This window comes from Puma concolor, chromosome D2 (genome assembly GCF_028749965.1).
Source record: "Puma concolor isolate L17-30 chromosome D2, mPumCon1.1.hap2, whole genome shotgun sequence".
In the NCBI taxonomy this organism is placed as follows: Eukaryota; Metazoa; Chordata; class Mammalia; order Carnivora; family Felidae; genus Puma; species Puma concolor.
Window position 1 is genome coordinate 70,343,828 of NC_141677.1, and position 144,179 is coordinate 70,488,006.

Consider the following 144,179-nt stretch of genomic DNA (forward strand, 5'->3'; position numbering starts at 1 on the left):
GGCGCAGTCGGTTAAGCGTCCGACTTCAGCCAGTCACGATCTCGCGGTCCGTGAGTTCGAGCCCCGCATCAGGCTCTGGGCTGATGGCTCAGAGCCTGGAGCCTGTTTCCGATTCTGTGTCTCCCTCTCTCTCTGCTCCTCCCCCGTTCATGCTCTGTCTCTCTCTGTCCCAAAAATAAAAATAAACGTTGAAAAAAAAAATTAAAAAAAAAATAATAATAATAATTTTTATGACAAATAATAAAAACTGGGACAGCTGGCTGGCTTAGTCAGTTAAGCATCCAACTTCGGCTCAGGTCATGATTTCTCAGTGTGCGAATTGAGCCCCGTGTCAGGCTCTGTGCTGACAGCTCAGAGCCTGGAACCTGCTTCGGATTCTGTGTTTCCCTCTCTCTCTGCCCCTGCCCCGCTTGTGCTCTGTCTCTGTCTCTCAAAAATAAATAAAAGTTAAAAAAATTAAAAAAAAATAATGACAAACATTGATTTGAAGGGCTCTATAAAATTCACACACAGAACAACACTTGGGCATGCCTTTCTTTTCATAAATTGAGTGCTGAGAACCACCCAGATGACAAGTCACACAAGGCAGGAGGTATGCCTGTCCTCATCTAGAGACAGCTAAGCGATGACCAGCCTCACTATTACCGTTTCCCAATGCAGATGTGCCTCAACATGCATAGAGTCCAAGCTGTGTCATCCCATAGCCCAATTCGGTCAAGTTTACTTGATGGCTTTCATACTTTCCCGAGAAGAAGGCTTTTGGAAAGGGTATTTATTACCAATCTCTGTCCCCTCGTTTCTACTTCCTGATTAAAATGTGCACAAGTGTGACACTTCAATTTTTGCCAAGGCAGTGTGTCTGGAGCTTCTCAAAGGTCTCCAAAAGAGCTTCTCAGACCACTGAGGGTTTGTTAAAACAGACCGCTGGGCACTGGGGTGCGGCCAAAAGTATTTGCTTTTCCAACAAGTTCCCAAGTGGTGCTGATGTTGCCTGTCTGGCGATCACCCTAGAGAACCACCAATCAACAGAGAGCAACCGTATCCATTCCCTCCTTGAAATCCTTATCCTGGGCCCCATGCCGCTCTGGTTTTCCTTATTAGGTGAAGGGAGACAGGTAGCTCTCTTCCCCACCATGCACACCTAGAGTCATACAAAGAGAAGCAGGGTATTTTGCTCACCATTTTAACAGTGGTATTTAACAGGGAAATTACAAAGCATGCAGATTTGGCCTCAAACCCTCCAAAAGTACTAGTGGAGATGCACTTTGGGGGATCCTGAAAAACGGAAAGATTAGAGAGCATCGGCGTTGTGTCTCTGCTGTCCCCCCCTAAGTGCTCAGATTCGCTCAAGAGGCGGCAGTTAGATGTTTATAAACATTTCCTTACAAGCAAATTTGAAGTTGGTAAAGTTCTCAAGTGGTAAACATCTGAGTATATTAAAAAAAAAAAATGTAGTGAAGTCCAAACTGCAACAGCCAGAGTCATGGCAGGACAGCCATTTAGAAAGTCTCTTCCCTTGAGGACGCCTGGGTGGCTCAGTTGGTTGAGGTTCGACTATTGATTTCAGCTCAGGTCATGATCCCAGTGTCGTGGGATCGAGCCCTGCCTAGAGCGCCACACTGAGCATGGAGCCTGCTTAAGGTTCTCTCTCCTTCTCCCTCTCCTCGTCTCGTGCTCTCTTTAAAATAAAATGTAAAAAACTGTTTGAAAAAGAGTTTCTTCCCCTCTCTGACGGAGTTTTAGTTGAAAAGAGAGCAGCCAAAACTGTAACAAACAGAGACATCATGCTTCCGGAAAAGTCTCAAGGAACAATACTGCAAGCAACAGTGGTAGCAATACCACCGGAGTGGATCAGACTCTAAAAGCAAAGGGTGGAGAGATTCCCCGTGAACATTGGAGATAGTTCTTTTCCTAGAATATGGAGGCACCAAAGTAGTTCAGATGACACGGATTATTTGAGAGATGGTGACAATATCGGAGAGGATGCAGACTGAAAGAAATCATTATTGAAACAGCATCAAGCAAAGCTGCCCATTCCAGTGAAATCGTCCACCATGCAAATAACGTCCATGTCTTTTATAATAAACTAATGGTATCCCAACAAAGTAGCTTCTTTCTCCAGGCTAGCAGGAGGATCCTCTCTGTCACTGACCGGCAGATGCGTATCCCCATGGATACAGTGACCACATGACCTATGATCTGCACCTAGTCTCTTCTGAGAGCCAAAAGGGCATTACTCATAGTTAGGAAGGGACCACAGCAGGCAAACGGGGGTCTAGGTATAGGATCAGCTCACCAACGAAGAACCCCAGAGGAGGTCTTTGCTGTATGCGGGCACCTCACTGAGTTCTCTACCTTGGCTACACAACTTGAGGACTTTCGGCAGGTGTTTGACAGAGTATCTGTACGGATTCTTTGCCTTCTAATTTTCAACTGACCTGCAACGTGAAGGTGGCAAGACGTCTTCCCAGAAGGCTGGAAATTGAGCCTGTGAATTTATTCTAATCACTTCCTGTCAGAAGCAGCTTTTGCACTAACACCAAAGCCACCGCCTGTGGCAACACTGACTTGTTTGGACATGCACTTTCCTCGACGTGGGCATGGAAATGAGCCCAACATCAAAGGCCGACTCAGAGGCCCATTGCCTGCCTGGTTAAACACTAGCCAGTGGTCATCATCAAAGCCTTGGTTTGAGACTTCATCCCTGCCGAACTCAGAGGAGCAAGGTCAACCTTCTCCCAACAATGGATCGCCCTCTGGCTCTTGGAAGGGGCCTCTGGAACTGGTGCTTTCGTAACTGCTTTCAGCCAGGCCAGAAGGCGTGAACTGGCAGCTGCCAAGATCTACGCGGTCCTGGAAAGCCGTGTACACCATCCACACAGTTTGTCGCACCACCATGTAAAAACCAGGTGCTTTCATATTAAAAAAACAAAAATTTCGGACAAAATTCACTTTTTTTTTTTTTTTTAAACTCAGAGGTTCCCGAAACAATACCAGGACCATCTGATAAAGGGTGGGAGGCAAGGAAGAGGTGAAGGGTGGAATCCTGAAGAGACAGAAGACCAGAGGGCCATGGAAACTGGAAGAACAAGAGAGCATCTCAGTGAGAAGACAGGCTGTGGCAGGGACAACACCACAGATGCTGTGGACAAGTAGGAAAATGACTTTGTATTCATCAAGGAGGGACATTAGAATTTTACTAGATAGGTGTGAGGACTGCAAGGTGTGAAAAGGGGGAATAAACAGGACTAAAATGAGTGAGCACAGAATTGAACATTAAGAGATGAGACTTCAAAATCAATTAACATCCATTTAGAGTAAGTGGTTGTAAAAAATGGAACTTTGTATGATAAGAGGAAGGTCACGTTGGGCCAATGCAAAGAATGAACGCACCAGAAGGCAAGGATATAGTCCTGGCAAGAACCTTCCAGAGCAAATCAGAGGGAACAAAGTACCAAGTTCAGATAGAGGGTCTGGTGGAGAGCAGGGTTCGTGGTCTGGGGTGTCAGGGTCACAGACATGTCATGTACCCAAAGGGCATGGCTGCATGGTCCAGGCACGTGGTCGCCACCCTTTCTGGAGGGCGCACTCTCGAGAAGGCTGCATTTGAAGGCTTTCGAAGGATCCACAGAAAATAGTGCTCTAAGAAAATACTTGCCTTACTTGTCAAAAAAGTAATTTCTGAGCAACTATTATGAACTAGTGGAAAAAACCTAACACTTCAGTATAGAAAGATATGACAGAAGCACCAGGTTTAAAGGAATCTTTACAGAAACTCAAAGTAGATCTCTGTGATACGAATATTTATTAAGGAGATAAAAGCTTGATCAAATTTGAAGAGCTCTGGGTCAGTGATAAAAACCATCCACTGGGGGTCCATAAATTTATGCAAGGCTATTTCCTATGAACATTTTATTAAAGTCCTATGTAAAGTCCAACAAGAGCAATGGTATAATAACCTATTAGGGAACTTTCAACTACGAATTTGAGATATCAAGAATATATTCATTTTTTGGTTTATTAAAACAAAACTACACTTCTGTGCTTCTGACAATACATTAACAGGCATAAAAATCAATCAACATTTCCAAATAAGTTTCGTTCACAAAATCACATAGTATTATTTCACAGTACTTTATAGTAAGCCTTTTTACAACAATTTAACATTTCTTTGTACAACAGGAAAATAACACCTTCCATCAAGGCATTTCAGAGCTTTAGATGTTTAGAAATAAAGGCAAAATTCTTCCAAATGTGCGATCATTAGTTTGTATTAAACTAGAATGCCAGATGCCAAGTCTCAAGTTCCTAAAAAGAGTGTTTTAAAAAACAGATTTACATCCAAATTATGTCTTATAAACTTCAGTGATAGGTCTTATCATTTCTAAACACTAGAACTATCTGTGGATAAAAATCTGCATTCAGTTGTGCAATATTTTCTTCTAGATCTGAATTAAAATCTTCATTATTTACCCCAGTTAATCCTTGTGTTAATTTTGCTACTTTCAGGGAAAAACCCAGGATCATTGACAGCTGATCTTTCCATCAAAGGAAAGATATCAGACTACCTATATTACAGTTTTCTGTGCTTATTGTCTCCAGGGGAGGAAATGTACACCCATTAACTAGAACATTAGATTATACAAAATGCATGCAAATTCTGCCTCCCTGCTGTTACTGTTTAACGTAGTGCTTCCCAAAATGTTTTCCATGGCTTCGTGGAGGTTCGTAGGGGTGTAAAGGGGTTTTGAAAAAGATCCTGGGGTCACAATAGTTTGGAAATGCTGGGTTAAACAGGCTTGGGACCGGCACACCCTGAGCCCTTGCTACACTAGAGCAAACCATGAGTTTCTAAAAAAAGAGGATTCGCGTACACTTTTATTTTACCCAGCAACACTTCTACAAAACACCAATGAGCATCTCACAGCACACTCAGATTACATGGAGAACCACGGGATGTGCTTTTCCCCTTTGGGGGACCGCAAGTTCCACAATCTGAGTTTACATTCATTGCAATCCGCTCACCTCTCTGACTTCCAGAGACGACAAATCCGAGAAGGAAGATTCGGAATACTTTCTCTGTTACTAGTGCTACACGGTTCACACTAGTGCCTTCCCTTTGTTTTTCTTCAAAGCTAAGCGAGCAGAAATTCCTTCCCCTTTTCTGAAATCACTTAGGACATTGGTAATTTGAAAGCGTGCAGTTTCGTATTGCTTGTTATTGGATTTTGTTTTTTAATTTGACTCACAGTCTTCCCCTGGAGGGCATGCATTTCAGGTTTACAGAAATGCAATAGAGTAAACTGTAATAAATTATTTACAAGCACCTAGTTTGTTTATTCTTACATGGAAGCCATTCGCTTTTGGAAAACAGTGAGAATAAATCTTTAAGCAAAACAGTGCTATCTGGAAGCCTTACTGTGATGATGTATGTTGTTTTCAGTAATGAGGCACTGAAGAATGAGTTGTGCTAAAATTAACTCAGGGTCAGCTTGTGTGGATGAGCATAACTTTGGTTGAGATTTTTCTTCCTTAAAAAAGGTTTTCAAAGCACCAGTTAATTACAAAAAGCATGCATATTTATTCTCACAGTGAGTTAAGTTGCAAGAGAGCTAGCAAATCATACGTTGCATTCCCCAAAGCATCTGATTAGATTTCTAGAAGACAAACCAACTGAAAAGGGAAATGAAGCCAGAGAAGCCACTGTTTCCTGCTTGGGCGGGCATGGCGGGAGCTCTTAGCAGAAGTCACAGGCAGTGCAGCCGATTCCACTCACGGTCAGTCCCAACCCTGACCCTCCAGGTAAGTAAGAGACAGCCTGAGTAATCCTTGATCTATAATTTAGAAGGGGAATGAGAGAGATGAGTGCAATGACTGCCTGCCTAGAAAAGGGCCACTCACGGGGAATAAGGCAGCCTCCGTGGGTGTTCCCCATGGGCACAGCTCCAGCCAAAAGCAGACGCGTTCCTCTCTCCCGGTTAGCAAAATGGAGTGCTACAAGGTGAAGAGCCCGCTCCGCACCAGAGCCGCCACAACACTGACGATGGCTTAAGGGTACATGAGTTCCTACAAAGAACGAACATATTTTAAACGTGGAATTTGAGAAGACTGGAAAAAGATCGCAACGGCACAGCGTTATTGCTAGGAGTTTCAAACGAGCTATTTCACACACTGTGAAATACCAACCAGTACCCTTCCCTCTCCCGACACGCACGGGATATTTATGAGACGCTATTAGTGTTTAAAGTCCAAGCTTATAAAAGTACACACTTAATTCTCAGTACCTTTAAATTCAAAGACTATATGCCATATTCATCAGGAAAAATTCCTAATTCCATAATACCGTGAACAGAAAGAACAATAAGCTGTTAGAAAATGTTTTAATATCACATGATCTTTATGAAATCCACACCATCACTACAACAAATAATTATGCTCCTGCTCATAAAAAGGCACCTACCCATTACGAGCAATTTTTCATCATAGTTTGCCACTATGTGGCCTCAGGGTTTCGGCATATTAGCCCATACACGTTTTTAAAAACCCATTGTTTTTCCTCGCAGCTAAAACTCCATAAATGCTTTCAACCATTTGCCTGTCGAGAGGGCCACCACATGCTGTATACCACACAGCCTGAGTGGGTACCAGTCACCTGGACTGGGGCAGTGCACAACCTGCATGCAGTACGTGAGAGCCCCGGGTCGGCAGCCTAGAGCCCCAATACTTAACACTATCACAGTCCATCAGGCCAAGCTAATCAAGTTAGGCCAGGTGCTATTTAGCGGAAAGATCCCTAAGAAGTAGCTGCACCTGTTGAGAGGCAGGTGCCAAGAGGGGTGGGAGACAGTGCAGAAATAAAACAGGACTTGTTCCTAAATACTTGCTGGTCATTTAAAACTCAATGGCACTTTTTATATGGGCAGAAGTGTTCAAAGTCAGTGTTCTGGCAAAGTTTACCTTGAATTTTGCCAGCCAAATTTACTTCCTGATGTTAACTGTTTGATCACATTAGCTCTATTTCTGACCTAACCTCATGTTTTCATGTAGTTCTTAAAACACTTTCTAAATCTGACTGCAAAGGACAGCACAGTGATAGTGATACCTGGGTGTGATAAAGATCAGCCCGTTCATTTGTAAAGCACTTTGGGATGAAAGGTGTCCCCTTTAAAATTTAGCTACTATTGACAAATATAAAACTGGAAAAAAAAACAAAAACAAAACAAAAAAAAACAAAACCACACACAGTGAATGGATGACCCGATCATGTTTAAAGGAAGCATTAACCGTTAATCAGAAAATATACCGACGAATTATCCAACAGTATTAGGTACACTATACAAGATTCGGTTCTAGAATGAATCTACGTTTTTGTGCCCATCACAGGAATTAGTTCTTAACAGTTATGCTTAAAGGTGAATCTCTAATAGACTCCAAGATGATTTTTTGATATCTCATTGTGTCATCTACCGACGATTTGCAAGCGGAGGCAGAGGCCCCAGCGTCACCTGCACGGGGGCTGCTGTGTCATCTCAGGGTGGGAGAAGCACAGGGCCGCGGAGGGGAAGGCACTTGTGTTCCCGCAGGTCACATCAGGACAGGTCAGGCCTGACCACACGCCGGCGCCTTCAACTCTCGAGCCGGAGGCTGGAGCCCACGAGGGACATGCCCCACTCCCTTCACTCGCCACGGGGCCAGGAGTCACCTACAGCACCACGAAGCTCAGAATGTATTCTAGGAGTTTTTGCCGGTTGCACTGAGGTAGAAACGTGCTGCTGAGTTCTAAAACAGACACTCTCTTTTGTTTGGTCTCTTTGAAAACCTAGAGAGAAAGTTGAAATTAAAGACAAACCGAAGAAAGGAGACATTTCTGGCACCAACCCTGACCTGTGTCCTAGACCCCGAGAGGCAGGAAGGCACATAAAATCATATCCTGGCTTTAAGCAAATGTGCATGTGGGTGTTTACGAGTACGGGGTGGGGAGGTTATGGACGTGGGTGTGGTGTTCTTGGGCAGAGTCCAATCAGTATACTTTAAAATTTGTGTTAAAATAAAGTCACAAATAAGTCCCTTACAAAGGCTATCAGTACCTCCATGGAACTCATGTCCCACAGCAAGGTAAAGTACACTGGACAATACTTCTCGCAATACCAGCAAAAACACAACAACTGAAAATCATATGGCTTCATTAACATCCCTACCAAAACTGTATTAGCAGCTTGAAACACCCCAGCACCTGTTGTATGTAAACGGTTTGGGGATGAAGAAGAAAATCGGCAAAGTTCTGGAACATCCAAATAAGTCTGTACTGATGGGCCTCACCTTCAGCATAACCCGCCCTCTCTCAATCCCCAGAAACGCTGTCAGGATTCGTCCAGCAGAAACTGCTTTTCTCAGGGCCCACCCCAAACAAAGGTGGCTCAGATAGACTAGATCTGGGCGGAAAGAGAACAGAAGACACAACTTTGTACTGTAAGTGGTGGGCACTCACCCCAATATCCTTGAACATTTTCACAGCATTCTTCACAAGGCAGTAAGTGGCACTCTCGGCTGTAGAGACAGGATAAGACCTTGTCAAAAAGTTCAGCAAACACAAAAATGCCAACATCCACAGTAAGAAAGCGCGGGAGGTGCTGGAGGCCTTGCGCACATCAGCAGACTGGGGCCAAGCTCCATTTCTGCTACCGCAACCCGTGAGGTCTCAAAGGATCTGCTGTTTACTTAAACTTGCTCTGTCATCTTTTAAGGAAAAAACAGCAAGAAGACAGACAGAGAGAGAGAGGGAGGGAGGAAACGAGAGAGAAAAGGAAAAGAAGAAGAAACACCAACAACCATCTTGAAAGGTTCTGGAGAGAGGCAACCAAGACAGGGTGTAGAAATTCTGTTAAACTGCACAGTGACGCACAGACGATGCTCACTTCAGTGGAACCAGAATGGGCACAAATCTAGAGGTTAGAAGAAGAGAATTCTGGACCCGGGTTTGCCCATTAACTAGCTATGTGATCTACGATAGTTTCCTCATCTATTAAGTGGGTGGCTCTATCTCTAGATATTCATCTATATGGATATGGAGAGACAGAGAGAGATGCCTAGAGAGAAATTATCTCTAGATCCCTTCCAGCTCTAGAAAATATCGATTCCAAAGCAGTGTCAGTCCTAAGCCGTTAACTATATAAAACACTATTCCCACCAGATCACACTTCTTATACAGCGAATGCCAGCCGGGTGTGGAGCACTGGAAACACGAGGCTGCTGGAGTGCAAACGGGCACGACCACCCAGGAATCACCTGCAGTGCTTACTGAAGCTGCCAGACGACTGCTAGATGCACCCAGTGTACAAGTGGGCGTGTGTTTGCCCAGGACGTAGGACACATTCACAGTGGCGCCTGTCAGAGTAGCTCCGAAGTGCAGACAACCCAACTATCCATCGGTGATGGAGAGAAATTATATGCAAGAAGTATTTATATGGTGGAGTACTATAAGGCAACAGAATGAACAACCGCCCACATGCACTAACATGTACGAACCTCACTTACGATGTTAGGTGAAAAAAGCCGGACATAAGACTATGTAACTGTATCATTCCGTTTATATAACGTACAAAAACAGACACTAACAGGAGTCTATGAAGTCAGAGGTCAGGTTAAGTGTGCAGTTTTTCCTAACTGTCTACAATTAGCAGATTCCTATAATCGAAAGAGGCACAGCTTTTAAAAGAAGCCACGGTGGCGACACACATACCATACACAGCGACGCTTCTTTCCGTCCTGGCGATCAGGTATTTGTGCAACTTCTGCAGATACTCTGGCTCCGGAACCGGGCCGGCGAAGTTGTGGATGAAGATGGCGGCAGAGCTATAGGCCTCCAACAGGGGCCCCAGGAGCCTCTGCAGGAAGGTGATGAACTGCTGGTGCTCCTTGGACTGGCTCACCTGGGAGTGCGAGAGCGGGCCATGCGGTCACCCGGCGGGAGAGAAGAAGCAAGCGCGCGGACACAGGGGCCTCCCGAGAGGCGGCAACTGAGACGGCGGCCTCTCACTGGTCACCCCCCAGAAGCAGCCTGCCACTCCGGGGGCACAGACCCTCTGCCGGAAAGGACTCTGGATGTGAAATGGGTTCTTCACGACAGTCCTCTTTCCTGCAGTACTTGAGATTTACATTCACTCAGCAGCTGCCTGGAAGAACCAGTCATACTTAAATGACAGAATTATGACATTTTGCCATCACTGAAAATAGCGGGTCCCAAAGCGGGGCCCTCCAGGGTTCGAAGCCCAGCTCCACAGCACTCGAGTGTGAAAGAAGGCACCTGGCAAGACCACCTGGCAAGGCTCGGTCCTTCCCAGCCTGCACTGGCTGCCACCACTAAGTGGCCTCGGGCCCACATGGTAACACAGTGGGGATGACAGTAGTGGTGACGAGATGTGTGTGGCAGACGGGGCTCTCACTGCACCCACCCCTAACAGGCCAGCTCGGACAAGCCCCTGGCAGTGCCGAGGTAAGACCACTCCCCCTCTTAAAACCATGAACACTCAAAATGGAAAAACTCCTAAAGGTCATTTCGACTCTCCAAAAGCTACACCTCCTGAGTCTGTGGGGTGTGTGTGTACGTGTGTGTGTGTGTGTCTGTGAATTGGAGGTATCATACCACTGCAAAAAGAGTAAACTACTTAGTGCCAGGCTGCCTGGGTGGCTCAGCTGGTTATGCAGCTGACTCTGGCTCAGGTCATGATCTTGCAGTTCATGAGTTCGAGCCCTGCGTTGGGCTCTGTGCTGACAGCTCAGAGCCTGGAGCCTGCTTTGGATTCTGTGTCTCCCCCTCTCTCTGCCCCTCCTCTGCTCACGTTCAGTCTCTCTCTCTCTCTTTCAAGAATAAACATTAAAAAAATTTTTTTAAAGAGTAATCCACTTAAAATACTCAGAAAAACATAGGTCATCAACTTATAAAATTACAAACCAGAGACAATCAATCTCTTAGAAATCTAAATTTTCTCCTCTGATGATCCGTATTTGTTTTAACTGAAGGCAAAGACCTCAATGTATGAAATTCTGGGAGGGTTGGCAAGACTGAGAATGACTCAGAAAGAGTCACCGGCCAGTGACAGCCGAATAGAAATCCCTCCCCAACTCTGGGCACTGCCTGGCTTTACTGATGACTGAGTGAAAGTCCTCCCTCTTCAGGAGTGAGCGTAAGTGTAGGGAAACACATTTGCACCTGTACCTGTGCATTCTGATGACAGGGCTGTGACAGGTCTCCTTCCCGACGTTCATCTTCCCGAATTTGCACTTCTATGTCCTTTTCCATTGCCTACACCCAAGCTGAATCACTGGGGGGTATTCATTCACCTCAAACATTTGAGTATCTTTACCAGGCAGAAAGCACTGTGGCTGGTTTATGGGTGCTAGAGATAGGAATAAGCCACCCGAGTCCCGTTTATAAGAACCTCACTAACTAAGGGCAACATAAACCCCAACTCTTCAGTGTAATGTCCACCAGAATTCTTCACCGAAGTACCTTCAGGTAGCAATCTCGCTGCTCCTCACCAAAATCACTGTCTTCATCTTCTTCATCGCTTCTCCAAGACAAAGGCTCCGGAAGCTTCTTGTCCCACTGCTGCTCAGCGAGACCAGGACTAGTATCTTCTTGGTCATCTTGCTATGCCAAAGAGACGACCAACAGGAAATAAATATGCGCAGGCACACAGACATCTGCCTGGCTGGACAGCAGACAAAGTATCCTCTCTCACTGCCCTCCCCTACTCCTGTTAGCCATCCACAGCATCCACAGAGCACCTCCCTCTCCAAACTCAGAATCACTTGGGAGAGAGCAAGGAAGGAAACAAGAAAGAGGCAGTGGGGGAAGCTACCAGACAGAGCAAATAATAATACCCCCACCTCCTCTAAATTGGTATCTACTTTCCCAGGCCGTACTTGCTGTCCTAAATCTACAAAACTTAAAATCTCAAAAGAGAAAAGCGTGTGTGTGCAAACCACAAGCACTGATATGTAAAACATCTCATCTTGGAATGAAAACTTCTGGGTATCACAGAATCAAGTCACAATGGGTTCTGGACAAGACCAGTGACACAAAAGAAACCAAAGTATTAAAAACAATCCCCAAAGACATTTACTCTCCCTATCCTTACTTTTCTTTTCATGTGGGCTTGACTATATACCAAATGTGATTACTGGCTGAAACAACTGCCTGTAACATTAGTTAAAATAATCGGGAGGAAAGAGAAGGAAGAGTGAGAACCTAAGCAAAGGCGAATAAAGCAAAGCCACCTCTCACCTCTGCCACTGTGAGAATGCCATACTGGATAAACCTTCCTACTGTCTCGTGGCAAATTTGGTAAAATGTCTGGCAGGGCTGAAAAGAAAAGGCATTTAAATATAAATGTCGCTGACTTTTCTAAAGACAGAAACACGGTACAAGGTGACTGCCAAATGCCTCCGTATCAACCCCCTCCCGCCACTGGGAAGCCTTAAGATCCCCGTTGCCCACCCTCTCGCTAAATGCCTGGTCAAAGGCAAAGCCCATGAAGAGCCCTCGTTCTGTCAGAGCACCCAGGTGCCACCACGTGCAAAGGGTGCCACCACGTGCAAAGGGTGCCCCGAGCTCAGCGTCTCCCGCAGGGGAGCAAGTCCTTATCAGGACTGCCTGTAGGGCCCTACCACCTATTTCTTTTTCTTTCTGAGACAATTTCTCTGCAAATGCTACCTCACAGTAAATACTGTACATAAAAGTGGTAGATGAGGAAAGACAATACTCAAATAGCTCAAAAATGACTCAGGAAAAGGACAAGGTCAATCCTGGGAGCTTTACCTACCCCATTCCATCCTGCTGTCCAAAGTTCATGCAAAACAGATTCCCCAACGGGACGACAATATACCACACACAAATAATGCTGCTACGGAGGAGGGCTGTACTCACAATACATGTACTCATAAATGTTCCAGGACACATTCAAATGAGTGGGAAAGAGTATTAGACTTTAAATAGAATATGAGTTCTTTTTGTTGATGATTTTGAGGAAACAGAATCTATTGCCTAATATGTATGTCTCATTGTGAATGTCTAGAAGTGCCTGAATAGAACATAAATGCTCATCAGTACTGCTGGGTCTTAGTTTTCCCATTTGTAAAATGACAAGGGCTTGCAAAGATGATTTTTAAGACTGTTTCTAGCTCTTATCTTCTGGGCATGTTAATAATTTACAAACCTCTGACCCAGTGCCTTATGTACAATAAGAGCTTAGTAACTTTGGATCTGATGGAGAACGTTGAGCCATCTGTCCCATCACGCCTCCCAGCTGCATGAAAGGTTCACTGGAGCAGTGACCCCAACAGCAAACAAAGATAGTACACAACATGTTGACCGGATGGTCACTGAGACCCAGGAGTAGAGCGTACAGCTTTAAAAACAGACCAAACAGCCTCTGAGACAAAAACACAAAGGTGGCTCGTGTTTTCACAAAAATGCTCGAGAAAAAGAACAGGCAACACGAAGGACTGTTCACTTACAAGAGCTATGGTGCCTTCATTAGAGAGCAGATAGCACAGGCTGGCGGCCTTCCGCACGAGCTGCTCCTGGCTGATCAAGTTAGGGGACGTTCCCGCAGACCCTCCGGAGCCCCTCTTGTGCAGAACCGCATAAAGGCTGCAGGCTTAAGGAAAGAGATGCGTCAATGAAGCCAACAGCCTTACAGCTCCAAGAATTTCCATAAATCCCTTCAGGATCCAGGGCTCATGATTCCATGGGATCCCAACTCCATCAAACACGTTCCTCAGGCACTTCCGACCCTCCTGCTCTCCTTCTCCTCTGCCCCCTCTTGATCGCAACTGAGCGCCCTACACTCATTTTACTGCTACGTGTAGTGCTGTCTCAGTCACGTTTCCAGCTCCTGAGAGCAAAACATGTTCCCTCTCCTCCTCAGTAATAAGTATACTATGCAAACAGTAATTCAGTAACTATTTGCTGATAAATGTATGAATAAGCTATAGTGATCGAGATTCTATTTTTATTTGAAAACTGAAAATACAGCAACACATTCCCTTAAACAAGGGGCTACCATCCAAATCAACACCACTCCGTGCTTTAGGCCCTTTTCCTGCCCATGAGGGTACCCCGGGGCAGGCCATACCTATGATGGCCTCCATGATGAAGACGTGGAGTACCCCGTTGCTGTAGAAGTTGAGTTCAAAGACTGATGGGACAGTTGTGCTAGGAGTAATAAAAAACTCATCGTTCCTGCTGGTGTGAGTGATCGTGACACAATTTCCCAGCAGCTGGATGGCGTGCATAACTACGTCTTCGGAGTTTCCTGAGAACCCCAGGTCAAAATCTCGAGCCAGGACTTCCTCCTTCATCACAAAGAAGTCCTCCACTAATGTGGAGAGATCAATTCCCTAGAGAAACAGACAGAAATGGTCTCACGACAGTGGAAAACCTACGTCCCAGAAGGCCATGAGGCCATTCCGAGGAGTTTTCTCCTTGCCTTGGCTTTCCTGCAGCCTGCTGTTGGCACATACAGGAAAAGGGCCAGAATACCAGTGCATAGGTGGTCAGAAAACTGGTGAAAAGGCCAGTCCTCCAGAAAGCCAAGATATTCACATCCAGAGAACACTCTGGCCACCACACGTGATAGGAGCATATAAGGTGACAAAGGGAAGCAGCAGCCATCTAAAAGTAAGAAGTGCTTATTTCTTAGTAGTAATTTCCCTCATTTTAAATATTTATCTGACAACTACTTATTTGGTGCATATGTACACATACACACACACACACACACACACACACACACACACACACACACAGGCACTATGTTTGGTGTTGAGAAATGACTGTGAATAGGACAGACACACTCTCCCGTCACAGGGCTTAGACAGACCCATTAAGGGAAGATGGTCCTAAATACAAATCAAATAGCTTGGAAACCGTCAGCTGTCAGAACACTTACTGCACATCAACGCGATATGCCTTATTTACGTGAACTGTATTACTCAAGGCATGTCTTACTGCCACATATATCATGCAGTCTCTGAGGTTTCTTTTCACATGGACTTTCTCCATCAGAGTTGTAAGCTCCTGTGGGCAGGCTGCTTAGCTTATTTTACTGTGTAGCTCACGAGCACAAGCCGGAACTGGGCCAGACTTATTAGCGAGCGAGTATCTGGACAGCTGCCCAAGCCTTCTCGTGCTTTCTCAACTCCAGTAACACTGCAGACATACCTGCCTGTGTCTGTAGAGGAGCAGGCAGGCCACGATGTGTGTTGACATAATGGCACAGGACTTGCTAGCAGCTGGAAGGCAAACACAAAGCTTTAGGTTCCCTTCTCTTTTAATATAGCTGGAAGTTTCTAAAAGTACCTAAATCTTTTATTTATTTTCAAAGAGAGAGAGAGAGAAAGAGTATGAGCGAGCAGGGGAGGGGCAGAGAGAGAGAGGGAGAGAAGGAATCCCAAGCAGGCTCTGCACTGTCAGCATGGAGCCTGACACGGGGCTCGATCCCACAAACCATGAGATCATGACCCGAGCTGTAATCAACTTAACCAACTAAGCCACCCCGGTGCCCCTCAAAGTACCTAAACCTCGAACAGGAGTGTTTAAAACTCTAAATACCTCCACATCTACCACATTTCCCGGAACTATGATTTACTGAAGGGAAATTACAACATTATACCATGTTCTGGGCCCACAGAACCTCACTAGAGATCACTATTATAACAGAAACTAGCCTAAGATGGCTCCACCTTCCAAACAGGCCAGTGGAACTTTGTTACTGAATGACTGAGAGACACCTTTAGGGAAATACCAAGACCCAAATTATACGCCTGTTGTGGTGCTTCTATGGGGCATCACACTTGCGTGTTTCTGGACTTGTTCCCAGCTGCAGTCCACGAGAATTGTGCCTCCTGCTCTCCTGGTGCAGGCAGATTCACCATCACAGTAAAAGAAAGGTGTAGTGGGAGAAGAGGGTAGTAGGCCTGAAGTCAGAAAATTTGGGCTCAAATCCTAATTCCTACACTAATTTCATAACTTGGGGGAAATTGCTTCCACCCCCATGCCACAAGTTCCGCACTGCTAAGATGAAATGTGCCGCGTGCACTGGACTGAGGGTACATGATCAACCTTCCAGGTCAGAGGGAGGGAGGGAGAGGACAGAAGTGTATCTGAGAGTTACTATGGCCCCTAACCCAGTACTCTGAGTTCGTAGAAAATTATCATCATATAAGTCAAATAAGTATCTATGGAATATTCCGAAATAAACACACCGCTTGTGAACATTCTGAGATAACGAATTCATGAATACTCCACTCACAGTGTTATCTCCAGTGTTTGAAAAACAACGTACCAAGTACCATATTTATTGCCATTAAAAAGAATATTTGTCAAGAGTTTTTTAAAAACATAAATATGTGTGTTACAACTGGAAAACAGCACTATATAAACCTGTAAAAAATACTTTTAAAGACCAGATGGCAACATCCCTGGTTATCTGGGCAGTGGGTTTTATCTTTATCTCCCAACTTCCCAACATTACGCACGTATTATTTTGAGCACACGGAACTTAAGCAGGAGAGAGACACAGACGGGAGCTTAAGAAAGGAGACTCCGCCCTCGTGTGAAGCAGGAGGGCAGGAGCGAGGCTGGGCGAGGAAGCCCCCACGGTGGCGCCACCAGGAGGGGGTGAGAGTCTGGCCTGACTCGCGGTGAGGCTCGGGGAAGGGCAGGGACAGCCCACCTGGGCTGTGCACTAAGGGACCACAGCACTGCCTGCCACAGGACGGCCAAGCAGATTCTACAACATGACACACGTTGCCACTTGGGGCTTAGAGGAGGCTGATTCTGTACCCCCACTCTCTCTACCCCGGCTCACTCCCACTTGAATTATTTGTGCACAACTATGCCACCAGGAGCAGCACAAGCTCGTACAGAACTGCTAATTATTCAGTTTGTATTCCCCACAGCGAAAACAAAGCTTTACACATACATAATGGCCCCTCGATATCTGCTGGGTGAAAATAAGCATGGGGTCAGCAGGCAAAGGGACACGCGACTGTAAAACTAGATGCCATACTGCTAGTTAGTTCAAACAAACAAGTTCGTGAGCAAAAGAGGCAACAGATCATCCTGACGGTACTACTTTTTAGAAAGCAGAAGACCTACCACATGAGCACCTAATTACCAGGCACTGTGCGTGAGGTTTTCCTCAATTCGTTCAGATGCCCACAGCATCCCCTTTCTAATAACTTGCCATCACCACCCCTGTAGCGGGTGATGCCACCAGAGGTACAGCCTGACTACAGCGGTCTCCAAAACCAGTGTGGTCTGCCCTGCATGTGCTGAGTCTGCAGGGCAGGATTATAAAGAGTCTGGTGTTGGACTTACTGAAGAGGATGTGCTCGGCCAGATTGGCAATTAATCTTCTTCGGAAGGATTCACCTGTTGCATTTCTGGGCTCGGTAACAGATGTGTCTGCACCTTCATCAGCAGCATCACTGGGTCTGAAAAGATTTTTTTTTTTAATTAGACTCTACAACCACACTCTTTTATAAGCAAACTATCTAGAACTAAGGCGTAAATGTATCAGACACTTCCAACCACTACACCGTCTACATTTAAACCACCAACAGATTATTTCTATGCATTGTCTTCCTCCATAATATACTTTATTGGGTTTAACACACTCTCCTGACCAAAAGACTTTTACTGAGTTAGGACTAGTCTATTGGTACATCACCCCCAAAACCCACTGGCTGGTCAAAAAAACTGCATAAAGCAAGGTATCTCATTTTATTATCATTTTTTTTTTTTTTTTTTTTTTTTTTTGAGAGAGAGAAAGAGCACAAGTTGGGGAGGGGGAGGAAGAATTCCAAGCAGGCTCCGTACTGAGCACAGAGCCTCATGCGGGCTTCATCCCATGATCATGTGAGATCATGACCTGGGCCAAAATCAAGAGTCAGACGCTTAACTGACTGGGCCACCCAGGTGCACTGATACCTCATTTTATTTTTGATTTTTTTTTAATCTTTTAAAAATGTTTATTTATTTTGATAGAGAGCGAGAGAGCGTGTGCACACAAGTGGGGGAGGTAGGGAGAGAGAGAGAGAATCTCAAGCAGGCTGCATGCTATCAGAGCAGATCCCAACGCGGGGCTCAATCTCACAGACCATGAGATCGTGACCCAAGCCGAAATCAAGAGTCTGCTGCTTAACCGACTAAGCCACCTAGGTGCCCCCCGATACCTCATTTTGAAACATTTCTAAAATTTCAACACTTGAACACATTAAGGGAAGGGCTTAATATTTAATTTCTCTAAGTTACAATTCAATTTGAGTTCTGGAAAACTGACATAGGAAAACTCTTTCATACTCTGCACTAACAATATACATAACCTAAGCTACTACCAAAAGGAATTCAGTTCCCACATTCAAAAGCATAAATCAAATAAGAACTCTTACCCGATTCATACACTCAAAAAGATTTTATAAGGCAAATAATCAGAAACCTCCAGACTAATATGAAAACCCATCACTTCACTATCCTTTATCAAACCAAGAGAAAAGTTCCTCAAAGTGAGGAAGTGAAAACGAGAACATGCACATTCTTCAGAAAAGTAACCTATTTTTCTATGCCGTGGAGGGAACAATAGATACTTGTTGGTTTCGTTAGTATACAACATTTCCACAAATCTTACCTTGGAGGAAGGATGGCTGGTAGCAATGCCTGCTCCAGGGAGAGTGGAGCAGATGCGGGTTTCTGACTCTGGCTTTCTAAATATTCCTGGAGCCGTGGGGGAATACAACACAATCATTAACTCTCATTGTCTTGCTTACATAAACATACATAAAATACAATTTGCTCTTCAAAAAGTAAAAAGGGAATAGTTTATAAAATGAGCCACGCTACAGGGCAGAAGTACCACACTCAAGGACCTTCAGAAGCGCGGACTCACCCCAGAATGCTGGCAAGTGCAAAACCGAAAGACTGATGATAGAAAGGATGGGACAGTGATGCTTAAGCTCAATTATTTAAAAGTTAAAGGAATGAGAAAGAATGAAATATGGCCTTTTGTAGCAACGTGGATGGAACTGGAGAGTGTCATGCTAAGTGAAATAAGTCATACAGAGAAAGACAGATAGATACCATATGTGTTCACTCTTATGTGGATCCTGAGAAACTTAACAGAAGACCATGGGGGAGGGGAAAAGAAAAAAAAAAAAAAAAAAAAAAAAAGAGGGAGAGAGCCAAACCATAAGAGACTCTTAAAAACTGAGAACAAACTGAGGGTTGATGGGGGGGGTGGGGGAGGGGTGGGTGATGGGCATGGAGAAGGGTACCTGTTGGGATGAGCACTGGGCGTTGTATGGAAACCAATTTGACAATAAATTTCATATTAAAAAAATAAAAATAAATAAAAGTTAAAGGAAAACTCATAACTTTTCTCACATCTACACGAAATTATTTGACATTCCCAATTATTACTATTAGTGATAATCAACACAACCATGCTTTTTAAAGGAAATCTGACAACCTGAGGGTTACGTAATAGTCAAAAGAACCTCCATCCAAAAGCAAATCCTAACAATACAGGGAAGATGTGCAATGGTTTTGAAAAAGACAAAATGGTAAGAAATGGCAAGGCTCCTAGAAGGTGAAAGCGTGTAAGGCCAGGAAGCGTCCAGCCCGGCAGTTAGAGTCTTTAAAGTAAAGGTATGAAAAAGGAAAAAGCAGGACTTCTGCTCCTCACCCCTGGGCTCCCAATTTCCATACTCATCCTTCTCCTTCTTTACCAACTTGAAAATCTTAGGAATTTAAAACTGCCAGGATCCCAGGGACCCACAGCCCCAGGCTCCTCCATAAGAACAGCACTATCCCTTTGAATGTGTGGGTGTGAGATTCCACTCAGTAGAACAGAACATCATCCTGGACTGTCAACTGTACCCTACTTTAGGGGCTAGGTTTTGAAATTTTTCCATAAAGGCGATTTTAGAACATAATATAAAATAGCAACATATATTATGAAGCAACCTGCAAAATTCCCGCGAACTAAAAAAAATAATAAATACGGACCCCGCTATTTCCCAAAGACAGACATTTAGTATCATGCCACAGGCATACTTTGGTGGGATAATTTAGGAAATGCCATTCTTGACATAGTCCTCATTTTACAAGAGAAGAAACTGAGGTCACACAGAGGAGGCAACAGAGGCAGGGGCAGAGGCCACATCTTCTGACTCGGAGCTACGCCAAGGCTTTAACAGAGCCTCATTCCAACACTCACCTTTAAGGAAAATGGTTGTGCAAAATCCACTCTGACACATCCGTAGTTTTTTCGTAACATTCTGATAACGCCTCTAGCTACGCTCCAAAGGCTCTCGTTCTTCTTAGGTTTTCCCTAAATTCCAATTTTCAAAAGAATAGTGTGGATAAGAGATAAAGCTAACAGGTATTCTGCTATACAAAAACTACCAGTTATTTTTATGGAAACTGGAGGTTTGTATTGAAAAGGACAACACTGAATAAAGAGGGAAAGTACGTATTCATTGACTGAGACCTGTCAGAAAATGGTCAGCATGCAAGATGCTATAAGATGTAATCCTTTCATTAGGGGAGGCAGTTTGGTCAACGAAAAACAGAACACTTAACGCTAATTCATTTAGTACACTTCACACCATTCACAAAAACACCACTACAAACTATGGTGCTGGCACAAAAATAAAAACATAGATCAATGGAACAGAGTACAAAGTCCAGAAATAAACCCACAATTATATGGTCAATTAATCTTTGACAAAGGAGGAAAGAATATGCAATAGGAAAAAGACAGCCTCTTCAACAAACGGCGTTGGGAAAACTGGACAGCAGCAAGCAAAGAATGAAAAACGGACCACATTCTTTCACCACACACAAAAATAAACTTGAAATTGATTAAAGACCTAAATGTGAGACCTGAAACCATAAAAATCCCTGAAGAGAGCACAAGTAGTAATTTCTCTGACATCAGCCATAGCAACATTTTTCTAGATAGGTCTCCTGAGGCGAGGACAAAAAAGCAAAAATAAACTATTGGGACTACATCAAAATAAAAAGTTTTTGCATAACAAAAGAAACATTTAACAAAACTAAAAGACGTCCTACTGAATGGGAGAAGATATTTGCGAACAAAATATGTGAAAAAGGTTAGTGTTAAAATATACAAAGAAGTGATACAACTTAACACCAGAAAAAACAAATAATCCAATTAAAAAATGGGCAGAAGACATGAACAGAGAAGTCTCCAAAGAAGACTTACAGATGGCCAATACATGAAAAAATGCTGAACATCACTCATCATCAGGGAAATGCAAATCAAAACTACAATGAGATATCACCTCACATCTGTCAGAATGGCTAAAATCAAAAACACAAGAAATAACAAGTGTTGGCAACGATGTGGAGAAAAAGAATCCCTCTCGTGCACTGCTGGTGGGAATGCAAACTGGTGCAGCCACTGTGGCAAACGGTATGGAGGTTCCTCAAAAAGTCAAAAACAGAACTACCCTATGATCCAGGAATCGCACTACTGGGTATTTACCCAAAAATCAAAAAAAAAAAAAAAAAAAAAGGCTTTAAAGGGATACACGCACCCCTATTTTATTGCAGTATTTACAACAGCGAAATTATGGAAGGAGCCCAAGTGTCCATTGACAGATGAATGGATACAGATGTGGTGCATACATACACAATGGAATATTACTCGGCCACAAAAAGTATGAAATCTTGCCATTTGCGGCGACAGAGAGAGAACTAGAGAGTATAATGCTGAGCAAAATAAACCCACTCAGAGAAACACAAATACCATATGATTTCACTTATATGTGGAATTCAAGAAACAAAACAAATAGCAAAGGAAAAGAGAGAGAAACCAAGAAACAGACTCAAAACTATAGAGAACAAACAGATGGATACCAGAGGGGGTAACCTGGTAACCTGGGGGTGTAGGAAACAGGTGAAGGGGGTGAAGACTGCACTTGCAATGAGCACTGAGTAATGTAGAGAATTGTTGAGTCACTATCTTGTACACCTGAAACTAACATAACACTGTGTAGCTGTACTGGAACTAAAATTTAAAGCTTAAAAAAGAAAAAAAAAATACCACTGCAAATCAACGAAAGATAAAACTGGTGCAACAGGAAGGAGAACGGTTTGCAGTTCTGAGAAAAATAAGATGTCAAAGAAGCCACTTAATATGAAATCTGATGATGACCAGCGTCCAAATATCTAACATTAGGCAACTGAACACCAAATCCAGCCCCACGGTGGCCTTTAACCCTATTATTCATTTAGTAACATTTCCTGAACATTAATTTACATAAGGCACAATGACAGGCATATAAGGGACACAGGACTCTGATATGGCCTCATGAGACAGGGTGAGTGGTGCACACCTTCAAGACAGACAAATATACACAAGGAGGGGTCTCCTAAGAGAAACTCAGGTAACAGTTCAGCTCATCACTTCATTCGTAAAGCCTCTAATTATCTAGCGTCCTTCAGCTTCTGGCATGCTTCCACACTAAACAAGAGCAAAACAAAATCTCTCTGGAACTCTCACAATGCAGGTAGGAATGGGAAGTTGGTAAGAGCACTCCCGAAAACTCAGTATCTACTAAAGCTGAACATATGTATACTTTATGACCCAACCATTTCCACTCCTAGGTACATACCTAACAAAATGCATACCTGTGTTCATCAAGAGAAATATACAAGATTGACCATAGTCAAAAAACTAGAAACCAAACTGTTTTCAACTGAATAAACCATAGTACACGCATACACTGGAATACTACATGACTATGAGAATGAACACACTCTAACTATATGCAGCATGGATGAATCCCACCAACACCTACTTGAGCAAGGAAAACCAGAAGACCACACACTACACAATTTCATTTAGGTAAGAGTCCAAAAATAGGCAAAACCAATCTATTCTGTAAGAAGTCAAGATAAACAGTTACCCTTGAGGGGACAGTGAAGAAAGGGGCACAAGGGGGGCTCCTAGGGGCTAATAATATTGTCCCTTGCTGTGCGTGATTCCTCGGGCATGTTCACTTTGGGATAGGATAATTCAAGCTACAGGCTTATGATCCGTGCATTCTTCTGCAACTTACTATACTCACTTCAATAAAAGTTTACTAAGAAGTTACTGCCACCTACCAAGTTAATTTATTCTAAATTGCTTTATCAACATGATCTCAGCATTTCGTCAGGCTGAACTTACAATTTATACACAAACTACAACCCCGGGGAAAACGACATATATATAACCCTCCAGGCAGAGATGGCAACATGGGGCCAAGTGTTCTCCCATTTCCCGATCCCAATCCCACGATCGAGGCCAGCACTGAAGAATCTAGCCACACCACTCCCTCCGAGAGCAGGGAAGCGCCACATTAGCACTACCCATCAGGCGGGCACAAAAGATGAAAACTACTCACCATGCCCATTCTACATGTATCCTGTTTTAAACAGTACCAGAAACCCTCCTAATTCCAAAAGCACTTCTCTAAAAGCAAAAGACTTGAAAGTGAAGAAGACTTTTGGGTGGGCAATCCTCTTACCAGTTGTTCGCCATTGTAGTGACCTTCAATGATGCGATCATAGGAGATTCCAACAGGTATGATCAAGATGTCTGGGATGGTATTGGTAGACAGCGTATCAACCACAACTGACAAAAGTCCTGCCCGAGCACAGGAGGTTTTCCCACTCCTAGAGCGTGTGCCTTCCAGAAAAATCTCTAAGAATTGCTGCTGTCGAAGTAGTTCAACTATATGCTGGAACAGAAGGAGAATGTAAACATGAAATCAAGCCCGCTCCACTTAGAACAAGCTCAGCCAAGTTAAATCTTCCAACAAATGAAAACCTAGAACTTCACTACTGACAAAGTGTTTTATACTCATGTAAATAATAGCAAGTCAGCTCCTCCAAGCTCTATTTTGGTGATTACAAAAATAATCATCAAACCCATACCCAAACAATACCACTCAAATAATTACACAGACAACATTCTTTTTTTTTTTTTTTTTTAAATCTCAATCAAGTCACTTTTTCTTCTACTGTGGAATAACGACTATAACTGCTTTAAGGACACTGAGACAGCATACATACCCCGTGGAGCAAAGCTCTATAGAGAATATCCTTCCTCCCATCTGGTGTTTCATCTAGCCTTCGTCGGATGAAAAAGCCCCCAAGCTTATGGATCAAGGTACTAGATATTGAAGAATGCGTTAGTTATATAGAAAAATATACGAATACTTAAATTCCAACTTACTTCACAACATACACCATATGAATATAAACCATGTGTCGTTTGAGCTGCTGATATTTTTCCACTTTCCATATTACTGATGTTTCAGTCGCTTACATCATTCATCAGCCTTCAGAACATCACTTTGTGTACTGAAGCCCTATTAATGTCTGTTCACAACCAAAAGAAGTCTGTACGATATCCCTGCAAAGGTGGTGTTACAGATTTTAAGAGGATTATGAAATACTGCTAAATTTTAAAACCCTGTCAAGGGTCTCAGGGCACCAACCATTAGACATCCTGAAATGTGGTTCTGGCACATGAACTACAAAATGAATATGAGGTTACAAAAGCTCCTATGGGGACATTTTTTCAAGAAAGTACTGCTTAGAGAGTATCTCTGTGAGTCCATGATAATTTTATCAAACCCAAACCAAGCATAACCAATTTTCCAAAACGTGAAACAAGAATGTGCTTCATGTACACTTACACAGGGATAAAGCGATTCTTTTCTCAATCCCTTGTTTCTTTCTACAACATTGATGGATTTTTATATTACGATGAAATTTTATAATATGCAAGTCAACCTTTCCAAACACAGAGCCTCTTCCTAATTCTTCTCTAATAGAGTGATATTAAAATAGCAATATCAACACATATTTCCAGTATCTTCTGTAGTCAGGACAAGGAGGCAACAGTAAGATGTCCCCAGAGCTAAATATCACTCTCTGAGAACAAGACTGCAGAGAAGTTCATAGAGAATGTGAGATGAGCCACCCACGGAACAACCCGCCCCAGAAAGTGACTTGTAAATGTATAGGTTGGCATGTAACAAAAGAAAGCTGCGAATCAACAGGTAAGGTCACTGACTGGCTGTCACGTATGAAGGAAAGACGAGCTAAGCAACGACTGGTATAGAGTTCATGAAAAGAAAAGCTGGATTATGCGAAATTATCAATTTTTAACATGCATTTCCATGGGATCCTTCCAGGAGCACTTCCAAGCTGAGAACCTGGAGGGAATGATTACAGGAGTTATTCTCATTGTAGGAAAGGCAAACTGTACAGGGCAGGGCCTCCTAGAGCCCGAAGGGAACACTCCTCTTGGCTCTAAATCTATGCCTGCCAACAACTTTCTGATGACACTCTTCCCCTCCAGTGGGCTTCATGCCCAGTGCGAAGCCCAACATGGGGCTTGAACTCACAACCCTAAGATCAAGACCTGAGCTGAGATCAAGAGTTGGACGCTTAACTGACTGAGCTGCCCAGACACCCCAACTTTCTGATGACTTTCTAATGCAACTTCCCAGGTTCCTCAATACTGGGAAGAGGTGCGCAGAAGAGTAAACAGATGTTCTAGTCCCTAGAGAAGCATGTCTGCCCCGTACGGGTATATCACATTGTATTAGAGCTATTTGTCTACATTCCCCAGTAGATTATGAGCAATTTGAAGGAAAGGACACAGCACTTCTTCACTCTTGTCTAAAGTATAGCTGAGTAAGAATCAGCTGACTGAATGAATGAATGGCTCCGCTCAACCATTCACATGAGTCTGGTTAGCCACAGAACTCTGAGCCCAGCAATTAGGAAGGAGCTCCTTGGACTGTGAGGCTGAGGAAAGGGAGAGGACTGCCACTTTGTGAGACCCTGTGTGCACAACCCACAAGCCCACTTCCCTTCCTGTTACTGTAAGTCCATCCTCCTCATACTCCCTACTGCTTGCTCAGAGCTGACCTCAGGGATGCTCTATGCTTTGACATTTGAGCCATCAATATCCCAAACCAACTAAACCTACTCCTTGTTCATTCCCCATTGGTGCTCAGCTCCACTATGTACCTAGTACCCTGGCGGTAAAGATCAAGGAGTGTCCCTCCCTCATCAACCCCTCTCCCACTCTGGACTAGCATTTGGTCTTATAAATTCACCTTACTAAATACTTTTCAAATCTATGCCCTCCTCATCAAGAGCACCACTACAAATTTTAATCTAAGCCTTCGTTATCTTTTGCCTGAACTCTTACAATACAGTCAGAATGGTTCTAACTCCCTCTAATCGAGAGTGACTTTTCAAAATGCAAATCTGACCACTTCTCAACTACAGGATACACTCTAAACTCTCGGCTTAAAAATTGTTCTGACCCAGCTCTCACTCCCTACGCAATGGCCACCTCTGGCCTCTGACCCTTCCCACCATATCCTGCACTCTAACCCTAACCCTATTGAACTGTCTGCCGCTTCCTAACCGTACCACACACTTGAAACTTTCTGCATCTTCACATGCTATTTCCTCTGAACGGAACCCACCGCATCCTCTGAAAACTTCTAAAATACACCTTTTGCGTCATGCTGAAATCATTACATGTTTCTAGTGTTACTAAATTACGAGGTCAAAGTTAACAGGTGTGGTTCTTCTCACCTACTTTGTACCAACACCACCGTCCACCCCCACCCCCATCTTCCCTACTGCCAACCCTGATACAGTAATTTGCTATGTGGTCTAATTGCCTTTCAGCCATTTGATAAATATTGCCCATGAAGTTGAGGTATTCACAGTTCACCAAGCATTCCATACAGAACACAGGAAGAACGGTGATAGTCTTATAGCTTTTTTGTACTTTTCAACTTTTCCACAATAAATTTTTATAATGAAAGTAAAGCAGCTCATGTCATCTTTACAGTAACGTGGTTCAAACCATAAAAGGAAAAAAAGAAAAATGTAAAATACAATCTTTTCCATACCTTACATTTCAAAACAAGCTGATCTTACCTGAAGATGGGAATGTTGAGATTGTTGCCGGAAGCGATGTATGGCGCCTTGATGTTATGGCAGAAGAGAATGAACGTGAGCAGCAGATAATCAATGTGTGATCTGTGAACTGGTAGAAACAGAAGTGGCAAATTCATCTAGTAAAAGAAAAAAATGCCAAAGTTCAAACTCAAACGCGAACTTGGATCACACTCTGCAACTTCATATTTGGTCAGAATCACTCAAACACAGGCTGATCAATGACTCGTTCTTGAAAAACATTTTCCGGTAACATGAACGTCTTGCATTGTAATACCTCCGCAGCTGAAAACCACCAGAGCCACAATAAAAAGGAGCTGGGGAAGGAGAAGCACAATGGAGAGTTCAAGTGGACTCTCTCTGTCTTCTGAGAGGCAGCCCTGATTATGTTTAAAAAAAAAAAAAAAAGAAAAAAGGCAAAGGGTTGAGGGGCAAGCCTGGTTTGGCTTGAAATCACAGGCGATCATTTACCAGCCATGACTGGGAAATCTTAATCTGTCTGTGCTTTATATTTCCTCATTTATAAATAGGGATTATTCCACCTGCTCTTTGAGTTGTTGCAAAGCAACCCACCCAAGGAATCCTGCACAGCTGGCAGGTCCCCCCCTTCACCCACCTCTCAGCCCCTCACCAAATGCCACTGTGGTACATCTCTCAGGGGGGGCATCTGCTGAATGGGCAGGAATGCACACAGCACACAAAAGAACATTTCCATACAGAAGAGCTCTAACATCATCCACAAACATGGGGAAAATGGAATGACAGATCACAGAAACTCTTGCCTCAGTTGCAGCTTTAACCATCTCAAGTTGGCCTTTGTGAATTTGAATATTCCAAAAGAAGCTGTTGAACAGTTTGAGCAACACCCATCCCGTCAGTCTAAGGGGGAGGGGGGAGAGAAGAAAAGGAATTTAAATGCATATACATACATTTATATAGACGTTGACTTTTATCTATTCAAGTTTCTGAACCTACAACCTAAAAGTGCTTTCAAGTGACTTAGTGTCTGTATCTGCATCTGAACTTTTACATAGACTCATAGATACAGATTACTTATTACAGACTAAAATCTTCCATTTTTATTTATTACAGACTAAAATCTTCATTTCACTCAAACAGCAGACTTTACACATCAGAAGCAAATGATCAAATGAACATTTAGGTGAGCAGAATGCCATATAAAACCACTCCCTTTAAGATATGGGTGTGTGAACCCTGGCTCACAAGTCTAGAGAGAGGTCAGCAGTAATTCAGTGGCTGTTATTAGTTAACAAAGATTAAGGAACCTTAAAATCTACCACAGTGCTACTTCCCACATAATTTGAATACAAATATAAAAATAAAAAGGAGTTAGTTTTCCCATCAGATTATGTCCAATTTCTTTTGGACCAAAACCACTGTGCTAGGAAAGCCCAATGATTCAGTCCCTGTTTGCTCAAAACAGCTCTCATTGAAAGCTTTTTGCTTTGCCTTTTAATACCTGATCATCGTTGGTGAGACAGTGGCAACCATTTCTTGAAGGATCCTTTTGGCTTTCTTTTTCACTTTATTGATGGCTTTTGACTGCTGCTGGGCAGAACCATCAGGATTTAATTCAGCAGCCACTTCTGCAATTGCCTCCTGTACTCTGAATTGAAAGCAGAAAGACAATGTAACTGTTTCTATGTGACATCCTGCATTCAGTATTTTCTAAATCATAGATATAAATCACAAATAAGCTCAAGTTAGATGTGTTTTGTTTGGCTGCCTACTGAATATTAGGAATATTATATTCCTGAATCAATGAATCCCTGAGGAATCTGGAAGGCAGATTTAAGAATTTAACTCAGGGGCGCCTGGGTGGCGCAGTCGGTTAAGCGTCCGACTTCAGCCAGGTCACGATCTCGCGGTCCGGGAGTTCGAGCCCCGCGTCAGGCTCTGGGCTGATGGCTCAGAGCCTGGAGCCTGTTTCCGATTCTGTGTCTCCCTCTCTCTCTGCCCTTTCCCCGTTCATGCTCTGTCTCTCTCTGTCCCAAAAATAAATAAACGTTGAAAAAAAAAAAATTTTTTTTTAAAAATTAAAAAAAAAAAAAAAAAAAGAATTTAACTCAAATTCAATGGGTAACAACGACATCAATTGAAACGTTCCAGATATGCTGTGAGGGACACAAAGTTGCACTCTAACAGAGGGGAGAGAAAGAAAGGTTATCCCTTTAGGCATATAGTTCAGAGGTATCCAAAGCTCACTGCCAAAGTAACATGAGATTTTTCTTTTGAAGATCTAATTTATTACTCATTTATACTGTGACTTTATTAGAACTATATGTAAAACTCTCTAGGAGGGATCAAAGAGGGGCATAGATATTTACAAGCGTTTTCCATTTTAAACCAGTAATGTAAGAAAGGCGCTGCTCAAGATTAAAACAACACACAACAATAAACAGTGAAGTTAAGAGAGAAGATTTAATCCAGTTTGGTAAATCTTCCACGTGACTTGGGGAAGAACATACGAGATTAAACCTCCTTAAATCACTTTTAATATTCTAGTTACTAGACAAAACACCTGGGTGGGATAAAACATACTTGGAGGTTTTTACCTAGAAAATAGAATATATAGTAACCCAAAGGAGTTTCAAATTAATTCCTTTTTCTCCCACTGTTGCTACTGATTTTAGACCAGCACGGAGCAAAGCTCCACATAGCCCCATAACTCGTCAATACAAAAGACCAATTCCACAGGACACTGATGCCTTTAATACCTTTATTTCAATCTGGCCAGGAATGTTTTTACAAGTAATTGACAAGATAATTAAATCTCCATTATCAACTATTTACTCATTCATTCAATAAATACTTACTGAGTACCTACCATGGGCCACCACAGGTTCAGGTCTAGCCACACTACAGGATCTGCATTTCTTTTATTTTTTTTAAATTTTTTTAATGTTTATTTATTTTTGAGACAGGGAGAAACAGAGCATGAACGGGGGAGGGTCAGAGAGAGGGAGAAACAGAATCTGAAGCAGGCTCCAGGCTCTGAGCTGTCAGCACAGAGCCCGATGCAGGGCTCGAACTCACAAACCGTGAGATCATGACCTGAGCCGAAGTCAGACGCTTAACCCTCTGAGCCACCCAGGCGCCCCCAGATCTACATTTCTAAGCAGTCTTTTCAAACCACTGTAGTCTCTGGCTCCCCAAATCAAGGTAGATGTCCACCACAGGCCACACCAATGAGGCAGAGTAGAGACTGATCTTCATGCAAACTCCCATATTCTAATGCCTAAACTTGAGAATGACTTCTTTCCCTGTTCGATCTGATTTCAAGCCAGTCTCTGCTATTTTCTAAGCAAGTTCCTCTGAGAGCAAGGACAGAACCTTATTCTCTTAAAATTTCTAGTAATGATTTTCTAGTACAAGAATTTGTGCCTACATCCTCAAAAATTATTTGACAGAAATATCAAACATGCTTCTCTTTTGGTTATAAAATAGGAAACACAAGGGGCACCTGGGTGGCTCAGTCGGTTAAGCACCTGACTTCGGCTCAGGTCATGGTCTCATGGTTCATGAGTTTGAGCCCAGCATCGGGCTCTGTGCAGACAGCTCCGAGCCTGGAGCCTGCTTCCGATTCTGGGTCTCCGTCTCTCTCTGCCCCACCCCCACGTGCACTCTGTGTCTCTCTCTCTCTCTCTCTCAAAAATAAATAAACATTAAAAAAATTTTTTATGAAGTAGCAAGTTTAAAAAACAAGTAACAAATAAAACAGGAAAACACAAGGTCCCAAACATTTATATTACAGAAAACAGAGAACTGGAAATATGTGCATCTCTGAATTCCAACTCTCCTTTCATATATTAGAAACCCATTCATTCAATCGTTAATGCATAAAACAAGACTGCTGTTCCCACATGGCACTGCTCACCAAAACCATCTCTTCTCCTGCCTTTCCTTGCTTTCCTTTGGAGTTTAATATCTGACATTTGGAAATGGAAACCCCTCCTGAGACAGAGTCCCAGAGTCCCAAGGTTAATAAAGGCAATACTGCCCTGCCCCACCTTCCTTCCCTGTCTCTTCCTTTTACAACAGCGTCCCCACCCTTACCTACTGCTGTTCAGGACATTTTCCGTCACGTTGGCGGCAAACATGCCTGTATGGACATCTCGCTCTTGAACAAAAAGCACATAAGAAAGACGTCTTGCAAGCCATCCTCGATGCCTGCAACGTGAAAGGGAAAAAAAAAAAAAAAAAAAAAGACTTAGGAACACCTAAAATGAACTGCTTAAATTATACAGCTGTTTCCCTGATGTAGAAACAAAGCCTCATTTCATCTATTCCTGCTATCTGGTATTATCCTATAGCAAATTCTCCTTGGCAGTTCAAGATGATCCGTGGCAATTCCACTCACAATTTCTTTCATGTACTCTCAACTAAAATTTAAACTTGGAATTTGAGTACTAAAATGCCTGAATAGTGTACTCTGCAAATAATAAACCAAATCGGCTGTGGGCTATAAAGAGATAATTTGGAAGTCTTTTCCTACCATAAAGGGCTTTTTTGTTATTACAGTAATTCTTCTAAGATAATCGCTAACTCTCAAATTGAGTGGACAAGGCGAATTAGTCAAGGGAAGTCAAGGATAACTAAAGTATGGCCTGAACACCTATATACAGGGCTCATGAGGCCAGAAGTTTTGCCTTTTTCTTCCCCCACATTTGACATTTCTAAGGGATAGGACATATGCACACCAATGTTGGTGGCTATGTGTTATTTATATGGGGGCTTGGGGACAGAGAACTCAGAAAAAGGTTAGAAACCTTCATACGCAATATTTTGAAACCATGTGTAATGATTGTGTAATGCCTCATTATCATTTACCCCTTAAGGACATTCAAATGGCCAGATTTCAGATATAAATTCATGAACTCTGAAAAGCCTTCAGTTGAAGAAATTTGAGGAAGAACTATGGAATCAATCATTCCTTCATCTTTTTTGCTGACATTCTCTTTTTCTTCCTCCTTTCCTAGTTGTCTGCAAATTTGGTCCAATAGGGTAAGTATTTAATTCTAAATTCTTCCTTGAGTGAATACTTTCAGAACTGTTATTAGAATGTACAGTCTCAGGGGTGCCTGGGTGGCTCCGTCGGTTGAGCGTCTGACTTCGGCTCAGGTCATGATCTCGCGGTCTGTGGGTTTGAGCCCTGCTTCGGGCTCTGTGCTGACAGCTCAGAGCCTGGAGCCAGTTTCTGATTCTGTGTCTCCCTCTCTCTCTGACCCTCCCCCGTTCATGTTCTGTCTCTGTCTCAAAAAATAAACGTTAAAAAAAAAATTAAAAAAAAAAAAAAAAAAGAATGCACAAAGTCCCAGTTCTTGATGAAATCCTTTTGTAATGGACTGAAAGCTCTGTGTGTGTGTGTGTGTGTGTGTGTGTGTGTGTGTGTGTGTGTATAAAAACGTCTACCCTTCACTTCATGTAACACACAGAGCAGCCAAACAGCCAGCTCAACCACACAGGCAGTTTATTACACCGAACGGTTTCATATCACCGAGTCATTATCACATTGAATGGTTTCATATCACTGAGTCAATATGGCATATGCTTTTTTTTTTCTTAACTGCCTCCAACTGAGGACAACAAATGAACCCTCTGACTTTATACATAAAATGTCTACTTACATAAACAAGAAGAGGCTCTCTATGAGATCCCTTTTCTTAGGATCTTAATCAAGTCAAAAAGGGGAAAAAAAAAACATCAGTGGCCCAGAATTTCTCCTCTCTCCTTTAAATGTAAGATAGAGACAGAAGGGTAGCATGGGAATGGGAAAAAATATGTCCCTTGATTTTAGTTCTATTAAAAAAAAAAAAAGGCATTTAATATATATGCAAGTATTGTCATTCTCAATTATGATCTCATCACCAAAATATGATTAGTAATTCCAGAAAGCCTTCAAATTTAACTATTTGACTTCTTAGATAAATTTTCACAGAATTTAAAGCATTTCTCATCACCTGAGCCTACTACTGACCTATCCCAGGCATTTACTCTTAGAATTGTAAGGACTGGTAGCATTTTTGGCTGCCATTCTCTCCCGCCTCACAGACTTTCACACAATCTTCCCTCCCCCCTCCCTTATCCCCTAGCCTAGATTCACTAAAACAAAGCCTCTTTTCTCTCACTCAGATGCCCAACAGCCCATCCCCATGTGTCTGAAGTCTGGAAGAATTCTAAAAAACGTCTTAAGCTAATAATAAATTAAAGAGCATTTGCTCAATATAGGAAAATATCTTCTAAAACTCCATAGATCAGGCTGATTTCAATTTTTAAGTATAAAATAATAATAATTTGTAAGCCATTCAACCCTACCCTTTCCTCAGATAAATCTTTACCATGTTTTGTCACACTTCAGATATAAAATCAGTATACAGGGGCCCCTGGGTGGCTCGGTTGGTTGAGCATCCAACTCTCGATTTCAGCTTAGGTCATGGTCTCACGGTCCATGGGATCAAGCCCCTCGTCAGGCTTTGCCCTGGCAGCACACAGCCTGCTTGGGATTGATTCTCTCTCCCTCTCTCTGCCCCTCCCCCACTCACTCTCTCTCAAAATAAATGAATAAGCTTTAAAAATATATATATATACTGGGACGCCTGGGTGGCTTAGTTAAGCATTCGACTTCAGCTCAGGTCATGATCTCATAGTTCATGAGTTCAAGCCCCGTGTCGGACTCTGTGCTGACAGCTCAAAGCCTGGAGCCTGCTTTGGATTCTGTCTCCCTCTCTCTCTGCCCACCACCCCCCCCCCCCACACACACACACCCTGCTCATACTCAGTCTCTTTCTCTCTCTTTCAAAAATAAATAAAACATTAAAAAAAAATTTTTTTTAAGAAAAATATATATACAAATGGGGCGCCTGGGTGGCTCAGTTGGTTGAGCGTCTGACTTTGGCTCAGGTCATGATCTCGTGGTTTGTGAGTTTGAGCCCCACATTGGGCTCTGTGCTGACAGCTCAGAGCCTAGAGCCTGCTTCGGCTTCTGTGTCTCCCTCTCCGTCTGCCCCTTCCCTGCTGGCACTCTGTCTTTCCATGTCTCTCAAAAAATGAAATAAAACATCAAAAAATTAAAATGTACACACACACACACAACAAAAAGAGAAAGCTATAGGTGATATCTACACCCTCATGAAATAGTTACCATATAATTACATAGCAGTAATAGTAACAGATCTCTCAGGTGGCTGTACTGCTTCCAATTTTTAGATAAAGCCTCTTGTGTCACAAGCTCAATTCTATTAACTCAAAAACATGAAGAGATTCATCTTAAGGTATAGGCACTGATTATTACAGTTCTTCTTTTGAGATGTATTAGAAACATAAGAAATTTCTTTTTACCTTGTGTGAGTTTCATTGATATAAATAACATTCCGCAAACCCAAAGATGGGATACTGGAGTTGAAAAATTTATCCTACATGAAACGAAATACACACAGACATAAATATACAATTGGATTTCTGGCAAAGAGCTCACATTACCACTTCTTGATAACTTTTATAACTCAAGTATGAAATTTGGCATTGCAAAAATCTAAGTGATGAAGAAAAATTACATTTTATTGAGAAAAGTACTTTTTGGCCTTCAGAGAAGGTCACAAACTTGCAAAGGAAATTGTGCCTCCCTGTCCTGCCTCATTCCCCACCCTCAACCCAAAAGAGTTAAAGCTACAGAGAGCTTAAATCAACGACAGGAACACTGAAGATTTCAGTGTTTCCCACATGTAAAAATACCGTGCTAAGTACCATAGTTATCTTTAGATTACTAAATCTGGCAATAATGCTGACACAGTAATTATTATCCCCATTTTACAGACAGAAAAATTGAGACGGACAGGGGTTTTTAATATTCAAATCTACATCTTGCTCTAAATGTTTACTTCATTAGAAAACGTATGGCTGAAGGGGACTCTCTTTACAGGAAACCTTAAGGGATAATTCAGAGAGAGTTCTGCTCAAAAGAGAAAGTCTATAGCTTTATCAGTGTGGACAAAAAGGTAAGCTTTCCACAGATAAATGTTGGGAAAGCATAATGTACCTTCAATAAAAGATATAAAAATATTTAAGTGAATCTCTTTAGAGATCAGGAAAACGGTATCAGAGAAAGGGTAGCAAATATCAAAACAAAAATTATAAAAATATTATTTAAAATTATTTTAAATAGGGACACCTGGGTGGCTCAGTTGGTTGAACATCCGACTTTGGATTTCAGCTCGGGTCATGATCTCACCGGTCACGGGATTGAGTCCCATGTCAGGCTCTGCGCTGAAGGTATGGAGCCTGCTTGGGATTTTCTCTCTCCCTCTCTCCTCCTCTCTCTGTCCCTCCCCTACTCACGTTCTCTAGTAAGTATTTTAAAAATCATTTTAAATAAACATGCCATGGAAGAACATCAAAGATCAAGTTCAGCTCCAACAGGAACTGTATTTAAGCAAAAATCAATTATATACTATACTACTGACCTATTCCTACCCCAAACCACTCCTATCACCACCACCAAGTAATTTCCTATATTCTCTTCTGACTTAAGAACACATTAGAGTCAAGGTATTATTTTGATCTTTTAAGCATTTGAAATTAGAATTAGATAAGATGCCAGGTCTAAAAAGAAAGCCACATGATCATCTATTTAAATTTGTATTTCTACTGGCCTATTAACCTGAACTGGCCATACTCCCGGACCGCAAATTATCATGACCGTTCCATTCTACCAACATAGCACTTCTGTTCTAAAAGGAACAATATTTATGATTAAGACATTCTTGAGCAGACCTGAATATTTAACATAAACTGCTTGGGTCCCACACAAATCTTTTCCAAGTTAGTAAATCCCTTTATACCAGACTCAGAATTCTACTTCCTGCCAAGCCAACCCAGAATAGAACATTCACGCAGTACAGCTAGATATTTATGCAGATTACAAGCAATCTCTATAAATGACAGGCACTTAGATGGCAGAATTTCTGTCCTGATAACTGGCCCATCCCAGAGAGAGCTGAACGTCCAGGCATACCTTTTAAAAGGCAACTCTACTGCCGGAGAACACAGCCACATTAGATTCTAAATTCCTGTGCTAACTCATCCCTCTAGCAAACTGCCAACAGAGGCTGACCACTCATTCGAGTGACTTTTCAAATACTACACTGTAATATGGATGATTTTGCATGACTTGTGTCTGTTTCACCAAGATACAAACAACAAGCCCATATACACTCTATTTAAAATATTCATCCTTGGGGCGCCTGGGTGGCACAGTCGGTTAAGCGTCCGACTTCAGCCAGGTCACGATCTCGCGGTCCGTGAGTTCGAGCCCCGCGTCAGGTGCTGGGCTGATGGCTCAGAGCCTGGAGCCTGTTTCCGATTCTGTGTCTCCCTCTCTCTCTGCCCCCTCCCCCATTCATGCTCTGTCTCTCTCTGTCCCAAAAATAAATAAACGTTGAAAAAAAAATTTAAAAAAAAAAATAAAATAAAATAAAATAAAATAAAATAAAATAAAATAAAATAAAATATTCATCCTTGAGGCACCTGGGTGGCCCTCACCTGGGAGGCAACTGGCCCTAGTTAAGTATCTTACACTTGATTTCGGGTCAGGTCATGATCTCATGGTGATTAGATGGAGCTCCATGGGGGGCTCTGACCTGGGTATGGAGCCTGCTTGGGATTCTCTCTCTGCCTTTCCCTCTGCCCCTCCCCCACGTGCTTGCGCTCTCTCTCAAAAAAATAAATTAAATCTTCATCCTAACATTTAGTAACCATCCTTCACTATCATAGTCAACAGACACCCTCCATCCCTACTCACCCTCCCCCAACAGAAACTTACCAAAAGGAGAGTAGGGCAAAGCCATAGTTTTGAAGCTTTAAAACTCTCTCCTGCTACCCCTTGCTCATCTTGCTAGAAGTTGAACATTGAGTTAAAAGTTCAACATGTAGAAGTTACATGAAGGTTCCCACCAACTCTTAGTTATCTAAAAGTAAGATCTACTCTTCCCCTAAAGTCATACTAAACTAAAACAACCAAATTATCACTTAGCATCAACTGTTTAACCAATATTTACTGAATAAATGAATGGAAAGACAAATTGAGTCAACGTCATTACTTGCAATAATTTGGTTTATAAACATGGGCCTAAGTTCTTAAAACAAATTAAGTCCATTAAGACTACCCAGTAATAAGATTCACACAAAGTTGGAATTTCACTCTGTTTATTAAAGGTCAACAAGCAGTAACACTCTTACCCAGCTCTGGGGAGTACAGGAATAACAACATCTTCCAACAAATGGCCTTTTCCGGCTCATTAGGCTTTCTTTCCATTTTAAGGTTGCAGATCTGAAGACAGTAGGTCTGAAACCACACTCACCCTAATAAACGTTAAGGGGAAAAAATGTCTGAATGGCAAGAAAACTATACTTGTCCACTTTCTCTCTAAAACTAAGATATTTCAGAAGAGAAACTTAGTACTTCGATTTCTTTTGGTAGTATAAGTTCCTCAGTGTAATTTTCCTTCATGGTACTCCCCTCCATCATCAACACTTGGAACAAAACTTGGAACATAAGCAAAAATTGAACACTGAAGAATGATAATGGCTAGCAAGGACATCTGCACACTCAGAGGTTGAAAGGCAAGATTAAACAGCCCATGACAGTAGCAGGTAAATAAAATCAGGCTCCTGGATCCATACAGGGAACAGTTAATCTTATTCCTCTTCAACCACAGATGCCCACAAAAGCACTACAAAGTCTTACATAGTAAGCAAGTTGTTACATACAACTTGAAATATTTTAAATTAAAAAACAAGGTAAACTTATGTAACATTCCTTTATCCTGGCTGGAATTTAAATTATAGCTGTCCAGTTAGGGTCAAATTCTGCTCCTGTTTTAAACATTTTGTTCATTGAGTTCATTAGTTGCTCAAATACCAGACAAAACATTCTCAAAAATTAGCAGAAAACCCCCCCCAAAACTCTGATATCATTTTTATATAAAGCAGAGTGTTCAAGAAATATTTTAAACAAGCCATGTTATGTCAAAATGGGGGGGGGGGGGAACACAATACAAGAAAATGCATATCCTTTGAATTGAGATTCATACTAAAATTTATTTCCCATTTAGAAGAAAAAAAAAACCCTTTATTTCCATTACAAAATTCATACTTATTACATTATGGAAAACAGATACAGAAAGTACACCATCCAAAACAACTCCTAGGTTTTTTTTTTCTAGGCAAAGTATTTTGCTTTTTAACATAATCACTGTGCTTAAATATCCTACCCAACTGTCTCTTCCCAATTAACATAAAACCATAAGAATTTTTAAATATGAGGTCTCATAGGCATACCTTCTAACAGCTGGAGGCAGTTTCTTTAGATATTAACCTCTACTCGATATTATGTCGTTTCCAGTTCTCCACCTTCATAAACAACATTAAAATGAACATCTTTGAATGTTTTTAACCCCTATTCAACTTACCCATTCCTCGTTTGCATGCTTACATCGACCAACACTGTACTCTGATGAATTTGGCAGGTAAGAAACATCTATTGTGCCAAGGGTCAGTGCAGATTCATCCATGTCACAAGGGGTAACTCCCAGATCATGTGCTATAAAAAAAAAAAAAAAGATATATACACCATTTAAATTAATAAGCCAGACAGTAGACACCAAAACTCAAAATTCTGACCTTGACGTTATTTTGTTCCATCATACGATGTCAAATGACCTCTGATGGGCTTCCACCATGTTTAGTTGATGTGTAAAAACAGTGTTTGATGTGTTTAAACTCAACAACATCTCCGGTAGACTGTTCTTATTTTTTTTTTTTAAATCAACATCTGCATCTTTAGACTTCTTGAATAAAACAGCCATGAAAGGGCAACGTAAATAATAGCTTATTTCAGGTAGGTGACGAAGAATTATTTTATTTGCATTAATAACTGAATAGTTCCTGGGAGAATGGAGGCCATGTGTTTATTTGATTAAATATAAGTTACATGTATGCACACAAATAGGTAATTTTCCTTAATTATGTGCTGGTAATTTTTGGTCATACATACTATGCAATGGAAGCATGGGTAAAGGCAAGAGCCTTTAGAGAGAGCGCCTCTAAAGTTCCCCACTTAAACTGAATTGAGCTCTCAATTTTCTCGTGATGTCTTAAATGCAATGGCATTTGCACTTTTAATACATCTACAAAGCTTTAAATCAAAACCACACCATCTTGAAATATCGGACTTAAAAGCTTTCACCCTTTTCGATGTCTTTTCATACCCTAAGGGAAAATGTTCACTAACGGTGCACTGCTAAAGAAGACAGAGATTAACCTAAAATATAAAAACTCCCTAATTCTCAAATTGCTTCAGCTTTTGTCTATTTCTCACCTGGCCTTAAATTATTCCTTTAAAATTCTGAAAGGTCACGTCCAGGGTAACTTATTTGGAGCGTATATTCTGATTTCGTTATAATCCCCATACGGGTTTGCTGCGGCAACTACTGTCCTCGGCCCAACCATTATATAGCACATCCTTAACAATTTAACATGGCATCAACCTAACCTAACAGGCCAGGAGAAAATAGGAAAGCAATACACCTGGCATGAAAGCTCTTCACGATTGTAAAATAAATCAGCTATCAGTTTCCCATGCAGAATGTAGCTAAAACATGGGGAGCCCCGCTGCGGCCCGAGAAAAAGTCCCTGGTGGCCCCAGAGCTGGAGGAGTGGAAGAAGAGAGAGCAGATTGCCAATAGGAAGTCACGGCTTCGCTCCTCCCTCCCTACAGCGTTGATCCGAGGTCCCTAACTAAATCAAAATCTGGAGGCGCCAGACTATGGGCTGAGGGGAACCAACTCTGCGTTTTGTAAGAACAGCGATCGGAGGAGGCTCACCTCGGAAGCCAAACATACACGAATTCAAACCACCCACTGCTGACCATCTGTGTGACTTTGAACAAGTTGGTTAACTTCTATGCCTGGGTTTCCCCATCTGGAAAATGGGCATAATGCTAGATCCTACCTCCTGGGGGTTGCTGGGAGGGCTGGATTGTACCTATAAAGTGCCTAACCCAGCGTCTGACACACGGTGCCACGCTCAGACCAATCAATGGTCATGTGCCATCGGACTGTTCTCAGCACCAGCTGCTTGCAGAGCACCCCAGCAGCCTCAAAGGCAATGAGGTGCGTAGGCTACTCAGTCCACGGGAACTTCCCTCCTCCAGCGGAGCCCACACCGCGGCCCGGTCTCCCAGGGAGAGAACCAGAGAACCATCCCGACCCCCCACCCAGCACGAGCCGGGCCCACTTCTCAGGAGGAACCCCGGAGCTCGGGGGATAAGAACAACCTGCCGGCGTCGCGCCGGGTCCAGCGGAGAGGGCGACGACGCCCTTGGCGCGGCGCTCCGGGCCCGAGCAGCCTCCCGCAGCCGCTCTCGCCCTCGCGGTCCGCACCCGGCAGCTGCGCCGGCTTCGGCTGCGGCTGCTGCAGCTGCCGGCACTTCAAGTCTCCGCCGGTGCTGCTGCAACGTCGCGTCCCGATGACGCAGGCGGCGCCCGCGAGTGAGCGGAGCCGGAGGGAGTGGGCCGACCTCAGACGTGGGCGGCGGGGGGGGGGGGGGGGGGAGGAGGGGGGCGGTGCCCGGGCTCCGCGTTCGGATCGCAATAGAACGTGCGCACACAAGGGGGCCGGTGGGGCCAATAACGGAGCGCGAGCGCCTAATCTGAAGGTTACTCTGCCTCGGCGCAGAGTCACGTGTGCGCGCGCCTGCGCGTTGCTGCACGTGCGCCTGAGGCTCCATTGTGTCAACTCTGCCCATCTGGAGGTCTGTACCCCCGCCTCGCTCTTTGGGGAGTGTTCGCCTGGGCCGTTTGGTTCACTTGTGCGTGTGTGTGGGGTTAGGAAATTTGTAAGACTGCAGAAATTGTCAGGGTTGGGGGAGCTGCGGATCGGGAGCGGCCCTGTTGTGTAATGTCTGTTAACGGTGGCTGAGTGCCTTTTCCTTACAATGGAAGAAAATGAGTTGAAAGAAAAATAAATAAGGCTTAAGAGAGCCCGAGTCCAAATCTGCCTACCTCTCACCCTTCAAACAAAATAACTTGGGGTCACAAGGAAGTTCTTTCACAATATTTGTCATGCCATTGACAAGGCCAGTGGTTATCAAGAACATTAGCAATTCGGAAGGCAAAAGATAACGTTTTACCCCCACCTTAACAACAAACATTGTTTGAACTGGCAGATGGGAATACGAAGGTGATTAAGACGGAGCAGAGTCCGTGGTCTCACACCTCTGCTGCCAGTCCTCATCTCCTCTATGAACGTTAACCCCCACTTCTATCGAAACATGCCCTCCGCGTCCCCCCATCAAAAACCATCCAGGGCTCTCCACAGTCCACATGCCGGAGCCTGGCACGTAGGCCTCCAACAGATAGGCCTCCAACAGCCAGACTTTCCCGCAGTCGCCAAGAGGAGCTCCTACAGCAACCTCTCTGGTTGTCCCTAGTCAAAACACGGGCTCCCGTAGTCTTAATCGTGCCCACACCACTCTTTTCTAAATTCTGTCATTCTTTCCTGAACTAGGTCCCCAAGCCTTCCCTAACTTCTCCAGCCCTCAGTAATCACACCCTTCTGTGAAAGCTCACAGATTTACCCAGGTGCCACATTCTGGATCTTTATCAATTTGTGTCATTCTTCCACAAGAGTACGAACTCATCGTCAATGTCTGACTTTTCTGGGTCTCAGTAAAAACAGCACTCCTTTATGGTAAACCCTCAATAGCTACTCTTGAAGCTGAGGAACAAGAAGAAAAACAAGAGTTCCTTTTCTTGAACTTTCTGCTTCTATTTCTAAATTCATCTCAGAATTCAGGGGGGTCCTTCTTTTAAAACAATCCAAAACTGTAGGAGTGGCGATGCCAGAAAAAAAAAAAAAAAAAAAAAAAAAGATTGAGCTGCTTGAAGTCCAAATTCCTGTCTTTATTCAAACCCACACACACCTTAACTCCAAGCACACACCTAAGTCTTCAAAGGCTATGTTGACTAGAATACCATGAATTCAAATCCCAAAACATCATGACATTTTGTGTATGGATTTCTGGTCCCTGACCAAAAAGAAAAAGAAAAAAAGAAAACAGAGGAACGTCTCAGGGTTTGAAGTCACAGCTAAAGAGAAAGTAATGTGAAATGAAAGAGAGAGAGCATTACAGGAATGGAAATGGAAGCCAGAGGGGAAAATTACATTCTCTTTCACAGAGTTTATTTGTAGTTACTCTTCTGTAACATCCATTGCACAAGGATGAACTGTACTTGCAGGAGATGTGGATTGCAATGCAAGGTGTTTCAGGTTACGTAAGGAGAGTTGTTTCGGAAACAGCTGACAACCTCAGCAATCTGTTTTATCAACAGAACAACAATAATTTATAGCAATCCAGCAGCTAAGGCAGCTAAGATGGAACAACATTGACTGTATTTACTCTTCTACTAAAACAACTAAAGAAATAAAATAGGCAGCAGGGCAGGGCAGGGCAGACCATAAGAGAGAGCAGACAAATAAGGTGAGCACTCCGCTTACTAAGGCAGGTGCCAGACAGCAGTGCAGAGAGGGGGATCCAGAAAAAGGTAGACAGACTCCCTGAGTTGAGGAGATAGAATCGGGAGACCAGGGAAGCCCAAACAGCTGGAGCTGGGAGTAGAAACCTAGAGAGAAGAGAACTACACGTGTTAGGAGGAGCTGTGAAGACCTACAGGTCGTGCCCCAGTCTTCAGCTGATTAGCACGTGAATGGGAGGAAACTAACCAAGGCCAGGGAAAGAGCCACCTAGACAGAGAGAGCGAACAATCACCAAAGGTTGCATGGGGCAGGGAATTGGTTCTGTTCCCACAAGTCAGAGTGGAAAGGTACCCAGCGATCATACAGGACCAGGAACAGGACCTGATCCTGGCACCCAGATTAGAAACCTCATAATTTATGACTCAGTAGGTCTTGCCTTGGGAGTGGAGTAAAAATAACCTTAGGGTAATTGCTGTTCTGGTCCTACCTAACAAATGTTAAATGCTAGCCCCAAAAGGATCAAACCGATTCCAAGAACAGTGTCCCAGAACAAGGCCCAACAGTACTTGGAAATCAGAAAAGGAAATGAAATTCCTTTTCTGAAGGAAATCAGAAAAATCCAGCACCCAGTTCACAATGTCTGGCAACCAACTGAAAATGATCAGGCATACCAAAAAAAAAGTGGGAAAAAATGGTCCATATACGGAGAAAAATGAATCAATTGAAAGAATCACAGAAATGACAGAGATTACAGACTCAGTAAACTAGGACATTAAAAAACAATTCGAGGGGCACCCGGGTGGCTCAGTCAGTTAAGCGTCCGACTTCAGCTCAGGTCATGATCTCACACTCCATAAGTTCGAGCCCCACCTCGGGCTCTGTGCTGACAGCTTAGAGCCTGGAGCCTGCTTCTGATTCTGTCTGCCTCTCTCTCTGCCCCTCCCCTGCTCATGCTCTCTCTCTCTGTCTCAAAAATAAATAAAAACATTTAAAAAATTAAAAAAAAATAATTAGATCTGTATTCTATGTGGCCAAAAGAAGTAGAGACATGGAATCTTTTTAAAAGACCCAAAGCAAACGCCTACAAATTAAAAGAACGTTGTCTGAGATTTTTAACACCCACACCCCTACATTTCTTTCAGATTAAATATTACTGAAAAAAAAAACAAAAGTTAAAGAACCTGAAAACATTGCAATAAAAACTATCCCAAATGAAATACAGAGGGAATAAAAAGACTGAAAATATAAGCAGAGTATCCATGAGCTTAACATACATGCAGGTGGAATCCCTGAAGCAAATATGAGAGTGAGGAGGAGTCAGCACAGGCAGAAAAAAAAATTCCAAGACATAGTGTCTGGAAACTTCCCAATTTTGGTAAAAACTATCAACTCACAAATCCCAGAAGCTCAACAAGCTCTAAGTAGAAATACATAGAAAACTATACTAAGGAACATCACCATTAAATTGCTTAAAACCAGTGCTAAAGTGAAAATCTTAAAAGAGTGAAAAAAAAGGAACGCCTGGGTGGCTCAGTGTGTTGACCTTTCGACTTCAGCTCAGGTCATGATCGCATGGTTCGTGGGTTTGAGCCTTGCGTCGGACTCTGGGCTGACAGCTCAGAGCCTGGAGCCTGCTTCGGATTCTGTGTCTCCCTTTCTCTCTGTCTCTCTCTCTCTCTCTCTCTCTCAAAAATAAATATTTTAAAAATTAAGGGGCGCAGTCGGTTAGGCGTCCAACTTGGGCTCAGGTCATGATCTCACGGTTTGTTGGTTCAGGTCCTGCATCGGGCTCTGTGCTGACAGCGCAGAGCCTGGAACCTGCTTCAGATTCTATGTCTCATTCTCTCTCTGCCCCTCCCCCACTTGTGCTCTCTCAAACGTAAATAAATGTAAAAAAAAAATTTTTTTTAATTAAAAAAAAGATGCATATCTATGTAAAGAGACAGAGATAAAATGACAGCAGATGTCTCAACAGAAGTTTGCAAACAAGTCAGGAAAGTAGCATCTTTTAAGTACTCAAAGAAAAAACCCAATCTAGAATTCTTTTCCCCAAATAGATGTATTTCAAAAATAAGACAAAATAAAGGCATGCTCTGACATACATAGTCCAGCTATCCATTACAGCCAAGATGGTCATGTGACCCAGTTCTGGGCAATGAGACCTAAGAGAAAGTCAAATTCGAGGATTTCCAGAGAAGATTTTCTTTCTTAGTAAAAGGGAACAGGGAGCTGGCACGGCTTCTTTTTCACTTTTTTCCCCCATTTGTTCCGTAACTTGATGTCCAAACCCAATGCCACCAATCACATACCTCTGCATTTTGTTAAATCTCTATCTGTTTAAACCACTATAATCTTACTTTCTGTTACTGACAAGCAAATGAGTGTCTGGCTCATATTTAATTTTGAGCACAATTCTAGCCACTATAATGACTCAAATATATGGGGGTGGGGGGAGAGAGAAAGAGTTAAGAAATAGTCCCTGCCAATTTAAGATACAAAACAGATGAACATAAGGGAAGGGAAGCAAAATTAATATAAAAACAGAGAGGGAAACAAACCATAAGACCCTGTTAAATGCAGAGAACAAACTGAAGGTTGCTGGCTGGGTGTTGGGTGGGGGGATGGGCCAAACGGGGAAGGGGCATTAAGAAGGACACTTGGGATGAGCACTGGGTGATACATGTAAGGGATGAATCACTAAATTCTATTCGTGAAATCATTATTACACTATATGTTAACTAACTTGGATTTAAATTAAGAAATAATAAAAATTAAAAAAAAAAAAAAAAAGTCCCTGCCAGTCTATCTTGTGAGGGCTTGTAGCAATGGAAGTGACCTCAGAGCCAGACATGTAGAAAGAATCCTAGACCAGAAGAGAATGGAACCCCTCTGACTCAAGTTTACCACATTTGTGGCAGAATAAGGAGTTCAATTCGTCTAAAAACTGCTTTAGTAGTAAATTAAGCCACAAACTTCAAATGGCCCAAGCAGGAGGCCGTCAGGCTTCTGGAAGATCTGTCCTGGCATCTCCTACAGGATGGGCTACCTGACAGCTACCCAGCCCCCTACCCCCAAGGGGCTACCCAGCCCCACCCCCAGCCCCCTACCCCCAAGAAGGAAGGCCAGAAGGAACTAGGTGGGGATCCAGACTTTGTTTCAGCCATGAGCTATGCCTCAGGGCAGGGCACCAGCTCCAGAAGGGATCTGGGGCACTGGATCAGGCAGGCTAATTAAGAAAGAGCTTACAAGTCACCTTTTTTTTCCTTTTTTACAATTTGTCAGTTCATTCTTAAGAAATGAAAGGTATTTTTCCCCTTCTCCCAGGAGTGTAGCCAGGCTCTTTGGTTGAAGACCCTGGATTCCCCAAGCCCTTAAGGGAGGCTAAGTAATTGCAATTAGCAGCCTTTTTGTTGCTGAAAGCCAAAAAAAAAACAAAACAAAACAAAACAAAACAAAACAAAACAAAACAAAAAACACAACAACAACAACAAAAAAACCAGTAACTAATGATTGGGTTGGCCACCAAGAAAACAAAACCTGAATGGGCCCTTTGTTTTTCCTGTGGAAATAAGCTGGATTGTGTGAGAAGAGGTTGTCTGAGAACGGGTTGGGGACCAGCACGGCGCTGAGGAGGGGTTAGGTGTTGAGGATACTGGTTCTGGATTCCGTCTGAGATTGCTTCATGGAGGGCCTTGGAGGTGGCCGGTCTGCAGAAGGAGAGTGACCCCAGGAAGACCGAGAGGGCTGAATGTAGAGTCTTGGGAGCCTCAGTGAAGATCCCAGTGGCCGAGCGTGTTGTGAAGGGGATGGAGGTCCACACACTACGCGGGGCCTGGGCAGGGAGCAGTGGTCAAGGAGACTGGATTTCAAGCTTTCTGCATAAGTGCCTGGGTAAGGGAGAGGAGGAAGACCCCAAAAATCATCACTGTTGGACTTCTACGAACCCTTGACATGAGATTATTTCAGCATCTTTTCTTTTGTGACATACTGACCAAGAGTGCCTTTAAGACAGTCTTTCCTAGTCGCTGAGGATACAAGATGAAGATATGGGGATGTCACACATAGGTCCTGCCCTTGTGGGGTTAAAAGTCTAATGGTGTGTGGCATGTTGGGACAGAGACAAGTCGTGGAAAGTACAATGAAGATCCAAACAGCCTCTGTCACAGAGGTCGACAGCAGTGAGCAGCAGTAGAGAAGGTGGTCAGGGAGGACCTCTAAGGAGGGAGCAGCTACCCCGAGGCTGTGGTGTGCGAAGGACCTTGTCTGAAAGGAGCCCAGAAAAGACCCTTCCAAGAAGGGAGAATTCCATGTGCCAAAGTCCTGCAGGAGGACAGAGTTGACAGACACAAGTGAGCGCTGTGGGCTGCAGTGGAGGAAGGGGGAATGGGGCAGAGGGAGGTGTTGGCAAGCCAAGCCTCCTTTATCCCAAGATGAAGCAGTGCTTTCTTAGCCACAGTAAGAAGTTTTGAAAATTAAAAACAACACTGTGACATGAGTCAAAAATGTCATGGAGGAATTCGCATGCCCTTTATTCTGTAAAAATTAGAGTAGGATGAATCAAAACAGAAGCCCAGGTCCACAGACCTGGCCAGCCTGGAAGAAGCAGGACGGGGCATGACTCAGAGGCTATCATGCAGGCAGGCGCCTGCCTGGGGCAAACTGGCCACAGAGTATGTCCGTAAGAGGAAAGTGAGCACATTTTGTAAGCTACCTTTGTTTGAGCACTTTTTATGTGCCAAGCCCTGTTCTAAATACTTCACGGGCATTATCTCAAACAATCCTCTAAATCAGCCATGGCACAATCTAGAAAATAGCTCGGGCCAGACCACTGGAAGTGGGACTTTCATACAGAATCCTTCTTAGAAAGGTCTTGAAAAAGCTGAAAGAACAAAAGGGGACTGTGAGGCAGCCCAGAGATTTCCAACAGCAGACACCATCCTAGGGCTGGAACAACAAAGGAAGATATTAACAGAACCAGGAGCCAGAGCAACATTTGAGACCAAGGAAAGAGGGGCTGCCTAGGAGGAGCCAAAACCACAGAGCTGCCCCTGCTGGAGGAGCCACCTGAAAAACGGAGAGACAGGCTCCCTGGCTTCCTCCTCTTTCTGCCCTCCCACCACCTGCAAGCCCCTCCTATTGGCTGAAGCAAGCTGCAGAGAAGCCTAAGGAATGAGATTGCAGGGTCCACTCCTCTCCCAGACATAAAGTAGAGCAGGGAAGGATGGAGAGGGCATCTGAGAACAAACAGAAAAACAAGGGCAGCCCCATAAGCCAGGAAGGATTATTACCCCCATTGTTCAGATGGGGAAACTGATGCACAGCAAGAGCTTAAGCGAATCTAGTACCTGGTAGAACCCCAGTTTGAATTCAGATCTATCTGATTCTAAAGCACAAACACAGGGGCACCTGGGTGGCTCAGTTGGTTGAGCATCCCACTTTGGCTCAGGTCATGATCTCGCAGTTCGTGGGTTCAAGCCCTCCATTGGGCTCTGCGCTGAGAACTCAGAGCCTAGAGCCTGCTTCGGATTCTGTGTCTCCCCCACTCTCTGCCCCACCCCTGCTCATGCTCTTTTTCTCTCCAGCTCTCAATAATAAATAAATAAACGTTAAAAAATTGTTTTTAAAAAGCACAAACACGTAACATACATTTCAGCCAGCTTAGGTAAGAGCCTGGTAGCTAAGAATAGTCACGTCCCATGTCTGAAAAGCATATGTTTTAAACCCCACTCTATAAAACACTCAGATGAAGTTGGTTTAAGAACTGAGCTGTGAGTCAGGACACCAGTAGGCCAACCCTGAATCTTCTAGCAGAATGAGAACTCTGCAAGGACTTTGGAGCCAGACAACCTGAGTTCCAATCTTGGTTCTGCCATCTACCAGCTGTGTGACCCTGGGCAATCTATTTAACCTCTCTAGGCCTCAATTCTCTCATTTTTAAAGTGGATTTGCTCATGTCCACTTCCTTATTGGGTTAATTTTAGATAAAATAGAATCATGTATGCTGCAAGATTATTAGCACAGTCCCTGCTGCATGGTTAAGAGTTACTAAACAGTAGCTATTACTATGATTGGTAATAGTCTCCTCTTGCAGAGACTCAGGAGACCAAGGACAGATCCTATTTGTTTGAGCTTGCCTGGCAAAGAATTTGTTCTAAAATCTTTGGAACTCATATGAACTCTTAAGGTCACTTTGTTCTGGAAAGGGTGTCTCTATATCAGTCAGGATGGGCTAGGTTATGATACAGTAACAAACATCTCAGAGTCTTAAGACAACAAAGTTTATTTCTTGCCTATGATACATGTAAACTACAGGTTATTATAGGAGCTCTGCTCATAAAGGACACTGAGGGAAGCTCTTTATTGACATGCACTTCCTTATTTGCTGAGGCCAGGAATGGAGAGTGGAAACCAGGTACTGGCTCTTAATCCAGACTTAACTTCTGTTCCCATTTCATTAGGTAAAGCATTATATAAAGCAACTGGGTAAAGAAATGTAATCCTGTCGTGTGCCCAAAGGAAGCTAACCAAACATTTATGAACAGCCCTAATGACTATCAGAACAACCTCAGAGAACCTTCTGGTTGGGCTAGATAAAGCAAAGTTCCCAATCTGGAATGAAGAGCTTTAGGAGCTTCTGACAAGCCAGCCCCATATGATATCATAAAAGTTTGTCTTTGCTGTGCCTTTGTTGCATTTATGATGACAGCATGTCAGTTTAGGAAAACTTCTTGTTCCTAAATATTTCTTAAGTCATTTCTCTGAAAATCACTCTTGGTTTTTGGAAGGTATTGTCCAAGGTGGTTTGTGGAGTTGTGAGACTAGCTGGAAACAAAGTACCTTGTCTTCTGGAAGAGGGATCCTAACGTGGACTAGATCATGAGTGCCCAGACCTACCCAGAGCCCCTCTACTGTTGTACAACTTGATGTCAGATTATTGGATACTGATGGTTTGTTGAGCAAGTTCAAGCTCTAGGGGAAGGAGCAAGACCTTTCCTCTGCTTTCACAATCCCACGCTTCCTGGATTTCTCTCTCCCTACCTAGATGTTTTTCCTTGGCAACTTTTACTGGCTCAAAGGCCTCCTTCATTCTCTCTCCTTACTCTCTCCTCAGCAAACCAGGAGCCTAGGAGTCATTTTTAACCTCTTCCTGCCTCCAATCCAACAGTAACTTCTAGCAATTTTGCCTTCTAAATAGCTTTAAGCCCATCACCCGTTTACCTCCTCGCTATCTGCATTGTCCTAATGCAGGCCACCACCACCTTTCCTGGAAGGCACAAAACTTACTACCCAGACTCCTCATGTCAGCTCCCCACCCCCCACCCTCCCAAACTCCCCACACATCCTCCAGAGCAGACATTTGAAAATGCAACACTGAGCATTTCTAACACCCCCATTTCTCTGCCTGATCCCCACTGCAGGTGATTAAAATCCTTTAAATTGTTCCTTGCAGTCTTTAGGACAAAGGCCTTGGACTTTTAGGATAGGGACTTTTAGAAAAAAAGCCTTCAACATGGCCTCTAATACCTGGTATTAAGTAACCTCACCACCCTTATCTTGCTAGCCTCACCGCCTCATCTTCTCTCACTTGCCCTTTCTCTCTGACTTTGGCTACACTGTCTGGCTTTCAGTTTCTTAAGAAAAATGCCTCTGCCCTTCTCTTGCACTGCCCTTCTCTTCCTCTGCTGGCAGTGGTCCCTACTCCAACCCCCTGTTTTCTCTACAACTCATGCTTCATAACACAGTTCAGGTCTCACCTCCTCATGCCAACTTTCATTGATTCCCAGACTAGGTCAGAACCCCTTGTTGTATGCTTCTCCCCCATGGGACTTATCACAATTATAATTGAAGACTCCATTGTAGAATTAGCCATTTAATGTCTGCCTGTCCCTCTTAAATTCTTGACTTCTCCCATTCCCATCTTGATTTCCTAGCATCTAACAGTGCCTTGCACAAAACAGATGCTCAAGGTGTTTGTTGCATGTCTAAGTACAAGATGAGATTGATCAACTATTTAATAAAGGAGAACGTGAATGGCTGTTACAACTGTCAACAATCCTGGACAAGCATAACGTTAAGAATAGAGGGATTCAAGGAGGGATCTATGAACCATAGAGCTTTAGGGGCTCAGTATTCTATGGGTCTTGGAGAAGCATGTATTCAAGCTTGGTAGAGAGGTAGGAAGCAGATTACCCATTCTTCTCCCACTCCCAATCTTTGGGTCAGAGGGGAGGGAACACTATGAATAAGGAGGTAAACATGCGTGTGCCCAGTACACTTGAAGGAAGGAATTTGAAAATACTTGAGAGCTAGACATGGCTGGAGATAGACTTATTTTTATTTGTCCTCCTCAGGATCAGTTTTTGTCAAAAAGGAAAAAAAAAAAATTCACAACGAAGGCAAGGAGAAGCAGAAGTACTTTGCATTGAAAGTATTCTTTTTTCTAAGAGAAGAAAGTACATTAGAGCTTCACGTATTAAGTCTCAACAGGAAGAAGATTAATCTAAGTTCAATTAAGTCTCGATTTAGAAAACTTTTAAAGAAATTTAGTTTTATTACTTTTGAGGACGTAGAAGCTCCAAGATTTTCCTTCAGAAACGCATTCTCTTGAGTGCTCTAAACATACTCCTTTTAACTATCTTTAGCTTTTAACTTACAGATTTCCCAACAGAAAAGGTTTTCAAAGAGTAATACCAACCCAGTTTCCAATTATCTAAATTACCTGGTATAAAGCAAAACTCGAATAAGCATAATAATACAACTGACTATGATTACTACCAAATCTTTTCTGACAGCCATCATATTATTCCATAAAATATTTGAAATGGATTACAAGGACGATCTCCAACATGAAAGTAAGATATTGTATAATAGGCTTTCCATAATCCAGAGTCACAGGGTACAATCCCCTCTCCTAGACCTACTTGGTTAATACCACTGACTGAGCAGGTCACTGAGCCCAACCCTTCACCCAGGCTGACTTACACCTCACCCATTGCACCCTCTTGCACATCCAGTTCTGCTTAGGAGATGGCAAAACATGTGTCCCCTTTATCAAATTATTTTATAGTTACTTTTTCCAAAGGCTGTCAGTTCTGGTCCAGAGTTCCTACTTTACCTCTACAAATCATAGGCACATATATGTAAATTTAGCACACATCCACAAATAGTAGAATTCCTAGCAACCATTATGGGTTACATATGGGATTAAAGAAACCTTAATATCCACAATGTTGGTTTTCTCTAGGTTAATTATAAACGATGATTTTAGAGGATAGTCTGTAAGCTCCTAGGTCACCTGCTCATTAACTATTAAATATATAGAATCTAGGTAAAGGGTGAATTATATCTAAAGCCCCATAAATTGATCAAATCCTGGAATGAATGGAATTTTGACCTCCCAGAGATAAGGTTTAGTTAAATTTAAGCTCTACAGGGTCATGGCATGCCTTATGTTCATGGCATGAATTTTTTAGTGGTGATAATAGTCACAATAAAATTATCTACTAGGTCAGTAACCCCATTTTATAAACCACAGGACGCTTAGACAAATTCTAATTAAAAGAGGAGTCAGCTGGGCGTCCTCTGCACATAACCTACAATCTGTTCTTATTCACAAAACCAGAGTGGCACATAAGGGAATCCTATTATTGATTAGGCACGGGCTTGAAGATTACAACACGGCCACCATTCAGCCATATCCGAAATGGTAATTATTCTGAACGATTAATTACAGCTTGACAAACTACATTATCCAGAACTATGAAGGGTCTTGGAATGTTGAGTGCAAACTCAGTCTATGGTTTTAATCTCTCTGTGCCTCATTTTCCTCATCTGTAAAACAAGACTAATAACAGTACCTACTTTATACGGTAGATGTGAGGATTAAGAGTTAAAATATGGAAGGCACTGGGACACTACCTGGCACGTAGCAGGCAATACCTAATGTTTGCTATTATCCTAAGAGTTCCTGAGAAAATGTCTAATCCATTAAAAAGAGAAGCCTCATTTGATCCAGGTATCAATCCCACTTGCTTTCACAGGCCTTAATTGATCAATGTGGTGTTTCAGAATCGCAGGCTTCCCCAGCTCCAACCCCAACAACTTCCCATTTCCAGTTACAAATCCGCATAGAGTTTTCCTTCAATGACTATACTACGGATTGTGTCACTAAAGTCTTGCAAGCCGTCGTTCCTAACTTTTTGGAGTCAGGGAACGCTGAGAGTCAGATGAAGCTCTAAATTCTCTCCCAACGGCGGGGGGTGGGGGGGGGGGAAGGCACATGTAGTAGAAGTTTGCATTTGATTTCAGGGGGTTCATAATCCTCCACTCTGCGGTCATTCAGGGACCCCAAAGTAAGACTCGGCGTCAGTTTGAAAGCATGGCTTGGAAGACAGCCACATGTGGGATCTTGTTCTTCTAACAATGTCTAAAGCAAGAGGAGACCGAAATACATTTCTGCACACTGTAAAGGAAGTACGAGTTACTATCAGCCAGCTAAGTACTTTCCAGTAAGGGGTTTTGGTGAGGATGAGGATGGTGAAGAAAGGGGAGAATGAAGATAAAGGCAGACTTTTAAGTAGCTAGGTATGCAGCAGGGCTTTGAAACTGGGAACTGCAGCCTGGCTGTTCCTATTAGCAACTCGAAAGGCAGTTTGGGTAACTGATGATATCAACAGCTTTCTTTAAAACCTCCAAAAGGCAAAATATTATCACTGGGGCTCTTCACGCCTGTTCAATGATTCAGACACAAAAGAAATGCTAATTGTGGGATCTGAGCTGTGAATTCTGAGTGAGCCTAGGGACAAAGTGATTATCTGGTGGTCTTATGTTGCTGGAAATTTATTAGAGTGTTTTAAGATTACATTAACTGGTTTTCACCGTAAGTGCTCTGCCTGGAGAAGCATTAAAGGCTCCTGATAAGAAAGATTTCAAAGAGGTAATAGCATCGGCCAGAAGATCTTTTGGGTGAGTCAGGGGTACTGTAAGGAGAAAAGCCCAAATGAGGGGGCCGGGATCAGCAGGGGTGGTGGGATGGACTTGCGACAACCAAAAGCTTCCACTCTGCCGAGGGTCCCCAAGGTCCCTTCTCGTTTCTGGTTTCCAACAGCAACAAATGCCAGAGACCAAAGAGGAAGGATCATATATTTACAACAAACGTCGTAGAATGAGGCCAAGGACTTCATTTCTGCTCCATTATGGTCTCAGATTGCACCCCTGCCTCTCAAGTCTTCTCAAGACCTGAAAGTGTCAACATGCTGTTACCCTTGCCAACCTCTGTCATCCCCCTCTCCATCACCGCCCCAGTCCCCGAGGCCACCTGTCTTCCTGGACCATCCCAAGCTCATCCCTGGTTCAGGGACTCCTTACTCCCTGTCCCTGCTGTGGAGAATATTTCTTCTCTGGATATGCACATGGCTGATTCATTCTTATGTTTAGGTCTTAGCTTGGTTAGCAATTTTCTATTCCCTGCCTCGTCATTTTCTTGTATGTCCTCCTATTTGATTTTATTTACAGCGCTCATCACTATTTGATAATGATCTCTAGTTCATTTTCTTTATGCTGCCTCTCTTCTCCATTAGAACGTGAGCTCTCTGAGAGGCAGAACTGTCTGTGTCAAGCATTGCTGTGGCCCCCACCCCAGGTGTGGCACAGAGAAACCACTAGATATACATTTGTTGGCTAAAGCAATGAATGTTCAGGAATAGCTACTATTTATGGAGCATTTGTTCTGTGCCAGGCACAGGGCTGTAGTTTTTACAAATACTATCTCACCGAATTCTCACACCAACCCTGCAAGGTAGTAGGTATTTATCTATTATCTCCATGGTACAGCTTATGTTTCAGAGAAGTCACATAGCTTTTCCAATGTCAAAGCTAGCTTGTTACACGCTAATGAGTAACCTAGACCTCATTTGAACCTAGGCATGTTTGACCCCAACACTCATACTCTAAATCAGGAATCGGCACAATTTTTCTGTAAAGGGCTAGCTAGTAAGTATTTAAGGCTTTGGGCATATGGTCTCTATCACAACTACTCCATTCTGTAGTAGTATGAGAGCAGACATAGATAATAAATACATAAATGAATGGATGTGGCTGTGTGCCAATAAAACTTTATTTATAAAACAAGTGGTGGCCAGGATTTGGCCCAGGAGCTGTAATCTGCAGAGCTGTCCTTTAAATCATCAGTTGACATGTGCTGTGCCAGAAAGGGGTTAAACAAAAGAGGGGGAGGGGAGTAAAAGAAAAGCATTAAAATGTGTATTCTGTGCGTGGTGAGCCTCTTCTTCAGATAAGAAGGACACCCACTTTCAGTTAAATTTTAATTTAGTTAAAAAAAAAAGTGAAATAGGAGATAGAATTCTGGTAGGAAACAGGACTCTACTGATTCAACTTCTTGACTGAATTATGACCATTCTTTAAGACTACAGTAGAGTTAAAGCAAATGAGTTATTCCATTTATACCATGGTTCCACTTACTGTGTAATGACACGTGATGTGGCATCATGTGAATTATCATGATGTCAGAACCCGAACAGAACCACATAACCTCCATTGCAAGCAGGCCCCAAATAGTCAATATTGAAGGACCAAGTGCGGCAAGACACTCTGTTAAAATTCTTCCTCTTTGAACAATGAGCCTAAAACCTTCAGTCTTTTCTTCTCAAGCAAGCCCATGATTTATTGGCAAGAGGTGAAAGATAAGATATGAGTCACAGGTCTGAGCCAGCCCAGAGAAATCTCTTGTAGCCTCGTTGGGAAGGGAAACGCTATTTGTGCTCAATTATATAGTCATTCATGGTGGCTCTCGAGACCAAGTATCAGCATTAAGGCAAAAGATGAACTCACCAGGCCCTTGGGTCTGGGCTGGGAGGTAAGGGCTGAACTTTGAGAAGGTGGGAGATGGAGGGATGAAGGCAATAATTGCTAGAGTGCTTGGTGGTATGTAAGGACCGGCTGGTGTAGCTGGAGCCTTGGGTGGCTAGGTACCCCCGCTCAAACCTTGATTTTCTCTAGGGCAGCCCTAGGTCATCAGAAACCCATTAAACAATATTTGTTTCTCTCTTATTCTAAAGAAGAAATCCCTCTGAAAACAGCACATGGTACTTAAACCAACTGGTGCATTTTCCTCAATTTGTATGCAATTTTCTAAACTTGGCCATTAAATGTTCAAGCAGGTGACAAAAAGTCAAACTTTAGTCAGTCTCCTGAACCTTCTCCTAGGCCCATCCATGCACCTCCTTGTAAAATCCAGTATTCGCAAGAATGCTGCTAAGTCAGTTTAGCCAGAGCCCCAACCTTCGATATCTGATCAGGCTCCTAGCCCTCCACCATTCCCCAGGTGTTGTCTGACCACCCCAACCTGTGTTCAGGGAAGAATCATGTTAGGTCGGTTTACCCAGAGTCCCCCTTAACCTTGTTGTCTCCTTTTAGTACTTTTCCATCCAAGGCCCCCACCCTGTTTCTTGCCCATGCTGTATTTGGAGTTGAGTCCAGTCTGTCTTCTATACTGTAAAATCCCCATCGTGGTGGTGCCTATACCTCTGGCGAGAGTCCTGAATAGTCTGCCATATCATGTTACAATTGTTATTGAGTAATTTCTTCTTTAATACAGGAAAGCAACCCCAGGACAGTAGAACCAGCATCTAGAGGGGAATCTAGAGATGTAAGATCTGCCCCAGCTCTGCCATTAACCTGGGTACCCTTCCCCTTGCTTCCCCTTCTGAGCCCATTGTCTCATCAGTAATGGAACAAGTCAATCTCATACATACCTTTTCATCCACCCAAATCCATCTTTTTGTTATGTAATACCTATCATATTTATTACTGCTTATAGTTACTCTTTAAGATGACACATTATTAATTAAAGTGGATTTCTATTGAGCACTTATTATTTTGCAGGATTCAGAGCAGTCGATTAAGCATCCAACTCTTGATTTCAGCTCAGGTCATGATTGCATGGTCATGAGATTGAGCCCCACATCGGGCTCTGTGCTGAGCGTGGAGCCTGCTTAAGATTCTGTCTCTCTGCCCCTTCCCTACACTTGCTTGTGCTTCTCTCTCTCTGTCTCTCTCTCTCTCTGTCTCTCTCAAAAAAAAAAAAAATGACCAGGATTGTACCATATGCTTTCCACATATTCTATTATTTAATACAACCTCCAAATGAAGAGGGACCCTTATGATTGCAGACTTCTCAGCTATGACAGCCAAGGTTCAGAGTAGTAACATACATTTCCCAAGGCCAAACAGAGAGTGACAGAGCTGGGATTTGAGCCTGAACCTATTTTTTCCAAGAGTTACACTGTCTTCATGTTCTCCATAGCCCCTGGTCAGTGTCTGACCCGAGAAGAAAGTACAGATTCAAACTCCCTTGCCCTGAACTGCTTACTACTGCACCATGATGCTTCTCACCATATCAGGCTACAAAATACCAACATGTGTTCCCTGGAGAAGGTGGTGTAGGAGCTCCCATGGAAGTCCAATGCAGGATCTTTGCCCCTGAGACACTCAGAACCCATGATAAAACCCATGGCCCAATCAGTGACCCAGGAGAAGCAGTGTTGATGACTCAAAGAGGAGGACCTGGGGCTTCCTCAGTTCCTTATTGTCACCGTGCAAAAGCAAACACAAAACAATGGCCTCTGCTCATCTCTGGTTATTCTCTGGAGAATCTTTTTCTTCACTAGGGAGAGGCAACTCCTTCAAAAATGCACCAAGTTAATAATCTGGCAATAGAAGACATTGGGGGTGGGGTGGGGGCTCTCCTTGAAACATATAGTTGGAGTTTTTTTTAATGTTTGTTTATTTTTGAGACACAGAGAGCAAGCAGGGGAGGGGCAGAGAGAGAGTGAGACTGAGGATCCAAAGCAGGCTCTACACTGACAGCAGAGAGCCAGATGTGGGTTTCAAACCCACGAACTCTGAGATCATGACCTGAGCTGAAGTCAGACCCACCCGGTTGGAGATTTTCAAAAGGACATATCAGTATTGGCCTGGCTGGGGAGCAGATTGGGGGCATGTGGTAGGACAAGGGTAGATTCCTAGAGATAGCAGAGCAAAGCTGATAGTGGTTTGTGCAGATCTGATTCTCTCAGGGGTGAGGAAGAAGAAAGGAGAATGAGGTTAATTACTGAATGTCTACTATCATTTAAGGTCTTTCATACACACTAAGCATCAGGTCCTGACAACAATGTATAAGGTTGATGTTTTATAGATGAGGCTAGGTAGAGTCCAAATAGAGATTCTCTCTTTTCTTCATTCTACCTCAGTGCCCCTGTAGACGCCATTCTAGCTCTAATTCAGAGTTTCATGAAGTAGATGGCACTTACTCAATGGAATAGCTGTACAAAATACTGAGGCTACAAAACCTAATATAATGCCTAGCTTATGGTAGGTGTTTGATAAAACAGAATGGATTAACAACTCACTGTGGCTTCAGAGACAGAGGTGAATATAATCTGATCCAATAGTTCTCAACTGGGGATGACTTTGCCCTTAGGAAGACATTTGGAAGTGTCCAAATGTCTTTTGGTCGTTACAAAAGAGGGGAAGAGCACCACTGGCGTCTAGTGGGTAGAAGCCAGGATGCCGCTAGGCATCCTACAAAGCACAGGACAGTCAGCCCCACAACCAAAACTTATCTTACCCATAATGTCGCCAGTGCCAAGGTTGAGAAATTCTGATCTATTCCAACATGGTTCACAGGCCATGGTTCACATGACCCAGGGAGACAGATGACTTGCCCAGGGCCATATAACTGAGCAATGGCAAAGCTAGGATGACAAACTTCCCTAAGCCTTCTAGATTATTCTCTTCGGACCTCAGACTGCTGACCAGCCAGAGGGCTGCCTGCCACAAGAAGGGTGAGTTAAGTGGAAAAGACTGTGTTGGCCAAACTGCCCAGGCAAACCAAATACAATTATGCAAGGTCAAATGGACCGTGCCTGTTGCTCCCCAGACCCTGACTAAGCAGCCAATGGAGGTTCCAGAAAACTAGGTACCAAGGCTTGGAACACAAACTGCTCACTAGAGGTCTTTGATGCCCGCCATATTCCCACTTCTTCCTTTTTGTAGGGTTGCAAACCAAAACAGAATTGTCAAGTCAAAGAATTTTCTTCTAGTAATTCAATAGGCAAGTTGAAAAAAAAAATGAATGATTGATTAAGTGATCATATTAGGCCCAGGTAGAAACTGCCAGAAATGAATTCTCTCCAAAATATATCAGGCATTTGCATTATTGGTATCACAACAACAATTTTTTGACATCTTATGTGCCAAGAGATGTGTTTGGTCCCAGCAGAGAGATAGACAGAAGTAGAAGAATGTGTTCACTAATAGCATACACAAGGCACACCCTTGACCTCAAGAAGCACTCAGTCCAAACATGAGAATCTCCTTTGCAATTGCCATCACAAAGTAAAACCAACATTGCAGAATGGTAAAGCAAAACCCTCCTTGCAGCTAAATTATCTAATGGGGCGCCTGGGTGGCTCAGTCAATTAAGTATCTGACTTTGGCTTAGGTCACAATCTTGCGGTTCTTGAGTTTGAGCCCTGCATCAGGCTCTGTGCTGACAGCTCAGAAAATCTGGAGCCTGCTTTGGATTCCGTGTCTCCCTCTCTCTCTGCCCCTTCCCCGCTTTGTCTCTCTCTCCTTCTCTCTCTCAAAAATAAATAAATGTTAAAAAATTTTTAAAAATAAATTATCTAAGCCTAGCATGAATCACTTATTTTAAACAATGGTTAACAGAAATGTTCAACCACAACCGAAGAGATTGAACTTTGCCATTTATATTACTGGGATCTGGCTTGCCTGATGGGCATTTTCTTCTATCCATCAAGCTTCATGGGGACTTCCAAAGCCCAAACCATATCTAAAATGGCAGGATAACCTGATGTAGTATGGGACTTCAATGAACTATACCAGATCCTTCGACTCCTAAAAGGCTGCTCCAAGCCAGACTGGCATCTTTTCCAGCAGTTTCTAAGCTGCATATCAATGGAAGCCGAAGATCTGGGTTAACACAACTCTCAAGATCACCTTTTATCTTGAAATTTCAATGAAAAATTAAACATCCTGATAACACTGAGTACGAATTGCTTTTATTTCCATTGCAACTACTTTCTGAGACGGATAATTCCCCTTTAGATTTTCATGAGTTTGGCCCAGAAATTGGATACTCAAGGCATTAAACATACAGCAGCCCGGGACGCCAAGAAAACAGGAGCGTCCATTTAAGGATTTGGCCACTACAGCCAGCTAAGTGTCTTGGGGAAGTGAGTTGAATTTGAATACATCAGCTCTGCCAGTCTGCCACAGACTGGGAAATCAGACACTAAGACAGACACCGCAGGGGCTCCCGCTTGAGTTTGGACATAGGTGTTAACCTTGGTGACAAGCAGTTTGTTAGGCAATGCTTCCCAGACTTTGAGCTACCCCAGTGCAGTAAACAATGGATCCTAACTTTTTTTTTCCTGCCCAATGGTAATATTAAAATTAAATTCAACCTGAGTTGACATCTACAAACGCCATCCTTTCGTAAATGAAAGAATGTTTCAACATCTCGACAGACAGACAGAAGGGATAGCCTCTCCAAACGAAGGCAAGTTCCTCAAACTGAATACACACAGGTGTACTAAAGACTGGCTATTCTGTCCTTAGTTCTTAAGTCACCCTGGACTGGAAAAACGTCCTAGGCCAGCACTCATCTGCTGTCTGGAATATGGGTACTGTGAGGAGCCACTGGAGTTGCTGGGAGGAGAATTAGGCTTGTGACCCAGATGGAACAGAGAAGATGTTGCAGGATAAGGAGAGGGACAGATAAGGGTAGGATTGGAGGGACTGAAGTTGCCCTGAGAATAAACCTCGCTGCTCTTTGGTGGCAGTCTTCCACATGGCGACGTTACCCTAAATTGCTTGATTACTCATCTCTTCCACTGGGCTTTGAGTTCCTTGAGAGCAGTGGCTGTGCCTTGTTGCCCTGAGTCAAGGAGCTAGTTAGTCGTGGGGCAGGCCTGGTAGTATAGCAAGGGAGATTGTGAAGGAGCAATGGCAAAGAACCAGGAACACACAATGCTGCTTCACGAACCCGCACAGTCTGACGATTAGAGGGCACATTTCTATTATCTAATCATGCGTGCTGTTTGTGGCTGGTGCAGTGGACGAGGGGCCCCACCTCCAACCTACCCACAGGCTAGCCCTGAGCATCATCCCTCAAGATAATTAAAATGAGCCCCAAGGGGAGTGTGATGGGGGTTAGGGCTGCTGCTGCCCCGGGAGGTGCCAGGGGACTACCGAGTAAAGGCTCAGCTCCTCTCCCAAGTCCCCTGAGCTGTCTGGGCTGAAGCAGGGCTGGGGTGTGGAACAGCCAGCCTCCAGCCTGCCTGCTGCTTGATCCCACTGGTACTGCCATTGCCAAGTCAGAGAAGAGCTCTCAGCCCCAGGGTGTTCCATTTTCCCAGGCCCCAGTGCCTCACAGTCACTTCTGATTCGGAATTGACAGAAAGAAAACATCAGCCACACTGTTACTAAGTAGTCCGCCCCCCTGACCCCCCACCTCCACCCATGTTAAGATCCACAAAAACTGCTCTTCCCTGCAGAGAAAGTCCAGCTCATGGGAAAAAGGATGTTTTCTTTTAAAACTCATTTTGGGTAGTTTTGGATTTTTTTTTTTTTTTTTTTGGGTCAACCTGACTCCTGGCAGGGTGTTGAAGCCCAATGCACAGAGTCAACCTCAGCTAAACTTCCCACCAGACCCACAGGGCAGGTTAGAGAAAGGCCAAATGCAAAGCTCAGTAAGTAAAACACACAGAGGCAAGGAGAGAGGATGGGGTGGGGAGAGGGTTCCTGTTGCCCTGCTGCTTGAGAGATCAGGAGTGGAGTATTTTCATTAGTACTGGCTCAGCAGGACAACTTGGAGCCCCAATACACATCTGAAATGCCGCTCCTGGCTGCAGAACCAGGCTTCCCCTTGGCAAGATTAGCAAGGCTACAGGTTCTGGGGACCGAATGGTGAGGGTGGGCTTCCCACTGCAAATATCCTGCCACTTTCCTTTTATGACCTGTTGGGGAGAGTTTGCCTCTGGGTACAACTTGCTATTCCATGTCTCTTTGGAAATGCTCTTGGGGAGCCTGGGTGGCTCAGTTGGTTAAGTGCCAGCCTCTTGATTTCAGCTCAGGTAATGACCTCACAGTTTTTGAGTCCGAGACTCCCACTGAGCTCTCTCTCTACTCCCCCCCCCCTTTCTCAAAATAAATAAATAAACTTTAAAAAAAGGAAACGCTCTGATCGAACGTATTATCTATTGCACAGCATTTCTGATCCTTTCTCAACATCCATCTAATCTTTGACTCCCCAACCAAACAAAGGTTTTCAAATCCTGAGCTCATGTGAAGACAGTTATGTCCCTTGAGTTATCAAATCTATAGCCTGCCTTCCCACCATCATTGCTCCCTTAGGCATCGCTGGCTAAAACCCGTCCCTGGGAGGTCCTACTAAGCATTGTGGACAGTAAGCAGTAGGTGGGGATTGGTTAACAGACAGCTGAAGGCAAGAGTTAGGCCCCAGGTAAGGAAGAGGAGATGGAAAGAGAGTCGATATGCCCTTGGAGGTCAAGGGGACAGGGTCCCCCGTGGGGAAGGTGGAACAGAATTGAAGACCATTCTTTCAGGAGCCTGAAACTGATCATTTCCTTTCAACACACTTGGCAAGCTTAGCCTTCCCATCACCTCCCAGAGTTTCTGGCTTTGTCTGGAAAAAATGCTAACCAGTTCTTCACAAGAGCTGTCACTAAGTCCCTGGCCGCAGAGCTCACAAAAGACACTGTGTGCAGTGCAAAAGGAACATGGTGCTCCTGGGGGAGGAAGCTGAGTGGGTGGGGAAAGGGGCAGCCTTGGGAGCACTCATGGGCAGCCAAGGAAGATGATGGGCCCGTGCCCACATCCTCAGCTCTCTGCTCCCTGCCCCAGCCTGCCTGTGCTTGGAATTCCACCACCAGAGATGATTGCCCCAGGTGGGTTAATCATCCAGGCTGGATGTGTAGGAACCTGGGGGACAAGGACAGAGAGAACCTCTTTTCCATTCCTGGGAAAGGGCTTAGGGATTTCTGTCTGGTGGGAGTGACCATAGGGGAGTGAAGATGCTGAGCTCTAGCTGGGGAAGAGAGGGAGGCACTAGAGAAAGGGGTTTCTGGGAGACAGAATTAGCCAAGCCTTCCCCCTGGCCTTCTTGAGTTTGGACTCAGACTCTGTCTATCCATGGAGATAGCTGGGTAGAAGAGTACTGGACAGGAAGTCAGGGGAGTCTCCTTTAATCTGACTCTGTCTTGCTACGGAATTATAAATACCAGAGATGGACAACTCAGCCTTAGGAAGCATTTGGTCCACCCCCCTCACTTTATACTCACAGCCTCTGAATCCTAGAGTTACAGGTGGTTGGCCAGGGTCACACGTGCTGAGCATTCTTGCTCATGATGGCGTGTTAGGTGCTCAGATGCTATCGGTTCACCAGGGAGGTCTTGCCTGACGAGCTTTCCTCCCCTACCTAAATATGGTCCTTTTTTTTTTTTCTCATCACAAATGGGAATGATTTATTTGTGTGTGTGTGTGTGTGTGTGTGTGTGTTTTGTTCTTGTTTTTGTTTTAATGCTTATTGTCTCCTATTCAACTGTAACTTCCACAAGGGCAGGGATCTTTCTCGGCCTCATTCTCCACTGTTCCTCACACATGGCAGGCACACACCTGCATTTAGTGAACAGAACATCTCTATTCTCAAAGTAACAGCACCAGGGGCATCTGGGTGGCTCAGTTGGTTGGGCGTCCGACTTCGGCTCGGGTCATGATCTCACGGCTGGTGGGTTCAAGCCCCACATCGGGCTCTGTGCGGATGGCTCAGAGCCTGGAACCTGCTCTGGATTCTGTGTCTCCTTCTTTCTCTCTGCCCCTTCCCCACTCACACTCTGTCTCTTCATCTCTTAAAAATAAATCAACATGGGGCGCCTGGGTGGTGCAGTCGGTTAAGCGTCCGACTTCAGCCAGGTCACGATCTTGCGGTCCGTGAGTTCGAGCCCCGCGTCAGGCTCTAGGCTGATGGCTCGGAGCCTGGAGCCTGTTTCCGATTCTGTGTCTCCCTCTCTCTCTGCCCCTCCCCCGTTCATGCTCTGTCTCTCTCTGTCCCAAAAATAAAAAAATGTTGAAAATAAATAAATAAATAAATAAATCAACATTAAAAAAAAATTCAAGGTAACCACACCAGAGACATATGATACCCATTTTACAGATAAGGAAACTGGGGCTTAGACAACATAAATAACAAGTGGGGAAAGCAAAATTCAGCAGTGGATCTGAATGACATCCCCCCCCTCCCCCCACCCCCATGCTGTACTACTTTTCTAAGAAAGGTCTTCAGATTTTGGAGTTTCCCTTAAGCTGGGGGCCTTGGTTTAGGCTTTTTGGCTGTGATGTTCTAGGACCAGATGCTCCCAAACCAGTCTCTGGTCTTGTGAAGCTCGGGGCTAGATTGTGGTCCAGGCAGGAAAGATAATGCTGAAGATCACATAGCAGTGAGGAGGTCCCCACACCGCAACTGGAGAAGCAGACAGTGAAACAGAAATATCTGCCTGAATTCCAGAGGGGACCAGTCACCAGGAGGCAGTGAGCCCAGAGCTAAGTGTTTATGAAACCCCCTGGTATGCGGGTATGAGGCTGGATACATCAGAGTCTCAGATGCTGCACTTACCAGCTTGGGAACGATAGTTCTCTTAGCCTTAACTTATTCCTCTAGGACATAGGATGATGCTAACCCCCTCCCTCACAAGGAGGGTAAATGAACTAAGGCAGGGAAAGCCCTTAGCACAATGCCTGATCTGCTGCAAGCATACAGGCAGTGTTAGTTTCTGTAAGTGCTTCCTTCAAGGCGGGACCAAATTCCTGACTTGGAGCCCCTCTCAGTCATGAGGTCAGAGCCCGTAAGTGATTAAAACAAAGGTAGGTGAGAGGCTGATGGATAAAGCAGATCCTGACAGCGAGGACGTAGCTCAAAACTAAAGTGAACTCAGGTCAGGGTCTGCGCCCATTTCCTACCATATCCTCAGAGCCTTGCGCACAACCTGCACTGTGGCTCATGTGCAGTAGGCTGAGTGAAAGGGTCCAACAGAGCAGATGGGAGAGTGGCCTAGTGTTCTCTTCATTACCCCGCTATCATTCGTTTTTCACGGATTCATTCGGCACCAGATTGGCATTGTGGCATAGGAGTGAAAGCATGGGCTCTGAAGTCCACTGTTTACTAGGTTAACTCCTTTCTTTTTTTTTTTTTTTTTTTGGTGGTAGGGGGGTGGGGAATGGAGAGGGAGGGAGGGAGGGAGGGAGAGAGGATGGAGCATGGGGCCCAATGTGGGGCTTGATCCCACCACCCTGGGATCATGAACTGAGCCGAAATCAGAAGTTGGACACTCAACCAAAGGAGCCAGCCAGGTGCCCCAACTTGTTTCTTTATACAGTTCCCTTGTCTGTTAAATGGGTTGACACCTCCCAGTTTGAGGACTGAGTTAAAAAGTGTAAGAGCCCTCGGAACAGTGCCAGGCAGCTAGAAGGTGCTCCGTCAGTGTTACCTGTTATTGCCAGTAAGAGTCTCTTGGGTGCTGGACGCTGCTGGGCTGGAAGCAAGGCCCCTGGCTTCACAGAGCTGCCAGTGCGAGGCAGTGGATGAGGAAACAAGCCATCATGAGACGACACGATTGGGGGTTCAGTGAGGTGAGGTCCAGGGGATCCTAACCTAGTCCCAGAGGAAGAAGCTTTACTCAGAGACCTCACTAATCTGTTGACTTGGCCAGAGCAGGGGGCAGGGAAGGGAGGAAGTGCTCCGAGCAGAAAGGGTAACATGCAAGAAGGCCGCCATGGTGGGTGCAAAGAATGAGTGTCCGTGTGGAGAACAGAGATGGGAGAACAGTGAGAGAGGAGGAGCAGACTCAGGCCATCCGGATGATGGTAAAGGGAGAAAGTGCTCCCAAAAGAGCAGGAAGGAACCAGGTCCAGGAGGTACAACTCCCGGCTCTGGGTTTGTCCTCCCTCTTGCCATTTCCCTTAAAATTGTGAGGGGGGAGGGGACTTACTTTGACAAGCGCCTCAGACCATTACCCCAAATAGTCTCAGGAAATCCAGTGGGGCCTCTGCCGAGAAAATCTCCCTCCCCCCCCACGCCCCCCTCCTGCAGAGTTGGTTGGTGGGGGGGGGGGGGGCAAGCCAGGAAAACATGCTGCCAAAGCGGACACAGCACAAGCAACCAAAGGTACAAACAGTTCACAATGAAGACAACCTGGATGGAAACATGTGGAAATTAAGACAACCACTACGGCCAGAGAGAGGAAATGCAGTAATCGAAAATACATAGCAAAAAACAAAAAGAAAGAAAGAAAAAAACCCAACAATTTTAATGCTGATTTACTATGAAAGCGTTGTTTTCCACCCAAATAAAATGATGTTTTCCTTGTCTTGCATCATATCCTCCCCTCCTCAGGCACCTCCAGCCAAATGTAACAATTAGAGGGGACGTTTCCATCCTCTTCCCAGGTGGGTAAATCCCTGCTGGCATCATGTGGAGCCCAGAGCCCAGCTTGCATTCTTAGCGAGGAAGCCCTTTGACTTGACCTCTCAGCCCAAGCGCGGAAAACATCGCCGAGCTGGGGCCATGAGGGGCGTGAGAACCGAGAGTGCACATCACACACAGATCCCAGGCAAAGCGGGAAACAAATTCTCATAAATGAGATGCTCGGCCCCATTTTTCTCTCTGTGGTCAACATCACAAAGATGGGTGTCACCAAGCAGAACCTTCAGGGGGCCTTGTCCCATTTGCAAACCACATCAGACAATGTTTCAAGCTAAAGCCACCAGATTCTCATAATGCCCAAAACCCTACTGGGACTTTGGGGTTCTGAGCCAGGGGGAAGGATGACAGACATACCAAGGGAGTGGACAGACCTCGAGAAAGGTTTCCCGGGGAGCAAAAGCCTGCAGATGTGAATGATACATGGCGATCATGCTCACGCCTCTCTCCAGCTGCAAATAACTCACACCTTGGCCTTGCCTTTTGTAGAATTTCAAGATTTCCTTTTTCTTGCACATTCTTTTTCCATTTCCTCTGCCTCTCCTGCTCTCCACTCTGCACCCCAGACCTGCACCCTACCCCCTTTTCGAATGCCATGACATCCTAGGAAATTAGACACCCCCCCCCCCCCACCAAATTACCTTTAATACCTGTATCCTTGACTCTGTGGTGTTTAAGGAATTATTTTCAACCAGCTGATTAGCAAAGCTGCTGGAGACTCTGGAGAACACAGCCCCCGCCTGGGTGTGGAAGTGGACAAAGCTCCTCTGGGTGTCTGTTTGTATAGCTGGAGACTGAAGGACTTTGGGTGTTCTGTAGTAACCTCAGAAAAAGTCCCTAGGCAGCAGTAAACTCTCCCAGCATGGTTTTGAAACACCACAGGAGGAGGCCTCTTTAATCAAATAATAACTAGTCGGAGATAAGGCCTGCTAGTCTGAGCTCAGACAGCCAATCAGCTGCTTCCTTCCGACTGCAAGGACAAACAGACCCAGGCTTCTGGAGTGAGTTTCAGGGCTTGTTATAATTTAATGATTCTGTGGGTGGTGTCTTCTTGGCTTAGCCTGATGAGGATTTTCTGACCAGGGAGTGAGCCTCAGGAGCTCAGGAGCCTCATTCTCACTGGATGAGCCTGACGCAAGTTGCTGTCACTGAATATCCTGAGCGATCACGTGGGGCCCCCAGTTCCCAGACTGGATGCTTCCATGTTGCCAAGAGAGTTCTCACTGCGGCCAAGAAAGCAAGCCTGAGTGGTCTGAGCAGGGCTGGCTCATGGGCAGTAAGCGTATTTGGCACCAGATGAGCAACTCACGGACTGTGACCCTGAAGAAGTCATGTGAAGACGCTAGTGACCTGCTCCCACGTGTTGGAGATGCTTTACATGCATTTCCTTGGACCCTTAATTGGCAGGGACTTTGAGTTTCTCTATAATCTTCATCCTTCCGTGCCCCCCCTCCCCTCTCATGCTGTCAGTTCTCGGTTGGGCCTCTGAGGCCTCATGAAGAGGGTGGGTGCTGGGAGTTAAGCAAGACTGAGAGTGGATAATGGCCCTGCAGCTTTCTAGCCCTGTGACTTTGAACCTGTCACTCAGCCCCTTCTGGGCTAAATGACTTCAAGGATTCAATGGGAGAAGGTCCCTTCAGATTCTTATCTGCCCCTAAGAAATGTAAAAAGACCTTTAAATGGTATTGACCTACTAGAGCTCCATAGGTAAAGGAAATTCAGGGGGACCCCTTTGTTATGCAAATAACGCTTAGCCACCAGCGGAAAGAAACCCCTTCCCATTAGCAGTCATTCCGCCTTAGAACCCCACCCCCACCTCCTCCATCAACCTTTCATTCAACAGATGTTTACTTTGATCTACTGTATCAAAGACTGAATTAATCACTGGGAGGAGGGGGACAGGAAGGAGCACCCTGGTGGACTCCCCTGCCCTCAGGAAACTGTCACAGCTCAGGAGGCAGGAGTTTATTATAAAGAGTCCTTTGTGCAATCAAGCCAAAGGAAGGGGCCAGCTTGTCACAGAGGGTTTGGGCCTGTCCAAGGGCAGCAGGGGAAAGCCAGCAATGGTGGACAGGAAGTGGACTCAAGTTAGAGGGCCAAATAGAGCCAAACCATCTCCAAGGGAACTCCCTACAGGGCTCCGACTAGGGGAAAAAAGAGGAAAAGCAAAGGGGTGTGTGTGTGTGTGTGTGTGTGTGTGTGTGTGTGTGTGTCAGCCTCCTTAAGACATAATTTACATCCCATACAATTCAACCATTTAGATGATATAATTCAATGATTTCTAGCACATCCACATAGCTGTGTGGTCATCGGCAGAATCAATTTGAGAACAGTCCATCACCCCAAAGAGAAACCACTTCCCATTAGCAGTCATTCTTCATCCCATGCCCCTTCCTTACCTCTACCAATTCTAGATAACCACTGATCTACTTAGTGTCTCCTATGGACTTGCCTATTCTGAACATTTCATGTAAAGGAATCACATACTATGTGGTCTTTGCGACTGGCTTCTTCCACTTGGCATCACATTTTCAAGTTTCACCTCATTCCTCTTTATTACTGAATAATATTCCATTGTGAAAATACACCACAATTTGTGTATCCATTCATTCATGGGCATTTGGATAGTTTCCACATTTTTGCTGTTACGAACAATTCTGCTATGGACATTCATGTACAAGTCTCCACTCCCCTTTAGCCACAAATTCACAACCCCATAGCGGAAAACCAAGAAGACAACAAAGCAGGTGAGAGAGCTAGGCTTCGAAGGGTTTGTCTCCAGCTAGAAGTTAGGATATCCTAGCAGTAGCTGAGTCTGATATGTGCACAGGTTTTTACAATGTGGAAGCACCATCACACATTGCCACTTGTGTAATTGCCCTCACAATCCTAGGCATGAGGGAGGCATTATTTTTATTGCCATTTTAAAGATGACACCATAAGAAATAAAGTTTCAGTAACTTGCCAAAAGTCACCCATCCGAAAATCGAAGCCAGAATTAAGTCCTATGTTTTCTTCTAGCTCCAGCTCTTCGCACACAAAATGGGTCTTTAATCTTCTCTTACATTCTCAGTCTGGCTTCCAAGATGTACTTCAAGGAGGAAAAAAAAAGGAAGGAAGGAAGGAAGGAAGGAAGGAAGGAAGGAAGGAAGGAAGGAAGGAAGGAAGGAAGGAAAAGAAAGAAAAAAGAGCTTAGTTATTATTTATAGAGAAAATGGCAATTAGACCAACAAATAGGTGCTATCATCCGCATTTTAAAAATGTATACATTCCACTCAGAAAAATTAAGTATCTTTTCTAAAGACACAGACCTATTCAAAGGCAGATACGTGATTCCCAAACATGGGCGAGATCAGCTTGCTTCCTTGCTAACATTTAACTGAGAGCAGTAGAGGTCTTGATTGTTCAGGTGGGAGGAAGGGTAACCTTGGAGGAGGCACTGCAGGTTAGGATAGACCTAGGTGAGGGAGGTGCCATGCATCACGGGGTAGATTAGGGAACACGAAAGCCTGAAGATGAGGAGAAAAGATGGCTGTGAAGACAAGAGCGGGAGATAAAACAGAGAGAAGGTGAGGAGAGTCCTGTTGAAAGGTTGGCCATGGTCCCAGCTTTCCTGTGGCCAGCAACGTTTCATCCAAACCCTAAGGTCACTTGATAAACAATACAAACAGATGTTCTGAATGGAATGATGTGGGGAAACATGAGCCAGGAACAGCAAGTGTGGTGATAGGGCTACGGAGCCCACCCAGCTTCTTATCACCTGTCTAGCCCCAGCCAAAGAGCACAGACCTGGCAAGCACCACCTACGGGGGATCCTCCCAGAAGCAGGAGGGCAAAGCTCCCCGTGGGGAGAGAGGAGGCAAAGCCGGTGATGGGCATGGCCATAGCTCACCTCTGAAGTAGAGATTCCAATGCAAAGTGCTTCAACCTGAGAGTCGGGAACATGGGATGAACAGAAGGGGTGTGAAAGGACAGGAAGTATGGAACCAGCCAGGAACCTCATGGCTTCTAGATCTTGACCCATTGCAGCAAGATCGTGCCAACTGCACTTGCTTTCCTTGGGCCCATTACTTGCGGACTGCAGTACAACACCAGGAAAACTGCTGGAAAGAGCCAGTTAGAAAACTCTCCAAGATATCAAGCAGTGCCAAGCCAGTTCCAGGCCCCTCATATCTCTGAGCTATCTACAGGACCCACTCATGGAAGATGAAAGGGTATCTTTAGATCTGCTCCCACTTCAGGGGGAGAACCAGAGAATACTGGGCATCAGGAAAAACAAGGCAAGCACCTATCAGCAGGTTCAACTTGCTGAAAAGAAACAATATCTGTTGTCACCTACCATGAGCCAAGTCCTGGAAAACCCTATAGGGTAGGAACATGTACACCCATCTCAGAGAATGAAATAGTAGAGCTCAGAGAGGTTAACTAAGTTGAAGTCATGCACTTAATAAGTGGTGCAGTAGGGACTTAAGCCTAAGGCCATCTGACTCCACAAACCCATGATCTTTCTGGGAGTTCACGTTAGCACTCATAAGAGAGTTCTTTTTAATTTTAATGTAATCTTATTTATTTGAGAGAGAGAGAGAGAGAGAAAGCACAAGTTGGGGAAGAGGGGAAGAGGGGCAGAGGGAGGAAGAGGGAGAGAATCTCAAGCAGGCTCCATGCTTAGTAGCATGGAGCCCGACATAGGTCTTGATCCCACAACCCAGGATCATGACCTGAGCCAAAACCAAGAGTCAGACACTCAGCCAACTGAGCCATGCAGGCACCTTAAGAGAGTTCTTAGATTCATTGCCTTTTTGTCTCTCACAAGCTGCCACTTATTCCCATCCTCCCTCAGTAATTTTTCCAGCATTCCCAAAATCATATGTGTGTGTTGGCATACAACATGTGCATCTAGATCCATATTCATACATATCTGGGAGAATACAGATCTATGCACATATTCATGCATGTGTTTCCTTGCTTTTAGATACATGTGTTCTGTTGCCTTCAGAGAAGGGCACAAGTAGATTTAGTTTTAATTTCCTCAAGGCTATGTAAAAGTCTGTCCTTACATAGGTGGTTGATAGCTGTCTTCCTGTTTACGTCGGCCCTTGAGTAGAGAAACTGGCTCCTGTGACCAGGTAGCTTTTCCTACTTCAGGCATCTTCTGAGTACCTAGTTCCGGGATGGGTGTTTCATCTCTGAGAAGATCTGTACAAACTTCCATTAATAAGCTACCCATTGATGCCTACCATTGATGTCTGTGTCATAGCCGAACAAAAACCCTGTTTGATTCGGGCTTGAACTATCTGCACCGCACAAGGGCAGAACACATGCACACACACACACACACACACACACACACACACACACACTTGCCAATGGAGTTGGGGAGACTGTCCAGTATATATCACAAACCCAAAAGCATCTTAGCACCAGGCAGGTAATGTAAACAAGAAGAAATAGGTTAGCTGTAATTAATAGGGAGTAGTGGGGGCTGAGGTCAAATGCAGGGTACACACCCCATCTAAGGACGTCTACCACCTTCAGCCAAATATTACATGGGGAAATGTAGGCCATGCTGCCAGATTTCTTTATTTTCAAGAGAGGCTGGAAATAGAGATTTTAATGTGGAATCTCCAAAATTTAAAAAAATTCGGCAACTGTTCAGGCCAAAAAATCCCCACAGATCTTCAAGATAAAGTCAGTCTGTGCACGGGTAGTTTTTTGCTCCATAATGTAAACAAAATACCCATTCACATACATGTACGTACTAACTCTCTTTCACGGTGGCCAAAGGTTCTAAATAGACTATAAGAGCTGATCCTCCAAGGGGCTTGTGGGTTTCTCTCTCTTGCTTCCCTACTCAAGAGTCAAGAGTCACTAATGTGCGGTCACAGAGGACCCCTTTATCAGAAGGCTCCAGGTACTTAAGAAGCATACAGATCTCCAGGCATCACCCAGGGAACCCCAGGGACGGAAACCAAGAAGCGCCCATTGTTTGCGTCTTGCTGTGAATAGCAGCAGGTTTCTAGTCATTAGGAGTCCCACACAAACCCACACGCCTTCCTGTAGATTTGTTTTTGTTTTTTTTAATGACTCATCGGTGTCTACAAGGCCCCTCAATATCAAAAGCTGGTTTATGGCCAGGGACCCACATAATCACAGTACCTGGCACAGAGCCTAGTCCCTGCTCGGTACTCAGTGAATGCTGAATGGGTGGAGGCAACACGTGGGTGTGGGCAAGGCTGTGTTGACACAGAACGCCCAGCATACACGCCTATCCTAATGCCTAATGAGAATATCCCAAGCTTCCCCCCAAGGATGCCTCTTTGAACCACCACTACACTTGGTTCCTCACGATCTCAGACTGCTCCGTCACTCTCCTTTCACTACCGGCTTCGTCGTTATTTAACGCACATTCCCTGTCCGGGTGTGCGGATTGGTCTTCCCGGCTAGATCCTGAGCTCCCTGGTGATGGCAAAGATGTTCCTCGGATTCCTGTAGCTTCCAGGCCTGCCATAGAACCTGGCAAGGGTGTGCAGGCAAACAATGCATGCCGTGGCACTGTAGAGGTGTACTGAGCAGCTTCCCCTCCTGGAGAACCTACTGCAGGAGCCTAGTTGATGAACATCCTCCAGATACTGCCTCTTTGCATCCATGACATATTTCAGCCAAGACCGCATTTCCCCAGGCTGCTGCTGGTCAATGGCTGGGCATGATAGAGGGCCAGAGCCAATCCTTTTCTGCCCATGCAACATGACTCCATCAGCCCAGCAGTGACGTTTTCAGAGCTGCACCGCTGTCCTCTGTGGCTCCTCCTTCCTTCTTTCTCTCCCTTCCCAGCTCAGACCTGCATCACGGTCCAAGGCCCACCTACTTCTGCTTCCTCCCTCTCCATCCTCCGAAAGCATTTCCCCCAATAAAGCTCTTGCACACCTACTCATTTCGGCACCTGCTTCTTGGAGAACCCAAAGTGTTGAACAATCAAAGTGCCTAAACCCCACCAATAGCCATGTCCCTTTCTTGCACATGAAAAAATAATAATCCATTGACCTCATTTGAACACATGGTGTGAAATTCTTACCTTAGAACCAACTGAATAAATTCTGCTCTGAACTAAGATGTTCTCTTCTATGCAGAAGCCATGAGTTGCAGTGGAATGAATCAGGGCCCCTGGAGATCTATATAACTGTAGATGGCTTTGTGACCTTAAGCACAGGCCTTTCTTTTGGGGTGCCTCTTTTGCGTAAGAAGGCTAATAAGATCTTCCTTAAGTTGAAGTACATTTCTAGGCCCCAGATGCCCAGGACGCCACATCAACATGTCAAATCTTTGATAACTTTCATCTCCCTGTAATTGCTCTGCTCCGCCAAAAACACAGTATATCCAATCGGCTAATCCTCAGGTGTAAAGTTAACTCTGGGCTCTACAGTTCCTTTTTCTTTCCTTCTTCATTTTATATTTGTCTCTTCCCTATACCTTATTCTTTATCGTAGAAAAGCTTCCTGACTTCCATCCACCCTTGGTCCAGAGACTGCCTGCTTCATGAGGTATTAAATAAATTTCGCCTGTAATCAACTCAATTGTCTCTCTCAGTCATTGCTAACTCTTACCTTCCAGGATGCATATATTTGAAAAACATGTCTTAAGTGCCGTAAAACAAAATTAGCAAACTTGTTCTGTAAAGAACTAAATAGTAAATATTTAGGCTTTGTGGGTCTTACGATGCCTGTCACAGCTACTCAACTGCCATGTCGACAAAAGCTGCCATAGAGAATATGTAAAAGCAGTGTGACTGTGTTTCAACAAAACTTTATTTTTTTAATGGTTTTATTTATTTTTGTGAGACAGAGAGACAGAGCATGAGCCAGAGAGACGCAGAGAGAGAGGGAGTCACAGAATCTGAAGCAGGCTCCGGACTCCGCTGAGCAGTCAGCACAGAGCCTGTCGTGGGGCTTGAACCCACAAACCGCATTATCATGACCTGAGCCAAAGTCAGACGGCCCAACTGACTGAGCCACCCAGGTGCCCCTCAACAAAACTTTATTTAAATAAAAACGTGTAGTAGACTGCAGTGGGTCCAAGGGCTGTAACCTTGCCGACCCTTGCCCTCATCACAGAATCTTACGGCTGGAAAAGGCAATAAACATTGTGAGGTTCAGGGCACCAACAACCTTCCTCCTACATTCATGGCAGAGCTGACCAATCAGGAAGCCTCTTCTTGCAAAGCTTGCAAGTGACCTCAGAACCCTTAACACAGGGCTGTAGATGAACCTCAGTTGGCAGGTACAGTGATGTCCTTCATTTTCCCCTGATCTTGTTTAGTCCCCACAAGTCCTAAATGAGAAAACTGAGGCCAGTGATTCAAAAACAATAAACATAAAAGTATTTTAGGGGCGCCTGGGTGACTCAGCTAGTTAAGCTTCTGACCCTTGATTTCGGCTCAGGTCATGATCTAATGGTTTGTGAGCTGGAGCTTTGTGTCAGGCTCTGGGCTGACAGCGCAGAGCATGCTTGGGATCCTCTCTCCCTCTGCCTCTCTCTCTCTCAAATAAATAGATTTATAAAAAAGTATTTTAAAATGTGTGACGCACTTCTTCAATGCAAAATGCACTGATATGGGGCTAAAAATTAGCCATTTAAAACAAAGTGCAAATAATAATAAATTAAATCATTGCATACAAAATGATCATGATCTTCTGCAGCAGGAACAATTGGGTTGGAAATTTCTATTGCCCAATTCCTACCTCATGGAAAGTAGGGATTCACCATTTTAGTTTGTACAGATAAATGTTTGCTGTTTTCCCACTGGCAGAAACGTGCTGGGCTCCCCGGCCCTGGGCTGGAGCCAAGAGACGGGTCTGCATCTTGCCCCAGCAAGACCACACAGGTGCTGGAACACAGTTGCAAGCTGTCTTAGATTCCCTCCAAGCAAGTGTCTGTTCAAAGCAGCGTCCACATGGGCACCTCCAGGTGCTCCTCTGGCTGGTGTCTCCTTGAAGTGGTTTTGTCATGGTGTTCTGGGAAGGCAACCTTGACATTTCTTCTCTCTGCTTGACTCGTTGATCAGAAAGATCAAAGCCTTTCGTAAAATACGCAACTGTTCAGGATTCGTGATGTTGTGAGTTTCTTTTTAATAAGAAACGTATGTTTTGGTCTTCGTTCCCATTCCTGGCACAGAGTTCCTAAAACCCTTGAAATTTCTGAAGGGAAAAGGCGGTGAAGGATAAAGATGCCTTTTAGTTTTCCTAACAAGCCCCTTTCAACCACACTGCAGTTCATGTTAAAATGAGGTGATTCTTGGAAAGCCCCCAAGGATGGGGGGCTGGTGGCCAGGGGGAACCTCCATTAGTTGGTTGGAACTTTAGCTCCACCTCCCGACCTGGCAGGGAGAGAGGAAGGGCTGGAGATTTGAGTTCAATCACCAATGGCCCATTGGCCATTAATCAGTCACGCTTATGCAATGAAGCTTGCATGGAAACCCAGAAGGACTGGGTTGGGAGTGCTTCCAGACTGGTGAGCTCACCGAGGGTTCCGGTACAGTGGCACACTCAGAGAGGACGTGGAAGCTCCTTGCCCCTTCCCACACACCTTGCCCTCCCCACCTCTTCCACCTGGCTGTTCTCGAGTTGTATCTTTTATAACAAGTCAATAAGTAGACTGTTTTCCTGAGTTCTGTGAGCCACTCTAGAAAACTAGTTGAACCAGAGGAGTGGGTCATGAGAACCTCTCATTTATAGAAATACAGGTGTAACTTGGATTTAAGATTGGCATCTCAAGTAGAAGAAAGGTAGTCTTGTGGGACAGAGCCCATAAACTACAGGATCTGACACCAATTCCAGATAATGTCAGAATCGAGTTTAACTGTAGGACACCAGGCTGGTATCACTGAATTTCTTACTGTGTGGGATACCCACACGTCTGGTGTTGTAGTGAGTGCTGAGAATAGAGACACACAGGAGAGTGACTTTGCCTTTACAGGACTGACAGTTTACCTCCCCACGCCTAAGAAGCCAAGTTCCCTCATACACATTACATAGGTGAACTCCACCATTGAGAGCAACTGCCCTTTTAGAGTCTGATGATAGCCCCGGACCTTCTCCACAGGAAAGGCACATGCCCTATGGTCACCCCAAGTTTCCCAGTCTTCAGGATCACCTCCTTATTTATATCCAAACGATAGTCCCAGACTATCGATAGCATAATCATTGCACAGAATACAAATGGTCCTCTGTATCATTAAGCAGAACGCGTAACATCTCAGTTTGGAACACAGTCATTAGGACGACTTTGCCTGAGTAGGGCCTCTCTGGGGATCCCGTGTGGATGCCAACCTCACAGCTGCCGGACAGAGAAGTGCCCCAGGGATCCCTCCCAGAACAGGTGGATCTGTTCCCTCCTTGAACAGATCTGAGCTTCCAGTCTAGAACACAGAATGCTCTACATCTCCACAGGACAGCACTTTCCAGGTTCCTGATACGCACAGGCACAAATCTGTCTACGACTTTATAATCTCAGAGGAGAGCCCAGCGTTGGATAAGCTATAGTAACCCACCTGGGGGACACTGGCTTCTGGAGGGCAAGTCGGGGCCTGAGGTTCAAAGCTTCAGGACACTCAGCCACCTGGCCCAGGTGTCACTGCCATACCTTTCCACACCATAATTTCACCCTCCCAGCTCTGCTGCCAGCCAGCCTAATTTCACTACCGGGACATCTATGTGGGGAAGTGAAGGAAAAAGAACGTTCTAGGGAGCAATGGCATGAGGGTGGGAGGATTCTGGGTAGGATGCCCGGGCACTGTGATCTCTCATAGAACAGGACACGCTTCTCTTTTCCTAAATGAAGCCTTCTCTGACCTCTATGTAAATAATGGCCACTCCCTCCCCACCGAGAAGAATGTCTGGCCCAAGGAATACTCTGTTCAATACGTTTAATATATAACGAAAGAAATCACAAGTGGTCATGTTTTTGGAGGCTGGCTGAGGCTCCACCCCTTCTGGAAACCTCCGCTGAGTACTCTGAGGATCGCACCCATTTTTCATGTGGACACTCGTTCATTTGTTTTCGACAGATTCGTATTGAGCACCTACGATGTACCAGATCATATAGCAGGCCCTGGATTTGCAGGAGAGACTAAAGGAAAGCCCCTGCCTTCAAACAGGTCACAATATAGTTTAGTACATACAAAGCATCCAGTTTGGGTTTCCAGTTGCTTCTGATAGCTTTTTCTCCCCAAAGAGCAAAAGGATGCTGGAGAAGGGGGAGGGCTGACACTGCCTGAGCACCGGCACATTCCCAGTCTTGTGATATGTGCTTTTCTGCAACCAGGTGGTCTGACCCTGGAAGAGGGACCTCAATAAGGAGATGATGGGAGAGGAACAGAGAAGAGACGTGCAGAGCACAGGAGTCAGAGCCCAGAGGTTGAAGAGCTGTGGACAGCTGTTCCCCATTGGAAATATAAAAGGAGGCTCAGAAAGGATGGAGGGAAAGACCACCAGGCCTGGTGAAAAGAAGCCAGGTTGCATCCGGAACCCATGTGACCTTGGGCACACCACCTTCTTGTCTTGGCATTTCCACATCAGTAAAGGCAAATGGTGGCCCAAACAACCTCCAAATCTCTTTATGTGCAAACATCTATGATCCTTGCTAACCTACACGTCTTCCTCCTTTATTTCCTGTGGACCTTCTTCTAATACCTTGTTATAAGAAATGACTTAGGGGCGCCTGGGTGGCTCAGTCCGTTGAGCGTCCGACTTTGGCTCGGGTCATGATCTCATGGTTTGTGAGTTCGAGCCCCACATCGGGCTCTGTGCTGACAGCTCAGAGCCTGGAGCCTGCTTTGGATTCTGTGTCTTCCTCTCTCTCTGCTCCTCCCCTGCTCTTGTTCTCTCTCTCTCTCTCTCTCTCTCTCTCTCTCTCTCTTTCAAAAAATAAATAAAACCATTAATGAAAAAAAAATGAAAAAAAAAAAAAGAAATGACTTAATGGTGCTTCCATAAATGTGATCTTTGTATAAGGGAGGGCCCATTAAACCTGAACTTTTAATTCTTTTTTTTTAAGTTTATTATTTACTTAGAGAGCGAGAGTTCATGCACACAAGTGAGGGAGGGGCGGAGAGAGAGAGGGAGAGAATCCCAAGTAGGCTCCACACGGTCAGCACAGAGCCCCATGCGGGGCTTGAACTTGTAAATCATGAGATCATAACCTGAGCTGAAGTCGGACGCTTAACCAACTGAGCCACCCAAGTGCCCCAGAACTTTTAATTCTTGAGGAAAATTAATTTGGGGAATGAAGGAGAATAAAAGAGCTCAGTGGTTTCTCCATTCTCCTCTTTCCAAGCGCTCTCCTTCATGCTTCACCTCCTCCTCTGGCACCACTCAATCCTGGAGCTCAGCCACTGGCTGTGCGGGTTCTTCTCTTGCGCAGGTGACTCACCTGACTGGCTGTGCGGCCAGAGCCCAATAGGCTCCTGCAGTCACCAAGAGGCCTTGGCCTCTGGCCCTCCGGCCTCCCATTGGGAAGAGACCAACAAGACTGTCCTCCCGAGTGACATTTTCCTCATTGTGCTGGCCCCCTGGGCTCAAGAAGATGGGTTGAGACAGGTAAATGAAGGTAAAGGAAGATGCGAGCCGAAGACCCTCATTAAGGTTCTCATCCTGCTGTTGCAAATGCAGAAGCAGAGATCAAGGTTCCTGCCCCCACCCTAGCCACTGACCAATCACATACTGAGAACTGCATGATGAGTACCTGGTGCCTTTTGGAACCACAAACACTCTGGGTCAATTTGTTTCAAAAGCTCATTTGGCAACCATACTGCTCTCTTCTCTCTGTCTGCCTGGTCATGAGGCTCCTGCTGACCCACCACCTGTTGAGACAGGCAAGAAAACCTACCCCTCAATTACAAGGGTCTGGGTACACTGAGCACAGTGCAACTAATTAACCACATTCCGTTTGCAATCATGAGATGATATGAGCAGAACCATAGCCTCCTCACTAATCATTTCCAGGTCTTTCGAAATACAACCTCTTTTTCAAAAGGATAATCTTATCACTGGGCTAAGTTGCTGATAATAATAATTACTAAATGATGGAAGATGGGCAGCTGAAAATATTCCATAAACAATAGTATGACAGTATCATCTCGATTATTCTGCTTAACGTCTTAAAAAAACAAACATCATTTTGTGTTTCTGGGTCCCGTAAAGATGTCTAAATCAATAGTCTCAGAAATCCTTACATATTCTGTAATCAAGAAACCAGAGAGTTCAAATCGGACCATCAAACCACTAATATTTGTTGAGTATCTACCACTCACAAAACACTGTGACACACAGAAACATAAAGCTCAGCCTTTGACTTGGGGATGCAAGGCGGTCACTGAAGAGGGTTTAGGAATGGAAAAATTAGAAAGCTACATAAAAATAATTGAGTAGCCAGGCATTAGGAACTCACACTGAAATGACCATCTGAAATAAGTATTTGGCTGGATTATTATCAATACAGCCTGACCAAGTTCTGATGTGAGAGTTGGTAATTTTACATGGAGCATAAAAAGATAAATGACAGACAGGAATAATACTGGATTTTATATGCGTCTCCAATCAGTTGGAAGGGCATTCAGCTGCAAGTGACAGGAAACTCACAAATGGTGATTTAAACCAGCCTGGAGCATGTTTCTCCTCAAAAAGAATTCCAAAGGTAGACAGCTCAGAGCTGGAGAAGTTGTCATGAAAATCATCAATAGCTTCTACTATTTCCTGCCATACTGTCTTTTGTGGACTGTGTCCTCATGTACTCAAAATGGCTGCTGCACCCCAGGTATCATATTCACATTCCATGAAGAAAAAAAGAGGGAAATATAAATGGCAAAAGTCTTCTCTTTTTAAATTTATTTGGGAAGTGGGGCGCCTGGGTGGCGCAGTCGGTTAAGCGTCCGACTTCAGCCAGGTCACAATCTCGCGGTCCGTGAGTTCGAGCCCCGCGTCGGGCTCTGGGCTGATGGCTCGGAGCCTGGAGCCTGTTTCCAATTCTGTGTCTCCCTCTCTCTCTGCCCCTCCCCCGTTCATGCTCTGTCTCTCTCTGTCCCAAAAATAAATAAACATTGAAAAAAAAATTAAAAAAAAAATTTATTTGGGAAGAGAAGCCTTCCTCAGGTATCTGCCTTCATCTCATTGACCAGAACAAATCATAGGGCCATCCCTAGCTGCAAGGGAACCTGGGCATTTTTTACTTTCCAGGCTCTACAGTAGAGAAAGGCAAGGGAGAAGGCGATTTAAATAGATTTCATTGAGCCTACAGTATGAACTGTACTTCATGAAAAAATTTTTTTAATGTTTATTTATTTTTGAGACAGAGACAGAGACAGAGTGCAAGCAGGGGAGGAGCAGAGAGAGGGAGACCCAGAATCCGAAGCAGTCTCCAGGCTCTGAGCTGTCAGCACGGAGCCCGATGCGGGGCTCAAACTCATAAAGGAACCGTGAGATCATGACCTGAGCTGAAGCCGGATGCTTAACCAACTGAACCACCCAGGCAGTCCTGTACTTGATTTTAAATAGCCATATTATAAGAGACTATTTCCCTGGACTCACTGACTATACAACATGCCCTATTTTTACCTTTTTAAGAATAGGTTTTTAAATTTAATTGTGTTTTTAAGAATAAGTTTTCAAAGAATAATTAGATACATATTTTACAGTGATTACCTCCGAGAATGATGAAATTCAATTTTTTAACAATTTATGTCCTGTGCTATTTTTTAAACTTAATTTTATTTGTTAGTTTTCTCTAACAAAAGTATATTATCTTGTAATCAAGAAATATTTTTTTCTTAAAGAACATTCACGATTGCTTGTGATATATTGTCAAGTGAAAAAGCAGTGTATGACATGTTCCCGCTTTTCATAAATACATACAAGAGAAACCAATATATATGAGAGAAACAAACAGCTAGAGAGTTGCCTCTGAGTGCTGGAACTATAGATTGTTTTCATTTTTTTCCTTTTTCCTTTTGGTATTTTCTGAATGGGTCCCAGTAAGGAATATTCGGAAAACACAGCAACACTCCAGTCTTGAGTGTACCCTGAACAATAGGCTTTGAGGATGAAAATTTGAGCAAAAAAAAGAAAGAGAGAGAGAGAGAGAGAACAAAACATTCTCCTGAGGAACAGGCCTTATTTGTTAAGACCAAAAAGGATACAGGAAAATGCCTCCCTGGGTCCCTATTTCCTTTCTCCTAAAGCACTTTCTGCTAAGAAACATTAAACCCCCTTAACATTCTTCAGGGGATTCTCAAGTCCAAGGCTCAGAGACCCACAGAGGGCTATTTGTTCCTTCCTGGTGAGTCAGCTGGGAAATGTGGCTCATTGTTTTCTAGCCAATATGGCCACGGGAAGGGCCCTTTCATGGCCTCTTTTCTTCCCAGGAGGCTGGAAAAGCTGAGGAGCAGAAAGATGGCCGATGGCTCCTTTGACTCTCAGGTGGCCCAGTCTCTGTACAACCCAGCAGCCATTTTCTTTCCCTTGTGTGTGTTTTTTTTTTTCTTTCTTCTAAACACTCAGCTTTCTCCCAGAAAGCAAGAGCATCTGTAAGTCTCCTGAGTTTGCAGATCAAGAGGCCATACTCCCAAAGAACTGGGAAATTAATAATCTGGTGAAAGGTTTCTCCTACCAGACCAACCTCAAAGACATACAGTCCATTCCTTAGGTATTCATTCATTCATTCACTCACTCACTCACTCACTCACGCATCCATCTATCCATCCATTCAGCAAGAGTGCCTGGCTTGAGGATATAGTGAGAACCAGACAGACTAAACATGGCCTTTAGGGGTATGTTTATTATACTGGGGGCACATGGGGTGGGGTAGACAAAAAATAAGAAAAAAGGAAACACACAATAAATACTTTCAGAAAGTGAGCACAGGTTCTAAAGAATATGAAGCAGAGGAAGGTTCTAGAGAGTCACAGAGGAGCAGGGTGGGTAGTGAGGAAAGGGTCTTTTGGGAGATGACGTTTGAATCGAACGTAGGAGGAGACTTGAGTGACAGGAAGGAGGGAGCCGTGAGCAGCTCCAGCACGGTAGAGGCAGGCACCTGCAGAGGAGGGAAGCTGTAGAAGCGTGGGCTCTCAGGGGCTATAGGGAGGGGGACAAGTGGCCATCATCAGGGTGTGACCCGCCAGAGTGAAGGGTTGCAAACAGCCATCCAGCCATCCGCAACTATGTTCCAGTCCTGCTGGATGAGAACATAGACGATTTGATGAAAAGCTTCTTCTTTTCTAGGAGCTTCCAGTCTAGGCCTAGAACCAGAAACAACAACTAACACCATTGCGGAAGAAATCAGGGCTAAGTTGTGTGGTGCTGATTCTGCACAAAGGCATTTGGAGAAGGCAAGATCACTGTGAGCAGAAGCAGTCAGAGGCTTTCACTGGGGAGGAGCGAGCCAGACCTAGGTGGGGGGAAGGATGGCACCAGCACGGCTAAGCTTTCACGGCACACGCTCCCTCCTCCCGCTGCAAACACCTCGAACCACTTTCTGTCCCACAAACCTTGGTCTCAAAAACCTTCTCAAACTAGCATTCCAGGCAGATGCCTCCAGAGAATCAGACTTAGCAAGGAAGAGAAATCTCAGCCCGGGCCAGAGAGCGTGGGTCAGGGAAATCGACAGGGGAAAATGCCTCCCAAAAAGAGAGGCCCAAAGATCAAGTAGGAGTTACCTAAGAGAAGCTGGCCAAGATGGTGGGTCGAGCCACAAGAACAGCAGGTGCAAAGGGCTGGAGGTGGACAGTATGGGGCAAGTGGCTCCATGTGGCCAGAGTTATAAAGGGCAGACAAGATTATCACAGAGGGCAGTGGGAGCCACGGGGGGAGCTCGGGTTTAGGGGAAGCAGAGCAGAGGCTTTGAGAGGCTTCAACCAAGGAGGAGTGTGATACTTGTCCAGCTCTAAGCATCACGCTAGCTGCTCCGCAAACCAGGGGAGACATGGCTAGGGAGGCTGTTACAGGAACCCGGGGGACGGCACTCGGGTGGTACCCAGGGGAATGCAGACAGGTGGGTGGCTCGGAGACAATTTAGGACATGAAATTGCTCGAAACTGGTGATCCGCTGGGGGGCAGGGAAGGGAGACAAGGATAGAGTGCAGCTTCCTCATGGGAGTTCCCAGACCCCCCCCCCACCCCTCCCCTTCACCGACCAGGGAGAGATGAGAATTGACAAGGTCAACTGAGCTGTGCATCCTGACCTAAAGTACCCACAGGAAGCGATCGGCGCCCAAAGCTTTGTCAAAAGACGTCTACACCTTCCCTGAGAACTCGATACCCCCAGACACGCAGCTGTTTGTGACTTCTGCATTAGGTCTCAGACAAGTGGTACACAAAGGCTTTTCCATCCAGGGCCTCTCATCTCGAATGGCACTGAGCAGTAGCCCAACCTTTGAAAACCACTTCCTACTCTAATTTGCTGGTGTCGCTTCTTTGCAGAAGATAATCCAAAGGCTCAGAGAGGTTGGGAATGTGATTCAAGGCCACACAGCAGGTTGGCAATGAATAGAGTTAGAACCAGACTGTCCCAATGTGTTAGACCCCTCGCTGCTCAGGCTCTGAACAAATCCTAAGTTAGGTCACTGCCCACCTCAGCATAGGGAAGTACCCTCTGAACACTGTGTCAGCACCTCTGGTCAAGCCCCTTCCGCCTTATAGGCAAACCTCAGGGCGAGGCCTAGAGGCGGCACCTCTGAATCTCAGTTCTCACCTGAGCACCTACTGTGTGTAGATGCCACCATCGGCACTGTGCACGGGTTCCCTATGTGCACTTCTGTTGAGGCCTCTGATAAGCACTTTTTGCAGAACAGGAAAAAAAAAGATTTTTAAAGTTTGCCTTCCCTTGAGCTCTCTTGAACCCCTCTTGGCTGGCCTCTTCGTGTGGGGCATGCAAATTCAAATTCAAAGGAGCTGAACTGCTGTGCAAAAGTTAGAGACATCTAGAGATCTGGGGGCGGGAGGAGGGAGGGGCAGGGGATGCAGGAGTCTCAGAGACTGGAAACACCCAAGAGTGGAAACCCCCAGGAGCTGGGGTGGGAAGGCAGTGAATAAGGTGAGCTGGACAATACAGGCCCTCCTCATCCCTCACATCTTCATTCATTCATTCACTCATTCATTCATCCTACAGTTACTTATGAAATACCTTCTAAAGTGTTCTGGGTGCCGGATGTTATGCTAGGTGAAAAATGTCGGGCAGAGAAAGACAAATACCATATGATTTTACTCATAGGTGGAATTTAAGAAACAAAACAAGTGAACAAAGGAAAAAAAAGAAACAAACAAAGAGGCTCTTAAATCCAGAGACCACACTGATGGTTACCAGAGGGGAGGGGAGTGGAGGGATATGTGAAATAAAGGGGATTAAGGGCACATTTATCACAATGAGCACTGAGAAATGTAGAATTGTTGCATCATGTTGTACACGTGAAACTAATATAACACTGTATATTAATGACACTTGAATAAGAAATGTAACTAATTTTTAAAAATAAAGTGCCCTGGGGGCTGGGACTATAATAGCAAAGTCAACAGACAAAGTCTGTCCACATGCAGTCAGCACAGGGGTAGGGGAGACGGTCGGTGAGAAAGGACATCAGATGTCAGGGTGAGATATGCACTAGGGAGACCGCCCAAGCCTGGGAAGGAGACACACGGATTGGGTGGTAGGTGAGAGAGGCTCAGCAGTGGTACTGGGGAGGCCAGGGAAGGCTGCAGAGAGGAGGTGAGTTTTCATCAAAGACTAAGGGAAATGAGGGAGCTAGGGCAAGAGCAGTGATCCGGGCAGTCCCCACGTCTGAGACCCCACACCACCTCCAGGGCGGCCTTCCCACCGCAGGGTTCCACCCATGTCTCTCCTGAAACAAAACCCAAACCAACCAACCAGCCCGCAAAACAAGTCTCCCCATTCCTCCTCAATTCAGTAAGAGTTTTTGTGCTGGATCTGCCCACCCGAGTGGTCCACCCAAGTGGTTCTAAACTCCATTTAAAGATACATTGATGGATTCCCCCCATGTGAGTAGTTTTCTCTTTCCAGAGTCTGTGGACCAACAAATAGCTACTATGACTTCAGTAACACTTTTTTTTTTAATTTTTAGTGCTTATTTATTTTTGAGAGAGAGAGAGAGAGAGCGTGAGCGCATGAGATGGGAGGGGCAGAGGGAGAGAGAGAGAGGGAGACACAGAATCCAAAGCAGGCTCCAGGCTCTGAGCTGTCAGCACAGAGCCCGACGCGGGGCTCGAACCCATGAGATCATCACCTGAGTGGGAGCTGGACGCTAACCGACTGAGCCCCCAGGCATCCCTAGTTCGGTAACACTTTCAAATGAATGGCATGTCTTCTTCATCAGTACCCCGTGTGCTTCAAAAATACCACCTACTGGGAGCTGCCACGTGATTTGCTACACGTAGATTCATTGACTTGCAGGGACTTCACAGGCCCCAGGGCTGGTCGCCCACAGAAACCACCGATGAAGGTCAAAATGAAAACTTTATTGAGCAGCAAACTGAAGCCAAAGGAAGACTAGAAGGATTTCCCAAAGCCACACCATGAGAGGTGAGGCAGAGACCTGAGTCCTCAGCTTCTAATGACCCGTGTATCACTCTTTACTGCAGAATACTCAAGACTCTCCTATCCCGGGCACCTGCGTGGCTCAGTCGGTCCAGCGTCTGACTCTTGGTTTCAGCTCAGGTCACGATCCCAGGGTTGTGGGACTGAGCCTCGTGTTGCGCTTTGCACTGAGCCTGGAGACTGCTTAAGATTCTCTCTCTCTTATGGCGCTTGGGGGGCTTAACTGGTGAAGCGGCCCACTCGTGATTTCAGTTCAGGTCACGATTTCACAGTTCATGAGTTAGAGCCCCATGTCAGGTTCTGCGCTGACAGTGCAGAGCCTGCTTGAGATTCTCTCTCCCTCCCTCTCTTACCTGCCTCTCCATCGCTCTTGTTCTCTCTCTCTCAAAATAAATAAATAAAAACTTCAAAAAAAAAAAAAAAGATTCTCTCCCCCGCTGCCTCTGCCCTCCTCCCCCAAGTTAAATTAAAACAAAACAAAACAAAACAAAACAAAACAAAACAAAACAAAACCAAACCTAGGGGCACCTGGGTGGCTCGTCGGTAAAGCGTCTGACTTCACCTTGGGTCATGATCTCGCGGTTTGTGAGTTCAAGCCCCGCGTTGGGCTCTCTGCTGACAACTCAGAGCCTGGAGCCTGCTTTGGATTCTGTGTCTGCCTCTCTCTCTGCTCCTCCCCTGCTCATTCTCTGTCTGTCTCTGTGTCTCAATAATAAATAAATGTTAAAAAAAAATAAATTTAAAAAAAAACTCATAAAAAAAGCAAGATTTAAAAAAAAAAAGTCTCTCTTATCAGGCCACACCCACCTCTGCGTATTTGTGTGGTATCACCTCCCCATAAGCACCAACATGCCTGATAAAATCGATCACGCACACCATAATTCCCCTGGGAGAGAGAATAATGGCCTCCAAAGCTGTCCGTGTCATAATCTCCAGAACTTGTGAGTATGATACTCTACATGGCAAAGGGAACTCTGCAGATATGATGAAGTTAATCATATGGTTAGGGAATTATTCAGGCCGGCCCGATGTAATCCTATAACGTTGGTAAAAGGGTGATAGGCAATAGGAGAGTCAGACGGGGAGATGCGAGGATGGGAGCAGAGGTCAGAGTGAGGCAGGGCGGGGAGCAGGGATGCAGGCAGCCTCCAGAATCTGCAAAAGAGCAGAGGCAAGAGCCTCCAGAATGAACGCGACCCTGCTGACGCCCCCTTGAGGCCGGATTTTGGATTCCTGATCCAGGTTCTTGGCCACTAAGGTAGTGGTAACCGTCACAGAAGCAGGGCGCAGGTAATATACCCTTGCACATCTGTGATAGTTTGAGCCAAATTTTACACTGCGTATGTGCACACTTACAGGTGAAGGGAAAAGAAAACACACCAAAATATTAATAGTGATTAGCTCTGAGTGTGGGATTATTGGTGCTTATATTTTTATCCTTCTGTGTTTACAACACTTCTACGATAAACATACGCTGCTTTTATGATCAGAACAATAAAAAGACTTCAAAAGCCTTACCCATTCTTGAAAACCCATCTCGAGCGCCAGATTAGCAAAGACTTTCACTCACCCAGAGCAGAGTGAGAGTGATTTGCTCCTCCCTGGTGCTTATCTTACGCTGCCTTTTATTGGCAGTTATTTATTTACTTTTCTTATCATTCCATCTTTGCGGAGAGTGCTTCAGAAGTGAGCTGTATTTATCTCGAGTGTGGCGAGCACACACGACGCATACTTGTGATATACAATTGCATTGGCTACGTTGTGCTAATACCTTCCAAACACACCAAGGGTGAGACCGCCTCTCCCACCTCAGCCGTAACTGTTCTGGTCCAACCCTACGACCCAGCAATACTCTGGCCACTGGTACCGCTTTGCTTCCAGGGGACCAAATGAAGTCAAGCCAGCACCCAAAAAGGCTCGGAAAGATTTTTCTCAATAGCTCCTGGTTAAGGAAATTCTATCCAACCTGCTGACTCTCACCTTCTGGACTGATTTTTCCAACCATCTTTGGGGCTCAGAGAAATTAAGAAACTGGCCTGAGGAAACCCAGGCAGTAACTGTGGAGCCAGGGTTCCCAGCCAGGTCCCCCCTCCCACCCCCGCCACCCCGCTCCCAGAAACACTGGATGTGGGCCCTTGGGGTGAGATTGAACAGCCAGCATTGTCCGAGTACTCACCCTGCCTGGACTCCTGCTCTCAGTCTCCCTCACAGGAACCAAGGGCAGGAATTCGGCCCCAGCTTCCCCTTCTCTTACCTGAGCACCATCTGACCCACCAGGTGCCCTGCCTGCTGCGAATGCCCATGATCATCATCAGCTGTCCCACTCACTGGACCTTGAAATTGCTCTATTCTGGTATTACTGTCTGTACTTCCCAGTGGACAAAAGACACCTTGAAGGCAGAGCCTGTGTGGAATATGTCTTTGTGTCCCCCGTGGCATCTGGCATAAAGCCTTTGTGGGTTCTTTTTTTTTAAGTTTATTTATTTATTTTGAGAAAGAGAGACAGAGAGAAGACAAATGGGGGAGGGGCCGAGAGCTAGAGGTTCCCAAGCACGCTCCGCGCTGATAGCGTGGGGCTCGATCCCGTGAACCGTGAGATCATGACCTGAGCCAAAATCAAGAGTCGGATACCAGGGGCACCTGGGTGGCTCAGTCAGTTAAGGGCCTGACTTCGGCTCAGGTCATGATCTCACAGTTGGTGGGTTCGAGCCCTGTGCTGGGCTCTGTATTGACAGCTCAGAGCCTGGGGCCTGCTTTGGATTCTGTGTCTCCCTCTGTCTCTACTCCTGCCCCACTCACACTCTGTCTCTCTCTCAAAAAATAAACATTGAAAAAAAAAAAAAAGAGTTGGACACTTAACTGACTGAGCCACCCAGGTGCCCCGGTATAAAACCTTTCTTATTTTTTTTTTTTTAATTTTTTTTTTTTTTTCAAAACCTTTCTTATTAAAGCTTGAGGAGAAATGAATTTCCTGTAGGTGCCATGAAAATGGTAAAGAGAAGCAAACTTTACTTCATTACCAGAAAATGCTTGTCGATCCTTCAATGATTGGGCTGTGAAGTTCAAGGTGAAGTACTAAGCAACTAGGTTATGAGTGACTTGGGAACAGAAACTGATTCAAGGTTGAACCCTTAGATCAAAAGCTCTTCACTTGAAGCCCATGACCTCAATGGACAGACTTGGGTAGGTCCAATAACACCCCAAAAATGTATGTAAATATTTGTCTGCCACGAGGATCCATACCTTTCGTCAAATTCCCAGAGCGGGTGAAGACCTATTTCCTAAGTCTCACTCACACCTCCAAGGAGTGTGGAAGGAGCACTTCCTCAACAACCATTTGCTACATGGATTAACAAATTAAGGAAAAGAAGTAAACAGGAAGCAGACTTTTAAGCGGGTCTATTTACTTCACTGGTCTTAGTGAAAGCCTTTGGAGTCCTCCCACGTGGTCAAATTCTTCTTCTCAGTTAGAGGATCCCTTAAGTCAACACTCACAGGCCAAATCTTAAAAAGTGGCAACGTGACACAAGTTTTGGACTGGAAACCGGGAGACCTGAATTCTGATTCAAGTGGTTACTAATCAGTCAGAGTGGCCTTGTGCAAGTCCCTAAAGGCAAGGTGGTTTGTGACTGTTCTTAAACGTATTCTGCCACAGCCAAATGACAGATGATTGTCCCATAGGGAAACAAGGAGTACTTGTAAAACAATTTTTTTTTAATTTTTTAATGTTTATTTATTTTTGAGAGAGAGAGAGACAGAGCACGAGTGGGGGAGGGGAAGAGAGAGAGGGAGACACAGAATCCAAAGCAGGCTCCAGGCTCTGAGCTGTCAGCACAGAGCCCGATGCAGGGCTCGAACCCACAAACTGTGAGATCATGACCTGAGCCCAAGTCAGACACCCAACCGACTGAGCCACCCAGGCTCCCCTTTTAAAAATTTTTTTTAATGTTTATTTATTTTTGAGGGAGAGAGACAGAGCGCGAGTGGAGGAAGGGCAGAGAGAGAGAGGGAGCCACAGAATCTGAAACAGGTTCCGGGCTCTGAGCTGTCAGCACAGAACCCACCATGGGGCTCAAACTGGCCAACGGCGAGTTTGACCTAGGCCGAAGTCGGACACTTAACCAACCGAGCCGCCCAGGTGCCCCAAAGTACTTGTTAATGTATTCAAAAGTAAAATGTGACAATAATTCATAAACACTATGCATATATTAACAGCATATTCCAGAACATTCTTTATAACACCACACACCCCCATCTTTCCATGCCCCTATACTCCTCACCCACTTGTAGCCTCCCTTTCATTTCCACCCAAGAAAGCATATAAGCAGGCGAACCACAGCAATTCCTCCTAATTTAATCTAAAAGTTCGTTGTTTCCAGACACGAGCGCTTTGACGAGTGTATGTTACAAACTCCTCTGACATATCTCCGGGCAGATCATAAGCATATTGAGCTCAAGGACCACAGCGGAGGTGGAGAGACCCCCTGCTTTACCATCACATCAATTGGAAAGCAAATCTTAACTCTGCTAACGGGCTGTGTGACTTTGGGAAGTTTAATGACTTCTCTGAGCCCCTATTGCTCCAACTGAAAAAATAGAGATGATACCCCTTATTCACAGGGTTGTGGGGATTAACAAGGTGGAAAGGGCTTTGTAGCCCTGTGCTCAGCTTATGATAATTTTAATGCCTGTCTCGTCCTGATTCCCCTCTTGGACCCCAGGTTCATAGTCATCAGGAGGAGAGGATCAGATTAGACCTATGTTGGCTCCCCTCACCTCCTACCTTTAGCTTAGCTACCAGGTACCTTGGAAGGAAATTCTTATTAAGAAGAAGAAAAAACACAGAAACCTTGTTAGTAAAATAATGCCTCAAAGATTTGCAACGTAAGTATCAGCTAATGTTATCAAGAGAAACCTGTTTGCTGTCGCTTCTCTGAAGGACAGGAAATATCAGCCTTCATTCGCCCCTCTAGCAGCCACAAAGGGAAAACTATAGGGAGTGGCGCATCCAGGCCTTCCATACTCTGCAGAATTAGGTGGCATTGGGTGCTTCTCAGATTCAGGGACTGGCGGGGCACCTGGGTGGCTCAGCTGGTTGGGCATCTGACTTCAGCTCACGTCATGATCTCATGGTTTGTGAGTTCGAGCCCCAGGTCGGACTCTGTGGCCACAGCCCAGAGCCTGGACCATGCTTTCGATTCTGTGTCTCCCTCTCTCTGCCCCTTCCCTGCACACGCGCACGCTCTCTCTCTCAAAAATAAATAAACATTAAAAAACATTCAAGGGGCGCCTGAGTGGCTCAGTCAGGTAAGCGTCCAACTTCAGCTCAGGTCATGATCTAACAGTTCGTGGGTTCTAGTCCCGCGTCGGGCTCTGTTCTGACAGCTCAGAGCCTGGAGTCTGTTTCAGATTCTGTGTCTCCCTCTCTCTCTGCCCCTCCCCCGTTCACGCTCTGTCTCTGTCTCAAGGATAAATAAACATTAAAAAAAAATTTTTTTTAAAAAACATTCAAATTCAGAGACTGGTACCCTCTTGGGAATGAAGCAGGGCCTAAAGACACAGACACAGAGTGAGCCAGCCCGTCTTCCTAAGACACCAGGCTTCTTCCAATTTTGTTTTTAATTTAATTTTTATTTTTCATGCTTCGTTTTTCAAGCGGCAATATAAAACCTTATTTTTGCTTTCATTAAAACAAACGGAAATATTATGGTGTCACAAGGCTTTTATGAATTCTGAAGATGGGGGGGGAGGGGGTACAATCTAGTCCCATCCTTTACCATGAGAGAGAAGTTTCAGAAACTTGGAACAGGATAATCTCCCTAAAATCTCATGTGGTTGTGTATTTGCATCAGCTCCAGACCTGCCTCAGACTGTCACAGCTTAGCAAAAACAAACAAATAAATTAAAATGTAAAACTAGGGGAGAAAATTCAAGTTCACCTTGAAAAGAATTACCTTCCAAGGCAAGCAAGCCAGGGATAGCCCATGAACTAACAGCTCCCTGCTGTCAGCCTGCAGGGCTGCATGATCCTGGGAGAATGTTCCCAACTTATGCCAAGAACGGAAGGCACTCCCGGACATGCCCTGGGCTGAGGCAAGTGCTCCTATGATAGATGTTAAAGGCAGGGAGGGAATGGACCTGCCATTCTTCCTGTGTGTGAAAGGAAACCCGGAAACTGTAAACGTTCCCATAAAAGAAAGCTCACAAGTCAACCGAGCATCAAGAAGGACAAAATTCTTGACATTTCTGGGCACTGCTCGCATTTTGAAAGCAATTCATTTTATCATATAAAATTGAGGAAGTGCTGGCAAGTGCCAACCAGAAGTAAAAGTTACACATAATCCTTGTCTTCGTCAGGTGGGGCTGCTCTAACGGAGTATCAGATCCTGGGTTGGTTGTAAATGACAGAAATTTATTTCTAACGGTTCCAGAGGCAAGGAAGCCCAACGTCAAGGTGTCAGCAGATTTGATGTCAGGTGATGGGCCACCTCCTGGTTCATGGGTGTCATCTTTTTGCTGTGTCATCAACGATGGAAGGGGAGAGAGCTCTCTGGGCATCAACCCCATTCACGAGGGCTCTGTCCTCATGATGCAATCTTCTCCCAAAGGCCCCATCAGTGAGGGGGGGGGGTAGGATTTCAACATATGAATTTTGAGGGAACACAAACATTCGTTTCATAAAATCTGCCTTCCCCGAGATAATAAGTGAATAACTGTTACTACTTTTGTATAGCTTTTCATAGATGCATGTTCTTTGCATTTGCAATTGTCCTATAAGCAATGTTTTGTAGGCTTTTCTATCACTAAACATTAAATTATCAGCATTTCCCCCATGTAATTATTCTGCAAAATTATGGTTTCTATAAGTCATTATATTTCATTGAATATAATATACATATTCAATACACATACAGACCTTCCTCCACTTACGTTAGGGTCGCATCTTGATAAACCCATTGCAACTTGAAAATACAAGTCGAAGTGTATTTAATGTGCCTGACCTACTGAGCCTCACAGCTCAGCCCAACCCATTCTAAATGTGCTCAGAATGCTTACATTAGCCTACAGTTGGGCAAAATGATCTAACGCAAAGTCTATTTTTTTGGAAAGTGTTAAATGTCTCGTGTCGCTTATTGAAGAGCGTGCTGAAAGTGAAGGACAGAATGGCTGTAAGTGTGTGGGTTGTTTGCCCTCACGGTCGCGTGGCTGACGGGACTGTAGCTGCCACCATTTTCCAGCATCACAAGAATCATACTGCATATCACTAGTGCAGTAAAAGATCACAATTCAAAATCTGAAGTACCATTTGTAATAAATGCATGTTACTTTTACACCACTGTAAAGTAAAAAAATCGTTAAGTCAAATCACCATAGTTGGGGAACCATCTGTGTAGTCAGACAATATATATGTATATATATGCGTATATATATATTTTTTCAATTGCACAGTTATGTATACATTTTAATATATGTATCTGTGTATATATGATTAACTAAACAGTGTTATTAATTTATTTCTAATTTTTCACTATTATAAACAATAGGAGCAAAATAGCTCATTTTTATTGTGTTAAATGCTCAGACTGAGCTACCCAGGCGCCCCTTTATTATTAAGTTTCACAACAATGCCATGAGGTGGGTATTATCAGTCCCATTTTATAGATGAGGAAATAGAGGCAGAGAGAAAGAAGTAGATTGTCCCAAGTCACAGGGCTAGTAAGAGACACAGCCAGAATTTAGACCCAGGCAGCCTCTTAACCACTCTGAAATCTGACTGGGTCTCAGTTTCTTTCTCAGTAAAAGGAGACTGTTGTGGCCACTGGTCTATAAGGTCCCTTCCAACTACACATCGCATTTAATCCATTCCATTCCTAGGAGAGATATAACAGTGGGGAAAGCAGAGGTTTTGAAGCCAGGTTAGTCTGAGTGCATAATCCGAGCTCTACTGTCCACCAGCCTAAACTCCTCACCTTAGGGCCCTCATCTGAGAGGGTGATGGGAGTCCTACTTCATTGGATTGCCCTGAAAAATTAATCAGATGATACCTGCTAAGTGCTTCAATGTTCCACAACGAAAAGTTTAGTTCCACTACTAAAAGACGAGCGGTTTTGCAGTTACCACCATTGAGGTCTTGACAAAGGATGGCGACTTCTATTATTCTAGAAGGTAGAAATGAATTCAGGCAACATTCCAGGAATGGAATTATATTCACATCACACCAGGAACCTCACCTGAATTTTACCATGTACCAGCTGGGACTTGGCAAAGGATATCTCTGGGAAACTTCAGGCCGGATTTGATAGTCAGCCCCTCCCCTGCAGACCAGACATGGATGGAAGTGAGTTCTCTGCCCTCCCGGAGCCCAGGCTGGCCAGTCATGGACCCACACAGGGAAACCTGGCCCCTGTGGCTAAGATCCAGGATGAAGTCCTTGCAGAGGGTCCCAGAGAGGCAAGGAGCCCCTGGCCAGGGACATAAGGTTAGGGACAAGGCATCAATCACAACCTATGGCTTCTCAAAGGTCTCCAGAACAACCCAGCCATACTCTCTATTTCCAAAAAAAGGAGCTTTTATGTGGTTTTATTTCTAACCGGTAAGAGAAATAAAGAGATTTACCATCCCAGGGAGGGCACCAGCCAGGGGTTTATCCAGAAAGTGTCGTAGGATGGTATCATCCATAAGAAACGATGAGGCAAAGGGGCGCCTGGGTAGCTCAGTCTGTTAAGAGTCAGACTCTTAATTTCGGCTCAGGTTCTGACCTTACTGTTTGTGAGTTCGAGCCCCACATCTAGCTCCTCGCTGACAGTGTGGAGCCTCCCTGGGATTCTCTCTGTGCCCCTCCTCTGCTCACTTTTGTGATCTCTCTCTCTCTCTCAAAATAAATAAGTAGACTTAAAAAAAAAAAAAAGAAATGATAAGACATCACTCTCAACATACACGAAACAACACACCCGTTGCTGAACCAACTTACCAACACCTTGTTTTTCTCAATCACTCCGAACCTTCCTGAAAAGGTAGGAGCAGGAGTATTATAGGAGGTTGTAAAACCACTCTGGTTCATGGCCCCAACTTCTCCACCTCGCCCACCTCTCTACTGCTTTCACAAATCTGATAAAAATCCCTTTTTCTTGCTTCCAGTTTCTCATGTTTTCTTCCAACAGAAAAGGCCGTTTCAGAGGTTGGAAAATGGCCAGTTTTACCAAGAACCTCCCTGGCCCTCCCACCCACCTCTGAAAAGAGCTTTTCTGTTTGAAGCCAATGAAGACCCTTCTCCATTTTGGCCCCGAGAAAGAGGGGAGAGGGGTCAGCTGGGGAGAGACGAGAGAACAAACCACACCTGTCAACGTCTCCCTGGGGACCCTTCCTCTCTACCACAGCCTTTGGAGAGGAAAACAAAACTTTTTTGGAAGGCAGTAGAAAGCAACAAAAAGCTCCTTGGAACAGCGCTTTGTTACAAGATTCCTCTAATAATATTAGGACGGGAACCAGATGATACCAGAATGGAATGTTCCATATGTTCTCACACATCCTCCCCGTTTGCAGGAAAGAAAACAAAATGCCCAAAGTATTATTGTTACCACACTTCCTGCCCTCAGTCTACCAAACCTGAACAGGATGGATAGGTTAGGCTTCTAGAGAACCTGATTGTTTTTCATGCAAAACACTTCCGTTGTTTTGTGTGTTTTCTATTTGTTTGTTTCAGCTTACTGTTTGTTAGAGCACAGACTCCTGGATAGATAAACTTTTAAAAACAAACCACAGTACCCACCCTGTTTGTAATCAACTGTTGACTCTGTGAAGTATCTTTTCAGAACCTTCCTGCCAAACCCCTTGTTCTTCAAGCAACATACCTGCGTCTGGGGGAGACATGACTTACTCGGGGTCAGACAAGGCCATGATGACCAGGAAAGGGAGATGGCTCCTCAGCAACTGTTGACCAGACCAGGGCTGTGACAATGACCTCGGCCAAGCACAAGCATCCCCCACTCCCTCCACCACCCTCAGAGAGAGTGTTTTTAAAGAATTTGTTATTTTAGATTTCCAAAAGAGCATTAAAAATTCAGAACTACATTGGATTCTTGATTTTTTTTTTTTTTTTTGCCATACACTGTTTATATTTTGAATTGCAAGTAGGAGAGGGGGGACACATGAGTATTTGGGGCTTAGGGACTCTGCACTGCCCACTGTAGCTTTGCTCTGTGTCACCTCCCCAAGCCCCCCTGCTCGTATCTCAAACATCCACCTCCCTTTCCCCAAAAGTCACACTTGCAACCCACTCGGGCAGCATGATGACTTCCTGTGACATTTTTCCCTTTCAAGAGGCTGCGCGTGATTCTCTCATTGACCTTTAGCTGTTGGAAGCTGGAGGACAGCAAGAGAAGAGGAAGGTACATGGATTTCCCCTAGTTGCCCCGAGTGGGAGGGGATTAGAATTAATTCCACACAGAGAGAAATGAAAGCTAGGCCAGGCTCACTGGCTTCCCTTCTCCCATTGCACAGATGAGGCAACTAAAACCCAAGGGAAGGACTCAAATGCCCTGGCGGCAGTCCAGACCCAATCCAGGACTCTGCAGTCCTGCATCAGTGCTGTGCCCACCTCAAACCCCAGGCAGCTGAATAGAACACCTGCTCCATGGACTCTAACGTCTTTTGAAGGGTAAATAACCTTTGAAATAAATAACTGGAGTTAAGGTTAAGCAATAGCTCTCAGGTAGAAATTTTAGACTCCAACAAAGACAGAGAGAGAGAGAGAGAGAGAGAGAGAGAGAGAGAGAAATTTAGAGGCAAGGCTAGTGGAGCCCTGTCAATCATATTGTGAGCATGTTGGGTAGAGGCCAGAGGGGCTCTTCTGAAGTAAGCATCTTTGCCCATATTCCTTACCCCATCCCCTCTGAACCTACCTAACTTGGGAGAGAAAGTTCCTTGACACGGTATTGATACATAAAACCCTCTCCTCCAATGGTGCTGGTAAGAATAACAAGCCCAGCCCCTTAACCTCCTCCTGTTCCCCCTCCATGCCCCCTCCCCTGGTGCTGTGTGAGGATTTCCTGTAAACAACACCATCCGTGAGGGGATGACCCAGGAGAATGGCTGACAAGATGTGTCCTGAGGCCTTTTGAAGGTTGTCACACACATTAGCTGGTTACCTTCTGCCAGGTTCCCAATTCCTGTGCCGGCCCCACCCCCAGCTCCAGGATCAGTCTTCCCCTTTCGACACACAGGCCCAAAAGGATCCAAAAAGGATTCTCTTTAGTTCCTTTCAGCACAGCTAAAACCAAGTAGCATTGTCGCTTACAAAGAAAACAATAAAAACCTTTGGAATACCATGGAGAAGCAAAAAAGAAAGAACTCCCCAAAATACAGAGTAACTATCACCACATTGTATACCAAAATGTCATGGTCTCCATGGAGGTCATGAAATGCTTTGCTGACAACCGAATACATTCACCCAAGGACGCAAACGCGCGTCAGGCATTTTGTTACTTCCAATTCGATGTTCATAGCAGACATCACTAAGTCAAGCACAGCATTTTATCCAAATGTCGATGTGCTGATCTGAGAATCTATTTCAGCACAGCATTCTAGACAGCCACAACCAATCGGTCTGAGTGGGCACAGGAGATAAAGCCCATATGCCATGCCTGCTCTTGCCAAAATAGATGGGAGAACAAGAGAGCGCCTTGTCCAGTCTCTTCCCTCCTAATTCCATTTTTCTTTGGACCAAGAGGTCTTCATCTTGATTTCTTTTTCCCCAGCAGATGGTCTCACAGTCACTTTCAACTAATTCCCAGTGCGTCCCTCATTGAAGCAAACTTAGCCATGTTACAACAGACCATGGAACATAGGAATCTCCACTAGTTCTGTCTCCAGGCTGAGCAAATCTTGTCTTCCCTGATTGGCTTAAATGCAGTGCTGGTCCCACTGAGTGAGTCAGGCTAGCCCCTTTGTCATCTTTATTGTTACATGAATTTTGAGATGGACTCATCCTGACATCTCCCTTCTCCCCCAACTTCTCTCAGTGTCTGACTTCCACAGTTAGAAAAGCATTCCTTGTGTTCCAGAGGCCTGCGAGCCCTTTAGAGGAAGCCCCACTATGGAGTGGTTGAGTCCAGTCTTGGGAGCCACTCAGGCTGACACTTGAGCCATGAGACATTGGGTGAATCACTTCACCTCTCTTGAGATCAATTTGTACATGTGTTAAATGGATGAGCTGGAGATCTGTTTGTCTTCCCAATCTCATTTCCAGCCTGTTCTCTGCCCCAGGTGTGTGACCTCTATGAACCACTTCAATGAGCTCCTTTGTCCTCTGCCTTCTCCTTGGGTTCGTCATTGGAGAGACAAGCATGAGATTGGAGGGAGGAGGATAAGGTTGGGGTATGTAATCCTCCCTGCATCCCTCCCCAGTGCCATGTCAGGTGGGTGTTTCTCTTCCCTGCCAGGGTAACCCATCCTCATAGCCCTCTTTGTCCCCAAGTTCCCTTGTCTGTCCTTTCTTTCACTTCTGCAGTCCTAGCAGTTAGCAATTTCAGGGTCTCACACTATTCCCTGAAGTTTTCCTATATCCTGCCCACCCCTGGGAAAATACTCCCTTTATTAATCCTTCTCTAAACTATTCATATTGCTTCGGGGCTCCTGACTGACACAATTGGGCATAAAAGACTTAGGGCTTTGGTGAAGAATAAAATAATGTAACCGAATTCCAATTTCACACATCCTATTCATGTTCAACATTTGCAATCAGATGCTGTGTTAGTTTCCTGGGGGCTGCCTTAACAAAGGATCACAAACTAGGTGGCAGAAAACAACAGAATTTTATTTTCTTATAGTTCTGAAGGTATAAGGGGTCAGCAAGGTCATATTCCCTCTGAAACCTGTAGAGAAGAATCCTTTCCTGCCTCTTTGAACCTCTGATGGTCCCTGGCAATCCTTAGGGCTCCTTGGCTTGTAGATGCAGCATTTCAATCTCTGTCTCTGTCATCATCACACAGCCATCTTCTCCCTGGTGTGTGTTGTCTTCTGTTGAAAGGATCCCAGGCATACTGGTTTAAGTGTCCTTGTGGCTCTAGTAGGAACTTGTCTTAACTGATTACCTCTTATTTCCAAATAAGGTCACATTCTGAGGTACTGGTAGTTAGCACATCAATCTACGTTTTGGGGGGACACAATTCAACTCATTAAAGATGTCTAACAAGGTCATCAAATCTAACAGGCTCAAAATCAAGCTCTGAATTTCCCCCCACAGTCTATTTTTCTCATGGTCTTGCCTGCATCAGTCGATGGAAACTCCATTCTTCTAATTGCAGAGTAAAAGCCTGGGCAATTAGGACCCCTGAGTCCTCCCTCTCTTCCACATCTCCCATCTCGCCCCTCACTGCCTGTCCCTGTAAGTGCTGCAGAGACCATCCAGGATGGGGAAATTTAGGCTTTCCCCGCAAGATCACAACCCGGATATCCTCTCCCACTCTGCAGTGTGATGTTCTAGGCGGTGCTTTCATTTGTCTTAGTAGTGCTTTGGAAGACTCTATGTATGTGTTTTCATGATTTATTATTGTAAAATTATTGTTGTTTTACTTAAGGCAGGAGTTAAAAACACAAATGCCTGCAGAGTCCAGATGGAATATGAATTTGAGAAGCAGAAGCAGGTGGAAACATGCATACAAACTGTCTGTGAATGGTAGGGACCATGACAACAGGGGGGCATGTGACCTGTCAACCGCATGTGAGAGTCAGTCTGTAAGCACAACTACCACTGTGCCGAAATGTGGGCACAGTATGGTCAGAGTGTGTTATTCTTCAGATTGAGTTGAGATAAAGGTGGTTGTTAAAGGTTATGTGAAATCTCCCAATTTTAAATGTTGGCTCAAATTCATAAAGTTCTCTGAGGGCCAAACAAGTCATGTAGTCTGCTGGTTGAATCAATCTATAGCCTGCCTATTCCTTTTTTTTTTAATTAATTTTTTGGGGGGAGGGGCAGAGAGAGAGAGAGAGAGGGAGACAGAATCTGAAGCAGGCTCCATGCTGTCAGCTCAAAGTCCAACGTGTGGCTCGAACCCACAAACCATGAGATCATGACCTGAGCCAAAATCAAGAGTCGGATGCTCAACTGACTGAGCCACCCAGGTGCCCCATGGCCTGCCTATTCCTAACCTTTGACCTAAGGAAAGGTACTTTTCCTTAGGTCAGCAAATAGTTATGTGTTAGGTGAGTAGTGGGAAGTGACCTGAAGAGAAAGTAAGGAAGGAGGTGGGGAGCCATTGCCAGCAGAGGAGGGGTTAATCAGTGGAACACAATGAAGAGACCACACTGAATCTACTAAATGGATGGAGAAAAAGGAATAAAACCTAGAAGGGCAAGTTAAGGGAGATCATTGAGGGGTCCCTCCAAGTATTGATACCCAGGGATTTGATTTTATCCTGGAAATCATAAGGAGCCATTAAACACATCTGAGCAAAAGAGTGACTGACACTTGGTTGCAGAAAGATTTTACAAAATCCGGGCATCCCTAGGATGTCTTCTGAAGTGTGGCACTATCTCCCTCCCTTTGATGAAACTAGCAGGCTGCCATCAAAGGATGAGTAGCAGAGGGCTGAAACCTGTGCCCAAATCAGCTTCACCACTCACTGGTTTGGCTTTGTTCTTTTCTCCTAAAGCCACTTTCTTGTCCTTCTCTCACTTGCAATGTGTAAGCCACCTCTAACGGGCCACCTCGAAGTTACTCAATATGGGTTCCAAAAGGCCTGGGACAATGAGGCTGGCTCCAGGGGGGATGGCGCTATCAGCTCCCTTGAAATCACAAGTGTAGAAAAACAAGGATTGCCTGCTAGGATAATGGCTTTAGTGTGTTCACAAAAGGAGGCCCTGGCATGAAGTCATAGGCTTGAGTTATGCAGAGGAGAGAATTCTGATTCCACTCAGGATAAGCTCAAGTGCAGCGGGGAGAGGTCGACATTTGCATCTTTCCAGTGGCCATTTGATAGGAAACCTCTACTGGGCCCCATGAGAGATTCTGGGAGGGGGCAGCTTACGGTCACATTGCTTTATCCCCACCTCAATCCCTTTCACCAGCTGGAAAATAGAAGACTTTTGCTGTGGGTCTGCCCTCCCTGGATGGCAATGAGGCTAAGTGAGGTGATTCTCCAAGGTTGCAAGTCTCCAAATTCCACCTGGGAGAAGGTCAAGAAAGATGGATGAGAAACAGAATCTTGACTTGCCCTTCTCCAGCGGTGCAGGGATCAGGACACCCTTGGTAGCCACAGTTGAATATTTGAGGTTTAAACTATTCACAAGTGACCCTGAAAGTCCAAGACATGGAGTCATTTGTTCTTTCTGGTCAAGTGGATTTGAGTTTCAAGCAGTCAAAGATTGGGTTCTGGGATCCAGTTCCATAGTCAGTAATCGAGCCCAGTCAACAGGCTACAGTAGAATGCAGTTAGTGTCACAGATGTACGAGTTCATGGTAGGTAGTGGAAACTTATCCTGAACAGAGAGTCAACTGCTGGTGAAATGGGTGAGAGAAATTTTATTGAGGAAATTATACTCTATACCAGTGTTAGCAAATATGGGGATTCAAGAGGGTCCCAAGATCTATCCCTAGGGATCATAAAGGTTCTACTATGCTGCAATCAGAAATGGAGGTGGGCAGGATACCAAAATGTCATAAACCATAGGCTCTCAATGATGTCTGGAAAATGTACAGCTAACACAACAGTAACAACAACAATAAAAGAAAGGGAACAATTCACAGTCTCCACAGGGGTTGCCTCAAGGAGATGGGATTATGCATTTTTCTCTGTGTCTTGAATATTTTCTAAACTTCCTAGACCATCTGCAATGAGCAAGTATAACTTCTTTAGTAAAAAAAAAAAAAAAAACCTAAAAATAAAAAGGGGAGTGAGGGCAGGAAAAGTGAAAGGAAAAGGTTGGTAAGCTCCCGAGGAAGTGTCTCAGCCTCACCACCCACAGCGGTGCAAAAGCCACAGCTCAGAGCCACCACTCAAGACCCGTTCTCCACCTGCACAGCAAAGCAGTCTAATCGGCAGCCTTTCCTCCAGCTAAAAACACCATCGGCCACCAGACCAGCTTCACTATTAGAAAAGATGACCTCTACAAATACCCTATGATTTCACTCATATGTGGAATTTAAGAAACAAAATAGAGGAGCATATGGGAAGAGAGAGGAAAAGAGAAGAGAGGGAAGCAAACCATGAAAGACTCTTAAAGATAGAGAACGGAGGGTTGATGGAGGGAGATGGGTGGGAGATGGGCTAGACGGGGGATGGGTGTTAAGGAGGACACTTGTGATGAGCATTGGGTGTTGTATGTAAGTGATGAATCGCTGGATTCTACTCCGGAAACCAATATTGCATTGTATATTAACTAAAATTTAACTTAAAAAGTAATAAAAATTAAAATAATAATAATAAATTTTAAAAAAAGAAGAAATGGTGGTCTCTACTAGGACCTTGCATATATGTGTGATCTTAGAGTATTGACAATGCACTCATGGGGCACCTGGGTGGCGCGTTAAGCGTCCCACTTCAACTCAGGTCATGATCTCGTGGTCAGTGAGTTAGAGCCCCGCATCGGTCTCTGTGCTGACAGCCCAGAGCCTGAAACCTGCTTCATATCCTGTGTCTTCCTCTCTCTCTGTCCCTCGCCTGCTCGCGCTCTGTCTCTCTCTGTTGCTCAAAAATGGATAAACATTTAAAAAATATTAAAAAAAAAAAAAGAAAAAGAAAAAAGAAAAGGCACTCATAACCTCCACTTACCTGTCTGCAGACTTTGCTTAGTAGCAAGAAATTATATCATTGCAATTATATACTTTGATATACAACTTCTAGTTTCTAAAACATTTTTTGATGCCTCTCCTCTGATCTTCATCATAACCTCGTAAGGAGCTTGATGCAAATGAATGGCCAGAGAAGTGGAGCCATTTGACCAAAACCAGGACCAGAATGGGGGGTGCAGTGGGGGTGGGATCGAAGTGCCCTCCAAACCCAAGCCCTCTGTTCTCCAAGGGAAGACCGTGTTGGGCTGTGCCTATCTCGGAGTGTGCATAGAGCCACAAATGGATTTCCTATCGGATTGAGCCATCTTTCACGTCCCTCTGGCAAGGATTGATTTCCATAGCTTTTTAATCCATCTGTAAGAGAGCAGAGTTAGTTTCCAACCAGAAACTAAAGCAGTGTAAATGGTCTGAAGTAACCAGTAAGGGTCACAGGGCACAAAGGGCAGGGCACAAAGCCACAGAACTATCCGGCAATTGCAATACTTGAAAAAAAAAAATTGCAGGCCGGACTATGCAGCTGTCCAAGTTGCTCAGATTCAACATTTTGGGCTACTCTGTGTTGTTTTGTTTTGCTTTGCTTTAAAAAAAGTAAAGGAAAAAAAAAATCACCACACTAGATTCTCTCATAAAGGATCTTACAGCTGCGTGTGCATTCTGGATGGTCCCAGAATACTGATACAGGTGTTCCCTCCGCTATCTGAATGTAGCGTGTTCCTACGAAACCTTCAATAAGCTGAAAGAGTAAAAGCAAAGAAGCAATGACTATTAATTTACATGGGAAAGTTTTTGAGCATCGCCAGGCCCAACAAATAACCTCTCTTAGGCTTTTTTGATACCTTAGGATACACCTTGCTAACGGATGCACAAAATAAATGGGGATAAAACACAGGTGCTCACAGACACAGTTCACAGCTCTGGAAGCTTCATGTGGAGATGCTGAGAGTCATTCTGGGGAAGGAGGTTGGCGGACCGCTCTTGCTGCCCGAGGTACATGCTGCCTCTCTGTAACAGCTCGCTGGGAAACAAACACTGACCGCTATTTTTGCTTTTTTCCTTTTTTTGTACAGGCAAAAATCCTCCTTGGATTTCTTTCAGTTAGTGAAGACAGGTACTAATGTAGATCTCTCGTAAAAGCGAAGTAGCAGAATGCAAAACTTTTGAAAAGTGGAGGATACCCGTATCGTTGTTCAGGCCAACCTGTTGGCTCACTGGGTCACTGTCAGATAACACCGTTTGATTGTGAATTGTTAAATATAACAAATATTCAGTGACCACAAAATCACAAAATCAATGGACTCTGTAAAGACAGACGATGAAGATAAAAGCAAATGGGAACAAAACCAGAAAGACACCTCACCTGTGTCCCAATCCTGCAGGTGGAAGATGGTAGGGGGTTGACCTAAATTTCTCCTACAAGCTCTAACCCTGCATGTTTTTGTGCTGTGACCTGATTTCTCAGCACAGGGGCAGATACGGGTAGATAAATGGTTCCATAGGATATGATTTAAAAGAAGAGTTAGTGTCAGAAAGGCAGCGCTGGGGGCCAGAAGCACCTTGACCCTTGAAGCTCCCAGACCCTTGAAGGCCACTTGCTGGCAATTGAGAAGGTGGGACCCCCCAGCTCCTGAAACATGTGAGTTCTTGAGTCTATCCGGGAGCCCTAAGGGCTCAGATGAAAGATGTCTTTTACATGAAGGGAACTGAACCCCATAGACGGACCCAGAAAAAACTGCCCTCCGGGGACTTTGAGAAATGGTGTTCAGGTGATAGAAATAGCTACTAGTTATGAGCACTTACTGGGTGCCAAGTACTTTATCTGTCTTATCTCAGTCTCCACAGCAACCCTTGGAGGCAGGTATTGGCATTACCACCTTTTTCCAAATGAGAAAGTGGGAGAAAGAGAGGTTAAGTAATTTACACATCATACACATAGCTCCTCAATGTAAGTGGACATCACACTTTAAGGGCCACCCACTTATAACCATCCTCTGAAAGAAAGAGAATCCAAATTTTTCTTACACCTGATTGCTGTACTTCAACCAGCATGAGCTTGACTTGGATCTCAGCTGATTGGACCAGGGGTCGGTCCTTCTATAGGCTGGTCAGTAATCATTGAGATAGCTGGCCTGGCAAAAGAGCTCTGCAATAAGGTACCAGCTGACCAATAAGATCCTCTCTTGGGGCTGAGCACTAATCTACAGAGAAGTTCAACATGCAGTGGACTGTCTGCCCCGGGCATGGGAAGGGGGTGCAGGAGCATTGTGCCAAGATTTATTGTTCCGGCCAGATAACCACCAAAAGCCCTGCCAACTCTGAGAGCCACCGACATATCCAGTTCCGGACCCTAATTTCTTCTGTCCCTCCAGCCCCCACCAAGAAGGGAGACCACCACCCTGTGCTCTGAGACCTGAGGCTTGTCTGCGTTGGGTCACAAGGCCTGGCTACTCTGAAATGTGTAAAGTCTTTGTACTGAACCCTGTTCCCATTATCACTGCAGGGTCTGCTCTTCAGATTTCAGCAGTGGAGGACACAAAAGAGAGAATGAGCCCCTTTCTGTTTGTTTGTTTGTTTGTTTGTTTGATGTTTTTTTTCCCCACACAGTCAGCTGCCATCAAAGTAACCATCACACTGTCTGCAATTCTGCTGGGCCGGGGCCCAGGAGATGGCCGATAGTGGGCACTTCTAATGGAGCTGGGGTTGACAGGCACAGCCTTGCCATGTTGCCAAAGGAAGCAGAAGGGGAAGCACCAGGCGATGAAGAAGGGGCAGAGAATCTCAACAATGAGAAAAGCATCACTTGGACAGTAGTGCAGTTGTAGCAGTAAAGAGGGTTTGGGAACCTCCGTTTTCCTATAATCCATATCAACCATTTCAATCCTCACTATGAGCAATTAGGGTTTTTCAGTCTTATGTAAGTTACCCTTAATCACTGAGACATCCCATCTTTTCAACTGGAATGTTACTTTAAATCCCTTCCTTATAGAAAATCTGCTATTGCCATTGTGCCAAAATAAACAAGTTTTTCCAGATGAATCACTGGATTAATTAAACAGAGCCCCTGCACAGTCTCAGGAGCATTCCGTGACCCTTTCCGTGCCCACAGTCAGTGTAGAGGCTGATATTCACTGAGCATGTGCAGGGGTGTGGATTTAAGAGCTGTGTGCCATATCCAATGGCAGTTTCTTCTCTCTCTGTGCCAAAAACAGGGGTCTATGTGGTTAAACCTAAAGATTTTCAGGGAGTAAGATACCAAACCCTTCCTAGAATGAGGTCAGGAAAGAAGTCGTTCTTTACCAACCCAGAACTAATGCTTCTGAAACAGGCTTACCCACAGAATGTTAGGACATTCTGTGACCCAGGGTATGCTCTCAGATTTTTTCCAGGTAATTCTCTAATCTGGGGCCTTGAGCCCTGGTCAGGGCCTTTGCTTTTCATTCACTAGGGAATTAACATATGTTTACTGAGCATTTATTAAAGATTTTCAGGCTGTGAATCGATAAGGTTGGAGCTGTCCTTTAAGAAGATTGATCTGTCAATAATTTGCCTGGTCGACTGACATTAAGGAACACAGCCTAAGGCTATCATAGCAGTTAAGTTAGGATGTTTGAGGCCTGAATAGAAACAGTGACAGGGGAAATAGAAGATGATGGAATAGTGCAAGAAATCAGGTTAATAAGCAAATACAGCGTGGTAGCTTTAGAGCCAGATAATCATGGATTACATTCAAGCACCAGTCCTTACTCCAGCACGTGACTTGATCTTCCCATTTCAGTTTTCTTATCTGTAAAATGGGAATAATAAAACAAATTCTTGGGGCGCCCGGGTGGCTCAGTCAGTTGAGTGTCTGACTTCGGCTCAGGTCATGATCTCACAGTTCATGAGTTTGAGCCCGGCATCAGGTTCTGTGCTGACAGCTCAGAGCCTGGAGCCTGCTTCCGATTCTGTGTCTCCCTCTCTCTCTGCTCCTCCCCTGTTCACACGCTGTCTCTCTCTCTCAAAAATAAATAAAGATTTTTAAAAATGTTTAAAAATAAATAAAACTAATTCTTGATAGACAATAGATAGATAGCCACATAATCTTCCCAAAGTTAGCTATCTATATTTGACTACTATCTACTCACCAAAACTCATTTTTAATCTCTGGGCATGCCACGGAAGCTAAATGTTGCCACATGATTGAGTTTTAGCCAATGGATTATGAGTAGAAATGATGTGTGCCTCTTCCAGGCTTGGCTTTTTCCGATTCCCCATTGGAGGCCCTCCATACTCTTCTCTATTTGCTTGCTCAATACAGAGATCTCTGAGGATTTGGAGGAGAGCAGAGCAAGTAGTGAGAATCGAGAAGCTCATTTCCATGGGTAACCACAGGAAGACCATCTTTCAACTGAGCAAACCCATTTGAAACTTCACATGAGTGAGAAATGATCTTCTATTTCTATTTTATTCTTGTACAGGACTTGACAATATCATCCTTCAGTAAATAATCATTATGACATTTCGGTATTATAGGCAATACAGAGACCTACAAGTTCTCAATTTACGAAGACAAAACATACACATAGCAGCACATACTAGATGCCATATACATGAGGCAGACAACAGAAGTTCAAAAAGTTCAAGGTCCTCAGAGGTAGGGGGATCTGAGATATCTTCACATAACAGGTTGCTTTGAGCTTGTCTTTGAAGAATGAATACTGGATTGTCTGTATCACGGAGATTCCACTCATTCACCTACATTTAAAAACATCAACAAGAAATCCCCCATCATCCAGTATCCGTTCCCATGGCCCTTCAGGTTGTACCAATATTTCTTTACTGCTCATGCCTTCTGTCAATGATGTCCAATGTGGTCTGGTCCTAGTTTCCACCTTGACCTTCACCCATCTGCAACCTTCTGAAATCACCTAACACCTACTTTCTATCCCCCAGAAGCCCCGGCTCAAGAAAGGAAGGACCTCCAGCTTCAGAATTGCTGGTACCCTTTCCCATGGATCCATCACAGCCCTGGGCTTATGGCTCTAAAAGAATGGCTGGTAAATGAGAGATAATTATGCACACATACTGCTCCAGCATTTTGCTTTGCTCCTTGCAGCTACTGATCAATTAATCCATTTTAATGATGATTTCCCTCTGGCCATACAGGCAAAAAAATCTTCATTACAGAAACAAACAAACAAACAAACAAAACAAACCCTGATGGATCCAATGAAAGGACTTTGTACTTTAACCATTACCTTGTAAAGAAAGTATGCAACAAAAAATTACCCCTCTAAATTCCTTCAGACAACGAATTATAGATGCTATGATGACAGTTCTGCCATGCTTTACAATTTGCTTTAATCAAAACTATCGCCCTTTAGCCTTTAAAATCAGTTCCACCTTCCCAAATTTTCAACTTTTCCAAAATGTTTAACGCAGGCATTGTAATTCTCCAGGTTCAGAAAAGCACAATGTTTGCGTTAAGATGCAAAGCAGACTTAAAAGTGTCACAGGTCATTCTGCCAGTTTATTAAACAAACGAGACCCCCATGTGCAGGGTCAGCAAAGCAGAAGAATAGAACTACTCAGAATTTGGCACAGGAGATGATTCAGCACTCTGTGGAACATACATTTTGCAGGGAGAATGCTAACAGAGCTGCAAGATTTGGAAAACACTCCTTCCCCAACCCCAGGATGCAATTTGGTTCTCAGAGCAAAGGGGAACCCCTGGCAGGTATGTGCCCTGCAGTTACACAGAAACCCTTTTGGTGCAATATGGAAATGGCCTTCTCCTCAGAAACACACTTACACAAGGGTGCCTGCCTGAAGGGGCTGCAGTAATGAGAACCAGTGAGAGAATTCGTCACGGCACATCAGAGATGAACATCTGTAGGACTTCAGAAGGAGTCTAACTAGGGCTCTTTTGGCTAACTGGCCAAAATGTCACCAACTGACTTCACAAAGAAATACAGAATAATACTCTCCTGTGTTTGAGGGCAGTTTGAAAGTTCTTTGACTTCTTCCAAAGAACTTCGGCAAATATTTTCTAAATCAGAGCCTCCTTAAATGCCATACCCTTTGCCTAGAATACTCTTCCTCTACATACATACTCCCATATACATGTGTGTATACACATGAACAAATCCCCAGCTCATTCTCATCCTTCAGGCTCCATCTTAAATCTCTTCAAAGAGATTTCCTTGACCAGGTTGTCTAAATTAGATGCTTCTTCTCTTTCCTGTTATTCTTTATCTTTATAACCCATATGTGTCCTTCCTCAATATCCTTACATTTACCCCAAGTAGAGGATCCACAGATGTTCCTCAACTTAGGATGGGGCTGCCCAGCTTTACTAGGAGTGTTGTACCATGTATCGCTAGCCCAGGAAAAGATCCAAATTCAAATTTTGAAGTATGGTGTCTCCTGAACACATCACTTTCACACCATTGTAAAGTCAAAAAATCTTAAGTCGAATCATCATTAAGTCGAGGACCATCTGTCTACATATTCATATACGTTATTTGATTACTACCTGGTACATAAGAGACACTCATTATGTGTCTGGTGAATGAATGAATGAATGAATGAATGAGAGAATAAAAGGATGATACCTTAGGAAGTTTTAACAAATTATTCACCTTGAATGTTTTAGACCAGCAATAAGATCCCTAATCTTGAACTGAAAAGGAGCTATTTTTCATTCTCTAGTCATATAATTAGAGGTGAGGAGGGTGGTGGGGAAATAGGCAAAGGAGGGGCTGATGGGTTCTACTCTCCTGAGAAAATGGTAAGGTTTTATCCCCTGCTTAGAGATTAGCCAGTTAAGACTGGAGGTTCTCCTGGAAAGACCAGTTTATCTGCCTGGGTCAGTCTGGTTCCCAGAAAATGGTGGCTGCTGGATCTGGGGAGGGATGGGGGAGGTGGAGCTTCTTGCTCTGAATTTCTGATGCCCTATCAGCACAGGCTCTTTTCTCACTTCTCAGTTCTCCTTTATGAAGTGTATTTTCTCTGAGGGGAACACCACTTTCTCTGGAGAACTATTAATTCCCAAGGAGTAAGCCATTGAAGCCTGTATGGGAACGCCCACTCATTTGCAAATTGGCAAGAGTCTCCCACAAAGTAGAAGAAGGCTTGATTCAGGGCTTAAAGGAAACAATGGAGTCCATTTAACAAAGCCAACACTTAATGAACTCAAAACAGTGTGCTTTAAAAAATAAGTTAATAAAGAAGCCTTTTAAACTTTAATGCATGTTTATTAGCTTTATTTCTAAAGTACCATCTGTTACTATAAGTGCTTCCTAGTTTGTTTTTCATCATGATTCATCACCTATATGATTTCTGAGCTATGAATGAAAATGTTGATTGGAACTTTGCAAATGGCAACCCTTTGGTGTCTGGGTCAGCTTTCACAGATCATGCAAGACCTTCAGATAGAACAGACAACTCCTACTGCCTGGCAATTCGCAAAAGAAAAGCACAGGAAAGATGAGCTCACCTTTCAGATGAGTCTGCCATAAAATCCCCTTTACTGGATTCTTTCAGGATCCTGGGATTGTTCAAATCTTCCCATCAGTTTCATTTCTGTGTTTTATGGAGAAATAGCAATTTAAGTCTCAGTGGGAGACGTTGCCCCGGGGTCCATCCCCCAGTGGCCTCCCTCTGACTCCATCATCATCTCTGGAAGGGAGAGGGGTGTTGGAAAGCAGAGAAGGGATGGGGTGGAGGAGTGAAACAGTGGGTAATTACCAGGAAAAAATAGGAGCCTCCTACCTTTTATCAGAGCAAGCATCAAATACTGTTCAGCCCAAGTACATTTTGTCCTGTTCTGTTTCTTATGCAAATTCAACATCTAGTGAGCTGCCTGCCACAAAAGTTGACTCCGCTTCCCCAACTTCATTCAACTTGCCCTTGAAAGGAGTATCATATACCTGATTGTTAGCTGGGCCCCCACCTCTAAGAAATTGTAGGCAAGATCTTATCATTATCAGGCTTTTCTAGAAATCAAAAGCACTTGCTCTTTGATAAGGTGGGCTTCTAAAGAGAGAAATATTCCCATTAGAAAATGCCCAGAGTTCATACGAGAACACTAGTGATAGGTCTTCCTAGCCTGAGGATACCAATCTCAGATGAACAAACTCAATGTCAGTAAACTTTACTGACCATTTACTGTGTGCCAAGACTTGTGCTAAGCAATTTACATGTATCATTTCATTAGGTCCTTGCAACGGCTATAGGAGACAGGAAGCCTGATTTTACAGATTTGGAAACTGAAGGCTTAGAAAGGTCAAGTTACTTGTGTAAAATCATACAACTGGAAATGTGACCGAATCATAATCTCTCAATCACAACCTGTGCTTAGTTACATATGACACCATTCAGCATTGATGACCATAATGTATATACTACCCAGTGATGACCCACTCTTAATGGGCTTCCCTCTTTGGATTTCCCAAGCAGAACAAAGCATAAAACAAGTTCTCCCTGATGCCCTGCCCCTTATAGAGGAAAATAAACCAGGTCTCTGTAAAATGATTTATATCTCATTTAATACTCTAAAACTATGTCATAGATATTATTCATATCCTTTTAGGACAGGAGGAGATTAAGGTTCGTGGAAGCTAAGTAACTTCCCCAAGAACCCACAGCTAGTAAATGGTATTGATGGACTTCTGATCTCAGGCCAACAGCAGAGTCTGTCTGCCCAACCTATCCTATTCTGCCTCACAGCATCTTATAGGCATTTACCAGACATTCCCACTGGGAGACAAGAAAGGTTTTGATTTCCACTGCAACACTTTCCTTGAGTGAACGCTGCCCTTCCAAGTCAGAGGCAAGATGATCCTGTTGACCTACCTGGGCCAAAGTCGGCTGAAAGGAAGGATGTATTTGAAGATGTGTGAGAAGAACCTTTTTGAAATAGAAACAAATATCCCAGCATACCTGGAAGAGCAATACTGAGTTATCAGTGATGAGCGATCATTATGTTGAATCAGAGGGGCCATGCTCCATGGGCTAGGCTGCTTTGGGCCTCTGTGACTTGGCTTACTTGGTAATTCCTCTGCCAAGCATCTTGATTTTCCCCCTTTTCCCTCCTCTCCATCCTACATCCCATATCCCATCACTCTGCGCATCCCTCACCTCCCACCCAGTTGACTTGCCTGTGTCTTCCCAGGGCATGGTATACTGTTGGGGCTCAAATGTTTAAGGAAAAGGATGGAGGAAGAAGCACAGAGTTAGTGCTAAACCCTACAAAAGAGAAACTCAGAGAATTCACACATATTTGTCAAAGTCACGTGCCCTTTTTTGTGCTCAGGAAGTAACGCCTGTAATGAACTGTGGAGATCGCTATAAACATGCTGGTCTCTCCGGGCCACATGAAACTTGATCCAAGTGTATAGATTAAAAAATTATGTTCCATCCCCCCTTCCCTCTTCAGCCCACTCGGTCTTTATCCATAAAATACATGCATGTCTGCTATACAATGTAGATATGTCTCCTGTTAAATGAATCTAGGATACAACACATTGTGGTACTTTTCTTTGAGGAGAAAACAAAACAACTCCGGGACATAGACATTCGCACGAAATTGTTCGTTGTCTTCTCATGTAATCTACCATTTATCCACCACTTTACAGCTTAAAAAAACCTTCATTTCATTGCTCTTCCTCCCTGTGACGTAAGCCCAGGCCTATGGCTTCCATTTAGAGAGAGGGAAACTGAGTCACAGACATTTTTAATGACTTGCCACATGGCTACTTCCTTGGTTCTTAGACATCGTTGTTGTAAGACATAACCCAACTTAACAACAGGTTTTTAAGAAGTGAGGAAACTTTACCATATTATGTATACATATTGCTTGTAAAACACATCCCAGTGTTTCTGCAACATTCAATTACATACACTTGGAGGAAGGGATGTGTATCTTAAAACTAAGGAAATGTGGTAAGTAGCAAATAACGAGTTAGCCCAGCATTCTGATTCTGAGTCAGTGTGTTTTGGTGACTTAGATTCTCAGCTACATTGTAAAGCCCTGCCAAGCAGGGCATTTTTCTGCACTTTTTACATCCGTCTCTTGAAGGGCTTTATGTAGGGGTTTCCACACAACATACCCTCACTTAATTGATAAAAAGAGTCTGTTTCTTCTAAAAACATAGATTAAAACAAACCCTGATTTTTCATTCTTAAATTTCTGGGTGCCCAAAAATCTCAGGTAACATATTCAGCAACTTCCCAGGAGCAGCATTTTATCTGTCGTTTTCAGTGGGATCTTGCTTGGTGATAAAGGATTGAGCTATAAGATTGCCTTTCTAATATTGCTCTGGGAGACTAACAGAACTTTAAAATTTTTTTTTTTTCTTTTTTTTTTCAACTTTTTTTTTTTTTTTTTTTTTTTTTTTGGGACAGAGAGAGACAGAGCATGAACGGGGGAGGGGCAGAGAGAGAGGGAGACACAGAATCGGAAACAGGCTCCAGGCTCTGAGCCATCAGCCCAGAGCCCGACGCGGGGCTCGAACTCACGGACCGCGAGATCGTGACCTGGCTGAAGTCGGACGCTTAACCGACTGCGCCACCCAGGCGCCCCCTAACAGAACTTTAAAAGCCTGCAGATGTAAAAGAAAAAGTTATATTTCAGGATAAGTTCTAGAGAAATGCCAGAATGATATTCTGGTTCAGCGTTTATTAAAAAATATTAGAGGGGAGGGACGCCTGGGTGTCTCAGTTGAGCGTCCGACTCGATTTCAGCTCAGGTCATGATCTCACAGTTCGTGAGATTGAGCCCCGCATCGGGCTCTGCACTGACAGCATGGAGCCTGATTGGGATTTTCTCTCTCCTCTCTCTGCCACTCTCTCAAAATAAATAAGTAAATATTAAAAAAATATTAGAGGGGGAAAAAAACCCTTCACATGTTTGCGTTAACAAACAACGTATTTTTGTTTGAGTAGCGGGTCTAACACAGCTGAACTTGGGTCCTCTTTAAAGTTGAGACAGCCTACATATAAAAACAAGAATGTAAGAAAGCAAGACGTAAAGAAAGAAAATTGTCACCTGGAACTGTACAGAAATCAGTTTGCCTCCAATCACCGTTATTTTTTGTATGAGGGGGAAAAATTCAACTTTTTATTCCAATCCTGGTTGAAGCAGTTTAAAAAAAAAAAAGTTTTCACAACTCTGTGAAGTAAAATAAATTAGATTCAAGCAGCTGTAACTGAGCTTCCTATCGGATTATTGTGCAAGGTTCCCTTTTATTTCCCTCCACAGTGGATAATGCGTGTTCATTGTGATTTATCTGGAGCCGGTTTCTTTTACACCCTCAGCTGATATAAAGTCGAGCTAGGACTGAAGCCGGAGATTTGGGGAGCATCTGGGAGACAGCCTCTACAGTCCAGAGAGAATGAAACAGTCAGAAACATAAGCAACCGCATGTGTCATTGACGTCCCCGGTGGTATGAGCCCCACTTTCTGCCTCTCAGCACAGACAAGGAACCATTAAGAAAGAGGGACAGAATTATTGATCTCTCTTGGAAATTTCCCCCAACGGTGCGTGCTGCTTGATTTTCACCCTTGATTTTAACTTCTCGCTCATGTTTCTGACCTAGAGTGATCGAGGCTCGGGCTCTGGCAGGACTGTGAACATTTGGCCAGCTTGGTTTGGCCGCCTGGCAGAGAGTGTGTTCTGAGAAGCAATGGTGATGAGGGCCTTTGTCCTGTTGGCTGTCTTTGCAGAAGCCTCTGCAAGATCTTGCACTCCGAATAAAGCAGGTATGCCCCGGTGCCCGTCCATCTTTCTGGAAAGTTTCCTGAAGCTTTTCTTTGCAAAGTTCAGAGCTCTGTGTTTATCTTGTTATCAAAATTCAATATCATGGTCAAGTAGAAGTTGTTAAGCACTCCGGTGCCAATGAGATTTTTCCCATAGGAAGTGAAAATGTATTGGATAAACATAGACTTTTTTAAAATTAGAGAATCCTAGATGGATGGATAGATGGATGAATGGATAGATGGATGGATGAGTAGATAGGTAGATAGATAGATAGATAGATAGATAGATAGATAGATAGATAGGTAGATAGATGGATAGATATAAAATCACCACTGTTTTTCTGCTTTCTATTTGACTATTGAACTTCTGTGCTATAAAATAGTGTTTCATGATGTTATGCATGAAATGGACATTTTAAAAAATTTTAAGTTACATGCTCACTTTCATGGCCATGGAAATTTGTATATATTTCTAAATTTATATATATTTCTAATCCATTCAGTCTGGTTTCACAGATATATTCTTTAAAATAGATCAAAGCTTAAAAGGGGACTAATTTTGAGTCCCGAGGTTTTGGGAAAGCATTCATCACAGCTCATGAAGGATAATGAGGAAAATGTTTCTAACCAACTCTTTTGCATGTTCATGTGTGGCTAGAACCTGCTGTTCTTTATGTAGATTGATATGATCACCGTATCTGATTTCAAACCATGTGTATCCTCTTTCTAGATGTCATTCTCGTGTTTTGTTATCCCAAAACCATCATCACCAAAATCCCCGAGTGTCCTTACGGCTGGGAAGTGCATCAGCTGGCGCTTGGTGGGCTGTGTTACAATGGGGTCCATGAAGGAGGTTACTATCAATTTGTGATCCCAGATTTGTCGCCTAAAAACAAGTCCTATTGTGGGACCCAGTCCGAGGTAAGTCCAGGCCACACAATGAAGAGTTGCTAAGAAAACTAGGCCCCCAAAATAAGATAAAGTTTATTCTCCTAATTTGTTGCCTGAGCAACGTAGGCAACCTTCTATGAGTAGAACAGTGTACATTTCCTACGTCCACCCTGCTTTGAGTTCTGAGCATGTGCTCACAAGGCGCCATCCTCCCTGGCCGGATGGTGAGGCATCCTCTGCCTGAGACTTTGAAGTGGTGATGAAAGAGAGTTAGAAGTGCATTTTAAAGAAGTAACCAAAGTGTAACACAGTTCATAGTTGGGTCTCATGAAGCACCTGGAGCAGGTAATCAGAGTTAAAAGGAACCACAGACCCCCTCTTGCCAAAAATCCTTAGATGATAGAGGAGACATTGGAAACCTCCCAATAAAGTCACTAGTTGAGGGCCACAGAACCAGTCGGGGTGTAGTCACGAAGGGAGACTGCGCCACTGCTGACCCCTAGCATTCCTACTGCCTTGACTGCACAAGATTGTACATAAATAAGGTCTCAGCAAATGAGAGCAAAGAGCACCCAGGGCCACTTCCTCTTCCTAAAGGCCCCGCAAGGATTCAGGAATTCAGAGAGTCATGGACATGATTAACAGAAACATCATGTCTTTGAATATCCTGAAAGAATGAGCTAGAAATCATCAGTGTGGTCTTAGGCTGGTCACCTCTCACATGGATGTTCGAGATCTATCCCAGCTTCAATATTCTGTGATCTTGGAGTTCAACAAGTCAGAGGAAAAAGTCGCAGAAATAGTACTTATTATTGGCAGAAGGAAAAAGCAACGCACGAGATAATAACGTTCTAGAAGTGGGAGATGAGTGAAGGCATTCATGCAAGATTACTTGGACGGGGGAAATGGATAAAAAGGTGATGCTGGGAAACAGAGATTCTTTGGCCACTTCTTCTTGGTCAGAAGCCCAATGGCTATATGGGTTTCTTGTAAGTGTACAACATTCAACCCAGATTATTTTAAACAATTTTAGCTGAACGTATTCAAGAACTCTTTACAAACATTATCAGTCAACCCACATCCAAAAGAGTAGGCACGGACGTCAATGACTGGCAGACACAGATGTCTTCCTATTGGTCTGACCATCTTCTATCACTTCTTCCAGAACCCTCATTCTCATCATGGGGTCCAGGGCCACCCTAACTGCCTTCTTCCTTTCTCCAGTACAAGCCCCCCATCTATCACTTCTACAGCCACATCGTTTCCAATGACAGCACAGTAATCGTAAAGAACCAGCCCGTGAACTACTCCTTCTCCTGCACCTACCACTCCACCTACTTGGTGAACCAGGCTGCCTTTGACCAGAGGTAAGTCACTCTGAGAGTGGAGGGCTGGCTGCCTTGTGTGTGTTCTGCAGTCCCTGTCAATCAGGCATGTTTCAGTCCTTATGCAAAATTCTCTCCCCTTTTCAGAGTGGCCACTGTTCACGTGAAGAACGGGAGCATGGGCACATTTGAAAGCCAATTGTCTCTCAACTTCTACACTGTAAGTGGTCTCCAGGTTCTCATTAGTGCCCTGTGGCCTTTCCAGGAGATGACAGGATAATTCTTCCAAGTTTGCTTTTCCTTAAGCTCTATGCAGAACCCCATTCTTGAATTGAAATGAAGAGACAAGCTTTGGTCTAGTTCTAAATCTCTTCAAAGACTAGATGCCACAGAAAGGTAGATTCATAGCCTGGATAGAGGAGCTGAGAGAGGTGCCATAGAGCTATAAAGTTACCCTTCTCAGATTTTGAGAAAACTGAGGCAAGAGAAATCCCGTGAGTGGCCAAAGGTCAATAGGCAGTAAGTCAGCCAACATCTAACCCTTAGGCAAGATTAGTTTCCACCGCAATCCACTCCAGAGATTTATATTAGCATCCAGTTCTTGTTAAAGCATTTGGCACAGAGTAGTGACCTTTCTACCCGGGACAGGGCTAAGGAGAGAGGATGGGGTTGCCCTCTGCTGCCTAGTTCTTTGGTATCCAAAGCCCTTCGGATAGTGGGCTTCCTCTTGGTCTAATTTGGGCACACTGCCTATGTTGACATTGAAGTTCAAGGCATAATTTGGTCTCTCAAAATAAAACTAAATATGCAGTGGCCATTAGCCCAGCTGCCCTCCTGTTTAGAAGGGGTGTTTTGTTTTTTAAACCTGTAGCTTCCAATGAGGAAGCATACTTATAGTGACACTCCAGCTGGCTGGAGGAAGATGCAGGCAGAAATAGAAACTTTTACATACAACATTAGAACTGGGAGATATCTTTAGAAGCCATCACGCCCAATCCATTCATTTCACAAAGGAAATGACTCTATTACCTGGAACTCCACTGACCTTGAACTCTTTGAACTTGTTTTACCGCCTGCCTGGAAGCCACCAATCCAGCTGAACTCAGAAGGTGAGAGATCCTCTAGGAGGGATCCTAGAGTCACTTGGCCCATTTTACAGATAGAGATCTGAAGCCCAGAAGGAAGAAATGATGTGCCCACAATCCCGCAGGTACTTCAGAGCAGTGCCCAGTCTAGCATACGGATCTCTCTTAGCACTGCTTTCTGAGGCTTACTTCCTATGAAGGGGATGGAACTTAAGTTTCATGACCTCTCTCTCTTGCACTGGCTTCCTTTAAGGCCCTGGGCCTCATTTCATATGCAAAATTTTGATTCCTTTTATTAGAAAGGACTCGCTAAATTATATAAGCTTTGAGGTCCCAAAGAACCTAGATCTGCCCCTGACAACAAACCACTAGTGGTTAAGTCCCGAAAAAAGAAATCCCATTAGCCCCTGGACCTATAATCAGGACAGTTAATGCAGTGTGGACTGGCAGGGGCATGAAAAGGTAGCAACAACATTGAGTAACTGATGAAGGTTGTCCAGAGAGAAAAACAGGCTTACTCATCAACAACAGTCTCAGGGGGGATCATGGTGACAGGCTGTCTTTCCTACTGAGTCCCTGTCCTGATGTGCATGATTATTACTTTAACCAGATAAAATTATAGATATGATCCTATAAAGATTTTATGAAATTAGCAATAGAAAGGCACCAGGATTATCAAAAATCATCTCTCACCATCAACCATGTTAGACTGTTTCAGACATAAAAATCCAATTTTAGAACTGGAAGGAACCTATACTTTTTTAAGAAAAAAAAAATTAAATGTCATATCCTCATCATCACCCAGACCATACTCTGGGCTGGACAGACAGACATAACAGGACATTTCCTTGAGCTGTTCTAGAAGTGAAGCTAAGGCATCTCCTGGGACCCATTAAGACCTTTATAGGACAAACGGATCTCAGCAAAGAGGGAGTCAGATGTTGCAACAGAAACTTTTGTACTGATTAGTATTCCTACCATAGTCTGGGTTTCCTATGCCTGACCCATGCGGCTGGTATTTTTCTTCTCCTCCCTTCTTCCGCTTTGAGAGCATTCTTGTGTGTTTCTGAAGCAACAGCTGCTCCCTGCATACATTTCCATCAAATTACCAGAGACTGAGCTGTGCCCTAGATTGCACAAAGGATCAATGCACCGCCAATTGCTTAGGATTCCAAGGGCTCTAAATGCTGGGCTCCAAAACCACCAGTTCTACTCAACATGCTTCCTCTCTTCTCTCTCTACCCCCTCCCACTCACTCCTGCCAACAGGCCATAGTTGGTGTTCTCAGTGAGAAGTTATTTTGGCCCCCAATTCAAAATAAAGGAAGGTAGTCAGCTTGCAGAAGTAGACTACCACTGTGCTTAAGAAAATAGTCTGTCATTGACCCACTGGTTTAAAGTCTAGTTCTACCGTTTATTAGTTGTGTGACCTTGGGTAAGTTAGTGAACCTCTTTAGGCCTTCATCTATGCCTTTGCTAAATAAAACTAATAATAGCACTTACCCCATATGTCTATTATGAGGATTAAATAAAATTATTCTTATGAAGCACTTACCATAGTACCTGACACAAGGTAGGTGCCTGTGAAAGTAGCCAATTGGGGCTACTTTCATGATTGGGGCCTGGGACCCCATTTAAAGTGGAAACTCTGAGAGCTCCTAGCACCGGCAGTTGCCATTAGAATGTTGTTGCCTTTATGCCGTCAATGTCAGTATGGGGCTAGGTTGACTTATTCGATCGAAATAGTATTGACCTTTCTTCCTAGTTAGACAGAGACCAGTAAAAAGGCATGGGATGGAACAAGTGCAAGCCATAGAGGTCAAATTCATAGACTTCCAAAGTCAGAACAATCTTAAGAGATGATCAACCTTGACTTTGCACCCAAAGTCCAAAGCCCTCCTGCAAGATTGCTAAGGTGTGGGCTCCCCACCTCTTTCAGGGACAAGAGCAAGTTGACCCTTCCCATTTTAGATCAGCATTTTAGATATGACATCCTGAACTACAGTCCATTGCTTGTGGTTCTGTCTTCTGAAATAATTCTGAGTCGTGATGTTGCTGACGGCCCTTCAACTCTCTTAGGCTTGCCTACCCCAATATCTCTCCACCATTGGTGCTCTACCATCCTCTTCCTCCTTCTTCTCTAAGAACGATCCACTTGGCCAGTGCCTTTATTAAAAAGTGGAGCCCGGAATTGAAATCTTATATTCTAGACCTTTTCTGACCTATGCAGGGCACAGCGGGTCAGAGGTAACCTTCTCAGTTCTGAAAGATTCTAGGAACATGTTCTGGGATATTAGCTTTGCACAGTTTCCTTTCATTTCTATCTCACACTGAGCTTGTAAGCAACAGCAACTCTCAGCTCTTGCCCACGAGAACTGCCATTAAGCCAGATGTACCCATCCTAACCATGTCAATAGCCAGTTGTGACTCAACCTTTCTGCCAAGTGAAAGGACCAGAGGGCATGATTTTTCAAGGTGTTCTTCCATCCTGTTCAGCGAATGGGTAATTTATGTGGTGTTTCTGTGCTTCCAGGAATGCCAGAACATACAGTCTGAGTATTATAGGATGAAGCTATCTGGAAATAGGTCCCTAACTCATGTTCTAAAGAAAGTAGGAGGAGATTACACTGATAATAGCCTCAGCTGTAGGGTGAGAAGTGGAGAAACTGACCATTAAAAGTGCTTTGTTTCAGAAATGGAATTAATGATGCAGATTCTTTTCTTCACTTTGTAACAGAAACACACTAGCTCCTCTGCAAGTAGAGGCATTATTCCAATACCCTGATACCCTGGGATGATCGCTGGGAGATGGGGTGGGAGAAGCACCAGTGGCTACATTGGGACTTCACTGTGGTCCCCAGGTTAGGTCCAACATTTGTAAACAGTCTCTTGAAACATGACAGACCCCAGAAACTAACAATAAACGGGAACGGTCATTGTCAATCTGCCACTTTACCTGCATATTATGCTGGTAAATCACTTATGATTAAGAATGTTATTGTTTAATTATTGCAACCATCTGAGTGGTGCAGGGGGTTGACTGAAAGAAAAGAACTGACTTCTAGGTGACTGAGTCAGGGAGCCCTAGCTGGACCTGAAATCAGTTAAAAATGAAGGACCCCTGGAAGATGAATCTAAGACCTCTCAGCAAATGCCCTGAATTTGACCCTTAGGGGGTTAGAGTCCATTTTAACTATATCCTTGCTGCCACTATTTACCTCCAAGTCCATGAAAGTCAATCTTTTAACTAGTACCCTGGCTTAGGCTTTATACTTCTATTACATAAAATCACCATCATAAAAATATTTCTGCAAGGCTGATGAAGGCACAGGACGTTCCCATTTTGCAGATGGGGAAACTGAGGCCCAAAAGCCTGATTTGCCTGTAAGTTAGTAGTGGGCACTAGAATTAGCCCAGGATCCTTGTGCTTCTGTCAGAAGGCTTTTGTCTCTGGAGGCTAAACTCAGAGAGTAGTTAAAGGTTGCTACTAAAGTTGAATGAAACCAGGGCAATGAATGGAGAAGTCAGTCTCCTTTGGGTAAGTCATTTGGACACCCTACTATTTTTCTTAACTCACCCAGAACTGCCTGAGGAAGTGATAACCACACACACACACACACACACACACACACACACACACACATATAGTTTTTCTATATAAGGTATTATATTCTATTCTAGCATATTATGTAATTTACTTACCTGCTGTCTATTGTTTGCATCCCTTGCTAGAAAGTCAGGTGGTTAGAGACAGAGATCTTTGCTTTGTTCTCAGATACATCTCTATGAAAGACTATCCCAATATGGAGAGCAGCGCCTGACACTTAGTAGGTAATCAGTAGGTTGTTGTTATTGCCGGTGTTGTTAATTGTACTGGAATCAGATCATATGCTTTCTGACCCACGCTAGAATCTGCTCGGGTAGATAGTCAAGGTGAGCGAGAGCAAAGTGGGGTTGCATGTGTTTCATCCCTATTCGCGTGGGTGATTAAGTAAAGCTCAGTGCTTCAGCATTCTTGGATTCTACCTTTTTTCCATCAGCCAAATCTTGTTCCTCATCGGCACAGATGAGACATACAGTATGTGTTGTCTCATTGTGACCAGCAAATCCAGAGATGTGATAGCCTCATCCTTTCTAAGATGGTACCAGCATCCTAGGAGGTACACCTTCTCTAGTCCTGGAGGGTCTCTCTGTGGTCTCATGTGCCTGTGCCTTTTGGGGAACTCCCACCCCCACTCCGCCCCAATTCATCTGTTCCTGTCATGCTCAATTGCTCAGTCTGAGAGGTTGTAATGCCCCGTGTCAATTTCCTTCTAAAGAATGCCAAGTTCTCCACTAAGAAGGAAGCCCCTTTTGTCCTGGAGACATCTGAAATCGGTTCAGATCTGTTTGCGGGAGTAGAAGCCAAGGGGTTGAGCATTAGGTAAGTATATTTCCTCCATGTTTATATTTTTAAATACAAAGAAAAGAAAAAAGATCAGCCAAGATGTTTCTAGGCATACAATTCTCTGGTTCAGAGGGATGCCTTTTATTTCATTTCCAGGTTTAAAGTGGTTTTGAATAGCTGCTGGGCCACACCATCGGCTGATTTCATGTATCCTTTGCAATGGCAGCTGATCAATAAGGGGTGAGTACCACTCCCTTGAGCACAGTGCCGAGAAGGGCACCAGGTAGACCCAAGGCTACTTTGGCTTGGAATAGCTGGGGAGGAAAAGGGGGAGCTTCTTAGGGTCACATTAGTGACACCTTGTGTTTCCACACTGAGTATTGATGCTAGCAAACTTTTATATAGTGCTTTCTGGGTACCAGGTACTGTTCTGAGAGCTTTATTATGTATTAACTCATTTGCCTTGCAAGAGGTAGTGGTTATTACCTACCATTCCCATTGTTCTGGTGAGAAAACTGAGTCACAGGAGGTGTTAAGTAATATAAGTTATATAACATAGTGTGTGTGTGTGTGTGTGTGTGTGTGTGTGTGTGTGTGTGTGTCTGTTTATTGCAAAGTGGGTTCAAATCCAATTAGTCTGACACCAGAACCCTGGTGAGGACTCAATTAGATAATCCATGCAAAAAATTTAGCATGTAATACCTAGTCAGTATCCAATCAATTTAAATAATATTGTCGATTTTTATTATTAATTCAGTAGATAATGAAGAGTTCTTAACATTTTTGAGTAGAGGACAAAAGTATGGGAATTGTACAATAGAAAGATGATTCTGGAAGTCATCCACAGGATGGTTTAGCAGCAGGACATGGGAGGTAGAAAGACCATATTAGAGGCCGTGGCCCAAACTGAGGCATAGCCAAGTGAATAGAAAGGTCATCCAAAGGAGGGAGAAGTGATCAAAATTTAGCAACCAATTGGATATGGGGTGGAGAGAAGGATGGGGCAAAAAGCCTGAGAAATATGGGACATCAAATCTCTGGGTTGTGAATGTGAGGAATGTTTGCTGTTGGTTGCTAGGGAAGAAGATTTCTGGCTAAGGGTGTTCGATTATCCTTGACTTCAGGGATGTCATGTTGAGCTTGAGATGGTAATTGTCTAGAAACACTTAAAATTGTAGCTTTGAAAAACAGAGGACAGATTGAGCTAGACTAGAGATGTGGGCAACAGCCACACAAAGAACAGTAAATACAGAAGAGACCGTTCCCCAAACCCAAGCAGGCAGGCACATCCATGTTGTTGCTGGAACCCATCTGAGCTAAGTCAATATTGGGGCCCCGGACAAAAATAATTAGACAACAAGGGTGGAGCCACCTTACCTTGGGCCTTTATTTATTTTTACTTACCTAAAAATTATACAGCACTTACAACAGACCAAACATGTTCTAGATAGGTGCTCTATAAATATTAATTTAGTTAAATTTCATCAGTGGCGCCCGGGTGGCTCAGTCAGTGAAGCAACTCTTGATCTCAGCTCAGGTCATGGTATCACGGTTCTGAGATCCAGCCCTGTGTCGGGCTCTGCATTGGGTGTGGAGCCTGCTTGAAATTCTCTTTCTCCCTCTCTTTTTTCCCTCCCTCAACTCTCTTTCTCCCTCTCTCTAAAAGTATATAATTAATCTCATCAGCGCCCCCCCCCCCAATAGTAGGGGGAGTATAATATAGTAGGTAGTATATAGTAGATAGTATAATAAGCACTATATTACAGATGAGAAGTATCAGCGACAGAGACGGCTTCAGAAACTTGCCTAAGTCCAGAGTCACTAAGGGAATAGATGATCTGGGCTTCAAACTCACGCAGCATTATTTCCTGAGCAGTGTAGTTAAGACAGGCCAGCAGAATCACATCTACACAACCCAGAAATCTTCCTGCAGAGATGGGAGCTTAATTTGGATGTCACACCTGTCACTGAATGATTCATTTAGGTTCTGTGGACAATGGTGTAATCAGATGATTTCAGGGAGATTGTGAAATAAATTCTTGGCCTACAGGGACCTGAAATTATGATCAGGCACTGAAACCTCTCTCAGGCAATGGCCACACGGGGGTAAAGGTTTCTGGCATACCATGGAAACATCTCCCTGCAGATCATTCTGGTACTGCGACTCTCAGCTAACGATGGGTAAAATAGCAGGAAAAAAGGAAGGCTTGTGCCCTTGTGGTAGTCTATACCGGCAGTGCTCAGACTGTGTGTGCACGGGAATTACACACCCTGGGTGCCTGTTACACATGCAGGCACATAGTTCACCTACCCCGTCAGAGGGTTCCTGGGCAAACCCTGGGAACCTGCATGTAAGCAGAGTCCAACTGAAGAAGCCCTAATCTAGTTCCATATTCTGCTTGGCTGAAATGACCCCTTGAGGTTGGAGATACTGGCACAAAAAAACAGTGCCAAGGGGAGGAATGAGAAAGTCCACTCCCATAATCTCCCAGATGCTTTAGGTTTCCACTGGGCCCTTTTAGAGGAAAACCCAGTTTTCAAGAGTGCCCGGAGAGATTAGAAGAGATATATTATTGGGAATTTTGATCCTATGTGGGGAAGGGGGCTCCTGTGGTGATGTTGTCACAGCTTCCCTTGGGCGTCCTGTCTTCCCAAGATGTCTGTCACAGAGGGGCAGGTGCCACAGCCAATGCCAAGAGGCGGCAGAGCCAAGACATCTAAGCTTGCCCAGGACTTGCCTCCTCCCCACCCCCAACAAAGCTCTGCTTACATTGTTTTCCACTGGCATGGTGTCACTCCAGCTGCAAAGAGCTATTTTAAGGACTCACGTCTTGAGTTCGTACAAGGATCTCAGGTTTATTGAACAAATGATCCTTCAAGGTCTTGTTTCACAACTCGGAAAATGCCTCCAGCTCTGTCATGACTCAGAGGTCACCACAAACACGGCCCGGCTTCTGACCCCTGGTCCAGATATGAGGCACACTGTCACTTCTCATCTCAATCACTAACTCACGGAGTTGACATTCCTTCAGTCCTACCTCTAATTTGCCCCCTGATGTCTGGTTTGGATGGAATGGATGGAGGAGGGCATATCTCGAAGGCTCTGAGGTAGCTGGGTGGATCTCTGGTATATGTACACTGAGTTGGATTGACAATGGAGTCAGAGAGATGTTCTGGGAGAGGCATTAACTTTGGGGTCCACTGTGGTGTTTATCCACTGGTCTTAAGCTTTTGGGCCCATAGACCATTTTCCACAGAGGACAGACTCTGGTGTTCCTTGTCACCTAAAGACAACAATTCCCAAAGCTCATGCGGGCCTCACTGTATATTCCCAAGAATGACTGTGTCTGTTCCCAACACTTTGTTGAACGTCTGGCACTTAAATGGGGAAGCAGCATCTGTTCGGTAAGTGAAAAAGCAATTTTGCTTAAACCAGGTACAGTCTCAATACCATTGACATTTTGGGCTGGATCATTCTTTGTTGGGCGGGGTGCTGTCCTGTGCATTGTACAATGATGTGCAGCATCCCTGGCCTCTATTTACTACATGTGTACCACCGTCTCCCTATCATGACAACCACAATGTTAAATGTCTTCAGAGCGCGCAAAATGGCCCCCCAGTGAGAGTCATTGACTTTTGGGCAATTTGAAAAATGCCCATCTGTGTCATTATTGTTTCTTCTATTGCAATGATTATCTTTGGGACTTTGGAATTTCCCAAATATTACATTTTCATGCAGAGAGTTTGGAAAATATATAAAGATATAAGAAGAAAGCAAAACCTGTCCATAATTCTACCACTCCATTATAGCCAGTGTTAATATTTAGATGGTATCCTTCCAGTCATTTTTTTCCTATGCCAATATCAGAAACATGACCAAATTCTTACAAAGGTAACGATATAATGCAGAATTTAAATAATATAACATAAATTCAAATTCCCAGTGGCAAACCCTCACAATGTACACAGAGCAGTATGTTGGGTATGACTTGGCTTAGGTGGCTATGGCAGTACTTTGGGAACACTCTTCTCAGCACCAGTGTCTTTATCTTGTACATATACTGGGAGTCTGTACATGTCCCAGTCCTTCAGTCGACTTCATCTCTCAAGGATTTCCCTTCTTGGGGACAGAGGTATGGTGACTTACCAGGTGTGCAGCTTCTCACTCCTCTCCACCCCTATGGAATGAGGACCAGCACACCCATCCCATAGCTCCTCAACTTGACCTCATATTATGAGGGTAAGGAAGGTGCTGCCAGTCAAAGAGCTTTGTGAGGATAACGTACTGTATAGAAGCTCAAGGGAGTGTTGCTGTTGTCTGTGAATTAACCTCAGAAGACCTCGCTGGAGTTCACGAGGTAATTTTTTTCTCTCCCCCTGTGCCATCTGCTCCAGCTGCCCCACAGATGAAACAGTCCTTGTACATGAGAATGGGAAAGATCACAGAGCCACCTTCCAATTCAACGCTTTCCGGTTCCAGAACATCCCCAAACTCTCCAAGGTTTGGTTACACTGTGAGACATTCATCTGTGACAGTGAGAAGCTCTCCTGCCCAGTGGTGAGCCACCTCTCTCCAGAAAGAGATGTGACCAGAGGTGGGGGTGGGGGCGGAATTTGAGAAGTTGTATTTTTAGCTGGGAATCGTAACCAGACCAATGTACGCGTGTGCTGAGAGCATTCTGGAAGAAAGGGCACTGGGTATGGGGGCAGACCTTCCGGCTCTGTCTGCCTTGCCACCAACAAGCTACATGGTCTAGCATATGTTAATCTCTGGAGCCTGGTTTTCTCATCTTTAAAGACAGTGGTGAGGGGCGCCTGGGTGGCGTAGTCGGTTAAGCGTCCGACTTCAGCCAGGTCACGATCTCGCGGTCCGTGAGTTCGAGCCCCGCGTCGGGCTCTGGGCTGATGGCTCAGAGCCTGGAGCCTGTTTCCGATTCTGTGTCTCCCTCTCTCTCTGCCCCTCCCCCGTTCATGCTCTGTCTCTCTCTGTCCCAAAAATAAATAAACGTTGAAAAAAAAAATTAAAAAAAAAAAAGACAGTGGTGATAAGTCATGGTGGCCCTTCCCTCTTCAGACAGCTGTGTTAGGGAAAATGAGTACAACGACAGACATGGAAATACCTTGAGACGGTTAAAAGCACAAGGAAAATTCAAAACCTAGGCGGTAGCAGTAGGCACTGGATGGAAGTCAAAAGGTGGGTATTTTTAGCTCTTGCCTGGCCAGCCTAATGGTCCGTCTCTGGGACTTGAACTACAGAGATACCGCAGAAATTCCCGACACGCATCACAGCTGAACTGACCTTGGGAGAGGAAGGGCCTGGTGGTGACGCCCCTGCTTCACAGCCACGTTCAGTGCAGCCCATGCCGGGGGTCAGCTTTCCCCTCTGCATCACCCACCAAGGAGCTGCTGCAGAATCCATCAACACGCATAGCAAGTTCAGCTGGGAGACACTCTACCGCTGCTGCCAGGTGTGAACCTGGTCCTTAGATCAGCTGGTCCACAGTGTGGTCCGCGGCAGCCTCAGCGTCACCTGGGAGCTTGTTAGGGAGGCAAATTCTCACCTCCCTCAGACCGCCTGATTCAGAAACACTGGGTGGGCCTAGAAACCTGTGCTTTAACAGACCATTCTGAGGCATGCTCAGGTTTGAGAACCACTGTCTTAGACCTAAAAGTGCTAAATCACAGAGTGTTGCCTGCTCTGGTCTATTTGGATAAGAGACCCCAGTCAGGAGGGACACAGAGTTTCTAAAGAGGACACCTGCTCATGTAGCCTGTAGTAACCAACCAAAATAAGATTATGATCTCTATTTCTACTGATTTGCTTGGCTGGAAAATGGTCAGGTAGGAATACAAATAAAAGGGAGGGAGCAGAGAGATGCTTTACAGTTAAGGAAAGCGTAATTATTGCTACTATATTTTAAAAAGAGAAGAAAATGAATCAGAACACATTTGCAAGTGTCCAATGACAGTAACCGCGGGTAAAAGCCTTGCTTACCAAAACAAACAGTGCCAAGCCCTCCCACACCCAACAACCTCTCCCAGAGGGATTTCTTCCAGCCTGAAGAGTTAATAAAGAAAAGCTTTGCCCTCTTCTCAAGTTAGAGAAGGGACTCTGGCTCTGGGTTGTAAGTAAATACATAAGCGGACAAATAAGGTAACTAACCTGTTGGCTGGGGAATTTTGACTATCAGGTTTGTGACTTCTGTTTTTAATCTCTTGTCTTTCTCTCTTTTCTCTCCTGTGTTCGTTTCTTGGGCCCCCTTCTCCACGCCCCTCCCCTCTGCTGCTCCTGGGTCTCCAGACTTGTGACAAACGGAAGCGACTCCTTCGGGACCAGACAGGGGGCGTCCTCGTAGTGGAGCTCTCCCTCCGTAGTAAGCTTCTCTGTTTTCCGAATGGTTGAGTTCACTCTGGGCTGCGTCCACAGGCACAGCCGGTTTGAGCATTTTCACTGAATTGCCAAACCAGTTGTGCCTGTAGACACTACCTGCACCTGCAACTCAAGGCTTCCCAGCTGGGGGGCCGGGAAGCTGTAGCTCATGCCAAACCAAGAAGTTGAGGCTTGTGAACGACCCAGAAACGTTCTATCTGCAGCCTAAATTCCAATGCCCGCAAGGAATCAGGAAATTCTGAGCTTCCGGGCAGAGCATGTGGTCGACAATGATAGTACACGATGAAATGTACCGGGGACATCTAGCTCAAGTCGACAAAACTTCATAGAGCAGTCAGTGCTGACCCTGGGCAGGGCTGGGCGCCGGGGTTTCAGAATTAAAGGAGACCCACATGGCCCTTGTCTTCAAGGACTTACATCTAGCAAGGAGAGAGTTGCTAAATGCCAAGGGAAAGGCAGATGACTGTCAATGGGGCTGGATGAGGCAGGGTGCCATGGGAGTTCACAGCAAGGGGATTCACCCCCGTCCAGGGCCGGGGAAGACCTCCGTCAGTAATCCTTCAGGACAACCTGAAGAGTGGTATGACGTGAGTGGTGAGCAGGGCCTGCGGGAAGGCTGGGGCCTCTAGTAGCTACATACCTTGGAGGACGGTTGCTAAACTACGGCCAGGGACCCAATCCAGGCTGCTGCCTGATGTTTTAGGGCCTACGAGCCATGGCCTTCTTATAGGGTTGGAAACAAATCAAAAGAATGACGTTTCGTGTCACGTATACATGACAAAAAAATCAAATTTCAGTTTTCTATCAAGTTTTATGGGAACACAGCCACGTGGGTTCATATCGGTATTGTCTCCAGGTGCTTTCATGCTCTAACGGCAGCATCAGGTGGTTGCAATAGGGCCCATACGGCCCATAGCTGGAATAGTTACTCTCTGGTCCCTTCCAGAAAGTTCATCAACTCCTGCCTGAGAAAGCCAAGGAGAAAATGATTTTCTTCTCCTCTCAAAGAAGCTTTTATGAAACCCACTATAAACTTTGATCCTAAAGGCAATGGGAGTCTGCTGGTTTAATCAGGGGGAGATGTGGTCAGGTTTGTACTTAAGAAGCATCGCTCTGAGGCTCCTTCCATGACCTTTCCTTAAATCTTCAGTATTCTCTCTCTTTACTCATTACAGGCAGGGGATTCCCCAGTCTCTATAGCTTCTCAGGTAAGGAAAAGAGGCACTTCTGGGAAACGTCATGGGGTAATGCCTTTACAACGTAGACGTGTGTTTTAAAAGAGGCTCACCTTTGGCCCCAACAAAACCTTCAGGACTTGAAACTTGCTGTTTAAAACACACCTGAATGGGACAGAGGGGGATGGAGGTAGATGTCTCTCCAGCCGGCCCCAGAGCTCTGCAGGCAGGGTGGGGCTGGGGCTAAATCGGACGAGGCAGAATTGGACCCCGCTTCTCAGCACAACATCACCAGGGGCTTTGCTTGGGTTCCTGCATTTAGAGAAGGTGGTTTTCAATGATCTGTTTTTTGCACAAATATTTCTGAGTCCCTGCCATGACTCTGCCCCTCATTAACTGAATGACCGTGGGCAATGAAGTCACCCTTCCCCTCCCCAGTTTCCTCTTTGAAGCTGGGCTAACAATTGCTCCTATCACACATAGCTGCTGTGTGGATTAAATGTTACAGCTACGGGCGCCAGTGCCCAGCATACGGCAAACATCCAGTAAAGATCAGCCGTGATTACTCCTCCAGGCAGTGGTGCTCCTGCAGAGAGAGATGGGCAAAGCCCCTGCCCTTCCCACTAGTGGGACGCGTCGGGGTGGGGGTAGAGGAGTGATGTAGATAGCAGCCAGGGAAGCATCTCAGAAGAAGACACGTTTCAGCTAAGACCCAAGATCTCACCCGAATGATGAGAAGGAGACCAACTATGTGAGGAGATGGGGTAAGACGGTTCTATTTATTAACAAACTCACAGATGTAGACTTTGCTCTCACGATTACAGGAAATCATGTAAACCAACTTTTTGAGACTCTAATTCCAGATCCTCATTTTTGAGGAAGTTCTACAGTGAAAGCCCTATGGTGAAATGTGCTGTCACTGTGTTATCCATGTTCAGAGTCCCATCTGTCAGAGGTCCGTTACCCAGGTCAATCTGCCGGGCTCCTTGCACTGACGAAACCAAGCTCCGGAAACCCCAAAAGATAAACAAAACTGATTTTGTATAAAATGTGCAGCGGTCTATGTAAACCTACTTAATGCCCCCGAGTTGCCTCTTCTGTTGAGTTAACTCTTTGTTGCCACCGTCCTTGCTCCATGTAAACTGTTTGTGTCTGCTTTCCTATCTGGTTCCCAGACGTCCTCTATCACCTCATCGTGATGCTGGGGATTTGTGCCGTGTTGTAGGGGATCGCCAGGCAGGCAGTGGCATCTCCTCCACCCAACATCATCTCCTGTGTCGATGACAAACTCCCATTTATTGTGCTGCCAACAAGAACAAACAGAAGAACATACCGTTGAGGAGCGGAGAATAGCGCTTTGCCAATTACGTGTTCCAATGATTTTTGCGCCTTTCAGTGATTGTCTTTGGTGCCCTCCTTCCTCTTGTGACTTCCTGTGGCTCTGAGATCCTACAGTCTCTCTCCGGCAGCTGGCCGAGAAGTCTCCTTTCCCCAGGCTCAAGTCAGGGCTGCAGTGGACTTCTTTGAAAGCCATTCTAATTTTAAAACACTAGCACACCCAACCAAGTGCAGCTGAACATTTTGACGAGAATGTAGGGCATAACCACCAAGTCAGTGCTAAGTACAGAATGCACAGGAATAGCCAATTTTGCCAAGAGGGGGCCTTTGTCCCCGATGTTGTGCAATGCTTATTAAAGAACCAGGGCTGAGCCACCAGGCAGGGGGTTCCAATCTTTCAAATGATGATATGTGGGAATCAGAGTGGAATATAATAGTTTTGCTTAAACCTGAGTATTATAAAAGAAAATAATTCCTGAGAGGCCCCCAGTGCTAACCTAATTTGTTTTTATTATAGTGTTTCTTCAATATGTATAAACATTATAGAGGTATTAACTGACTCATTTTTATATTTGATTGATTTCTAAAATCAAAAGAAAATTACAGATGAAAAAGGAATAAAGCTACAAAAAGAATGAAACTCACATCAACATAAATTTAACCTCCTACTGTGGCACTGCCTAAATGAAACCTGCTGCTGGCAACATGACTCTGGAGTGACATCGGTGACAAGGTCTCTGGAGTTCCCAATCCTACAGTATACCTTGTGATGCTCGATGCTCTCACTATTTGTTTTCTACTTGATTTAAGAAAGCATCAGTACCAAATGGACTGACTTCATTTAGCCTTTACTTTAACAGTGAAGCAGGTATCTGTCTTTGTCTCATTAACTTCTGATCATTAGAATGGAACACACACACACACACACACACACACACACACAAAAGTCAGAAACACACATGCAAAAACAGCCCGTGGAATCACGTGGTGCTGCACCCTGATAATACTGCCACCCCAGTGATCCAGAAGACGTTGATTTTAATGATGCACATGGTCAACAGGATAAGAAAAGTAAATGAACCAATCCTCATAGAGAACTGGCAAATCCTTAGAAGCTAGAATGTGCTAGAAAAAGCCAGAGCTCTACTTTTTCTTCCTTCGTCTTGTACAGACTTAATTAGTGGCCTTATAATTTGAAAACACATCAGTTTGTATCTCCATGTTTAATGTATTTGAGAAGTTTTGAGATCTGTAGTTTGTTGGGGCTTTTACAACCGTGTTAAGAAACTGAGAAATGCAGCTAGTTCCCAAATTTCTGATCACAGGGAGTAAATGTTTATTTAGCAACAGACTAGATTCAAGTGACTCAAGGAAGCTTAAACTGGTCTCAAAGCTGGAGTTCCAACTAGTTTGCGATCTCTTCTTCCTGTAAACTCAGAATTTTTATAGTCAGGAAGGACAAAAGACATATTTTATTGGTTCTAGTCAAAAACTCTTAAATAGCATAGAGACATTATCATATATCTTTGGCCGTCAGAGTAAAACAATGCTGTATTAGTTTTGCCTTATTTTATCATATTGTTTAATGATCTTGTATCTCCACCTGGTGCTATGGAATAAATAAAATGCCTTAAAATAATTAAACTATGGCTACAGCTTACAGTGTTAATATGTCATATTGATAGCCAACTCCTCAACCCTCCCAGAGGTTCCTACAACTAGAACTTATTAGACTCACATACATACCACCGACTTTCCATCATTCTACCCTATATTTACTTTCCAAAACTTCCAGCATTCAGTTTCTGATGCAAGGAGGCAAAGCCATCTGTATGCTCTCCACGTCTCTAATGCCCTAACGTCAATCACCAACAACCAAAAATGTTTCAATCTCAGGTTAACTAAAGTCCTTCGTATCTTCTAACTTCTCTATCAAGGAATTAAGAGAAAACACTCAACCTGTTATAAATTCTTGTGAGTGTCAAACATAAGATATATTTATAGAACAAATAAAGAGTATATTTTCCCTTAGGTATCCTTGGTTGACATAGAAAAAACATCGGATGTAGATTTTAGGAAATTAATCTTATCAAATTCCTGCTTATGATCCTTAAAGTCTCTCCTTCTCTCTCAAAGCTTGAGTAATATAAAGAAAAAATAGACAGACATGCATATATACATATACACATATATACTGAATATACACACATGAATCTTTACCTATTGATCAACCAAAAGAGACAGATTTAGACAGACATTCATGTGTGTATACATGTACATGTGTGTGCACATGTGAATGTTCGTGGATGCACATGTGTAGATATATGTATTATGTGTTTGTATGAGCGTAGATGCCAAATGTTTATAATGTTCCATGAAAAAGACAGAAGTAGCAAAGTCTTTATTGTATAAACATTACTTGCGTCAGCACGTGGGCTAGAGCTGGAAGGGAACAAACACACATACTACATACAAATACAAAGCTGGGATAATATTAGACAATCCTTATGTCCCACCCTACCCCTACATCTGTGTATCATTTTCTAATGCTTTTTAAATGCAACAACATTGGACTTCTTAGTTCCCTATACTTTGGTATATACCTGTATTAGTCCTTAATATAACAGTACTAAAACTTGTGTCACCTCTCTTCAACTAAACTGAGAGCTAAAGATCAAGGAAAGTGTCATATCCTCATCTTCCCTCCACCCCCTCACCCCACCCCAGCCACCATATGGTACCTGGCAAAGAGTAAGTGCTATAAAAATGCTCTTTGAATAAATGAAATGTCATATTGATGGATAGATGGATGGATGGATGGGGAATGGGCTATTTCTCTGAAAGACCTCATAGCAGAGGTTGTTCTATTCCCTTCCATGGTAGAACAAAGCGTTTGGAATCCAGAAGCCCTGCTCCCAAATAAGGGAAGAAGTCCTGAAGGATGAGAAGACAAATATTGGTCCATTGTCGCTATGCTGAGGTAGCAAGGGAAGCTCCCCTGTCACTTTCAGATAAATGCCTTCTTTTGACTAATACTTTCAATCTTGGATGAAAGGCCTAGAGAGAGGAGCAGATCTCACCACAATAAAAAATGGGATCATGTTAGAGAGAATGGAATCTGTGAAAGTCCTAGAGCTCAGTCGCCTCTCTCTGGGCAGAAGCAAAGTCCTGCCAATGGAAGCACAGAGTAGTTCCATGAAGATGGGACTGTTTGTAAAGCATTTCCCTTGGCCCCTATTTAGTGTCTCTCTTCCTAAAAAAGGCAAGAATTCCACCAAACTTTTTGTAAAATGTGTTATTAACGGCTCTAAACTCACCAAAAAGTAGCTTATTTTCCTATACAGAGATCAAAAATATCCCTACAAAGGCAGCTCACAGGTCACGTACAAAAGAAAACATTCCCAGTCTCATTGATTCTCACTTTTCCAGTCATGAGAAATTCACCAGGAAAAGGTCTCAAACACAATATATCATCTGAAGCACTCTCCCATATTTAAGAGCAGCCACAAGGAAGAAAAACTGATGTGAGGAGTTGCAAGGGATCAAAAAAAAAAAAAAAAAAAAGGACTGTAAGTTCATTAGTGGTTCAGTAAGTCTACTACAAGAAACCACTTGACAGGCATGATGAAATCCTGTTCTTCATGTAAAGGGGAAAATGTGTATTGCAGAATGGATGGGTTCATCTTCGTCTATCAGAGATCGAAAAAAAATAGCAATTCATAAGTGAATGAAAAATTCCACTTAAAATTCAAGCCTTGATTGGAAGAAAAGCCTATCTTTACTCCTTCGCTTTGGATAGGAAAGAAATTAAGCAATAAATTGAGAATGGGACATTTCCATTTGAAAGCTGCTGTGCTCACAGAAAATCAGAGCTCAGGACCAGGCTTTCCAGGGACTGACTGCCAAGATATGGCGTACCTGGAATGGCCTGATCCTGTTGGATTTCAGTGGTTGTTCGCACCTTAGCTAGAGCTTTATCCCCCCCCAAAACATTCCTGAGATGCCTTCTGATAACCAAGGGTTAGAGATCAGCCCCTTGCAAAGGAAGGCAGCACAGGGTGGGGCCAACAGCCCCAGGTTTTGTTCTAGCTTTCCTCTCTCTCCGAATGAAATTGGGTTCACTGCAAATTCACAAGCTAATAGGCCGGAAATATCTGGCAGCCAGGACAAGTTCACTGGCAGGTCTGGGAGCAACAGCCCAGCCCTGGTCGCCCAGAAAATGAGTTCACTATATCCAGCTCTTCGAACTCCTCATTTGGTCTAGGCCACAGAACTCTAGGGCAGGAAGGGGAGGCCAGCTAGATGGCTCCCCCTACTGGCTCCCCCAGATCTACACCTCCTGAATGGGATATTCAATGCATCTCACAGAATGGTCCTCAGACTTTCATGGGACCCCATAAACATCTTTAAAGCAAATAGCTCAGAAGATCTCTGGGACTTTAGCTTCCTCTTCCATAAATTGAGGGAGTGGAATAGTAAAGCCTTCCTTGCCTTTCAACCAGAAAGTTGTTTGTTCTCCTTTGCCCTGTGGGAGGCAGAAGAGAGTGCTGGTGAATCACTCAGGTGGAAAGGCTGCCTGTGAAGTGTGGGCTCTGGGCAGACAACTTGGTGTCCCTTGCTTATTTACTGAAAATGTTGTTCTTAGCCAAAGCTGCATGTAGACAGGAGCTGCCTCAGTGAAGGAAAGGCCTTTTTATAGATGAAACCTTGTTCCTTGGGCTTTGCCGATAAGCCTAAAGGGATAGTCAGCAATGCTCTAGGAGGTGAGGGCCAGTCAAGGCTGAATTTCCCTGCAATTTCCCTGAATATCTTTTAAAAACAATAATAAAATTAAAAAAATAAAAAATAAAAAAAATAATAAAAATAACAATAAAATCTATTGAGCTCTTATGATCAGCAGAGCACCAGGTGAAGCATCTCATATACGTGTCCACATTTAACCCCCGCCTCTCCCCTTTGAGGACAACTTTGTCACCATTCGCATTTGACTGGCAATAAAATCAAGCCCACAAATCAGACAACCAGTGAATAGTAGGACACAACTCAAAGGGAGGTCTATACTGCCGCCTTCTAGAAAAATCTGCCTCTTACCTGAAGTCTATTGATCAAGTACAGCGTGTGAGGTTCAAGCTCAGCAAACTGGGGAATTGCTGCCATCCTCTTCCCTTTCACTTCTTCCCAGGAACCCCCATACCCACCCAAACACCTAACATCATAGTAACCACCCACCACTTCCACCAGGAACATCTCCAAGATGTTCTTCAGAACATCTCAAGAGGAGCATCCGTTTCCCACCCCACCAAAGGCCGGTGTTATAGGGAAAGTTGAGATGCATCATGGTGTATTTCAGACAGACCGGACAGAGGAGAAGGCAGAGGGGAAGGGAAAAGGTATTTAAATGAATTGAGAGGAGGTCCTGGTGCCCCCAAACAAATGGGCCTCTGTCTCCTCTATCTGGGCCCTTTTGAATCAGAAGGGACATAGGAGGCAATGTGGGCATGATAATTTCTGAGCTCATCCTTGCTGTTGCTTTGTGAAAGAATAGATTGGTGTATTCAAGCAGAAGCCAGGAGACTATTTGTGGCCAAGAGAAAGGAGGCATCCCCTAGGGGATTGGTCTAGGTAGGAGCTAAGGTGTTTTCTGTCTTAGATTCCATGTTTGACCATTTGAGAGAAGCATACAGTCTTCTCTGAGGGAAGAAGTCCTGGCGGTCACAAGAGCTTCCACATAGACCTTGGCAGTCTCCACACACCACAATGCAAAGACACACTCATCCCATCAACTTTCTCAACATCTCCATCACCGACACAAATGGGGCAGGCAGGGTGCACTAGGTTGGTCTTACCTTGACTGGGATGGTGCCTCTCTTTTGCAAATCATACCCTCCCAATGCCAGCAGGCTGGATGCAGTGCTCTGAGAGACATGAATCCGGAGAGCTGCCATAAACCAGTTATTGCCTAGTTATTACCTTGGTTGTGGCTTCCATCTGGGGGTCAGGGGGCAGGGCTGCTGTGGAGAGGGAATGCTGCATTGCTCATGCTCTTAGGCTGCTAGTACCTCTTAGGAAAGCAAATCACAGACAACCTCTCTGAAGTCTGGGAGTCTTGCGGTGGGACACCCCCAAACATTGCAGACATTGTTCAGACATTGTTAGTGTTGCTCAAGCTTTAACAGGTTCAGTTTAGAAACAGTAGGCATAACTGACTCCATATGCAAGCTGGTACTCCCCATGGATGGAGGTCCACTGGGCTCCTCAGGTTCCTGAGGATACCAGAGTTGGTGGTACCAGAGCTGGGACACATCACTGAAAACATTGTTCACAACCAGCCCTGCAACCAGAATCAGGCTTGGAGCCTACATTTGGGGCTCCCACTTTCAACATTTACTCTTAAAATCTTGACTTACAAGTTCAAGGAGGGGTTTAAACCAGTGTTTGAGACTTGGCTGATTAGCTTAAACAGTGAAGTAATCAGAAGAGAAAATATTTTTGTATGTTTTTACATATTGTGGAAAATTTACAAATTCAAAACAATGTTAACCTAAACATTGTGAAACTTAAATCCCTAAGTAATTATTTTTTTCTAGCTGATAAACAGCTCATAAATAGCATATATTGTCTAGCAATAGCAAAATAATATGATATCCCCTGGAGTTCCTGACCATAGATAATTCTGCACCACCAAAACCATATTCTACATCAGGGATGGGAAAATTACCACCCTCCAGCCAAATCCAGCCCACCACTTGTGTTTACAAATAAAGTTTTATTGGAATATGGCCTTACCCATCATTCGTATGTTATGAATGGCTGCTTTCACACTACAACAGTAGTTAAGTAACAGAGACTATGGCCCATAAACCCTAAAATAGTTACTGTCTGGCCCTGTATGGGAAAAGCTTGCCAACTTCTGCTCTTCCTTTAAATGATCTTACTATATGTGTCCTTGACTGTTTAGAATTGAAAATCTTGGAAGGAAGTCATATGTGTTCTCATAGCAAGCACTATGCAAAACCCTGCCTACAAAGTTTGTGATCAATGTTGTCTGAGGTGATGATCTTATCCTCCAAACAGAAAATAGTAGACATTGCAAGATACAAAATCAATGTACAGAAATCAGTTGCATTCTTATACACTAACAATGAAGCAACAGAAAGACAAATAAAGAAACTGATCCCATTCACAATTGCACCAAGAAGCATAAAATAGCTAGGAATAAATCTAACCAAAGATGTAAAGGATCTGTATGCTGAAAACTATAGAAAGCTTATGAAGGTAATTGAAGAAGATTTAAAGAAATGGAAAGACATTCCCTGCTCATGGATTGGAAGAATAAATATTGTCAAAATGTCAATACTACCCAAAGCTATCTACACATTCAATGCAATCCCAATCAAAATTGCACCAGCATTCTACTCGAAACTAGAACAAGCAATCCTAAAATTCATATGGAACCACAAAAGGCCCCGAATAGCCAAAGTAATTTTGAAGAAGAAGACCAAAGCAGGAGGCATCACAATCCCAGACTTTAGCCTCTACTACAAAGCTGTCATCATCAAGACAGCATGGTATTGGCACAAAAACAGACACATAGACCAATGGAATAGAATAGAAACCCCAGAACTAGACCCACAAACGTATGGCCAACTCATCTTTGACAAAGCAGGAAAGAACATCCAATGGAAAAAAGACAGTCTCTTTAACAAATGGTGCTGGGAGAACTGGACAGCAACATGCAGAAGGTTGAAACTAGACCACTTTCTCACACCATTCACAAAAATAAACTCAAAATGGATAAAGGACCTGAATGTGAGACAGGAAACCATCAAAACCTTAGAGGAGAAAGCAGGAAAAGACCTCTCTGACCTCAGCCGTAGCAATCTCTTACTCGACACATCCCCAAAGGCAAGGGAATTAAAAGCAAAAGTGAATTCCTGGGACCTTATGAAGATAAAAAGCTTCTGCACAGCAAAGGAAACAACCAACAAAACTAAAAGGCAACCAACGGAATGGGAAAAGATATTTGCAAATGACATATCGGACAAAGGGCTAGTATCCAAAATCTATAAAGAGCTCACCAAACTCCACACCCGAAAAGCAAATAACCCAGTGAAGAAATGGGCAGAAAACATGAATAGACACTTCTCTAAAGAAGACATCTGGATGGCCAACAGGCACATGAAAAGATGTTCAGCGTCGCTCCTTATCAGGGAAATACAAATCAAAACCACACTCAGGTATCACCTCACGCCAGTCAGAGTGGCCAAAATGAACAAATCAGGAGACTATAGATGCTGGAGAGGATGTGGAGAAACGGGAACCCTCTTGCACTGTTGGTGGGAATGCAAATTGGTGCAGCCGCTCTGGAAAGCAGTGTGGAGGTTCCTCAGAAAATTAAAAATAGACCTACCCTATGACCCAGCAATAGCACTGCTTGGAATTTATCCAAGGGACACAGGAGTACTGATGCATAGGGGCACTTGTACCCCAATGTTCATAGCAGCACTCTCAACAATAGCCAAATTATGGAAAGAGCCTAAATGTCCATCAACTGATGAATGGATCAAGAAATTGTGGTTTATATACACAATGGAATACTACGTGGCAATGAGAAAAAATGAAATATGGCCTTTTGTAGCAACGCGGATGGAACTGGAGAGTGTGATGCTAAGTGAAATAAGCCATACAGAGAAAGACAGATACCATATGGTTTCACTCTTATGTGGATCCTGAGAAACTTAACAGGAACCCAGGGGGGAGGGGAAGGAAAAAAAAAAAAAAAGAGGTTAGAGTGGGAGAGAGCCAAAGCATAAGAGACTGTTGAGAACTGAGAACAAACTAAGGGTTGATGGGGGGTGGGAGGGAGGAGAGGGTGGGTGATGGGTATTGAGGAGGGCACCTTTTGGGATGAGCACTGGGTGTTGTATGGAAACCAATTTGACAATAAATTTCATATATAAATAAAAAAAAAAAAAGAAAATAGTAGACAAAATGAAAATGGGTCTTCTAAAAACACCCTCTGGTTAAAGATAGGAGACTAGAGGGACAGTGATCTTGTACTTGGCAAAGTTCTGCAAACAGTACCCATGCAAACTGCTGCTTTCCATTCTGGATGCCATGTTCACAGTGTCTCCGAACAGACAGTACCTGGGCATGGTGATTCCCACCACACCAGCCACTACAGGACCTACGAAGAGAAGAACAGAAGGGCATAGCCAACCTGCATTTCCCGAGGGCTGGACTCGTGATACACATTAAGTCAACAAAGGCAATTCAACAAATACTCAAGTGCCTAGGCAAAGGTTGGCAATAGATCTTAGGGTCTGCATAGAGGCAACCTACAGAACCCACAGACTTTTGGTGGAAAACGACATAATCAATTATAAATTTTTTTTTTTTAATCCTTACTTATTTTTGAGAGTCAGAGAGAGAGAGAACGTGTGAGCAGGGGAGGAGCAGAGAGAGAGAGACAGAATGCGAAGCAGGCTCCAGGCTCTGAGCCATCAGCACAGAGCCCGATGTGGGGCTCGAACCCATGAACCATGAGATCAAGACCCAAGCCAAAGTCGGACGCTCAACTGACTGAGCCACTCAGGCGCCCCATTATAATTAACTGAATGTTTGTAACCCCCTCCCTCATTCACATATCGAAGCCCTAACCCTCAATATGATGGTATTAGAAAGTAGGGCCTTTGGGAGATAATTAGGTTTAGATGAGGTTATGAGGGTAGGGCCCTCATGGTGGGATTAGTGCCCTTATGAGAAGAGAAGGAGACCGCAAGGCTCTCTCTCTCGGCTATATGAAGACATAATCAGACGGCAGGCTTTGGCAAGATAGGAAGAGGATTCTCACCAGACCCTGACCATGCTGGAACCCTGATCTTGGACTTCCCAGCCTCTAGAACTGTGAGAAAATAAATATCTGTTGTTTAAGTCACTTAGTCTGTGGTATTTTGTTATGACAACCAAGCTAAGGCAGAAATTAATGACAGTGTTATTCACGCACTAGAGATGGAAACAAAACAACTGGGGCACTAATGCTGATTAGGGGTCAGGTTTTATTTTAGTCAAGCCCTGGAGGACAGGTAGGAGCAGGGCTAGCTACATAGTTTGCAGGGCCCAGTCTAAAATAAAAATAAGGGACCCCTCATTCAAAAATTATTAAGAAAATAAGAAAATTAATATTATAATATTATTATATTTATAACTAAGAAATTGAGACAGAAGAGCATTAAGCCAAGTGCTGGTCACTTTTGCACAGGTCACCTGCCCATGAGTTTGACAAAAACCAGACCAGATCAAAGGGCATTTGATGCAGAGGCATGGGGGGAAAGTAGCCTGGTATAACTGTCCTACTTTTTGGTCTCCTCCTAACTTTTGGTTTAACACCTTGGAGTCTCTGCTGTTTGCAAAGTCTCTGTCTTTGCTGTTACCAAGTAATCCGGCTAACTGGAAATATGTGTGCAAAGACAATGTGAACTTTTGTTTCCCTCAAAAGATGCTACCATTCAATTTCCAGGTCCTAAAAACGTCAGACTTAGGACTTGAATCCAGAACCACCTGCTCCCATACCTGGACCACAAGGCCACCTGCCATCAGGGCGGCTACCTGTGTGGATGCCATTCCTGATCCTGAGCTTCTCCTCAGGCATGTGCCCAATCTGGAAGTGGACAGTGGCACTGAGGAAACGTAAGGACATCGTGGCAATCTCGTCCACATGCTGTATTCCATTGCGGATAGGAAGTCCGCTAGCACCCATGTATGCATCTCCAATGGTTTCAACCTGAAAATAAAGCAACAGAGTGGCCTTGTGTTCTCCAAGAAAAAGGCTGGAGTAGCGGTGGGGTCAGAGACCAAGGCCCTTTGTTACTGAGCCCTGCATTCCCTGCACTTTGGAGAGTCATACTCCCCGACCTCCACTCCATCCACGCCCCAGCATTTCCTCACGTTTCTGCTCTTGTCCTGGTTCTTCCACAAAGCCTTTCTTCCCTGAGCCCTCCTATGCACAGTCACTGTTTTCTCCTCTGAAATTTGATAGTGGTGGTGACCATATTTCCTCAAGTTTGAAACCAGTTAAACAGACAGTAGTGTGGGAATAGGATAAATCTTGAGGGATCACATGCATCCATCAAGTGGAATTCATCTTACCCAACCAGAAATGTCTTCACCCCATACAATGGCTCTTCAATACATTTATACATATCTATACATTATACACAATATATACACTTATGTATAAATGCATGTATCTGCCTGATCTGTCCTCTTCTCTCCCCTAATAAATCCTAATAAAATTAGCTTTCAGATTCCTTATTCTCATTAGAGAACCGATGACCAGTGTCAACTTTAAAGATACAGCCCTGGGGCACCTGGGTGGCTTAGTCAGTTAAGCCTCCGACTTCAGCTCAGGTCATGATCTCACAGTTCATGGGTTTGAGTCCCGCATTGGGCTCAGTGCTGACAGCTCAGAGCCTGGAGCGTGCTTTGGATTCTGTGTCTCCCTCTCTGCCCCTTCCCCGCTCCTGCTTTGTCTCTCTCTGTCTCTCAAAAATAAATAAACGTTAAAAAAAAATTAAAGATACAGCCCTTTCCAGATACATTTGCATTTTAGCAGAATCCAAAGATGATGTGGTAAAGGTGGAATTTCAGGCATTAGCCAGGCAGTGAAAATACCTCTGTCTACTGGTCACCCCAGAATTACACAAAATCAACCCATATACAAGTCAGATTGCTTCTAGGCTACCTCTCCCCACCATGGGTACATCCTTTGGACATTGAAACTGATTTAGTATTAACTCATGCAAAACATAACCCAGAAAACAATGCCAAGAAGAAATCCCAGAGGAAGCCCTCCTAAGCAGAGTAGCTTTTGTTTTGAGGTATGTGTGATCTGCTCTTGGAGATTATCCACACACCATTTCTTTCACCCTTAAACAGAGGCAATATCTGTGGGGGGAACATTAGGGATAACTATTAAATGCATGTCACTGGGGGACATGACCACACTATCCCCCAAATCTCCCCAGCCCCCAGGCCACAGGTAAAGCCCTGCAATCACGATCCACCTGTGACTTGTCCCAGGCACATGTGAGCTTGGGAACCCCGCAGTCATGATGTGGCCCCATCAGAAAACTCAGAAAACACCTGAAGCAACCATCATCCTCACCACTTAAATGAAGCTAAATTATTCGTTGTTGCTATCCTTCCCTGAAAAATCAGTTTTTACTCCGGGTGACCATATTCATACATACACCCAAGTAGCACTAGGCAGACGTTCTCATTTCAGCCACAATTCTGATCATCTAAACTTAGGAGTCTGTCTTCACCTGCATTGCTAAGGATCACGGTAACAGCAGTGAGACTCACACAAGGTCCAAAAACAACCTTTAAAGGTGAGCCTCTCTGAATCTGAAGGAAATATATTCTGGAGGGAACTGGAGGGATTAGCCAGTAGAAGGGCAGTGCCTCTCTAGAAATGTGTTAACAGCCAGATAAAATAATGGAAAGAAACAAGAAGCAACTGGGGATTATTGACAAGCACATTCATCTGTGATTAATCAAGCCCTTTTCCAAGAAAACAAACAGGAATAAAACATTGAGTTTCTGCCATGAATTGAGATGGACTGCCAGCCTGAAATAGAGCCTTCCTCCTGGCTCACATCTAGGGCCGGGTCCATCCTTACTCACGCCCTAGAGTCGGCGGACAAGGAGAGTGTTCCCTCACAGCCCCGGGGTATGTCTCACCTTATACACATCATATGTTTTAATGATGTGATCAAATAAGCTGTACAGGTCATTAAGCAGCTTTACCACTTGCAAGGGGGAGCTGAGAGAACACAGTTTTGTGAATCCAACAGTGTCGGAGAAAAAGATTATCACAGACTCAAAATGTTCTGGTGCCACGGACCTTCCAGCTATGAGCTGTTCTCCAGTGAAGCCGAAACCAAAGAATAGAGATTGGTTTTGAACGGACTCTTATTCATCTTGCCTCCTACAAACCCCTGCAAAATCTTTCCGATAGGTCCTTTTGCTTCAGTGGATTAGATTTTCGGTCAACAAAATCCATCATCTAAAGGGATTCTTTTGACACCCATTTTTCTACTTGCATTTTCTCTGAAGAGATATTTTAATTGGTGGGTATAAACTAGACCTGGGGGGCAGGCCACAGAAATGCCTTTGCAGTAAGGATTTTTCTCCCGGAGGGCATCCCATTTTTCTCTATAGCGTTTGAGTGTAAAAATGCAATTT

General features: G+C 44.3%; 3 protein-coding genes and 3 long non-coding RNA genes across 12 annotated transcripts in view; 2 read left to right on the forward strand and 4 right to left on the reverse strand.

Annotated features, from left to right (window-relative positions):
• Positions 1-3,786: 3,786 nt before the first annotated feature.
• GPAM (glycerol-3-phosphate acyltransferase, mitochondrial) lies at positions 3,787-67,172 on the reverse strand. Of its 6 annotated transcripts, none has more exons than XM_086680861.1 (22): positions 66,866-67,172; positions 38,771-38,937; positions 38,560-38,690; positions 37,328-37,450; positions 34,433-34,506; positions 31,151-31,264; positions 28,554-28,700; positions 27,856-27,952; positions 27,056-27,192; positions 24,152-24,251; positions 23,605-23,817; positions 20,283-20,396; positions 18,696-18,781; positions 17,387-17,502; positions 15,227-15,297; positions 14,139-14,403; positions 13,519-13,661; positions 12,287-12,364; positions 11,510-11,650; positions 9,740-9,929; positions 8,489-8,547; positions 3,787-7,819 (listed from the first exon to the last, which is right to left on the reverse strand). In XM_086680861.1, the coding sequence occupies exons 3-22, from the start codon at positions 38,659-38,661 to the stop codon at positions 7,703-7,705; spliced, it is 2,487 nt and encodes an 828-aa protein (XP_086536987.1). In that variant the 5' UTR covers positions 38,662-38,690; positions 38,771-38,937; positions 66,866-67,172; the 3' UTR covers positions 3,787-7,702. The 6 variants fall into 6 exon arrangements, with proteins under 6 accessions (XP_086536987.1, XP_086536989.1, XP_086536988.1 ...); XM_086680863.1 differs by lacking the exon at positions 66,866-67,172 and adding an exon at positions 40,425-40,608 and having other exon boundaries at positions 38,771-38,934; XM_086680862.1 differs by lacking the exon at positions 66,866-67,172 and adding an exon at positions 40,425-40,608.
• Positions 35,243-37,321, reverse strand: LOC147576168 (uncharacterized). The gene is made up of 2 exons (XR_015241833.1): positions 36,617-37,321; positions 35,243-36,333 (listed from the first exon to the last, which is right to left on the reverse strand). It is a non-coding gene; the product is annotated as an uncharacterized LOC147576168 (long non-coding RNA).
• A 26,872-nt stretch (positions 67,173-94,044) lies between the features above and the next one.
• LOC147576169 (uncharacterized) lies at positions 94,045-95,885 on the forward strand. The gene is made up of 2 exons (XR_015242020.1): positions 94,045-94,152; positions 95,627-95,885. It is a non-coding gene; the product is annotated as an uncharacterized LOC147576169 (long non-coding RNA).
• Positions 95,886-104,122: 8,237 nt separating this feature from the next.
• LOC147576170 (uncharacterized) lies at positions 104,123-131,390 on the reverse strand. The gene is made up of 4 exons (XR_015241834.1): positions 130,927-131,390; positions 129,759-129,905; positions 110,078-110,163; positions 104,123-104,474 (listed from the first exon to the last, which is right to left on the reverse strand). It is a non-coding gene; the product is annotated as an uncharacterized LOC147576170 (long non-coding RNA).
• On the forward strand, positions 114,186-132,575 carry TECTB (tectorin beta). 2 transcript variants are annotated; one of them, XM_086680865.1, is made up of 10 exons: positions 114,186-114,343; positions 115,071-115,261; positions 116,456-116,598; positions 116,674-116,776; positions 121,960-122,063; positions 122,184-122,267; positions 126,423-126,585; positions 128,329-128,401; positions 129,594-129,626; positions 130,769-132,575. In XM_086680865.1, the coding sequence occupies exons 1-10, from the start codon at positions 114,268-114,270 to the stop codon at positions 130,816-130,818; spliced, it is 1,020 nt and encodes a 339-aa protein (XP_086536991.1). In that variant the 5' UTR covers positions 114,186-114,267; the 3' UTR covers positions 130,819-132,575. The 2 variants fall into 2 exon arrangements, with proteins under 2 accessions (XP_086536991.1, XP_025774139.1); XM_025918354.2 differs by having other exon boundaries at positions 116,704-116,776.
• A 2,776-nt stretch (positions 132,576-135,351) lies between these two features.
• Positions 135,352-144,179, reverse strand: part of LOC112854286 (guanylate cyclase 2G-like) — a 46,256-nt gene continuing 37,428 nt past the window's right edge. The window contains 5 exon segments of the mRNA XM_025917761.1: positions 135,352-135,456; positions 136,778-136,869; positions 140,020-140,118; positions 141,540-141,714; positions 143,676-143,869. Coding sequence (XP_025773546.1) covers positions 135,352-135,456; positions 136,778-136,869; positions 140,020-140,118; positions 141,540-141,714; positions 143,676-143,869 — 665 coding nt within the window.

Coding starts and splice junctions, on each gene's coding strand:
- TECTB (XM_086680865.1), top strand. CDS start 114,268: ATGGTGATGAGGGCCTTTGTCCTGTTGGCTGTCTTTGCAGAAGCCTCT. Junction 114,344..115,070: donor TTGCACTCCGAATAAAGCAG/GTATGCCCCGGT, acceptor TCCTCTTTCTAG/ATGTCATTCTCGTGTTTTGT. Junction 126,586..128,328: donor AGAAGCTCTCCTGCCCAGTG/GTGAGCCACCTC, acceptor CTGGGTCTCCAG/ACTTGTGACAAACGGAAGCG.
- GPAM (XM_086680864.1), bottom strand. CDS start 38,661: ATGGATGAATCTGCACTGACCCTTGGCACAATAGATGTTTCTTACCTG. Junction 28,701..31,150: donor AATGTCCTGAACAGCAGTAG/GTAAGGGTGGGG, acceptor CTTTCAATTCAG/AGTACAGGAGGCAATTGCAG. Junction 27,953..28,553: donor GTCTCACCAACGATGATCAG/GTATTAAAAGGC, acceptor CCTCCCCCTTAG/ACTGACGGGATGGGTGTTGC.